Here is a 144,179-nt window from a genome sequence, read left to right as displayed (position 1 = left end):
TGTAACATAATGTGCAGAGAGTACAATCAAATTGAGGACATGGTCCCAATCTATGTATGCGATTACCCCAGTTTATGTAACATCAGACGAGTGCTTTAATCCTCTCGTTCAGTAATAACCTTCCCGATTTGAGAGGTCGCTCCGGTTGAGGTTTTTCCTTTACCGATTCGAAGGTACAGTGCCCGCTTTATAATCCGGATCGCCGTAATCCGGACAAGTTCTCGACGGTTACATTTAAAATACTTTTGAGGTTATTTATGTATGCGTGTTCAGAAATGAAAATGAACTATCCTGTGATGTTTTTGTTTAATAAATGAAGTATAATAGCATAGAATTCTCTAATTATGTCTTTTTAAGCTTCTTTAAAACTTTTATTCTAATTCTACAAAAAAAAACTTGTATTATATTTTCGAGACGTTGAACAAATTCAAAAAATCCATCCGGATTACGAAGCGGACATCTGTCATTTTGTCTCCCAATCACCCGGATTACAAAGCAGGTACTGTATATGAGAGAAAACTTACCTAAAAACCCGTTGGAAGTTCGAACGTTTAAACCGAGGAGTTACACAAAAGTGAGCAAGTTCATGAAATTGACATTTATCTTAATGATTGCGATTAAAATGTTCTGACATCCTGAAATTCCGCAAAATTACGCAAAAATTCACTTTTTGCAGCAAACGTTTGCACACTGTTGTTGACATTGTTGACGCTATTGAAGTGTCAAGATTACCGAAATTCGAAATGGTAGAACAATTAGCGCTAAAGCGGTGGGTATAGGGGGAGGTGGGGCTACATTGTTATACGATTTTTTCGCATATTTCTAATAGAATCTGAGTTTTAACATGATGTAATTTGGATAAACAAAATAATTGTGGATCTAAATGAAATAATTGTAAGAACCAGCTTAATTTAGAAATAGGTGAAAAAGTCGTATAACAATGTAGCCCCACAGCTCAAAGTAGCCCCACCTCCCCCTATGAACTAGCACTTTAGGCTTCCGGTAGATTTTTGAATAGGTTTGGCTTGGCTTTGGACTAGCTTTGTCTCTTCGAAAGGTTATTACTGAATGGAGCCAATAGAGACTTATCAAGATCAAGATGCGCTTGCCCTGTTTCATGGAATTTGTCCAAAAAACGAGCAGGTTTGAACCTTATAGCCCTTAATTGGGAACGGGCCCTAATACGGGCCTAGGTTAAGCGGTTTCACAAGAAAACATCCCCACTGAAATCTAATTTGACAATTGAAGCTGGTACAAAAGCAGGTTATGGCATTAGGAGTTATGCTTCAGTCAACACAATATTCACTAACACAATGCTAGTAGGATTTATCTAAATTCGAAACAAGTTACTGTTATAAAACTGCGTTCAGTGTCACCTTTTATGCTCTCAGAAAGCAGTAACAAGGTAGGCACAGGTAACGACCTACTGTTTCAGTTTCAGATAGAATGGAGGAATGACGAGTGAATAATGAACCCAATTGAAATCCTGGATGTAGTGGATCTGAAGGGTAAAACCAGATTTACAAAGAAACATTACGCTCTTGTTGGCATTTGATTTGACATCTGTAAGAAGAATCGGTTCTGCGGCTAAAGTCTCTGCCGCCATATGAATCACTCTTGAAGGATGTTCATCTTCAAATACTAATAGTAAACGTGCCTTCTGATGTGTATAAGACTTTATGCAGGAAGCGCTCATGCCTTTCGATGGCATAATGCTCTTGTAGACAGTCAGTTGATTCTGAAAATTGAATACGTTAACGCACTCTTAACAAGAGTAGATTACCCCCGAAATTTTCAAATCCCGTTTGATTCTTTCATATATATTTCTCACATCGGTATTGATTCCCCATAAGAGTGTTCCTAGTGTTAAAAATAATTACTTACACCTGCGGCGGAGGGGTGTTCTGCAGGAATTCATATGGAGCAAAACTTTTAATTTCTTGTAATTGATCTTAACAGCTTAGTCTTTTTTAATCAAGAACTGGATTTAAATTAAGGGTCCTATAAGAAAAGTCTAAAGTACAATTTTTTCCTAATCTTTAATAGATGAACACCGATACGATCAGATGTATGTAGTGTGTTCGATTGTTCGATATAGGCAAGCAAAGTGATTTGGTTGATTCTCATATGTTTGGCTTGGCCGTATGGTGTGATGAGGTAAATTGACAGATTCTGAGGTGGTACTTAAAAGTTGGAAGAGTAGAAAATTGAAATTACGCGATTTCATCATGCTGCGATCGAACTTACCTCACACATATGAAGAATCACTTGACGATTTTATTACACCTCCAATAGATCGATTTTGAGCCTCGGTGACTTGCATGAGTCACACCATAGAGATGATGCATAAGAGAGGGTGAAGATTGTGGAAGATCAACCTCATCAATGGCACCTTTTTCTCGATCTCATGTGATCTTTCACTCAATCAGTATTATGCTGGAGTTTTTTTTTTTGGTAAGGGCTAGCATTTAGCTTGGTGACCTGAGAGAATTCATTTACGCAATATTTCTCAATCCACTGTTTATGGAATTTATGGCCTTTGAGGTAAGATCATCCCAGAAGAGTGAGAATTTTCATTCACAAAATCACTCACAATCGATCCACGCTCTATTGCACGATCATTCGCGATCGCACTTTCAGTATGAGAGTTGTGACTTGTGAGGGAATCTTTCTCCTTCATTCAAAAATCCCATAGTGATTTTTGCTTAACACTCACACATGAGAAATAATTGCTACCTTTCATGCGCCTCCCTTGAGTGATTTACAACTTGCATGAATTATTGTTACGTTACGTTGGATGCACTATAAACACGTGACATGCTCAAAGAACTGTTATATTTTGCAAATGAAAGAAGCAAGCACCAGCAGAGAATAAGATGATCAAGACAGAGGGAGAAGTGTATGATCCTAAGAAGAAAAAAACCAATGATCTTCTCTGAGGATCTTCCAAAGTCTGAAGCACAGTGTTTTGGAATCGTGATCATAGACTTCTTTTTCGATTTATTCTCCCTACAGCTTCTTCAGAGTATTCGTGGGCATTATTCCTCCCTTTCACCCTATAGAAAGGCCTATAAATTGCCCAATCAAAAAATCCATCAACAATTTGATCACTTTACAATTGAGAATTATAAGATGCTGCTACTGGGGGGAGTCATAGACTCAAGATCGCTTAAAGAATTTAAAGAGAGATCGAGTATCACTCAACATCTATCTTGGAGAATTTCTCAATATTTTGGCACGACATCGCCATCCAAATTGAAAGTGAAAATGAAAGGGAAACGGATTGTTTGAAAAATTCCTCGAATATTCTCATTTGCTCCATTGCAAAATTCTATCTCATGTACCTATACTGTATTGTATACTGCAACGTGGTCAAGAAAGATGTGGCTTTTGTCATGAACTCTTCATGAGAATTTTCTCTCCGAAATCATCACTGGATGAAAGTTGATATAAGTGAATTACATTTTTGCAATTCTTTTACATATGGTATAAGCTCGGATTATACCTAATATTTCGATTTTGAGAGTTTTTATTCAAAAATACTTTTGCTTACCAATTTTATAAATGAAAATAAAAAAAAAAATAAGAATTCCGAATATTATTACTGCTCGAACTCCACAGAGAGTCAGTTCTCTCGATTTTGAGTTACATATATTTCGACTCCTTACCCCTCAAGGGGTAATATTTTGGTAGGATTTTGGAAATTTGAAATCTCGATTTTTTTTATGTCACGCTGTTTGTCAGTACGTTCGGCCGTTACCATGCCTATAGCCTCTAAATGGTTGGAGACTAAGACGTGGGATCTTCGGAGGACCGCCCCCATAAGTCGACCCTGGGAAAATTAACACTTTCCGCTCCACTGACGAGAAATCCAAAAAAGTCAAAATAACATGCCGGAAATGTTAATTTTACCCTGCAGTGTTGATCCGAAATCGGTGTAAATATTATGCTTTTTAGGTTATTATGGGTTAAATTTACCCTTTTTCATGCTAATTTTACCCTTAAAAAGGTGTAAAATAAACATTAAGAAATGTTGATATATTTTTACACCCGAAAAGTGTTAAAGTTGTGACGAGAAAAAGTTAATCGTAGCTTCTTTTTTTTCAGTGTCCAAACATCCACTCCAAAACCATGTTTTTTGGGATTTATCGAAAACGCGTCGTGCAATTTCTTTCATTTTTCGATTTTAGAGATTACCCAGGTGGAAATGTCATTCTTATACGAAAATACCGTTGAAACGAGTGCTTTGTGTGGTCCCCCAACCAAGATCTACAGGACTTGTGCAATTAGTCAATTTTTCGGCTCCACTCATTGTCAATAATATGGCATTGAGATTTCCTGTGCTCTCAATGGAGAATATCAGGTCCTAGATCTATGCTGCAAGCGGTGAGGATATCGAGGGAACCCTGAAGTCGACGTCTGCTTAGTGTTTTTTACCATGTCTATAAACAAGTGTTTTAATCGTTTTAATCTATATCAATCCACACTATTAAAAATTTTGCGTTCTACGTAAAAAGTCAAACAGCCTTTATGGCTAGGCTTTCTTTAAGTTTTCTCTGTGAGCATACTCATCTTCCCATGTAATGTGACCTACGTGCTTATGTATGGTCGCAAAATATACAACTACTGAAGGGACTTTCCATCCTTTCCGACGCTAAGACGGCGATGGCCGAATGAGAGGTGGGACAAAAAACAGAGATGACAATAAATAAATCAATCAATCATTCCCAATACCGGTTTTTCAAGGTGAAACGTTAAAAAAGCCTTTAGAGAGCGTATTCTAAACCGAATGGTACCGTGTTTGGGTTCGATGGAAAGGTATTGAAATTCTTAACAAGCCTGAATCGATTTCAATCGATTATGAACGAATCGGTGATGAACTGGTTCATAGCCGAAAATTATTTTTTCCGAAATTCAATTTTATTACTCTTAAGGTGTATTTTGGTAAATATTTTCAGTGATTTATAAATTGGTTCAAATCGTCTGTGAACCGGTAATGAACCTGTTATGAATCGATAAGTAATTCTTGTCCGAAAATCAAATTTTTTACTCTTAAAATTATTTCGGTTTCAATCGGTTGAGAAGCGGTAAACAGTAAGTAATGCAGTAAATAAAGCACCAAACTTTGGACAGATTGTTTTTTAACAAAGCTTTCCAATGTTGTGCAAGGTAGCTGTTCCTAAATGTCTAAGCAGAATCTGATGGTCCAGAGATCTCACGATGTGACTTTATAGATCAGGGAAAACAATAGAAAGAATAGTAACATAGAGAGCAAACCTGACAGGTGAAAAGAGGTCAGAAGTATCGGTTAGTCACTCTCCAAAGAGTAATCTTGAGGACACTCTTGTGGATGCTTCCCTTGCATTTCTAGTTCCATCTTTGGACATCGTGAAAGAAAAAAATTGCACATCTCGTTAAGACACTCTTTCACGTACATGGCGTTTTTTTAACTTTTTCTTGGTACAAAGGTATACCCGTTAAAAAAAAATCTCAGTTAAAAACATCGAGGGAACAGAAGAACTCAGAGGTGTTCGAGTGAGTGAAATAATTAAAAGAAATTAAATGTGGAAGGTAGAAAAAAATGAGAATGGAATGAGCTCATAGTGCAAGAAGACTATAAAATTGAGCAAAGGAAACTAGACAGAGAGAGAGTCAAGTTCTCACAGCGTTATCAAAAGTCAAAATCTTCCATGGTGCAAAAAACGTGATGCAAGTTAGAAATGCAAGTTAAATTCGAATGAGAATTAACATACCTCTAAAGTGAACTGTCCTCTTCCTCCTCTGGCGCCCTTTTTCACATCTTCCATCCAGTTCTTCCCAAATGATGCTGGGATGGCTTTTTGTTGTGCGCGGAGGGGTGAAAGTTCTTCTTTAGCACGCTGAATCATCTTCCAAGTGGAGATTTGTGTGTGCTTCTTCCTCATCTCTCACCTACCAAAGAGACGAAAGAAATCTCCTGAGCTTCACAACCACACAACCAATTAAGTAGCAGTTTGTTCAGCTTTCATGCCACTGATTATAGATACACCCACCAAGAGTCGGCTCCAGAGGCAGAAGCACCAACTTGCACCAAACACTGCAAAATTTATAATTAAGATGTGTGATGAAGTAAAAATAGACGCTTTGACATATCTCACGATTTCACACACTCCAAAAAATAGCAAGATTGTCTTAAAAAAAAAAAACAACAACAACAGAAACTGGAGGGAAAATTGCAAGAAGTGTAATGCAAAATTGAAGGAATGAATTTGTTCGTCTCTCATCAGCTAAAGAACAGCGCACAAGAAGTTAGCGAGAAAACAGCGCCTGGACGATAAGACAATTTAAGAGTCCATTGAAGCACTCACCAGGCAATTCCTGGTGTTGAGGAAGTCTTAAAAGAATTTCTCCTCAGGCCAAACCTTACAACTAGTCACTGCCAGTGGGAGAAAATGGATAGTCTCAATAATGATGTTAATCTAAATGAAGACATTCCTGGTTCCGATGTACAGTGTGGTTTGTCAGGGTAAAGTTCTTAAATACTTCCAACTTGCATAAAAATAATAACAAGTGTCTCAATTTCATAATTTTCAAACTCATTAATGAAATTTGAGACTAAATCTTTCCAAAGAAATATTTCATTTTTTCACTGGCGCTTATAAGACCAGACAGATTTCTTTAGATAGATTTGATAAGCCATTTTCCTTTCTCTCAAAGGGAAAAAAATATTTTTGAATTATTTTCTAAACCAGTGAAAAATCCAGATAAGCTTCTGATAGCTGGGATTCATTACAGGTGATTTCGAAATACATGCAAGTCGGGCTCCATGCAACTCGAAATATTTAAAAATTCTACTGTGAATTGAATTTTGGGGGTGAAGAATCGCATCAACCAAACTGTTCTCGGAGCCAGAAATGAATAATATTGGCTAATTAATATTTAATTCACAATTGAATTTTCAAGTATTTTGTGATGCACGCATTTCGAGCTCCCTCGTAAAGAATCTCAGCCACCATAAGACCGTCTTCAGACCAGAGGTTTAGCTCAGTTCCCGAGGATCTCAAAACCATCAACAGCATCAGATTTTATTGATTTTTCATAATATAATAAGTCATTTGCCCTTAGTATTCAAATAAGAAGTCAAAATTTTCCAAAAAAAAACTTAACCGATATGAAATTAGAGAATTTAAGCCATATGGCTAAGCCTGGGTCTGAAGCCCGTATAAGCTTATCTGGGCTTATCAGTGGTCATTTTTTATAATAAATATTTTGAGTAGAGAAGGCCAACAAAAGAAAAAAAAATTCATTAAAATCGGTTAATAAATGCACTGTGCAACAAAATGAAAACTTTTCCGTGTGAATTCAAATAACCGGTATTTTCGGGTTCCTTGGTGTCTCCCGAGTACATATCCCGAAGAAAGTTATGGTCCATAACGTCTGCTTTCTGAGCTAGATTAAGATGAAAATCTTTAAGAAATTGGTTAGAAATATTTTGTGAAATTTGCTTTATCTCAAAAATGGTACATCCTATTACATTGGTGTTAAAGAATGACTCAAGGATGTGTGGAGCAGGACTTAAGGAAAATATTCCAGGAACTAGCCATATCCCTAGCTCTTCATTTTCCTTGAAATGTTCCAGATTTTCCCCATAAATCCCTAAATATCTTCAAATCCATTAAAAGGATGCACAGGACGACTTGCATTGTTTACAAAAATCTTCTCATGAATATAATTTTATCATAAAAATACCGTTATCCAGAAATTATGCATTTGAATTACTTATAAACAATAGACTTTTCTCACAAAATTCAATATTATATCTCATACTTACCAATATAAAATTATAATAACTAATAGTCTAGCTTTCTTTGTAATGAACTATCTAAAACATTTCCGACTTAGGGGAATCTAGGTTCTTACTTTTATAGAATTTCTCGTAAGGTACAGCAAATTGATAGAACATTTGAAAAAACATTATTTTGCTGTTGCACATCAGTGATATTAGGGAAAGAGTCCGGTCAACTTCGGTATAGTAAGAGCCGGGTCGGGGTACAGTGAGTTGGAGTACGGATTGATGCGAAACACCGAAAATGTAATTCGGTCAAGATATGTTTGATTTATAGCTCAGGTCGGGGAACATCGAGGGAAGAGTTCTGCGCCCGACCGTTGGAAAGGTCTCGACCTCAGCTACAACATACTAAAATCATACATACATACCCATCGTCTAGTTTTCGTAATATTCGACATTGAATTTTTGAGAATCAATTTATCGATTAATCGGGCCTTCGATTAATTCGGATGCAGTCGGGGTGTCAAAAGATTTGTAGTATTCTACAAAAGCTTTTCAAAAAACCAAAATTTTTCAAATTTTCACAATTATTATTATTAATCGTATCGGAATACTTTGTTATAATGTAACCATGCTATATTGCTGTTGCATTCCGTGGTGGAACAATCCGCTAAGTCTATGTGTAGACCGCCCAGGAGCGCCTTCCCCGTAGTGTGGATGCTTCTTCCATGCTCCCAAAGTTTTTGTGGGTAGAGACGGTGCATTATATTACGTTTTATCACAGTGAAAATGTATTCTTCTGACATTCAGTGGTTTGCATCGGGCGGGACTCGAACTCACAGTCTTGAGAGACGAAGTCGAGTCTGAGATCTCGTCCGCCCAAGACCAGCGGTCTTGCTACTGCGCCATTGAGATCCCCATCTTGACAATTAGAACCGGAGTTATGGGAATTTGAAAATTAAATTCTTAACCTCTTATATATAGCTCGGGTCTAGGGGGCGGGGTAGCTTGACTTTTTTAATCAACAGGTCTTGGGTCGAGCTACAACATACTAAAATTTCAGATTGATCGATGCCATACGGGGCAGAGTTTCTGAAAAAACAAATTTTCATCGATCTGACTTCTCCTATTTCTAGCCACCCATCGACATTTAATCTTTGCCGAAAACCGTTTGCCGATATCTTTCTCCGTTCTCTCTCTAGAAATGGTTATACGACAGACGGGATGGACATGACGGATGAAACGGCCGTCCACGAAAATTAATTTTTAGCTCGTATGATATTCGTGATTTATATAAGTGTCAAAACATTGTAAATCTGATATCTGGGCCCGATCAGACGAGATCAGATTTCACCTTGGATCACAAAAGCTGAGATTATAATGAATCTCAGATAAATCCTGATGACCTCAACGGGATTTGAACACGGGACATTTGCATCTTTTAGCGTGTACTTTACCACTTGACCAATTGAGTGCCCTTATTTTTGTATATCAGGCTTTCGGAAACTAATAGTCTTTCTGGTATACAAACTCTTTGCAATTTCTTCGATTTAACCTTTGTGTATAGTATCAATTTATTATCCTATCCTCCTACCTTTCTTTACAACAAACAAAGTTATTGGCACTTTATTATTAAAATTGCATATTGCATTATTTCATATTTGATTTAAGTGTAATACTACAACGTTTTTCATTAATCTAATTTTCATAAAGTAAAAGTTGATATAAATTTTAGAATCAGAACCAATCTTTGCATAAAAATAGGGAATAGGGTAGAGTAAGCCCTTTTCGCCACCTTAAGGTTTTGTACCCTTGTAATTCTTACAATTTTTGTCGAAATAAAAAGAAATTTTCTGTACAAGTGCTTTGAAGCATTGTCTCTCTAATGAACCAGGAGACTTTCCGGGAATTTTTGGGCATCTAGTTGAAAAAATACATTTCCTGCAACAATGCATGTTTCAGTACTTTTCGCCACCTTGTAAACACTTTTTCGCCACTGTGTAAGCACTTTTTCGCCACTTGTTTTTAATTGATTTTTAAGAAACAGCAGCTTTCGAAAACCCGCAAAAGTACATTGCACAGTACTTTTCTTATTTAACACCTATATTAGACAATTATTAGAGTATTTCGAATGATTTTTTGCACATTTTTTGTTTGCGACAAAAATCAATTGACAATTACGTCTGTTTCAACTAAATTCCGCGAGGTGCGCCACTTGTAAAATGCTTGGAAAAATGAGTGGCGAAAAGTACTTACACAACCGAAAAAAGTAAGCCCTATTTCACCACATCCGTATTTCTTTATTTTTTTGGAAAACATTATTAAATAATGATATTAGAGTGAAGCTTAGTTAATAACAAAGTGACTTTCAGTGAAAAAAATCAAATACTGTACTGCAAAAACATAAAATAATGCAAGACAATTTGTCTGAGCGTTGACAAGTTTATTAAGAACTTCATATTTTTTTGGTGACTGTTCACCTTGTCGACAATTTCTTCAATTAACTTGCAAATAATCTAGTCGGTGGAGCACCAGTTATGGTTTTCTGATCCGTTGGACTAGAGGTTACGAAGTAATAGTCATTTCGTAGTTCCATGAGCTCATAATTCCCTGAAAAAGTGATTTTATTTGTAGGTGGCGAAAAAGTGCTTACTGGCGAAAAAGTACTGACTCTACCCTAATGCACAAAATAAATATATAAAGGGCATGGACATCCTCGAGGCCCTGGCGAGCAATCATTGAGAAAAGATGAAACGAATTTTGGAAAGAAAAATCATTCTTTCACGTAGCCCAATAATATGGCAATCTGCACACCTTTTTTTCACCTCTCTGGAAATTTCATTCTTTCAGTTTCATCTACAACTCCTATAGAGGTCTTGGCTTTTTTTTTCGCGTCGAGGGCAAACAATGCCACGACCTGCCCCACAAGCTAATTATCCGTCTCTCTCTCTACGTCATCTTTCTTCCAGAGTGTCTGATGAATTTGTATCTGGGTAAATTTTAAATAATAATTAAGGGAGAATTATGCTAAATACACACCCAAGGGTGATTCTTTTTCACTTCCCCTTCGAAATTACATGGAAAAAAGCCCCCCCCCACAGATTTTGTATACTTAAGTCTCCATGAAAATGAGTGGGTGTAAAGGGGTGTAAATTACTACCATTGGGAGGGGAGTGGGGAGTGTTTACTCGAGAAAGAAAGAACGTCGACATTGAAGGGAAAAATCAGCTGATTTTTGTTTCACGACTTTTTTCTTCTCCTCATCAAGTTTTAATGGGAAAAATTGCTTCATTCATAAATTCTTTCCAAGAGAGAAAATTGATTTTTTTTCGCCCACCACCCATCCTCAGGGATGAAAGTGAAATAAAATGAGTTGGTACAAAGGAAGAAAATATCAAGTGAAAATTCCCTCAATTTGCTACTGGGTTGACTTTAATTGACTTTCACCCCCCGAATTCTCATAATAACTCCTCTATTACTGCTCTTTCTTTTGGAGACGGAAATCACACAAACACAACTCATTTATCTCACAGATGAATCTCTTGAAAAAAGGGTTTCTCTATCTAAGAACAGTTCAATTGGGGTTGATGTAGCTGCATGAGAATTGAAGTGGGAAACCCCTGAAAATTTTACAACCCTCTGACTCTTACTTTCTTGGAAACGACTTTCTTCAAAAGTCTAATTCGACCCTTCGTTATCCTCTAATTAAATTCAACTTTCTGTTCTTAACTGAAGAGTGTCTGTGATCTTTCTTGTGAAATGGTGAAAGTGAAAAATAGTTCAAGTCCATGGCAAAATGAGGGAAAAGGTCGCTTTATTTTTGGTTAGTTAACTTTCATCTCATCTTGACTTAAAACTTTCATTCCATTCCTTAATTCAGGAGAGGAGAGTCCACAACCAAAATATATTCAAGAAACGTATTCACTTTTGCTCCATTCATCAGTTTATCTAATTTCTGGACAGGATGCTCTTGCCCCAGGACTATGAATGTTTTTTAGAAATGTTGTTTAAACTTTTGTGTTAGGACATGTGAAAGAATAAGTAGATGAAAAGAATTTGCCATGTAATCTTGTGAGACATCTTTTCCTCTTCTTTCACCTTCAATTTCATCGAGGATGTCCTCAACCATCAGCCTCTCATCCAGATAAAAGAAATACCTTCAAGAGATACACGAATAATCATAAAAATGTTTATAGGGGCTTGGATTATTTTGGAAACAAAACGAAAATGGGGTTATTTTAATGCAAAAGTTTGTCAAATTAGATTCATATGCTCAATTAAAAACATGTTTGTTAAAGTGGATCTTAGAAACAGGGATAAAGAGTAGCGTTCCTATAATGATACTTAATTACTCTATTTTTAAAGGGAATTGAGGCTTATAATAATGTAATTTGGATTGTTGGTCTGTCGAGCTAAATTGTATCGTGGTAAAATCCAGTTCCATCTAAAAATAGAAGAAAAGAGCCCTATTTCAAAGGGGTCCCAATTCCCCCTATGCTCTTTTTGAATTGCTAATACTTGAATTAGTTCTTTAAACAAGTAAACTCTTCGAAGATTATCAGGTCATCTGTATATTTGTCATATTAACTCTGCAAATCTGGCTGAAAAATTTCAGGATCAGAACAGATCAAACATAGATTTTTTTCTCGTAATGTATATTGCTTTAAATTCATTTAAACAATGTACTAAAACTACTGAAAAAATCGAAAAAATAATGATCATATTTCTAACCAACTCTATTAAGAAAAGATAATGTATTAATGGGCGCAAGGAGGCTATCAAAAACGTCCCTTAAACGTCACTAAATTTAAATCCTTTTCATTAAATCATAGATTTTTTATGTAGTGTAACTATTTACAATAATAATAATTCATCTAGAATTAAAATCAGAAAGTTGAAAGAAGAAAAATATTATCAAAATTGACACGAGTGCTTCATTCACACCTCGAGTTTAAAAAAAAATTGGAAATCGTTTTCGAGAGCCAAAGGCATGTTTACTTCTTGTTTTGTCCGCATGGTGACCAAAATAATTTCTGTTGGAATTTCGAAGTGTTTCGCTAGAATGTTAAAATGTATGATAAATATTTCAATGAACAGCAAGGGAGGTATTTACTTCAAATAAACAGTGGTTCCCTCAATAGTCCTTTTAAGGCACGCTATTACGTCACACTGTCTAATTTTATGCGTGGATCTAGCCCCTGCCAAAAGTTTTTTTTATATGGATTTGTTTGAAGCCAACTCATAAATTGCTTCCAAACTCAGCTTACACTTCGAGTTACGAAAGACTTTTTAGATGGAAATGTAGAATATTTATCTGTTTTTACAAGGCACAGAGTCCTGTGTACAAGGCACACCTCAATTGTGACATATATTGTGTAACGGTCACGAATGCAGAAAAATTGCCATACGAATCTGTATGTGAATGTGAGAAAGTGGCTTCAACTTTGAAGACCACTTGCCAGGGGGTAGGCGTGGATAATTCTGCCCAGTCTCATGCCGGCTTCAAACTGGAAGTTTAGCCCAGTTCCTGAAAGTCTCAAAAATCTTAATAACAAAGCAATTTAATTGATTTTGAATTTTTTGCCCTTAATGTTCAATCCTAAACAACAATTTCCTAAAAAATCATGCCTGATAAGGAATTAGAGGAGTTAAGCCAGATAGCTAAGCCTTAGGTCTGAAGCTCGTATAACCCTCAAGGCGATGAACTTGCTTTGTGTGAGTTCTGCTACATCACAGTACAGCTTTATATCACGAAGATCAGCCTTGAATTGTAGATTATCATGGGCTTAATTATAATTTATTTTATTTTATTTTTATTCTTTTGTTCGAAGACTGGAGAATCAAACTCCAATACGGGAATTTTGCAACGATATGACAATGCCATAATGACAAATTTTCGTGATAAATTCGGGGGCAGGATAACATTTAAGGCCAGTGAGTACCGAATGGTCATTACAAGGAGCTATATGAAGCTCTTAGTAACTGATATGAATCTGATTTTCAATGAATTTTTCCGAATTTTCCATATGAAAATTTTAAAATTTGTCATATGACTTTGTCATACTGTTACAGAATGTCTGTTATGCAATAATAGTCTTCTTGAAAAGAGAGTTAAAATCTCCAAAGATCGCAGGGTCCTAAATCCTAAAAGATATCGTTATTTAAATATTTTGAGAAAAAGGTGTTTTAATTAATTTATACTCAGGACCTTTTGTTCAATTTTTTTAGTAACAGTACCTTTACAACCTTATGAACTTCAGAAATCCTGGCTCCTTTTTTAAGGAGAACATTTTTCTAAAGACGACAAGAGGATGCAATCGAGGCAATACTTTTAACGGAATTAAAGAATATTCGAGGATATTTGAGAAAAATCTGGATACAAAAAAAATGGAGGGATAACGATACGGTTTCTTTTAGGAAAGTGTCCCTTAAGTTCAGTTCTCTTTTAGAAAACGTTCTTAGGTGTTAACAACTTGCTTCTTTAGATTATATATTCAAGAAACACCAAGGACTCCGAAAATACCTGTTATTTGCCATTAAACGAAAATAGTTTTCGGTTTGGTGCCCTGTAATGCTTGATCTATCTAAAACATGACTAGTTTGTATGGGAGCTCTACCAGATGGACCAGTCAGAGGGAAAACCTAAAAATGTTTATTTGAAGCTTAAGTGATATATCGACTTTGAGTCGAATTTCGTTAAGATCAGTCAAGCCGTTTTCGAGTACTAAATTGTCAAAGTTGTGAATTTTCAGAAGGATATCGTTAATTTTCCAAGGATGGACGGACAGTCCTTTTTGGCTTGGGTCTCGGTAGTTTTTAAGCCATATACCAATACCTACAAAATGGGCCTACCATTTCTGGCGAAGGGTTGGGCCAGCTCCCATTGTCCCATTGTGCTTTGTTCAGTAAGACCAATCACTCAAAATAATCGCGTCATCTAGTATAAGAGTTTTTCAACACGAATTGATATACTTCGGCCGAGATAAATTTTATTGTTTCTTGATTTAAACTGAGAAGTTGCGATATATCTGAATCTAAATTCAGCCTAAATTCTTATTAGAGTATGTATATAATCAGACCACTTCTGGAAGAAAAAACTATGTCTATTCAGAGATAAAAAATTTAGTGCTGTTCGTTAAAAGCTTTTCATAAAAATACTTTTCCCTTCAACGTATTGAACATGCGAAATTATTATTTTGACAAACTTTTGACATAATGAGATACCTTTTCCGAATATAAGATAGAGAGTTTGAATATTGAGTGTTACTATCTCAGTGAAAGGTATACAGAAGAGCCATAATACGAACAAATAATCAGATAGTCTTAGCAATTGAGGCAATGATTGCATAATAAAAGCTCATGAGTACCCTATTAAAATTAATAAATCATGAACAATATCTGTGACTTTTTGCCAAAAACCTTCTGATCTCAGGGAGAAAGCCGCCGAGTTTGCTGAAATGTGTTGCAAAATTTTGTCACATGAGATGTTTCCTTCTTAGGATGCCCATGTAAGGACAAGAAAAAAAAAAGAAAATCATGATCATTGGCAATCATCCCTTGGGGATGATATTTGAAGCGCAACTTACCTGTTTTCTTGTATGTTCAATGTACACTCCTCGCTTCAAATGTCCATCACAAAATGTCCATCATGAGCTATTTTCTTTCATGCAGAGTGATTCCATTGAAATTCTCCTCCACCTCCACACAATTCTCGCCAACGTGTCTTGCAGTGCTTCAGACAAAAAAATCCATATTTCATAAAAATGACAATCAATCAAATTTGTGTTATTGTTCAACATTGAATCTGCTTGTGTCATTTCTCTGCTGACCATTGAGAAATCCATCGGGTCTCTTACTCACTTGGAAATGAGAAAAATTGTGTTAAATCATCATTTGGGTGAAAAAGCCAGGGACATGAATTCACGGAGGGACAAACAGAAATATTTTGCTCTTGTTCATTAATTTTATTTCTCACCTTTTTGTATTCCTTGAAGAACGTTTTTTTTTCTGTGATGAAAATTCGTCACACGATCGATGAAAATTGTGAAGATCGCTAGAAGACTTTATTGTAGAAAAAAAATCAGAACTATTAGGATATCTCTGGTAATTGTAGTCCAAGTGTATCAAGTATTCTATTTTGATGGATTATGCTTCCTTTTTATCATCATCTTGATGCCAGTAGACAGCTCCAGAGGGGGAGAGATGTAAAAAAGAGTGTGGCGATCGTCAATTCAATCATTTGCAGTCACATTCACAAGATCAATAACAATTGAAAGTCCAAAATGGGAAGGAGAGAATGAGGAGAGTGAAAAAGAAGGAACACACCTTTGAGGCGCGTCAAATTACCCAATTCACTCTATACAAAGATTATCAAATTCCTCATGATCGTTTTTTTGCTTGATTGAGGGATCGTGTTAAAAAATCTCCAATCTCACGACAATACTAAAAATTTAGGAACAGGGACACTATATGATTATCCTGTGTCGTCCATCCGAGGGGATTTTGTTCCTTTTTCTCTATAGCGATCTTCATGATTAGTACGCTGTTTCTTGTGTATGAGTATTATGATCATTTGATCTTTTGTCTGGGCAATCGCTCAAAACTACACCTAGATCGTAAGATGATCGCTGTTTTGATCAAATTGTGAATCACTGAACGTTGTCGCCATACCTAAGACTGGTTCGTTCGTTTTTTGCACACCCTCATATGAATAATATTAATAAGATTCGGAACAATAAGTGTCCTCCATACATCATTTGCTCTTTATAAGCACAAGAACACAAGTATTTTTGGTTCCGATTTATTTCGAGGAGTGGCCAGCTTCGGTACGGTCTTCCATCGTACAACAGGGTGGAAAGACATTTGACCTCCTCCATTCAAGCTTAGTTATAAACTTTTCTTCCCGAAAGATAGAGATCACTGGAGTGATCGAGGTGATCCGGAGACACCCTGTTGTATGTTTAAATAATATTGAAATTACAATTTTAAACTGCCCATTGTGACAGTACAACATGAGTACAATGTACTGTTCTTGGTGTTTATACGGAGATGGGGAATCAGTACAAGTAATAAAAAAAAAGAGCGACGAGGTACGGACGACAAAAAGAAGTATTTAATAATAAATATGATCGAGTAAACGCCCATAAAAATTTGAATTTCATTTAAACTGGGAGAGGGAGATAGAGGATTCGATTTGTCGCATCAAAACAGTGATCACATATTGATATTCATATTTATTTGAAAATCTTTTTAGTACATTGTGCTCATGAGAGTGACTCTGGCATCTTTAAGAAAGAAAAAAAATCCATCCTTTTCTATATTGTATAATTCTTCATCATCTCGCATATACGATGGGTACACAGCAATTTATCGTGAAATATCCAGTGATTTCTTGGGTTAGAATGGGACGGATGAGGCTATTGTTACGAACAATTTGAGCTCAATAGAGGTGGTGCAATATGCAAAAGACGAAGAAGGCACAAGAAGATGATCACAATCTGATCGAAAGAGCCACAACACAAATATTACAGTTGCTTATGGATTAATAGCTAAAACCACATATTATGCACAACTTTTCCCTATCTCCCATTCCTCTCAATATATAGCAAAACCGCTACAATCAATCTGTGGAACATTTTGAGTGATAATTCTGCTCCATGGCTTGAGAAATTGCCATCAGGATTCAGTGAAGATGCGGATAAGCCCTTGCGGTGGTGGTGTTATCATCAATAAATTACTAACTTTATTTGACATTCCACCATCATCATGAGCCTTCTGTATACATCTCCCCCTCGCAAATAATCACCTCAGCACAAATCGCACCCAACAAAGAAATTATCTTCAAATGCACTTGCCTTCTCTTTCCGCTCCTTTCCACTCCCAAACCATTCATCTGGGTAATTTAGGCACAGAAACCGCTGTGGGGGTACAAAAAGCTCATGAAAATATTCTTTGAAGATATTAACAAATTTACTTGATTGTGAAAAGATAGATGCACCTATCAAATGTGGTATCATATGTATTGAATTTGATTTTAAATCAAATATCAAAATTAACTAGCAAATTCTTTAAAATAGACAAAATTTTTTCAGACTATTTTCCAAGATAAAATTTGCACAGCAATAATTTTATTTAAATTTAAAAAAAAACTTCAGTGTAGAGTATTGAATGTTTTGGTCAATTGAAAGATTTATCTTTGTAGGGGAAACTGATGCAGTAATAAACATAGAGTAGTTGTATACACTTAGGTTTATTTGATCAAACATTAAACTTCAGAGGACGAAACTTGTAAAAATTCAGATATATTTTGGGAGCCTTGTTCACTGAAGATATGATCGAGAAATTCTGCATAGGGGAAAGTACTCTCCCTTCGAACGTTCATGCCTTCGAATAATGTGAGTTACACATTTCTATTAAATATTAGTTAGCTTATAATCAATTATTGATAATTACAAGATAATTATGTGCAAGAGAGTACTTTCCCCTACTTAAATGGGAAGCTACAACGTCTAAGCTTTGGGGAATGCTTGAATTTCTGACTTTGAACTTGATGTAATGCTTTTATTAATTTATTAAATTAATTACGCATTAACCAATTCAAACAATGCACAAAAATATTGAAGAGAAAATAAATTGAAATTACAGTCGAGTTCCTCAAATTTGAACAACAGTTGCATTCAAAATGTGAAATACAAGGTTATATAAAAGAAATTTTGCATGGAGTCTGAATTAGAACTATTTTTCTCTGGTGTTTCCTCAATATTGTCGTATTATATTAATTTCCTCAAAAAATTCCACCTATTTAACAACAAATTCAATTGATAAAATTCGCTAGTTATTTTCCTACGAAAAGTGAATTTTAGATGAATTCCGTTACGTTTTTGAAAATATTGTTCAAATTTGAGGAGTGAGAAATGTCATCTATACCCCCTAAATGTTCAAATTTGAGGAACTCTACTGTAGTTCCTTACAAATTAAAAAGAGAGAACATATCTACTATAAGAGTGCATGGGAAGAAGCTATAAAACACTCATCTCAGCGGTCAGTAAATTTAAATTATTTACATTAATTTCTTTCAAATATCATTTATTTATGTAGTGTAACTATGTAAGAAAAGAATTTTCCATCCAGAATTTAAATCAAGAAAGAAAATCAAGGAAAATATTATAAAAATCGATGCAATATCCGGGATTTTCGGGTAAAACTTCGTGCTGAACTTTTGAATAGCTTTCCGCATAACGAAAAAAGATCTACTATATGTATTTTTACCTTTGTTAAGCTATTTTTCCCACATAATTGACGAATCAATGTAGTGGAATCAAAGTGTAGAATCAAAGTGGGGTACCTTTGAAATTGCGATTTTTCTCCTATATTTAAATGGAATTGAGCCATATAATAATGTAAATGTAAATGTTGCAAATTTGGGGTTTTCGGTTGCTTTTCTGTCATCAAATTGGCTTTTATTTTGTATTAGTATTATTTGCTAATTCATTCTACAATGACAGAAAACAGCTAATAAACTCAAAAGTTTTTTCGGCACGCTAGAAACATATGGGAAACATAGGAAATGTCATGCCCCTGGTAGAGGCCATAAAATGTATCGGTAAATAAAATTTCCGACAAATCGTTACTTTGAAGGAGTTAAAGGAAAGGATAGTGCGTGGATAATGGAGAACATATTAATAATTTTAATTTTAAGTGTCCCAAAGACCCTTGAGCACCCAATTGGTCGTATGGTAGAGCATTCACTCTATGATAATGAGCGTCCCGGGTTCGAATTCCCTTTAGGTCAGGGTCATGTTGAGTGAGCTTCACTGCACTTGATTCCACGGGGCATGGGACTGATAATCTCATCCCTGTATAAGGGAAGGACCTTGCGATAAGGCCTAAGTTCCTCTATGGAACATTGTGCCACGATTATTAAAGACCTCAGTATCTATCCCCAATTGTTGGTTTCTAGCTCTACTCGCGGTCGTTAGATTGATGAACTTTTCTCGAAATACGATCATATTTAACTTAAGATCGAGAATTTCATAAAAAGAATCAATACACTGAAGGGTGGAGCGGTACTAAATTCATTAGAAATTTTGAATTTTTCATGGCCAAAGGGAGGGCTCGGACCTCAGAGGGCTCTATTCTTAACCTATTTGGTCAAGGTCTAATTAAATTGAATGGTGCTAGGTCACTTACTTCTCTGATTGCTATTATTTGAGATTCCTTGTCATTCTAAAAGAGTTAATTTTTTTTCATAAAACTGTAAATTTAATTATTCCAGAACGCACCTAAAGATGTATAGAATCCCCGTTTAGGACAAAGAAAATAATTTATTCGGTATGTGTCATATACCGATTTTTAAAATCAAAGATGTTCAATCAAGATTGATGAACACACATCAGACCAAATCATAGAGATTTAATAGAAAGTCTGCAAAATTCGTGCAATTTATTGGAGAACATTTAAATATAAAGGTAGACAATTGTGCGTAGGTGTAGTTCAATTGAGTGAGAAGACCAGAAAGCACATAAAAAAAGCTTATTCTTCACTTAAGAAGACAATAAAAAAGCAGTGCGAAAGAGAAAGAAGTTTGAAAATAAAAGAGTAAGTTTATAAAACGATTTAGTCAATGTCCATTGTATGTAAAATAATGATTTCATTCACAAAATACTCTTAAGAACCTTTTGCCCTTTCATTGAAGCGAAGAATCACTGCGATTCTCTTGGTTTGACTACAAAACTCGATCATCACTGATCACCTTTTTTCATTTCTTACCTTTTCTCTCTCTCTTACTCTTTCATTCTCCATATAGCACAATTTTTTTGAGTTGTTTTTCTCTAAAGTGAATTGATCATGTCAGAGGAATCCACCTTCACTCTTCATTGGAAGTCTCTTTCTACGGGCTTGTTCTTTTGGATTGCTGACTTGGTGTCTGCGTGTGTCTCCAGGTTGATGTGCGAGAGAGAGAGGGAAAGGTGGAGAGCCACAAAGGTGGGGCCTCAAATGGGGGACACACAGAGAGACTTCTCGAAGGAGATACACAAACATCTCACGAGTGATTGTTGGTGCCACAGATGACCCGTGGACCAAAAAACAACAATTTAACACAATAACAATGCGTGTCAGGGTTGGTCTTTGAGGTGGCGTCTTTCCATTCTTACACTACTTGTCCCAAACCCACAACCCTCATTATTCACGCGTCGACGTTGATGTCGTCTATCCTTGAATTTTGAAAAAGAATAAGAATTATACTTTTCTAAACGATAAGTCCTAATCAGGGGCCTCTCGACATTCCATTTTTCCATACGTTTTTGCATTGAGGCACTGAAGACTATTGGCAAGTTTTTTCCTAAAGAGAATTGACTTATCAGTCTGATATATTTCGAAATCGTGCATTAAAAGCTATCTGAAAATGCATACTTCATAATGTTCGCCGAAATAATAGAAGAACTACGAAGAAATTTGTTTAAGTCGCGGTGCAACATCTGCGAAATTTTTACAAGGAAAAGTGAAAAATATCTTCACTTTTTATTAGGCTTGATGGGCCCCTGGTCCTAATAGTTTAGAAAATTGCAACAATTTTGATTCAGGTAAACATCAAAAGAAAAGGCTCCAAAATCATACAACATATTTTATTGATGATAATATATTTTAATTTATAAATAATTTTATGCGCTTCTGGAGTAAGTTTAATAACAAAATGTCGTCTACAGGAAGTTTAAAACTCAAACTTTTCAGGCACTGAATTGTGACAGTAAAACTATTATATAAATAAAATAGGGTGGTTGCATGAGTTACGGCCAGTATGTAGGGGAAAGTGCTCATGCTTTGTACGATCCCAAGCTTCGTAATGACTAAATCCCTCCTGTGTTTCTTAATAAATGCGATTCATCGCACCGATATTTTAAAAACTAGGAGAAAGTGCCCTAGAATCTTAGGATCGTGTACGAAGCATAGGAACTTTCCCCTATTGGCTATTACAATATTTCAATACTGAAAGGATCTTGGGACAAAACGTAATAAACTGAAAAAATTTGAAGTCGATATCTTCTAGGATGAAAAGAGTCCAGTCAATAGTTTTTTTAACCGAAACTTCTTAAACGACCCAAGGGATTCAACCAATGAATATGAAAAAAAATATATTGTAAATTTTCCGTTTATTTTTTAAAATAATAAGGAAATATCAAGTTTCCAAAATTTCAAAATTATTTCCGAAGAATACTTCCGAAATAATGGTGATGCAATGAGATATATATTTCTGCCTACAAGGATACAGGACATTTTCTTTAAAAAGGCATTTTTTAAAGAAATTTATCCTACTGTGTACACAGAAAAAAATATTTTGTAAAATTGTTCGTGAATGTTTGTGAAATCCTATGGCAGACTTACGAAATGCTCGTGAATCGTATAACCCACAAACATGTTCGTAAAATTTCGTACTTTTTTCACAAATATTGTTCGTAAAATGATCAATTGACGAACATTTTTTGTAGTATTAGAAACATTTGTTCGTAAATGTTCATAAACACACAAAAAAATGTTCGTAAAATTTTGTCATATGTTCGTATTTGTTCGTAAATTTTTGCCAGACAAACAAAAATTTACGAACAAATTTTTGTAAAAGTACAAAAAATGTTCGTCAAATTATCATTTTACGAACAATGTTTGTGAAAAAAGTACAAAATTTTACGAACTTGTTTGTGGGTTATATGATGCACGAGTATTTCGTAAGTCCTCAATAGGATTTCACAAACATTTACGAACAATTTTACAAAATATTTTTTTTTCTGTGTAGGAGGCCTTAGACAATCGACAAGAGTTTCTAAATATGACTCTTCCAGTTTACCTTTTCTGTCTTTTCTAAGCTAGGGAAGACACTTCTTGTTAAAATCAACCTCTTAAAAAATGACTTTAAAACACTTTCTCTTTAACCCTTTAAGGACGATTGGAAAACCGGTTTCCCATAAAGAAAATTGTTTTTTCCTGACTACCTAAAGTTACTTTTTCCTTATGTTTTTACGTAATTGCAAAGTAGAAGGTTGAAGGAATCTAGGATATTTTTTGGAAGTCTACAGCTATTTGCTCTATATTCAATTTTTAAGCTCAAAAATGACGAATTTTTAAATTCTCATTATGAAAAATAATTTTAAATATATTTTATACTTCCAATTTTTTTTAAGCAAAACCCTTTTGGGAAAAGAAACTACAATACTCAAACATAATATTTTTCATTTGATTGAAAATGATCACTCATTAGTATTGTCAGAAAAAATACTTAAATTTTTAAGCTATTTTTGTCCCTATCGTTCATAGAGTCAAAAAATACACCGAATCAGACTCTGTTGGCTTTTCGAAGGCCAGATATAAGACCTTTTATTGGTTTTTTTCAATGGTTTCATTTTTATTGCTGATTTTCGGTCCGCGAAAACTGTCTCGTCGTTAAAGGGTTAAAATAGAAAGAATAATCTGAAGCAAAAGTGTAGGAGATAAAATTTCCTCCAAGTCAACTGGATATATTAGGTGAGATTCTTAACAATCTCACCTACTATAATCCTAACAAAATTTCATGTCGTCCGATCGACCTCAAATTTGGCCAAAATGTGTTTCAGCACTTCCTGATCACGAATATATATGTGGCTATTTTACGTTCCCGGCCGGCCGGCCGGCCGGCCGCTCTTTGGAGCTTAATAGCTCCTAAACTAAAAAAGATATCAACTTGCGGTTTTCGGCAAAGGTTATATATCGGGTGAAAATTGCAACTTGGTGCATTGACCCCCCACCCCCCACCCCTCCTTCCGCCATTTTGAAGACCCCCCTTTTTTTGTTTTCTCAATAGCTCAGCCCCTATGGCGTCGAGCGGGCTCAAATTTTAGTATGTTATAGCTGGGCCTTAGGGCTTTCCATCAATACCAAACTTAAGGTCCCCCGACCTCCCTGACCCGAGCTATAAGGGTCCAAAAAAAATTTCTTAAAATGGCCATAACTCCTGTTCTAATTGTCAGAATTTAAAAAGTGAGGGCTTTTTGGAAAGCTCTCGTGAAATGCCACTTCCCCTTCTAACATCACAAGTTCATAAAACCACCGCTAGGGGCGCTATTATTAAAAAGAAATTTTTTAAATCTTATAAGTTAAATAACTCAAAAATTCCATTGTGCATCGAGCTGAAATTTTAGTATGTTGTAGCCGTTGATTATACCTATCAAACAAAAAAAACCTTAAGTCGATCCATAACCCCTGACCCGAGCTATAAGGGGTCAAAGTTCGAACATTGACCGGCCTCTATCTCCGGTTCTAACTAACATAGCGACCTAAATTTTACCTTTTTGGTTTCGTCTCGATGAGCACTTTCAGATGGAAGTTCAAAAAGTCACCACAGGTGGCGCTGTGATAGCGCCAAAATTCATCGAAATTCAAAGTCACTTTTCTCAAAAACGGCATTGTGCAAGTTAATGAAATTTTAGTATGTTGTAGTCCAGTCTAGGACGTTTCCAAAATGGTGCGTATGCGCGCTGTGGTTAAAACAGAACCGGAGATATGAGGGGTCAAAGTTCACGAAATTCAAAAAATCATATCTCCGGTTCTATGTGACCGATTTTGATGAATGAGGGCTTAAACGAAAGATCTCACCAAATACTACAACTTTCTAAAATATTTGAACTTCGTGGGACCAACACCAGGGGCGCCACAGTCGAAAAACCAATTTCAATATCACATAACCTCAATTATCTCGACTGTCGCTGAACCGATTTTGATGATTACTTCAACATAATTGTAGAGGACATTTGTCTCTACATTTCGTCCATACATCATTTTCCGCTCAGACTACGCTATCACTCCGATTTTGCCGTTTAAGTGTGAAAAAATTGATTTTTCCCATAATAACGCTTTGAAATCACTCAGATGCCAATTTGACTGCCTCTACTCCACCAAGACACTTAAAATAGGGTTTTAAATGAAGAGTCTCACAAAATACAACAATTCTTTGATATAGTTGAAGTTCAACAAATGACTACTTGGGGCACTCTGGATGAAAAAACAAGTTAAGAAACAAAAAACCTCGCTTATCTTGGCTTCTGAGTAATCGATGAGATCATGTTCTATAGGAAAATTATAGAGTACATTCTGGTCTACATTTCACCCATATATCACTTTTGTGCCAGTTCATCCCAATCCTTGATATTTTGGTTTAAATACAAAATTTGTATAATTTCACGAATTTGATTCAAGATAACTGAATGGCGACTCACAATTTCAGTTCTAAATCGAATTTGCATGCACTCCGAGTTAGCTCACGTTAAGAATCTCACCTACATAAGCCGGTTAGGATTATCTGTCCCTTTTTCATTTATACAAAACCTCGTAATAAAATGAATCAAAATGACACAAATTACCCCAACTTTGGAAATTTACCTAGAATAGTGAATTTTTCTCCGAAGAAGAAGAAATGGTCTTATGAAAGTTGTAGAACAGTAAATTCCCTATATCCTATAAGAATGTACTAATTAAACAACTTTAAGTTCTTTTGAGAGCTCTAAATATTTGTAAATTATTGAATTTACTTCCCTCAGAAATTTCTTTATTAAAAAAATAGAGAATTCTTCAACATCATCGAAGATTGCAAATTATCTTGCTTCAGGGTTTTTTTTCTTCACCTTGTCTTTCTTCTGCCCATCTGGAGAATAATGATCAAATCTCCTTTCTTCCGTACCAGTATAATTTTCCAGATTTCACAAATGTTTTTAGGGAGTTCTTTAACTATTTTTTTCGAAAAAGAAATATCAAAAAAAATCTGCTCAGGGCGTGAGATTGACCCTACTTTTTAGATATAATTTCTTTTCTAATTTTATTTTTTTGTAGTCCCTCATCTCATCACACCATTCAGTCCAAGAAAATGTGTGCAATAATCTTTTTTGTCCACAGGCTTTTTTTGAGGAATGAAAAAAATGCCTGTGAGAAGCCTAAGCCACAGAGGGAAACTACGACAATTTTTTTTTAACTAACTGTGCCTCATCTCGAAATGATTTTCATGCTGTTTTTTTCTCTTGTGATCGTTGTCTTTTACTGCGGTCTCAAGGGACATAACGATGGTGTTGGGAGAGTCTTAAGAATTTATTAATTGAGGATGCAAAGCAGATCTTCACCCATCATACGCCATATCCTCACATCCCGAGCATTTTCCTCTCCAGTCAAAGTGAGATGGAAAATGAAGTGCGTGTAGCATCAGCATCCATTTGGTTATGTCTTGTTGTTCCTTCACACTGACTTGGTTTTTTTTCCTTAAATTAACACACAACATAAATCCCAAAAATAGAAGCATCGACCCTAAAGTCTCCTTCTCATCTCATGGTGAGATTTGTCTGTTTGGTACTCTCAAAATCCCCCTTGGTCTTGACTGTCTCTGGCCTCCTCTAGCACTGGCTCATTAGAAAAAGTCACCGCTCACAGGCGATGTCTGGGATCATCTTGGGAGCTTCTTGCCTTCCTCCGACGCGTAGTTTTTCTTCAACTGTCCACATTTGGTCTCCGTCATAAAGTCATCGTCACGGTGTGTGTTATTTTCCTTTCTCGCATCTCACACATCTCCTCATATCCACGAAAAGTCTCTGTCTTCAGCATCACACTCGTGGTTCCTTCTCGCCCAAGATGCTCTATAAATGCCGTTTTTATGCCCTGACTGGAGTCAATCCCACGTTGGGATGTGAAAACGGAGGGTGGACGCGAGGAGGACAGGGAAAAAAAAGAAGACAAGACGACAAGGAGGAGACACAGAGAGGGAAATGTATGTTTATTTATAAAATTTCCCTTCGTGCTCCCCTCACATCCTCCACTAAATCACAAACACCATGGTCCAAAAATCTCATATATGCACTTACTTATGTGTTTTATCATGTTGCTCTCAATTATAATACACCCATACAGGATGAGGAGAAAGACAGCCCATGCCAGGGAAGAATATTTAATACATAAGGAAAATTCACTCAAGAGATGCTCATAGAGAAAATTTCAAAATTAATTTATACTTGACAAATGGTAAATATCAGAGGAAATGGCTACAATGTGGTCATTTTTCTCTCACTTACAAATTTATTTTTAATCGATTTATGGGGAAAATGCGGCGAAATCCACTCAACTTTTCATTCCGTGATGCTATGATGGTGAAAATTCATAAGCCAGAGGCTGACGAGTAATTTTTCAATTAATCTAAATCACACCAAAGTTATTTGAATTATTTCAATGCAGACAAATTATTGCTTAAGACATCCAAGCAAACAAATTTTCATATTTTCGATATATTTTATGTCACTTAAGAATTCACTATATAGTTATAATCGTCTTGCATAGTTTCGCTGTTGTTTGCTGAAATAATTTTTCGTGGGAGGACTCTTGATCAATAATGGTTTTGTAAATTTTTAGGTAAGGAATTTTAGATGAAGATAATGATAAGAAATAAAATTTATTATTTAAAGTCTTACTAAATTATCTTACAAACTATTTTTTTAAACTTTTAGTCTAGTTTTGCAGTTTCCCAAATAGCTTTAGGGAAATGTAGGCATTGTTCGTACACAGTGAACCTTCAAACGATGCGAATTTTCTCTTTGATTACAAAGAGTTGGTTTACCATTTCTCACCTCGTCTTATGAGGAATTATTTTTCTTATGGCTAAGAAATGACGAACTAGTTCTTTACAAACAAAGAAAAAACTCGCATCGTTTGAAGGTTCATTGTGTTCGAACCATGCGTATATTGCCCTACATAGTTTTCCTTCCAAATGATTGAAATATAAAATTATTTTCTTACTATTTTTTTGTTTTTAGTTTTTAATTTTTATTTATTTATTTATTGTGGATATGTTATGCCCAACGCACAATAACTTTTGCTTAGTAAACATGTTTTTGATATTTCAATGAGAGTGAGTGAAATCTAGATCTAGTCATCTCACTCTCTCTCTTATAGGAAATTTTGAAAACATGTTTACAAACAAAAGCTATATTGAGCTGGGAATTATGACCAGCATACAAGAACTTTTGTTTGAGCGAGATGACTAGATCTAGATTTCACTCACTCTCATAGAAATATCAAAAACATGTTTACAAAACATAAGTTATTGTGCGTTGGGCATTATGAAGAAAATTAGTTTGTTGTGATTATGATCAATACGTTAATTTTCTCTATAATGCTATCCTCATTTCTGACCCTTACCTATTTCATCATCAAAAGCATGCTCCTGATTGTTTTGATAGCAGACTTACTTCCTCAAGTCCAAAACCTTCCCAATTTGTCGGCACTTTTTAGTCTTTAGTAGTAATTTAGTAGTAGACTCAGCGATAGCCAGAGTAATGGAAACTGGGGAAAAAAGTCACAAAACGGATATTTTATCTTTGGAATCTTTGGAAAATACTAAAACAGATAGCGATATCGTTATCAAAGTATCTAAATAATTTAGAAAATATTCACCAGTGCATCAATTTTGGAGCATAAATATACGTAAATATTAATATCTATTGTAAGTAAAATATTTCAAAAACAGGTCTAAATATTTCAATATTTTTTTTTTTATTTTCTGAATTCTAAAAACTTACGACATTGAAGAAAGTCTATGGAGATTCTTTGGAAAAACACTTTAAAGCCGCTATTTTTTGGAAAATATTGAATTTTGAAATTTTCAATTTGTGACTTTTTGTCCTACACAGAAAAAAATATTTTGTAAAAATGTTCGTAAATGTTTGTGAGTTCCTATGGGGGAATTACAAAATGCTCGTGAATCGAATAACCCACAAACAAGTTCGTAAAAGTATGTACTTTTTTTTAACAAACATTGTTCGTAACATGATCATTTGACGAACATTTTTTGTACTTTTACAAACATTTGTTCGTAAATGTTCGTAAACACACAAAAAATGTTCGTAAAATTTTGTCATTTGTTCGTAAATGTTCGTAAAATGTTCGACAGGAAAACTATTTGGAACAAAATTAACTAAGTAATGAAACTGTGATATCGTCAGTTGGATCAGCATTTGTCGTAACTTTCTCATCACCTCATCAGCAGTTCTTGTATAGTGTGTGTATTTCCATGGTGTTAGGAGAAGTGCTAATAAGGCGATGAGGAAGTTACGACAAATGCTGATCCAACTGACGATATAGAAAATATATAAATATAATAATTTAGTACTGTATTTATCATGAAAACAATGACGTTTCCATTTGGAGTAGCGAAAAATTTCCATTTAGAGCAGGTTTTGAATTAGCTTAATTTCCTCTAATAGCTAAAATTCTTCACAATCTCAGTTTTTTGAAAATCATACTTGCGTGAACCTACCCCATCCTTCATTATCAGTAAGTCGTATATTACAGAGATCTAATAAGACGTCATCAAATCTTAAGCTATCTTCTTTAGATATTTATTTGATATAACGTGTGCAGATTTCGAATCGATTGATTGATTTACAAAATTTTTTATTTCATATTTTCGGTTTTTGGAACATTTTAGTACTTAATTTTGATTAGTATTTTTAGTGTGGAAAATGTTTTATCAAACATAAAATTAATTGTAACAACTCTGTTTTGGCTGATAAAACAAAACGAATTTCTGCGTCTTTCTTAGGATTTCTTTTGCTCTTTCAAAATAAATAACTTAAAAATATCTATATAGGGATAAGATGAGAAGGGAGTGAATATGATTTAAGTAAGAATATACGTTTTGTGTCTCTGTGGACTTCGATGGGAACCACGCTGTTGTCATCCACCGCAAATTGTCAATTTTTCATTTAAGTGAGATTGAGAGTGGAGTGTGAAGGAAGAAAAAGGGAATGAGTGAGATGAGTCTGGTCACATGTGCTTCACACATGTTACAATCGTTCTCTTCTTCCCCAACACGAAGATCGCGTCCAGACTCTTGAGCATTTTTGGTCCAGAAATACTCATCGGTAGCGAGAAAAGAACCCATAAGAACGGGCATGGGTGATGAGGAGAGTCTGGCTAGGCGGACAAAAAAAAATGAATGTCATATTTTGCCTCTTTCAATGTGTCTCTTTGTAATTTAATCCCAAAATATGCGAATTTTCTCAATTGAGACAATATTGTGGAAGAACAATGAAATGAATCTTGCACTTTTCGCGCAATCTCGCACGACAAATAAACGGTACGGAATATGTTTAAGGTGTGCCGGTCAGTCGCGCGCGCATTTTCATCTGCAAGATCGACAAGAGAAGACGAAAATGGTTTTGTTTGTGTGTTGGAGATCCCCAGAGAGGCGAAGAAAGACTTTGAAAAATTGATGCATAATGGACCACACTGTAATTATCATCCTCCGGTGTGGCATTGCAATTTAAATATGTTATATGGGATGTTTTTTTTTTTCTTCATCAAGAAATAGACTCACCAAATGCATGCAAATCAATGCACACAGAAATCCGAGGGCGAGAAATTTGCACGGCAGAAGAAAGAGAATGATGTGGAAATTGTTTTTAATTGTGAAAGCCACTCGTGCAGGCGCATTGTGAGTCATCCAAATTGATTTCCTCAATGACTTTCCACAAGAGATTCTTCTCTTGTCAAATAATTAATCTCTCTCCCACTTCGTCATCTTTTTACCCAAATAACACCCCAATATGTGAGACAAAATCAGCAAAAGAAACGATCATCCCAAAGTTCATCAGTCGGATAAAATTTCCTTTCACTGACTTTGTGCTATTTTTGATCGTATACCAAACATTAACATCTTCTTGAGAAATCATCTTGAGACTCTCCCGCGGACACTGAGTTGTCTTTCTTTCAGTCCCCTCCTCAGGCTTTTCTCAGCCCAGAGATCATTACAAATGTGAGTGATAGAGAAAGATGATCAACTCGATCACTTTTGGATTTTTCTCACCTCTTTTTCTTTCATGACATCCACATGAACTTTCTTCGCCCAAGCGTCACTTTTTCCATCAGCATCTTCGTGGAAAACCGCGTTAATTGGGAAGAGTGCTCAGGAAATGGGACTTATGTTCTCTATACCCAGACATTCTCCCCAAGTCCAGAGATTCCATTTATAAAAATATCCCTCTGAAATAAGAAATAAAAAAAAATCAGAGTTCAGGAAAAAGAGATATAAATTAAAGAGAACGGTTCTTGTTTCGATGGAAAATACATAGCTGGAGTTCAGGAATAAAATATCTGCTGAAAAACTTTTTCACTGGGTTTAATTTATTGAAAATTCTTTTGAGAAAAAAGGGAATTCTGATTCAGTTCTGTTTTTGTTATGGATCTCCGTTTGTTGAATAAACTTAAAAACATATTTTCAGTGGACGAGCCCTAACAAAACCTAAATGAAATATCAACATGAAAAACTGTGTTTCTTATGTTAAAAAAAGCTAACATTCTATATAGGGAAAGATTTATAGACATTCCAAATTTAACTTTTCGTTCATCCATGATTGAAAACTGTCCACATGGAAAATATTTGTTTTTTGTTTTTAATTCATCGTAACGATCCTAACTCAGTAGTAAATTTCTCAGGTTGAAAAATTAGTTCTTCATTTTATCGATTCAGAAGCAATTTGAAATGATTTTTAAATCACTTCTAACCTTATCAAAATTCAACCAGATTGAATTCTGATCGTAATCTATTTTAATTCGGAACGATTTTAACTTTTTTCGGAAATCAAAAAACTTTCAAATATTTCTAAAGTTGCCACCTGTGACGGTTAAGAACTACTCCATTAAGAGCTTTTTGACTTTATACTCTTAAAACAAGACGAAACGATTCATAGTCATTGGTATGTAGGGTAGAGTGAAGTAAATCGGAATCAGATTAAATTGGAATTTTGAGATTTCAGATATGCAAAGAGAAAAGGAGGATCAAGAAGAAGTACAACTATACTACTAATTTAAACTCATATTTTCTAATATTAGTTTTATCTTTCGAAATGTTTTTTTTTTTCTTTTCAATAAATGTTTAAAATTTTGAAACGTCCTTCAAAATAAAATAACGCTCAGAAAGTTTTCTATAATTATATTATATTAAATATATTCTTTTCACATAATTTTATTTTTCAGATTTTGGGCAGTACTTAATCGAAGTTTAGGTAAGTTTTCTTTAATTTCTAATCCTTATTGAATACATGCATAGCATATAAAGTAGAAAGAATATTACCAGAATTTTCAATTTGAATTTCAATTTATTCAATACTCACTCCTAAATTTTGAAAAGTTTTGAAAAGGTAAAATAGAAAAAAAACATATTTTTTGATCTTATCATAAATTTATGGTATAGAAAAGAAAATCGACAAGGTGCAATCGGTAATTACATAAATTTTCGGTCAGCTTGTAATTTCAGCCACTTTTTTATTCCTGAACATTCTATCAATTTTTAATTTTTTCGTTCTCTAGAAATTTTATAATGAAAAAAAAACATAAAATATCGCTTTTAGGGCCGAGATTATCTGAAAAACAGTTTTGAAGAATTCCAGACTAAGACGGTAAAGTATCTACAAGGTTTTACACAACACTCCTTCAAAAGAAATAACAAAAAAATAATTCGTCTTCCTTTAAAAAAATTTAATTCTTCAAAAACCGTGCTGAATATTAAAGGCGATAGGGTAAGTGTGCCAAATTTCGGCATAGTTGCACGCAAGCGCCAAAGTCTCAAGTTTGAAATGTAATATTTTTAATACAAATTGAATTTATTTGTTTCTTTTTTGTAAGGAGTGTTCCTTGGAAACTTGTGGACAGTCTATCGTCTTTATTTTCTCTAAATTCATTCTTAATACATTCTAATATGAATAAAAATGTTAACATAACATTGGTGGCCTATTTCGGCCACTTTCATTTTCATAGTTCCTAGCCCATCCGGAATTCTTCGAATGCCTTTTTCAAATCATCTTGTTCGTCTAATCGACATTTTTTGTTATTTTTCGCATTATATTATTTCTAGAGTACGCAAATACTAAAAATTCATTGAAATTCGAGGAACAAAAAATGTGGCCGAAATTACAAGCTGGCCGGAATTTGGCACACTTACCCTAAATGTTATTTAAATTTCTCTATAACCAACTTTAGTGCTACAGTAGACTCTCTCTAATTCGGGTATTTGGGACCAAAATGTCACCCGAATTGCATTAAAACTTCTTAGTAATGCAAAATCACATCATAAGTAACATAAGTAAAACCTTGGCAAATTTGGGCATATTGCTTCATTCGATAAATCAAAGTCAAATTTGAAAAATGTTAACAAACTTTTTTCAAATTTAACTGCCGTCCGAATTAAAAAGTAGCCCGATCTTATAAGAGCCGAATTAGCGAGAGTGTACTGTAATTCCATAAATTTGGCTATTTGAAAGACTTCAATATCTTTTGAATTCACTGATCTAATTAAATTTTTATCTGGTCAATAATATTTTGTCTTGTTTTTCTGATAGTATCTATAATATCTATTGCATATTTATTTTTTTCTTTGGGATATGTACATTCCGATTACCCTAACTGCCTTACACTCCGTATAAATAATATTTCTACTATTTCAAAATATTTAAAGACTAATCTTTCATTACACATCTAATGATCCAACCACAACTTTCTTCGGGACTATCAGAAGCATTGCTTAAGAACTTCTTAGTAAACCGCTATTGCAGTAAAATGGCAAGTTTTATCTTGAATCCCCAACTGCAGAAGATGATTGTCGATTACTTCATGCTCTTGAAGTGGGAAAGATCGAAGATTTTCTCTCGTGCTAGAAACAACACAGTACTGATGAGTGGGTTTTCTTGATGAGAACACTCATCTTGGGTGTTGCAAAATAGCCCTTGGTCAATTGAAGGTGATCAATTTGAGACCATTTATCGTTGGTGTACATGAATGTCTGTGTGTATATGTGAGTCTTAAACATTTGCCATAAGCCACCCAATTTCCTAAATCGATCTCAACGAGTTCCGCGGTGGAACAATGCGAAAGAGAAGTAAAAAAAAATAATTAAATGGCTAATTCGAGTCGACAAGCTCAACGATCCGTGAAATAAAACGGCAGCTAATGATCATAATAAACATCAAATCATTGCGCGCGGGGTGAGGACGCAAATTGGTGTGTGCGCTAGAGAGAGGAAAGCGCCTACGGAAGAAGAAGCGAGATCAGCAACTGTGATCTCTGGTAAGAGAGTTGGTGTCTTGAGCCAAATGATGAAGGGATGATGATCCGATATCTTGCGGGCGATTGATCCAGAAGCCGATGGAAGGCAAAAGAGTGATCAAGTTGGTAACTTTCTTGTGGTTTCGCGAGAGCTGCACAAACTTCATTTTCCGCGATCAACATCGAAGATTTCCCGAGATTCCTCCCCTCCTCAGGAATGATGACTCCTCCGGATGAGTACCACAAGAAACTTTAAAGAAGCCACATGAACTCAATTGTGTGAGCGGCAGCATCGTTTCACTGTCCACTGGCTTATGAAGCGATGATTGTTTTATGGCACCTTGACTCTTGCCGATTGTTCAGGAAGATTGTGGCACGAGAAAGACAGTGTCATGGGGAAATTCATGGGCAGGGCGAGAGAGACAAATCGAGTGCCTCTCTACAACTTGTCATCCATCCGGTGGGCAACAAAAGACGTTGATCTTAGAGATTGTCACGGTGATTTTGATAGAAAATTTTGATTAAAATCTCTTTCTAGATAAATTTCATTTCAACAGGGCGCCTCTACTTTCATTTCTCCGACTGCTAAGGGATTCTTTAGGCTTAAGTGGTTACCACTTGAAAAGGGGTGGTTTATCAATTTACCAATGAATTCCAGATGCCACAAAAAAAGGCGCACACTCTTATTTTTATTGATTGCGGACAGTTCTAACATGATCTCAAAGATGAAACATTAGAAAGATAAAGTGTACTAGTAAATTTTGTTGGAAACTTCTTAAAAATTTGCGTAAAATTCTTTTTCTTACGAAGAGAAAATTTGCGACATTTTAAATGCAGCAACCTAATAATAAATAAATTATAATTATATTGCTCAAATAAAACCGATTGCTCTCGTTCAGTAAAAACTTTTCCGATTTGAGAGATCTCTCCGATTGAGGCTTTTTCTATACAGATTCGAAGGTACAGTGTCGGTCAAAAGTTTGTTGACAAATCTATGTTCGAGGAACCAAGTGAAAAATACGACAGTAAAATTACTTTTCAATTTTTTTCATTTCGTAAATAAGTTTCTTGTAATCCATAGATGTTGTTTAGAATAAAATATTTATTTTTTTAATCATTTAATTAATTAATTTTATGAATTTCAAAAAAGAATATTTCGTATCAAAAATAAATGTTTTCCAAAAGTTTGTTCAGTTTTCATCGGCCAAAAGTATCTTGATATATTTGTAAAACTTACTAGAAAGCTTTACTCACTGTTTTTGTTGACGATTAAAGTGTCAAGAATACCGAAAATTCGAAGTGGAAGAATAGCTAGCCCTAGAGCAGCAAATACGAGAACTTGAACTTTAGGCTTCTGGTAGACTTTCGAATACGTTTGGCTCATTGTTTGTCTCTGAAGTGGCATTGTCTTTACTTAAAATTATTACTGAACGGAGCCAATAGAAAGAATATTTATGATTTCTCTATTTTGAAATTACTAACACAAATTTTTCAAATTGAAATTTAAAAGAAGAACTTTCATAGTTACAGTAGAGCCCCGCTATAGGCCATCGCTCTATATAGTACACAATTTATCGACCGTTGATTTCAAAACACTGATTTTAAGTTAGTTTTTTTTTTTAGTACGCCACATCCAATGTTGTCGTAATTATTTTAATTTTTTTGGCAAACTTAATTGTGTAGTTGTTATAATTGTGAGCCATAATGAAGAGAGCGAGGACAAGTACCATAATCGCAAAGAAAGTGGAAGCCGTCGAGCAATTTCAATACTAAAAGTCGTTGATAATTTTAAAAAATGACATGGACTATAGTGCGACCCAAGTGTCAAATCTGGAACCAAATATGGCCTATGGCGGGGCTCTACTGTATCTGATTATAAATAGCGAATGGTTATAAATCTTCATCAATTTTGAATTTTGAGAAGATTCTTCTCATAATTGAATCATCACTTCTCTCTTCATGTGTTTTTTGTTCTTATTATTTAAACAGCGATTTATATAATATTTTTTAAACAAACTTTAAAAAAATGTTGAAATCGATTAATAAACTGCCATTGTGAGGAACCGTCGACCTCATGGCAGACCTAGGGACAAGGTGGATGAATCAAATTCAGGATATTGCCTAGGAGCGTATTAGGATTAACGGGATTAACCGTGAAGTGAAGACCTTCCTCAAGTTGCGGAGGATTGGCAGGCGCAGGCTGCTAACCTTGATGTAATAAGCCGTAGACTGACCCCAATAGGGATAAGCAGTTGAAAATAACGATGATGATGATTAATGAACTTTGAATTTGTAGGTTAAGAAAAATCAAAAGAGTGCAATCTATCGATAAACGAATCTATAGATGCCAGTTATAAAATTAGAATTTCTTTTAAATTAAAAGTGGAAATTTCGACAAATTACGCATTCTATATCCAAAGTTCGGAAACCAATTTTTGATTTAAGCGCTCCTTATACGGACTTCAGACCTAAGGCTTAGCTATCTGGCTTAACTCCTCTAATTCATCAAGTATTATTTTTTAGGAAATTGTTGTTTAGGATTAAATATTAAGGGCAAATGAGTCATTCAATTTTTAAAAAATCAATAAAATTGCTTGTTATTAAGATTTTTGAGATCTTCGGAAACTGGGCTAAACCTCCAGTCTGAAGTCGGCCTTACAATGGAGCACATAGTTGTCTTTTTTTATTATACTCCCTCTGTCCCGTAACAAGTCGTACGCTTGCTAGTACATTTTATATGAAAGAATGTACGACTTATTTCGGGACAGAGGGAGTTACTATTTAAGTGTACACTACATCAACAGACCATTACTGCCTTGAAATATCTTGAGGATCGTCTTAATAAATTTCCTTTTCAATCTTCCTTCGGAATGGACCACGAAAAAAATAGTCTCAAGTGGATTCAGAAATGACTCTCTGACCACAAAAATGCATTAGTTTGAGGGTGGAAGTTTGTCTGCAGCTAAATATGCATAATCCCAAAGTGAATTCCGCTTTTCAATGTGGGACATTTGGATATTTATCTGCCATCGTGGCTCTTGAGCTCAAAAAAAAAATGTGGGTGGCAGATGATAAATATGTGACTAGCACATGCTCCTGCTCTCTTGTTGTCCATTTGAGTCACGGTGATCATCCACCTTATCAGCAGTTGCACAGTGTGTTCTCCGAATAGGAGTCATGACAAAAAAAAAGTCTTCTTCCTCATTCTCTCTGCTCGCGAAGGTGTGCGGGGAACTCTTGTGCAAATAGACCAACAATAAATTTAAATTATAGAGAGAAAACTCACGTAAGTGTCGTATTTAGCTCCAATTTTTCTTTCCTGCCCTCACCAATGGCTACGAAGAGTGAGCGAGTGGAACAGACAAAAGAAGATACTTTGGTGTGTTTATGGGGCAGCAAAAGCGACTGATTTCAGTTGAGTTTCACATTTTCTTATCAGTCTGTGACGCTCAAATATTAGCGGACAGCTGGGATTGTTTACTTATCACAATTCCGGTCGCGAGGGAGTGTGGAAGTAACAGAGAAAGAGGCCTAAAAATACGGGCAGGAGACGTCCCCCTTTTTTCCGGAATATCACTCATACCTTTCTATTCGAAGAAAAGTGTGTCTAATAAACTTTAAATGTATTGCTTACGTTTTTTATATACATTTTTTTTTATTTTTGACTTAAAAGACTTATTTCATATGGGGTGGTTTTGGGTGAAGAGTATTCACACATATGCTGCTCGAATGCCATCTGCATATGAATAGGGAAGCACAGCCACCACCCAATTTCCACCCCCTCAACATTCACCATTGCTCGATTCCTTCACACATTTTACATGTAGAAATGTTGGAATCCTTGACATAGAAAAAAAGGCAGACATAGAGAGTGAACAAATCATTTCACGCAGAGAGCAAATAAAATAATTTAAGTTACGGGAAGAAAGAGGGACAGCAGATAAAAAAAAAGATGGAAAATTATTGTCCGAGTTATTGGCGACAAAGCCGCCGCAAAAAGGTCTTGTATTATTAAATGAAATACAAATAAAAGTAACAACTCAAACAACCTAATAAAAATGAATCAGCAACACAATTTGCGTGCACTGTTTGTTGAGGACAGGTCACAAACCACTTAGCGTAAGGTGGAAATTCAATAAATTGAATTGTTGTTTGGCAAAACTTGAATATGTACTCAAGAATGTACTTCCGAAATTTTTATTAATATATAATTTTAATAATTTATTTTTATTAGGATGTTGACTTAGAAAGATTATGAAGATGATTGGCAATGGTAACTAATCAAAAATGTGTCTGTTTTTATCCCTTTAAGAACGAGAAGGTAAAAAATGAGTTCAGAAAAAATTACTTTTTCTGACTTCTTTGTGCAAAACATAAGGCTGTGCTAGGAATTTTGTTTTTGGACACCGGTCTGCCTATCATCCTTAAGGATTATCTTAAAAATTTCTTATAATGGGACATTTCCATTGAAAAAAAATCAGATTTTTGTAATTCTGAATTCATAAAAACTCACAAAAAGCTCCTCTTTGAATTGGAATATCTCGTTGATATTTTGGTTGTTTCGATCAAGTAAGTTGATGGAAATGAATATAATCAACCAATACCTTCATGAAATCACTGCTAAGGATACCTTTAATATGGGAATTGAAGCAATGAAAGGGATACTGAGGGGAAATTGTAACCATTACTACTTTAAAACAGTAACGATACTTTATAAGGTAAAGTACCCTGTAGTTGGCCAGTTCCTCAACTCGGCCAGTGGGGTTATTTGTTCAATTTACTTAGGTTTGCTGTAATATGGTTTTACAGATCTAACATATTAAGGTCTATTATATTGTATATAACGTAAATCAGTGAAAATTTTATAGAAATTGACTATAAAACGTTATAAAATTGGTTAAACAATTCAACTGGCCGAGTTGAGAAACTGGCCGACTTGAGGATACTTTACCTTACGACAGACAAACTTGTGACAAGCATGCACGCATTTTCCGTAAAACAGAGTTCTAGACCTATCCTACATACAGGGACTTTCTCTCACTGCACGAATTATTTTTTACGTTCGAGGAATCACAATTAATTCAATTTCATCTACACAGAATAAAAATATTTCGTAAAATTGTTTGTAATTGTTTCTAAATTCCTGCTGGGTACTTACGAAATGTTCGAAAATCGTATAACCCACAAAAAAGTTGGCAAAAGTTTGTAATTTTTCACAAACATTGTTCGTTACATGATCACTTGACGTGCATTCCTTGTTCGTACATTTTTGTTTGTCTGACAAAACTTTATGAAAAATTGACAAAATTTTACGAACATTTTTTACGAATATTTACGAACAATGTTTGTAAGAACAGTATAAACATTTACGAAGTTCCTAGTGGGTGATACGATTTACGAGCATTTCCTAGGTTCTCACGGATTCACAAATATTTACGAACAATTTTATGAAATGTATTATTTATTTTTCTAATTATTTTTAAGTTCTTTGCTTTTCTTTTTTCTTTAATTTTGAATTTAATAAATAAAATGAATTTTAAATAATTGATGCTTTTAAAAACAAAACTGTGTTGATTTCGAATACTTTTACGGTGACAAGGATCACAATATTTTTCGTATTAAACATTTTTCAAAATGTATCCAGTAAACTTCACTGCATTTATTTTCATTGAACGTAAGACCGCAATCCCCAAACCGGTGTAAGAGAAAAAATATGAATATGTATCTTTATAAAAATCTCGCTTTCGATTAGGCTCAATTCTGTTATGGGATGTTGCATACGCATTATTAGTGTTATTATTAAGTGAAGTTCATATGACTCTAAAAAATGGTACTTGTGCATAACATCAAACATTATTTATAAGCAGTATGCTTTTTTTAAATTATTACATTAAACTTACTATAGTCTTTAAAAGAAATATAATAAATAATCCGTTTATGCATTCCGCTATCATAACAAAATCAATTTTAAGGAATTTTAGACACATTTGAGAAGAGCAATTGATACATTAAAATTAGGTTTATTTATATTTTTTATTAATTTATTTAATAAGAAAAACACTCAGAGGGAAGTTTACGAGTAAAAGTTCTTGTTCGGAAATAAGCGTCCACTGCTGTAAGTGTTAATGATCAACATACAGAAGACGCCCGAGAAGTTCATTTAGAAGAAAAGAATAATTTTGCAGATTTCGAAAGCAGTAAAGTCCAAAAACATCTTGGTTAATATTACACATTTCGACGGGTCCATTCTATACTATTCTAAGCCGACTTAGACTTATATGTCTTATATGTCGACTTAGACTCTTTTCTCTGTTTTCTTAATTGAATTAAATAAATTGAATTAAAGCAGATACTTTTTACAATCTAAGCAAGCATGATTTATTTGATCAAATTTATTTTTGTTCTTTTTTATTTTGTATTAATTTAATCTTAGTTTAAGTCAGGTTAACTAATTCCAGTCTACCTTTAAATATAAATAGTTTCTCGAGGACTTATGTCCTCTTTAGAGGTCGCTAACAGCCATTGGGCTAAGCGCTCCCTCTCTAAATCGCACTCTACACCCCCGTGCCTTTGCGAAAGACTTTCTCTGCCGCGACATATTGTATGCAAAGAAAAGATCGTTATAACGACAAAAGACTATACAGCCTAAGAAGAAGCATTTCCGCCGTTTGGCTTCGGAGGCTGGTTATCAACGCTGAGACGGCGGCGGACGCATGGTAAGGGTGGGAAATGTAGAGTTGAATAAATGAATTATTATTATTATTATTATATTACGCCAAGGACCGAGATCTACAACTGGTGAAAATTTGGTGGTCATCCAATATTCGGGTAACGAGATATTCAATTTTTTCGAAAAAAAAATATTACATGAGTAGCATAGGAAATCGCTAACTTCAAAGGGATCTCCTGAAAAGTTTCCATTCTGAAATAGAATAGTATAGAATGGAATCGTCGAAGTCTATTTTGAAAATGGCATAGATTACCACAAAGTGATACAATTCCTTTTACAAATTTGTCACACTTTAGCGTTTTTGAGGTGTGGTATAAAGGTAAAGAATAGGACTCATCCCTCATTTGAAATTCATGAACAATTAACCCTCTCGTCAATTGTCTTCTGAAGCATCGACTCGTGTCATGAGGAACAAGTAAAAATGATTCAACTGAGACTGAAGGTGAATTTAATGTATGCGACATTAAACCAGTGTTTTTTTTTTATTTGCAACTCTTACCATCTCAATTGCCACCCTCTGGCGCGAGAGGGATGCAAAACGCTTCAACGTGCAGAAGACGATGAGGAAAAAGTTACGATATTTCTCACGAAAATTTTATGAATGAAAAATGTTCAAGAGTGTCTGTCGTCATTGACTTTGGGAGTAAATTTTGCAAAGAGGAAAATGTGCGAGAGAGAAACACTTTAAATTGCTGTTTTGAAGGGATGAAAAATAAGGTGGGAATGGTGTGGAAAATAATTAAAAAGAACCTTCTCTCTTGGAACTAGGGTGAGAAAAAAAAGTTGTCGTCTTGAAGGTGTTGTGGGTGGTGAGAAATATTTAGAGGGAGTTCTAAAATGGGGATGGAAGAGGGAAAGGATGATTTTCCTGTGAGGGGGTTGTTCTGTGGTTTTGTGTCTCCTTGGTGCTTTGCCGAAACAGAAAATGTGTCTCCCCATCATTTTTATACACCTACACATTCAAAGGAATTGTCCGAGGAGAGGGATGACTAGCAAGTGGGAGAAGTTGAGGGTGGTTGTTTTTTTGGGGTGTATGGACAATTCTACGAGAGAGAGGATGGATTTTCCATGGAGGGGATGGAATTTACGTGGAAATATCTGCGCAAGCGTCTCTCACACCTGATTTTCCTCCTTCCCAAAACATGCATCTCCAACTCCCAGCATCGTCTTACATAGAGTCCTTCTCACTTTGATCCCCTTTGTCGGTCCTTCTTGCTCGAATGTATGATATTGCGTTCACATATGTGAGTTTCTGTGTACGAAGGATTTCCCTGTGGTCCAGAGAGGACAGACAAAATCTCATCTATTTGTGTGCGCATTGGATTTGAGTGTGTATAGGTCACACAGCATCCCGAAGGACTTTTCTCTACCAGGATAAACAGGGAGAGTATGAGGGATTTTGTAGAGGGGATACGATGGACGCACGCTGGTCTCAGCATCATCAACATTGGTGGACTGTGTCAGTTTTGGACCAAATGCTGTGAGAGTGGCCTCACATATCTTTTGCTTCTTGAGCATTCCCGGAATTCGCGAGATCCAGATAAAAATTGGATAACGTTTCTTGGACAAATTCTGTGAAAACTTTGTAAGAAAAACTAAGACTTTTCGAAGGACCGAGAGTGATCATTATAGGACAATGTATGGACATTTCGGATGTGAGGATCTGAAGAGGTGATTGGGAAATCCGTGGAAAATCCTTACACATGGTGAATGTTAGTGTATGTGTGTCTCGAGGAACTTCCACGAGACTTTTCCCACGGCATGTATGTGTGACTTGTCTCTCGCGCCCCAAGAAGTGCTTTACATAAGGCTCACCCACCCTCTGGATCGTGAACCTCTCCGCGCTGAAGAAATATTTTACCGTGAGTATCCGACGACGGGATCCAGCAGAGGCAGCAGCCACTCGAGAGAGGAAGACACTGGCGTGGAGAGTGTGTTAGAGCGCCGTGTTCGCCGTGTGGTTCAGTCGTCGTCGCAGAGTCGTCGCTGTCTCGCACATACACACTGGGCTGGCAAAGCGGGGACCGGTGGCCGGCGCTGGCTGGTGATATAACGTATTTGCTGGTCCGTCCACATTAGATGCAAACGGACTGTCGCGAAGTGCGGACGCAAATCCGAGGTTCCGTTACTGCCTCACAAAAATTTTTGATCTTCAAACAATAAACAACTTGGAGAGACATTTTTCAAATTATTAACATCCATCACCAGAGAGAGGGTGAAAAGATTTTCTGACAAATTTTTACACACTTTTCCATCCTCTTTTGGCTATTTAATTATCTCCACTGAACATCATTCGGGTGTGACGAGTGTTTTCGGTTTTTTTCTTGTTTTATTTTTTCTTCGATTTTAATCATCAAACAAATTCATCGAAGGAATAGACATCGCAGAATTTTTCCACCAAGACAATCCCAAAGATTGGAATTTTCACAACAAATTTGTTTTCTCTACAAAACATCATCAAATCATACCAAGTGATACAGTCATGGAATCAAATTAACGGAAAAAAAAATAATTGCAGAAACATTTGCAGACAAAGTGACGAAAATTCCAAGTGTAATTCCAATTTGGTGAAAATTGTCTTCATGGGGACTTGAGAAGTATTTTCTGATGTTCTGGATTTTGTGATGAAACAGAGAGCAAAAGAATGAGAATGTGGTCAAGAATAGAAACTTCACAAATTGTCGCCAGTGAATAAAAAGCCAGTGAAATGTGTGCAAAAGTTTAAAAAAAAAGATTATACCCTTAACTCACATAAAAATGAAGTCAATTTAAATGAGGAGAAAATTTTCCAAGTGATTTTTGCAAAAGAAAAACTGACAATGTGCAGCTTTTGAAATTCATCTTCTTCCACAAAAAGAGAAGATTGAAAATAAAAAAAACACTTGATTAAGAAAAAGAATTAGAAAGACATAAAAAAAAGTGCATAAATAAATCACTAGAAAATTTGAGAGTTTGTGATATTCATTTAAAAAAAAAGAACGAACATCTATTTAAAATGAAGTTTGGCAAGTGAATGAAATTGCGGAAAGAAAACTTTATAAACATGCAAATATCTTCCATAAAATACTTTTTTTGTGTTTAATTGAAGTTTTTCGTTCTAAATTGGTTATAAAATTCTTGTTTTTTTTCTTGCTGTTTTTTACTAAATTTTCATATTGAAAAGAAAAACGCATCCACCGGAGTGGAAATCACTCGGTTGTTGAAGGAGAGTTTTCTCAGGAGGAGACACCAGTAAAATTATATAAAAAAAAATATTTCCAATCCACGTAAAATAGTTGAAATAACCAGCAGCAAAATGAGAATTAAAATGCCAGCTGTTCGAATTGCACAAGGTGAGTGTACATTTTCCTTCAAGAAAAAAAAAAGTGAATGATTCTTGTCAGACAAATTGACTAGCAAATGAGGACAAAATGTTCTATTGATGATTTAGCACGGAAAATCCCTTTGACACTCAACTGTCATGTGTTGGTTTTTTATTTCAAATTCAAATCCATGGTCAAGCACTGTCAAAATGTTTTGGACAAAATTGACGGATAAAAGTGCGATATATATCGTTTCGTAAATTGGATGTTGTACTTGAGAGGGACGCAATAATTTTCATTTACACCCTAAGAACACCACTCAGCGACTGACTGCGAGTAATTTTTCGTGCTTAGCGTTTTAAAATTTTCCTTCGTTGGTGTCGTTTTTCCCTTTTTTGCCACTTACGTCGTCTTTCGCGCTAAAGTCGGGGAAGATGATGATGAAAAATTTGCCTCTTGCATCTCGCGATTTTCTCTTCGCGCGATCTACCCGAAAAATCAGCTGAGAACTTTTCTCTCACACTTGCACATCATTTTCACAGTGAAAAGTTTTCCACAGTTCTTTACACCATCTCCCTAACCCCACCCTCCTATACCAATGCGATTTTTTCGCCTCATTTTCCGCGACTTTCAACCTCCCACGAACCTTGGGGATGTAAAATATGCCATCCTGCTGAGAGCCAAGAGAGAAGACATTTTTTGGAGAGAAAGTAATTTTAGGAAAATTCTTATAAAGAGAAACAGAATGAGGAAATTTGTTAAAAGCTCGCTCTTGTCTCTTGAAGAGGTGAAAATATTAATTAGAGCAACATCTCTTAAACATTGCTTGAGACATTCACCTCGATTTAACACCAAGAGAACTTTTACCATACCCAACAATGTTATAAATGAAAAAGTTTACTCTTTAAGATTTTCACGTTAAAACCATCAATCGATTTCTCAACACAATTTTGCATGTTTATAGAGTGCAGCATTTTCTTTCGCAGGTTGAAAATGTATGCCCAGTTTACCCGCAGAACTTGTCGATAATATTCTGTGATAAGAGAAAAATCAATTATTGTATCAATTTCACCTGTATCCACACTTTTCGTCATTTAAATGCACACACTTACACACCGAAAGGTAGCAAATTATCATTCTTTCTGGTATTTTCACATTGAGAAAATAAATAAATTTATAGTTTTTCCATGGGCTTTTTTGTTGCTGTATGGTGGAAAAGCCTTGAGAAAATATGGTTATGGAAATGTCCATAAATTCTGTAACAGAGAATGGGTGGATTAGGTGAAAAGTTTGGGGGTGGTTAGAGGGTGGAGGTATAGCGAAGACCTAAAAGAATGGGAAGAAAGGCAAAGAATTTTAGAGAAAATCGAAAAAACAAAAGCGGCAGGACGTGGAAATTGATCAAACATGTGTTGTTCAATGAAAAGTTGTCCCAGTTGCTAACCGTTGGTCATTAAAAATTTCATCCCTATAGTAACCGCGCTATTGAGTGTGGTGATAAATAAACTTTTCTGTATGGCGAGAAGAACAACAGTCACAGGGGTGTTGAGGGCCTCAAGAAAGGATCATAGTGAGGTAGACAGGCAACAAAAACACCAAAAAAAAAAATTTGAGTGTTTGGCGAGATGGTCAAAAATCACTGAACCCTTCTTCCTTGTTCTTTTCATCCTTTTTTCTCCATTTGCAAAGACCTTTAACCGCTTCAACATCTCGCGTGGAGATTTTCTTCCCTTCCGGGTCCATTCTTCAGTCCACTCAAGGTTCTTTCAACAGAAATATGCTAAGAAGCCCTAAAAGACCATGGGGAATGAATTAAATTTATTCTGCGTCATCGCATTGTCGATCTACCGGAAAATATCCGCCGTTGTCTCTCCATGCAGACAACCTTTGCAGCAGGACTCAATTAAATCATTAACCAAATAGGAACTAACTGAAATTTTCAGCAATTTCACTTCTACAACTTATGTGAAACATATTGAGAAAATCTCCAATAAACCTTTGCTATTGAAGAAATTCACGCAAAGTCACACTACTTTGCATTCATTTAGAGGAAAAACGACAAAATAAAAATAACACAAAAAACCAGATATCAGCGAAAATTCAAATTACTATTCACTCCCTTATCACCACAACTATGTATATATTTAGAAGAAATGCAAAAAGAGTGGAGTTTATTACCTTGCGTGTCGATCCGATTGATTTGAAGGGTGAATCGTTAACCCTTCACTCATGTTTGGTAAGGCATTCACAGAAATTCATTTTGATTTCAATATGTGAGAGAAGGTTTGCACTAAACATTTAATAGTTCTTTTCACTGGAATTTAAACATTTTACTAAATTTGATAAAATTCAAAATTCAATTTGAAAAATTGGTAAAAAAAAGAATTTTTGTGTAATTGTTCTCTGTAAATCACAATGGTTACTTTATATTTATAATGAAATTTTATTTATAAATTTGCTACGACAATTCAATGAAAAATTTCTGAAATCATAAAGATTTGCTGTTAATAAGGATAATCTTTGTGAGGCGGATTCAACTATTTTCTCTATTCTTAGTACTAAAAATAAAATTTGAAGATGATATCTTTTATTTTTTGAATTCCCCAAAACAGATCGACGGTATCACGAAAAAAATCCGTGCGATTTTAATAACGTAGTCTTCAAATATATAAATTGTATTGAAAACAATAATAAATAAATAAAACCACAAAAAAACCAAAAAATACGTATCATCTGCAAAAACATAAGGGCTAAACGCGTTTAAACCATTAGGATCGCACTGTATAACTTCAAATTAATGAATTATATTCGACAGCTCGATTTTGTACTATTCTAAATTGACTTAAGGTAGTCTTACTTCGAGAGATACTTATGTTACTTTTATTACTGATATCTGTAATCGGTACAAATATGGTAGTCATCGGACAATCGAGTAATAAAAAAATATGTTTATTCAAAAAATAAAGAATTATAAATTTTAAATAAAATATATAATAAAATCATATAATATTTTAGGCTTAACACTAAACCTACCAAAACCCGGTCAAATTGTCCGGTTTAAAATTAACACATATTTTAAACGGTACAATGACCCTAACAAACTTTATGAATTTCTTAAAATATGCATGTAACATATTTTTCATTGTTCAAATTTTAATTTTTTTACTCTTTTCCAAGACAAATTTGTTGAGTATCCTACCTTATCGCAGTTTGTAATTTGACTGAAAAACGACCAAAATCAGTCGGTAGGTTTAGTGTTAAGCTTTTTTGGTAAGTTAAGTTAGTATACTTTAGGTTGTAGAAAACATTTCATGATTTAAAATTTTGAAATAGTAAAATGCAGTAATACTCCAATAATGTTACGGCGTTTGATTCTTATACTTCTGAAATTTTCTAAGTTAGTAGTCATTATAGTTCAGTTATTAACATTTGTATCAGATTCATACTTAACAAAATTAGTTATATTTTTGATATGCATCCTGAAATTTTGCGTATTTTTTTCAACGGTGACCAAAACATTCGATGGTTATTAACACTATTGGAGTCATACTGCATTCTATTATATTTTGGTCAGCAAATAATTTTAAATTTAATTTGAAATTACTTAAAACCATGAAATGACAAAACGGTTCGTATCTTCCTAATGACTATAAAAGTATTAATAGTAAAATATTACATTATTTCTATGCAATGAGCGATTTCCTTTAACTGAGTCCTAACTGACAACTTTAATAAGTTCATTTTTTTCAATTTATTTACTTTAGTACTAAAACTTTAAATACAATCTTTAGAATTACAAATAATGAAAGCATGTAAGACGAGGTAATTCGATACCATTTTTATTTCGGAATTCTGAGACTTCGTCAAAGTTTCAGATCGACAATAAAAAAGGAAGACTACGAAGAAATACAAGCCCTACACAATAGTACTTCTTTAATTTTTTTTGCACATCTGATGCGGCGAGGAAACTTCAAAATTCCGATTAGAAATGATTCCGAATTATCACATTTTACCTTAAATTAGTCTTCTAGCTAGTGCAAAAAATACTCTAAAAGGGAATGTTTATATAAAAATTGGAAGATTGTCTTCAAGAATTCACTATATGCAATTAGCACAATTGCTAGTACAAACGACAGAATTTCTCAACTTCAAATAACCCTTTTTAAAATGTTATTTTATAATAGAAGTATTGACTAGAATAATCAATATATGTAATACTGCCCTCTCTTTGAGTTTGAGTAGTAAAATAATCTGTTAAACTCTTACATTATCGTCAAGAATATTAGGGGAAACTGGGGCACCACCAAACACGGGGTAGCACCAAACACTGTGATTTTTAATCAGATATTCTACTTCAGAGAACAAAACTTATAGAAATTTATAGACATTATAGATATGCTTGTCCACTGAAGAAATAATCGAGATAGTTAAAGAAGTTTAGAAACAAAAAATAGTGTTTGGCGCTACCCCGTGTTTGGTGGTGCCCCAGTTTTCCCTAATAGGTTTTATTACAATATTAATTGATAATATTTTAAGAACGAATTTTCAATTATTAATATTTAAGTCAAGTGATTAAAATAGGGAAAAGTTAGGTCAGATTCATTAAAGAAACATGGAAAAAAATATAAAACGTTCGAAGCCAGAATATATGTGCAGTATGAAAGCCTTCCCATACTCATAAAAAGGAAAAAAACTATTCTAATGAGACCCTAAAAAGTATAAATTAATTAATCACTATTTTACATTAGTGGAAGTTGGTGTAAAAGTAAATTATTGCCGGGAAGTAGTAAATAAATTGTAATACAGGATTTTTTTTAAATTGTTAACCGTTTACCAAATGTTACAAAGGACATTTTTGTGCTTTTTTCATTACATTTAAATATTCTCAAAACGTATTGAGTAATTTATGAAGAATTTGTCGGAAAGCTCGGCAAAAGTTGATGGAAAAATTATTGAGCTCGAACATTTACTTGCCTTAAGTGGCATTTAATCATTCAATATGATGCATTTTGCACGGACTCATTTTTCAACACACGCACAATTCTCCACTCTTCTAACCATTTGAAGGCTACCCAGCTTTTGTGCTAAAACCGCTGTAGTCTCGCCAAGGCAAAAAAAAGAGTATTTATGTGCTGCTGGTAGATTGTGATTGGTTAGAAGGCAAAGAAGTCAGTCAATGGGTGGTCAAAGTACTCAAAAGTTGAATCGCATAAAGGACTAGAGTGTATGTATAACACGATTGCAATGGAGGAACATTTTACCAATTAAAATCCTTGCAATTTTTTTTTGTAGAACTTCTCTGCAACACATACGCATAAACAGAAAGTGTAATAGACGTAAAAATGTCCTGAAGGATCATTAAAAAGTTTTTGGTCTATTTTTAGGGCCCAACAGTTACGAGATTAATTAAAATGTTGCAATTTTCCACAGAATGGACCTAGAAAATGCACTCCTCCGAGTTTCAATTAGCAAAAATACAATTAGTTAGATCCATGAGGATTCCACTGGAAAAAACGTTTATATTTACATATCTGTTGGCGGACTTTCGAGTAAAAAAAAAACAACCTACTGGCTGTAGGAAAATGAGAAAATTTTCAATGCTTTTATATTTTCCCCATATTATGTTTCTCCACAGCCGAATGTCCCACACAGATTTGAATTCTCATTTTCCCTGGAAGAGTCACTTCGTTATCATTTTTAACATTCTCCCGTGGGTTTTCTAATTGTGTTTTCCTGGCTCACTTTTATTGTAATAAACTCCAACTCACAGTAATGAATTTTAATTGCAAACCCCATGGTGGTTTTCCATATAGATAATATTTTTCCAAAAAAAAGAATCCCCGGAACAGAACATTTACACGTTTTGCTTATGAGTTTTTCGATTTTTTTTCTTGTGGTTTATAGGAACAAAGGACATGATATTTTAATCTCAAAAGAAATATTTAGATAACAAAAAAACAATGATGAGAATTAGAGAATTTTGCAGAATATTTCAGCTTATGATTTTTGGAATTTTACTGTCTTAAATGGGAATAAAAGAGTTCGAGAATAAACCGCGAGGCACTGCAAGAACAAACCACAAAAAAGTCGATAAATACCATTTGTGAATCAAGGCAGAGATCTTCTACAAAATGCTCATGAATAATTAAAAATAAGCGTATAAATTTAGTACATATTATAAATTTTAACTCAAAAAAAATATTTTCTGAAATTACTACAGGACATACTTACGACTTAAGCCGAGAAATACATTTCCTTCGGTTTCACACTAAGTTGTCTCTCGGTTTAAGCCGTAAGATTGTCTAGGACATTAGAATCAGTAAGAGGAACAAATTTCACTTCTAATAAGATTAAATCAGAAAATAATTTGGAAGGATAACTTTAAATAAATAAAGTATCATTCATTAAAGAAGAAAATAATACTACTATCAACACCGCGAACACCGCCTAACAATGCCATGACCAGTTCTAAATTATAACGTAAAAACCGGGAACAAGGAAGACCAAGACTAAATTAGCCAGCAATTTGTGTGAAAAGTTTAGAATGGATGGATATATTTCAGAAGTTTATGTCTAATTTCATTAAATAGGAGTTTTCTTAATATTTTTTTATTAAGACGAATTAGAATATTCCACTAGGAGAAAGTGGGACACCTTTGAATTAGAGTACCTTTGAAAATTAATTTTTTCTTCGATTGAAAAAGAAAGATTAAGGTTTAATTTGTACAGCTAAATGATATCACAGTAAAGTCCAGTTCCGCTTAAAAATAAGAGAAAAAGCTCATTTTCAAAGCTGCCCCAATTCGAAGGTACCCCACTTCCCTTCAACATAAGATTGACCATATCGACAATGTCTATAGCACTCAATTCTATTTTCGGTTGATGAACACTAAGGTTTGGTCTTTGTTAAATCTAAAGCTTATGATTACGAAAATACTAATGATTGTTTTAGAGTAGAGGATTACGTGCATAATAGCCACATTGACAGATAAATAATGATATCACTGTGAAAGGTATTCGCGGTTTTTTTCAAATTTTTACGCATTTTTATCGCAATTATTGGGCAATTTAGCTCATTATTGTACTCGTGCATAGTCCATCATATATTCTGAGATATCAGTTGGAAATAATATAATAAATTTAAAAATAAAGAATTATGAAATTGTAACAAACAGTGAATGAACTTTGTGTTTCGGATAAAATATGAGTGCTGAGGATTTAACACGATTTCGTTTTATTTTTTTTTTCTGTAATTTGCTTATCCTATCTCAGAGTAAGTTTAATAATTTTAAACGTTTATAAGAATTGCAATATTCGTAAATTAAGAAAATTAGTAAATTAGACTTTGAGGGTAAAACAAATTTTAGATAGATTCATTCTTACTCCTGAAGACCCAAAATTTTTGGTTAGAATATAGGACCAACGAAATTCAAGAATATTAATGATCTTATTGTACACGGTAAAAACTTTCGGCCACTGACCGAAATATTGTTACAAATTCACTTTAGAACAATTTTTTTGGAACAAAATTGCATCTGAAGAAGACATTTTAATCCAAAATACATACAAATTTGATGTTTGTCCGTAGATGAGCTAATTTTTGGAACAAATATCTGCCAAAATTTTTTACAGTATACTATTCTATTTATACTACAATCTTGTTAAGAAATTATTGAAGTTAAACGACATAGCTCAACCTCATATCTTAAAAGGTCTTAATGATCTGATGACTAAACGGTGTTCAGACTTCAGACCTAAAGCGATCTTCAGATTGTTCAGACCGTTCAGACTAGTAGCTTAACTCAGCTATCATAGATCTAGAATATCTAATCAATAAACGATTTCAATATATTTTTTAAATCTCATTAATTGTTCATTACTTAAGATCTTAAATGTTTTTCTTTTATAAAAATTAAATTAAGGTAAAGTACCCTTACTCGACCGGGTTCCTCTATTCGACCGGTGGGTCAATTTTTGAATATTTGATGGTGAATTTCATCAATTTCTATGAATTTGTCACTGATTCGTATTATTTAAAGAATAATTGACCTATTAATGTTAGATCATACACAAAATATTATAGCAAATATAATTAAATTGAATAAATAAATCTACCGGTCGAATAAAGGGTACTTTACCTTAGTTTAAATCATATAGATAAACATTAGATCTCAAGACCGTTTAAAGTTCATTTCTTGCTATATTCTATCCAACCAAAAATACTTTTTAAAAATCTTTCTATGGCTTAATTTCTCTAATTTCTTAAATGAAAATTTTGTAAAAAAAAAATTGACTTAAGATGTGTAATTAAAGACACTTATTGGGTCAATTGACAGAGTATTCTCTCTATGATGCAAGTGTCTAGAGTTCAAATCACTGCACTTAATTCCACGGGACACGGATCTGACAACCCCATCCCTGGATGTCCTAAACTCCCCTTGCGGAAAGACCTAAGTTCCTCTATGGAACGTTGCACCACCATTATTATTTATTATTATATAACAAAGCACAATTGCTGTAACAGATTTTAAAAAGATACTGGAACTGCTTGTGATTATGAAATTCCAAAGTTTCGGGAACTGAAACTTTATTGATTCCAATATTCCACCACCCACATAAAATCCAAGCGAGTTTGGATTAGAGAAGAAGATACTCATTGACGACTTATGTTAGGAAGGAGCACTAAAAAAGGGGGGAAGAACTGTGAATGAAGTGGCGCACGGTCAAAGAATGATCGTGTGGAGTTGGTGAACAAAGAGAGAGATAGAGAGGGAATCTCTCGAATTTCTCTGCCCAGATTGATAATAATCTCTATGGATAGAGAGGAAGAGAATTGATCAGCACTGACCATAGATCAAATTCCCTTCTGTTTTCCATCGATCGATCGATGATGATTCTACCGCAAAGGAATATTGGCGGAAAAGAGTAGCAAGTTTCGTTGCGACAAAGAGACTTTTCAATGCAACGGCAATGGCAAAGGAGAATAATTAAAAGATTTTATATATGTATTTGTTGGATATTCATGATCAAGAATTGTCGTCCGTGGTTTTTCCACCATTTGTGACGAGGGAGGAAGAAAGAAAGGAATGAGAGGAGACTAAATCAAGATTTTACTGTCTGATGGGTTTGTTTCGTTTTCAAACTACCTATGCACACCGCATCTCAGGGCATATTGCAAAGTAATGTGACAATCTGCGGTCAATTAGAAAAACTAAAATCTATGAATAATGTGACAGTTGGATAATTTATGCGATGCCCGCATTTGTTTTTGTATAATTGAAAGGCTAAATGCATCAGTGGAAAAGTCTTTACCATCGAATGTCTCTCTCTCACTAGAAGTTTCACTCGAAAAAACATTGTACTGGATAGCAGTATGTGGAGGTAGACATATAAGAAATGAGGAGTGAGAAAAAGATCAAAAAGCTCGCGAAATTCCGCCAGGGAGAGAAATACAAATTTATTATTGAGTTGACAATTGGCGCCAAAATATTGATTATCTTCACGGTATAATTCCTGGATATACTTCTAAAAACACCTGATATTGATATACGCCAAATGAAATTGATCACCTGAAATCTCATCTCTTTACAATATCTTCACAATCTTTCTAAGCGCCGGAAGAATTAATGGAGATGCTTTCTATATATACTTTAAGCCGAAAATGATCATAAATGCAATTCATGTCTTTTTTTTTCTTTGGAAGTTAAATGCAAGTATCTATTCTTGCAAGTTTTCAATGCAAGATCTTCGCGAAATATTTCACAAATGAGACATTGAATACCGTGAGAAATGTTACGATTTCAAGAGAGTCAATTTCTTCTTCAACACCTTTGTTGTCCACCTTCATTCACACAAATACTCATCAAGTGATCTCTTAGTGAGTGAGAGACCTTAATTGTGGGGTACACAGAATGAGAAATATTCCACAAAATGACAAATTCAGAATGGTAAGAAAAAAAATCAAAGAAAATGAGGGAGAAATGTGACAACACGAATTTGTCATATTTTTGGTCATTTTTCAACTTTTAACCCATTCATGTCCGTCCTTTCACGCACCTTTAGCTCACATCAATCTCCAAAGGCTCGCTATTTATTCAATTCAGCAGACAAGTTCTCTGGACAATGTGAAATTTATATTTTCCCAGATTGTCTGGTACCCACAAGGAGTGGAAGGTTTCGGTGTGGTACAAAGTCTTGACACTCAACAATTTCACCCTCTTGGCACATAACAAACTATAGAAGAAATTCATTTTTATGTTTGCAAAATCTCTCAAATAAAATTCCTAATTAATGTGTAATTTTTTAACGGAATCAATTCTTACACTCAGAAAAACATTAAGTTAAGTAAACCCTAAAAACTAGGTTAATTTTCTATGTTATACAAATTACACAAGGTTTATATGAGATGTTAAAATTCCTATGTTTTTGTGGAAAGATGGCATTATTTCATTTTATTCAGATAGTCCACCTATTATGACATCCACAAGCTAAACGGAAAAAGATAACGGTTTGAATTTTAAAAGACCCCCATAAAACGATTTTTAAAAACTCAGTACAGTAGGAGGAGGTGGGGCTACTTTGAGCTGTGAGGCTACATTGTTACACGATTTTTTCGCATATTTCTAACATGAAGTAATTTGGATAGACAAAATAATTGTGGATCTAAACAAAATAATTGTAAGAACCAGCTTCAATTAGAAATATGCGAAAAATTCGTATAAGAATATAGCCCCACCTCCCCCTATGAGTTTTTCACCTTCATCAAAAGAATATCTTCTATTTTATTTTTAGTAATCTGCAAAACGATTGAGGATTTAATTAGGGATTTTAGTAATTAAAAGTTAATAGTTTACTAATGAACGTTTTAAAAGGTGAATCGTATTTGATTTCTTTTTTAAGTTGGATTATTTAAAAAATATAACAGTAGTCTCTCGTGTTTCGCGAAACATTGCTCGAGTACTTAATCTATTGTTCCCCATATCGTCACTTGTATTAGCAATTATTGTAACTTCCTTATAACTTATATTAGTAACTCTTGTAACATTACGGAAATGACGGAAATACATAGACTCAACAAGAATTTCTGATATAGATGACGAGTAAGATACGGCAATTGCTTATCCAAGCGAGTTATAAGTCACCCCTTGTTAAAAACCTTCAATAATCTAAGTGCATCTGCATTTTATAAACCTCTTTCAGGAATAATATACCGCAAGTGCGCGTGACTTTGTCCCCTGCGACTGATTTGACATCTTCCTGTTCGTTTATTTCTAATGTTAAGAATGGTTCTCGCCGATCAGACATGGTAGATCGGATCGGTAAAGACCATCCTTAAGTTCTAGAAGTAAAGAAAAACTTAAAGGCTTAATTTTAAATCTTTCGCTATCTTTTCTGATCTTTTGTATCCTTTGGATTAGTGCGTTAAACTGAGCTCAAAATTATGGATAAGCAAACCATTAAATTATCTTGAACTTAATTGAATTCTACTCTAATTTCTGCAATTGTAATAGACAACCACCATCTTACTGTTAATTCCAACCCCCAGGACGAAATCTATAGAAAGTCCTTTTATTAGTTTTATGTTATAGGGTAATTGTACCAAATTTCGGCCAGCTTGCAATTTCGGTCACTTCTTTTGTTCCTGAAATTTTCATAATTTTTTGTTTTCGCATACTCTAGAGATTATACAATGCAAAAAAGCAAAAAATGCCGCTTCTACGAATGAAATGATGTGAAAAAAGCTTTGAAAGAATTCCGGAAGAACAAGAAACTATGAGAGTCAATTTGTCCGAAGTACTACCCAAAGCTACGTCTATATTTTTATTCATTACTTTATTCATTATAATGATTTAACAATGATTTTAGAGAAAGCAAATACGATAAACAACGTTCTTAGCAACAATCCTTAAACGAACTTACTTTTGTTTTTAAAATTTTAATTCATTTTCATTTTAAACTTAAGACTTTGGCAATTGCCTGCAAATAGGCCGGAATTTGACACACTTAACCTATTTGGTTGCACATACAACCGTAAGCCACCTACAAATTCTTAGGTACCATTTCATACATTTGGAGAAAATTATCCCAAACTAAATTCCAAGGAAGACACTGTGAGCCATGGGTGAAAAGTGTGAATATTCTCACGCGTGTGCATTGAAAATCCGTTAGATAATCGCCACATTTGCCCGTGCAAATCCACATTCACACAATATACACATTGTGCACTAATTGCCTTGATATTTAATCAGCATAATTTGAAAAGAGAATAAAAATAAGGCAAGATGCTCCTAAGAAGAAGAAAAAAAAATCACAAACAAGTGCAAGAAGAAATTCAAATTGCCATCTCTCGGTTGCATTGAGGTGGAGAAGAATCACTTCCGTGTTGGGCGAGAAAGACACAAAATAGGAGAAGGAAAATGGCAAAAGTTGGAGGTTGGAAAAAAAAGTGGGTGCAAGAGAGTGAAAGAAAGACGGCAAAAAATTATTTAATTTCCACAAACTACCATGATTGCCTGATCTAAATGCACTCGTGGTGCACCTGGACCGGGGCGCGAAGGGGAGAGGCATCAAGTTGTGGCCACGTGAGAAGATTCCCATCTATTGTGAGACTGATGCCGAGCAGCTTCGGACGATTTTTATATTATTGAAATGCACTCGACGATTTTCCCGCGCATTTTTACACTCCTCCGCGTGTTTGGACGATGGATACACAATGATTAATTAAGTTGAAAAGAGTTTCGCGAGACACCGATAGAAAACACTATGCACTTTTTTTTATGCAATTAAATCACATTCACAGATACATCTCCTGGTGGAAAAATGTAGCTTGATATTAATTTTTACCATCCATCTGACACTAATTGATTGTGTTGCATTTTCTTTTCTCAATTCTTCAACCTCTTCACTTCTTGGTTTGTCTTTTGTATGCAGAATATGAGATGCATATTTGATAACTTTTTCTCTCCTACATTCTACTGTTAATTTCCTTCTCTCAGCCAACATCTTTTTTTTTCACCACCTCCATGAGAGTCCACTGAGATTGAGAACTCAATAGACTAAAGAATTTTCCTCTAACCATCAAATGGTGTCTTTTGCATTGAATGCACTATTTCCAAGATTAGTACAATTAAGCAGCAAATAATACTCTGGATATGCCTTTAGAACTGAGATAGAAAGATAAGGAGATAATTCATTTTACTGTCCACAATTTATACACAATTCAAGTCAATTGATTTTGTTGTTGTCTTATCTGACGATTGAAGATAACAGACTTTTTTTTATGATCAAGCATTAGGCTGGGTGCAATTGAAAATCAGTGGGCAAGTTTAAAAGAAAGCGACAAACAATTCGGTTACTATAAATTTCTTATCACACTTGATTATGTTTAGATTCTTCCGGAGAAGTTGTATTTGAATTAGCACATCCCGACAATTTTTTTTATATATGTCTAACTAAGTGCATATTTAAACAAATAATAAGTTTATTAAAAAATATGAAATTCGATATATAATTTTATGCGTTGATCGTTTTTGAATTTAAATATTTTTCGGTTTATTTATTGGTCTTGAACTTATTATTTATGGCCAATCTGAATTTATAAAAAAAAAACTTTTTTTTTTCAAATCAAGATAAATATGTGATGTTTAATAAAATGAAAAACAAATAAAATCCAAAATCGAAAAATTGGAAAATATCAGATACTACAATAATTGATGCAAACGACCACATTACGTTAATGTTTTATCTAAAAAGAAATGTCTACAAATGTTAATAATTATTCGAAATAGTCACTAATTTAAAGCAAAAATATATGTTTACGTAAAAAGGTAATAATATATTAATGCTCTCAAGAATTCAAGAAATCTGGCAATAAAATGCAGAATTCAACAAACAAATTAGATTATTTATATTAGCTTCAAGATCAAGAGAATACTTATGATTTTTTAAGAACCTAACCAATTTTTATTTGAAATATAAAATTACCTAACCATTTTTCTTCATTGGATTGTGTTACTTAAATTGTTTAATACTTTTTCAGTCCCAAAAAAAAATTGTACGTTTTAGAAAAATGTTTTTCTAGTAAAAAGTCTTTTTTTTTTGTGGAAATCATTGAGGCTATTTACACCGCCGCATTAGATTGGGATTGAACTGTTCCAAAATCGGATTTCGGATGATTAAGTCTCAATTTAAGGCCGCAATTTAAACGGTTTCATTGAGGTCATTTAAACTGCTGCATTAGATTCAAACTGAAATATACCAAAATCTGATTTTGGGACAATTTAATCCCAATCCAATGCGGTGGTGTAAATGACCTCATTGAGAATAAGAGGAATAAGACATCTTTTAAGGCAAATGCTAAATGTTCTGCAAATGCTACATGTATGAATATATTTAAGATTTTAACCAATAGCAAAACAATTCATAGAAATCCCATTTTTTTCGAAAAGTACGACATTTTGGGACAGAAGGACAGAAGGAGTATACATATATAATTTTCATTCCTTATTTTGGAAGTGGGGCACCTTTGAATTTGACATTTTTTCTCCTATTTTTAAATGGAATTGAGCCGTATCATAATGTAATTTAGCTTCACAACTGGTTTGTAGAGCTAAATTATATCATGATAAGGTCTAGTTTCATTTAAAAATTGGAGAAAAAAGCTTAATTTCAGAGCTGCACCAATTCGAAGGTACCCCACATCCCTCTACGTCTTTAGTTTTATTGAAGGATGTCTTATCATCATCTAGAGGTCAAATTAATGAGCCTAACCAGACAAAATTGTAGCTCACTATTTAAATTATTAAAATTTGGAGCTTTCCCTTTTATTATAAAATAGGAAAGTGTCCCGGGTAAAAGGAAATGGTGTATTGTACGAGATAATTGATACTATCTGTAAATAAATTCCCAGCTAACCGAAAAAAATGATAGGATAAAATGGGCCGTAAATATTAAATATTGATCTCGGAAAATATTTTGATTTAGAATTGAATATTACTCCTTTGAAGACTGGTAGGTCTCTGGTAACCCAAAAAAAAATTTTTTTTAATATTTAGAAACAAAAATAACTCACGATGATACACTGATGCTTTAAAGGGTTAAGACAGTTGATCTATTAGAATTTGAAAAATTACTACAATTGCTTATTGTTTACAAATTTGTAACCCCGGATACGTAAGATGTAAAAAGAGTTGGAAAAACATTTTCTGCCACAAGTGCAAAAATATTATAGAGTTCACTAAAGTGTATTATGATAATAACACAATAAGACCGTCTTCAGACTATAGGTTTAGCCCAGTTCCCGAGGGTCTCAAAACCTTAAACAGCAACCGATTTTGTTGATTTTGCAAAATGTAATAGGTAATTTGCCCTTAATAATCTAATTCTAAGTCAAAATTTTCCAAAAAATCATGACTGATAAGATATTAGAGAAGTTAAGCCATATGGATAAGCCTTAGGTCTGAAGTCCGTATAAGTCCAGTCGGTTTATTCTTTAGTTATCTTAATTTCGTAATAAGACACAGTTTTGAAAAATATTTTGGAAGACATAAAATTTTGTTGTGTAATTATTATGTCGTTCAATATTATTTAATTAAATCAGTACCATGTGGTTTAGTGTTCCGTGAAACATCCTTGGGATTTGGGATAAGAGGACAGCTAAGGAATTGTGTGATGTTTCATATTTCTTTTAAATCTTCGGAATGGTCATTAAATTCTTCATGGATTTAGGGGTTGGAAAAGATGTGGTCCCCTCTGGAAATGGTATACATAAATCCACCAATTTGTAGATCACTCCTCAGTCTTTTCTCTCTCTATCTAATCTCTGAGAACAAGTGTTAAGTTTCTCCATCGAAGCAGAAGCTGCCAAATGTTTGGGATATCTCGGGATAACAAAAAAAAAGTGTATTAGAGGAGGTAGAAAATGATCCTCTTTGTCCAGCTAGATGAACAGGTCATTTTTGGTCCCTTTGCCAGTTGTCCTCGTTTTTCACTCTATTTCATCCATTTGGGCTGAATTGTAAAGTGGAAGACACAGTGGGAGAGTGACCCTTTGAAAAATCCCATTTTCTCGAGAGTCTGGAGAATTTATGCTAGTGATTTTTGTGGTCAAAACAGTATCTTTGTCCAATGTGTTACTGTTTCTTCTGCTCCGAAAATCACACTCAAGGATTATCGATCATGGACTGTGGGAAAATTTGCAGGTGCAAATATTTTGGTGAGAAGGGTTTTGAGGAAGAGAGAGAGTGAGAAATATGGGAATTCCTTCCTGGTTGCCATACTAAAAGAGTTGAACCTCATCGTTTGGAAGTTTTGTGTGTTTTGTCTCAAGAATCATCTCAAGAGATGATTCTCAAACGAGATTCCCAGATCCTCGCATTTGACCCGCACTTGCTCCAGGAATCTCCACTCTCTTGTGTGTGTTCCTCCGTGTCATTGGGAATTTTTTCACGTGGCTGGGAAACTGTTGAGGGAGTGAAGGAGATAGAAATGGCAAATCAAAGGTCGTCGGCGACTCCAAAATGCCAAATGGTGCTGCTGAACCTTCCATCCCAGAAGACAACAGTGGAGGAAACAGAAGAGAGCGCCAAAGAGAGTGACGACAGTGCGATGGACGTGAATTTGCAGTCCGAACCATGCGATTGTTGTGCCCACGAGACTCGGCAGGGCCTCCCAATGCACCCAGTGCAAAGAATAAATATTGCTGTGCTGGATGCTTCGAGCACATCTCTCGATAATCATCAGGTTCTCACGAACTATATGTTGGTGGCAAAGAAGTCAGGGAGTTTTGGTGTTGTTGAGATGCCAGCAAGAAGGGGACACACTGTGTTCTCCCAGGAGTTTCGATCGTGGACTCGTGGATTGTTCCCCTAATACTTGGCCAAGAGAAATAATAAAAAAAAGGGTATTTACAAAATGCTATTTCCTCATTAATAGAATTTTCCAACGAATTTCTGTAAAGCTTTACTGGACTTCTTCTTGCTAGCAGAATTACACTTTTAGTTCATAGTCGACAGTGGTCATCCACATTAAGCGGTCTTCAGACTAGAGGTTTAGGCCAGTTCCCAAAGTATCAAAATCCTAAATATCAATCAATTTTTTTTTGGTTTTTCAAAATCTATAGATTATTTGCCCTAAATAATCTAATCCTTAATTAAATTTCTTCAAAAAATCTTGACTGATAAGAAATTATAGCAGTTAAACCATATCGCTAAGCCTTAGATCTGAAGCCCATATTATCCATATGGCTCAACAGCTCTAATTTCTTACCAATCAAAATTTCTTTGAAAAATTTAACTTATTGGATTATTAAGTACAAAAATGATCTAGGGTAAGTGTGCCAAATTTCGACATAGTTGCATGCAAGCGCCAAAATCTCAAGTTTGAAATGTAATCTTTAATAGAAATTGATTTTTTCATTCCTTCTACTTGAGGAGTGTTGCTTAGAATCTTGTAGACAGTTTATCGTCTTTATTTATTTTAAAATCGTTCTTAATACATTTTAAAATGAATAAAAATGTAGACATAGCTTTGGTGCCCTATTTCGGCTACCTTCATTCTCATAGTTCCTTGCCCTTCGGGAATTTTTCCAATGTCTTTTTCACGTCATCTCGTTTGTCGAAGCTACATTTTTTGTTATTCTTCTGCATTGTATAATCTCTAAAGTATGTAAAAACTAAAAAATCATGGAAATTCGAGGAAGAAAAAAGGTGGCCGGAATTGCAATCTGGCCGGAATTTGGCACACTCAGCCTATTAGATTCTTAAAACCAATAAAATAGCTTGCCATTTAGCATTTTGAGACCTTCGGCAACTCAGCTAAACCTACAGTCTAAAGACCGCTTCATTTACGGAAAAATTATTCTCAAAGATTCAAAAATTGAACAAAAGTAGCATCGTCAAAGGCAGTCGAATGAACGATGAAGGAGGATCTTTCTAATTTAGTTTACAATTTATTTTATATTAATAAATTAATTATAATTAAATATTTATCCAAACTGATAGATCCGAAACTATAGATACGAATTTGTAAAGGTTTTTTTGTCAATTTCTCATTTTTATTTTTACTAATTTGCAAATTATTCAAACTTATTCACCTAGAAACATGAATTTACCCTTTAAGGAGGAGTGAAATACAAATGTCCAACAATTTTTTTGACTACAGAATTGCCATTTGAATAGTAAGAAAAATTATTTTTGTTTTTTCAAAAACCGGTTTAAACTAATCCTTAAAGGGTTAAACTATCAAAATAGCAATCTACAATATAGGTTTATAATTTTAACTGTTTCAGATTTGTTTAGGATTCAAACACCTTTCAAATCAAGGAAAGTTTGTCCCAATTGGTTAAGGTATAATGATCTCCAAATGCTTTTTGATCATTGACCTTGAAAACCGATATGGAAAATTATTCAAGGACATTAGCTCTAGATATTCACCTTGAAATTACCAATTAAAGGTTATGGATTTGAGTTTTCAACTTTGAAGGGTTAATTCAATTCAGCTATAGTTGCTTTTTCAATCTAAATTCGCAATGTTTATTTTTGCTAAATTCTGACCTTTCTTCGCAGCAACATTGTGTTCAATAAGTAAACAAATTCGAATCTTAGCTAAAATGCAGATATATCGACAGTTGCAATTCTAATCCTTCTTCCTAAACTTTCTATCTCCAAATTGGGATTCTGCATCGGCATGCACTCACCAGCATGTTGTCCATTGTCTTCCACCAAATGAATCTTCTCCTGAAGAACTCCCGCTCAGTGACTTCACACGGAAGTCAGTCAACAAAGTGGAAGGTACTCTTGGGAGAACAGATTTACGGCTTTAATCGCTCAACACTGAGAAGATTTGTCTCTTCCCATCCCTTCCCACCCATCATCCACTTGTAGTGCGCTGAAGATCCCACGATAAAAGACAAGAGCAAATTTCTGCGATAGCACGAAAGAATCTACCGAGAAATTCTCCTAATCCCTGCACGCTAATTCAAGGTGTTAATGCGATGAGGTGAAAGAGAAGACCTCAATAGATGAAGCATAAAAAGGTGGCAGAGTATCTGCCAATAAAATAATTTTCATGAATTAATTCACATCTCATTCTCAAAATGATTTGGTTAATTTATTAATGGGGCGCCCGGTGGAGTGTTTCCAGAATGATGGTGGAAAGAGCATGGTAAGAAGAAAAGAGATTATGAAGAATGCTAAAAATGAGGGAGGAAGAAGACAAGTTGGAGGAATAATAATTCATTGCGTAACTCTGACTGTTTGTTGCTTGTTAAATTTTATAGTCTTTAGGGTACGTGACAGTGTAACTTCTTGTGTTGTTTGTATCTCTTGAAAGCATGTTTTCATTCTTTCTCTCTTCACCACGATATTTCTTCTTTACTCTTGTACCATCAAATATGTCTCAACAAATCTCTTCTCCGCTCCTCTTGAGCTTTTTATTCAATTTATTTATCAACGATGGCATCTTTTCTTCTCTGTAGCTGCCGTTTCTCAAAAAGCGCGCACTCCACTAACCAACAGAGACACATCAGAGGCATCAAAGGGACACCAAGATTTATTTATTGGGCTGACCCCCGAACGAGGACAATTTGGTCCTAAAGCACACAATATTACCAATATCTTTCCAATTTTGCAATAATTTGCTACAAGCGGTCACTTTTTTTGGACTTGAACTAAAATATTAAAAAAAAACTAGGAGAGTATCCATAAAGAAGCTCGTACTCATGCTGTTCTCTATGTTATTCATACATTAAAGAAGACACCGACGAGGTAGTTTTTCCTTCACTGTTGTCAACACGTTGTCCACCCAAACAAACCATTTACACCATGATGGCTTTATTGCATGTTTCTCCTGCCACCCCGCGGATTCCTCCAGTACTCTTGGTCAGTGTGGTCAGGCTGAGAATAGTATCCCGCTGGGTTGTCTAAATGCATCCATTTCAGCACTAATAAATCTCTAGCTGTATAAACATAAAAAGATGTCCGAAGACATTGCAGAAGAAATTTTGCCTTTAGGTACAAATTATTTCAAGGCTTTTCATGGGTCAAAATTTATGGTACCCAAAAAGAAGTGCCCAATAAATATTTGCACAATTTTTTTGGCAAACCTATTTATATATTTTTTATTATATTTTTGGACATTTTTTTACTGTAAAAGCTGAAAGAAAATAAGCAGTGAGCAAAGGTGGTCAGCTTCGAATGTCTTCAGTCTTTGAACATTGCAATTGTTTTCTAAAGCAAAAATTCAATTTCTAAAATAAAATAGGATTTTAATAATAAGGAAAAGAACTATTAAAATATATTTTGTGCTAGAGGAAAAAAAGAAGAAAAAATGTCAATATTCAAAGGCTGACGATAAAATCAAAGACTGGCCTTCTCCTAACAGGCATTATTCTTAGAAAATAAAATTAACAAAACCTCTCATTTAATATGGATTTAAACTAAAATTCTCAAAACCCCGCAGAGAAATTTGAAAATCAAAAAAAAAAGTTTATATTTTGCAAGATATTTAATCTGGGTTTAAACAATCACAAGCACATGCTTAATTTTTAAATACTTAATCAAATCCTTGTAATTTTTTCTCAATTATAATTTTTTAAAAATACTAAACTCTCATTGATTTGAAAATATTTTGTTACTTGCTATACCGTATGCAAGGGAAGGTTTCCAGGCTTCGCACACACTCTGAGATCGAACACTTTATATTTTTGCCCATATTCCTATAAAGAATCTGATGTAGACTTTGAATTGTGGGGCTACATTAATATATGATTTTTTCGACTACAGTCGAGTTCCTCAAATTTGAACAACGGTTGAGTTCGAAGTGTAAAATTTGAGGTTAGGGTAACGTGTGGTATTTCGGGACACTTTTTAAGACTTTCAAGTTTCAAACAGCTTAATTACTTCTCAAATTATATTTTTCTTTGTTAATACAAATATTTATGTTCCTTATGCTATCCAGAATAAGATTCTAATCGAAGAATGTTGAAAAATGTATAATATTTTATACAAAATAGTAAAATATGTAAAGAAGTAAAAGTCGTATATTTCGTGACAGTTGTGTATTCCGGGACAGACAAAAGTCGCTATTATGCAAATAAATTTCACCGAGCCTGATTATTTACTTTTAAGTAGAAGATCTAAATTTCACTCTTTCATAAAAACTTTGTTTAAATTTCACTTGTAAAGTGACTTAAATCGAAATAAAACTATGCACTGTTTGTGTTGACATCTGCAAAATTGACCACACTGAAGGTTTTGTATAAAGTGGAATGTGATACTCACAATTCAAGCGTATTTCACGCTTTAAATTAAATAAAATTTCAGAAGTTTTATGTTTATCTGATACATAAAGAGCTTAATATGAGACGCTCAGAGCAGAAGTGGACTGTTTTAATAGGGAAATGCATACCAGGGAGACCACTTCTGCTCTGAGCGTCTCATATGTCATATAGAACTTAAAAATAATTGGAAAACGAATATTTATAGCATTTTTGATGTGTCCTAAAACACCAATATTATATCCCGAAAAGCACCTTGTCCAGAAATACCACACGTTACCCTATATGAAGAGAGTTTTGCGTGGAGTCTGATTTAGAACTATTTTTCTCTGGTGTTTCTTCATTATTATCGTACTATATTAACTTCCGCAACAAATTTCATATATTTCACAACAAATTACATTGATATATTCTCTAAAGTTATTTAAATTAATTTAGGTAAAGTGCATTTCACATGAATTCCGTTATGTTTTTGAAAATATTGTTCAAATTTGAGAGTGAGAAATGTCATCTTCACCCGCCAAATGTTCAAATTTGAAGAACTCTAGGGGAATGTTGGCATGGTACGCACAGAGTGAACCTTCAATCAACGCAAATTTTCTCTTTATTTGCAAAGAGCTAGTTCGACATTTCTTATCCATAAGATAGATAATTATTAAGCTCATGAGACGATATGAGAAATGGTAAGTCAGCTCTTTGCAAACAAAGGGAAAATTCGTATCGTTTGAAGGTTCACTCTGTGTGAACCATGCCTACATTCCCCTACTATATTTCTAAATGAAGTTGGTCCTTACAATTATTTTATTTAAATGCACAATTGTTTCATCAATCCAAATTACATCATGTTAAAATCCAGTTTTCTTAAGAAATATGCAAAAAAAATTGTATAACAATATAGCCCCACAGCTCAAAGTAGCCCCACCTCCCCCTATCTATGAAAATATATTTTAATATCTAATCTAAAGTCACACATTTCCTGAAAATATAGGGAAGATTAATTAAATAAATATAGGAAAAATATGAAGTGATCGAAGCCAGAGTGTGTGCAAAGCCTGAAAGCCTTCCCCTACGTAAAATTTTCATATCCAAAAGTACTATAAGTACAAAAACGTAACAGAAAAATAATGTTATTTCAATTGGAATCCTAGATCCCGTAACGGAACTTTGCCTTCAGCTAGGATTACTTTTAAGCTATGTGGAATTAATTTTAAGTTTTTGTTTTCTACCCTGGGTGATCAGTGAGAAAAAAAAATCTTGAAAATTCTCTAAAGATGAAACATTTGCATAAAACTCACCGTTAGAAAATTACCTTCAATTTCCGAGTGTGAAGATCCAGGTGGAAAAAAATGATTGAAATTTTTCCTCCATGGGAAAAAAATTGTCCATGATTAATTCAGAAGATCCTAGACAAGGGTTGAGAACTGCCAAAAAAAATCACTATCTCGGTCTTGGGTAAAAAAAAATCTCACGTCCCCTGGGAAGAGAAAAACGCATCATCTAATTCAATTTCTAATGAGATGTATATACAAGGGATGCAAGACAAAAAGCATCCTCGTGAGTCTTTCACATGGTACACAGGAATATAGTTGAATAAATCACGAGGATCACAAGATCACAATGAGAAAAAAATTACAATATTTTTGACCTGTTTTTTTTTCTTTATACTTCTTTCTCTTCTATCCTGTCTTCCTGTGTCCCTCGAGGTTTTTTTTTGTATGCCAATGAGACAGAAACTACCCCTGAATTTTATTACCCACCGAAGGGACATGAATTCTCCTCACCCCACAGACGTGTCACTAAAAAAAAGAAGATCGGGCCCAGAGAAAGAATTTGTCGACCGATGGCAGGATATTTCAGTTTGTCCCTGTTGTCTGAAGTGTGAAGATCTTTTGCGAGACCACAGAGTCCGTGTTGTGATCAGTGGTTCATTAACAAGGAACAGGAAGAATAAGCTTTTCTCAAAGGAAAATGTTCTCAACCAGTGATGATGCAGGCTTTCGCTCTTTAGAACGTAAGTGTTCTAAGAATATAATTCAGATTCAATGATTTCATGCGGGAGTGAGTGAGTTTTCCAAAATGTGACACATTTGTCCAAAAGATGATTTCACCTCAGTTGAATGTGCTAAAGAATTTTCATACAAAGTTGTTTTTCACCATTCTCTAGTTGCGAAAATAATAAATTTTCATGCTCTACTAGTGCACCAGTGATGCTCAAACTGTAAGCTCCAACTTTCGCAATACCCCTCTTGACCTTATCTTTTGCGGTTGTCGTCGCAATTCCGTCCTAAATATTTACTCAAGTGGTGATAGATTTTGTGTATATAATTTTTTTTTTGATCTTCATGGCGAGTTTGACAAAAGATCTCATCTTTTAGAAAAGAGATCATCGTCATGGAAACATTAAAATCCATGAAAGTATTTAATAATGATTGGCAATTGAACAAATAAGATCTTACTACTTTATACTAATTGTTCTTTTTCGCGGAAAGTAAATTTTCTATGAAAAAAACATCACATGATCGTGAAATTTTATATTTTTTCTAGTGGCTATCGTCAAAAATTTCTGTTGGACCGGTTTGACTTAAAACATTACGTAACTTGATGATCCTCGGAACGTTAAAAACTACTGATGATGTTGCAATTTAAACAATCATTCTCAGTGTGACTGCACTCAAGACACTTTGAGCATTTTACAGATTAGGTGTAAGATTACTTTGTATAGTATCCAAAAAATTTGAGAAACTAACCTCAACTGCCGTTCTTGAATTAGATCATGCGGAAATTTATACGGATGGGGTGTTAGAAATCCAAAAAATATATGGCTCGCGGTCAAATGGATCCCAAGGTGCTAGAAAATGGGAGAATGGCATTTGTGCCTGCCACCCGCATATGCCACTTTCCCAGATAAAACGTCCAACATTCTCGCATTTATAATTATTATATTTTATTATATGCACAAGCCACGGGGCGGCTGGTGGGCTAGAGGGTTCGGTGAGAGTTTTATGATAATTTTGGTTTCGTTGTCACCTCGTTCCACTTCTTATTTACATTAGTGTGTTGCGTTACAATGAAAAAGTAATACAAACGCTGTTTTTTTTTTGGGTGGTGATTTCCATTTGTGGTCTCACTTTGCGCCCACAGCTCACGGGGCCGCAGTCGGTGATAAGAGGTCTCCATGTGATGGGTAAATTGTTGACATACTACCTGGTGGTGGCCTCCAGATATCCCGATTTTCTCTCAACTGGTACCAAAATTTTCGACACTCCAAAGGTGTTTCTCTGCATTTTCTACATTAACAGCGGTGGGAGTGTGTGTAGAAAATGGGGGGAAAATCCAACTGTGGGAGTCGCCTTAATATCAACGTGAGTCCATGGGCAAATATCTAAACAGCTTTGTTTGTACCGTGAATATTGTGACAGTTTTGTGTCCGCCTACGCAATAAACTTTAGTTAAATATTTGCACCATCAATTAAGGTGGCCTGATAACGACCTCTCCACCGGGCAATGAGAGACTATTGGTTAGAAATTTATTCATTTTCATATACATATACTTCAGTGAATAAACACAAAATTCACGTCGTCAACAGCAATTGTCCAAATATACTTGCCATCTCATATAATGACGGTGGTATCCACACAAAAAGGCCTCTTTTTTTTCAACCTTACCTTCTCTCTTATCACCAAGAACAAAAATCTTCCGGGAATATGAATTAAATCCTCCACTAAATTGCCACGTAATTTCTCTGTGTAATTAATTAGTCACACTGCTGGCCTGGAAAAAAAATGGACCATAAAACCTCTCCCATATAAAGGTCTAATAGAGTCACTTCGTGGACTTAGGTGATATGAACCGCGTACCAAAAAAAAATGTATTTCACAATGTAAATTTCGCAGGAAAAGTTCTCGATTTCAGATGCTATGTAAAGAATCAATTGATAGCCGAAATTCCCCCTCAAGAATCCCTGTTTGGGAGTTTTTCCACTTACACGCAGTGACTGATTGACTGCGTGATGTGATAAATTTCCCACCCCCTGCTATTTATCTCGTCTAACCCTCCATAAAGGGGGCACTATCAGGAAACACGATGGGTATCAATTTGTTCATCGTTTAATCCAACATAGAGTAGATTGTATGGCAATATACAAAGTGTATACTAAACAATACATTAAAAAATGTTTATTTTAGTGGGTATTTTTTACGCTGTCAATTGTATTATTTTTTTAAATACAAAAAATGGGACTAAATCTTAAACATTGATGAATGAAGATAATAACCTCACATAGGGAATCAATACTAGGATCAGGATTTTGGAAATACTAATATTTTGATATTCGACAATCTATACACTGAGAAAATATAAAAAAAACGGGGGTGCGATTAACTTTTTTTCCTCATAACTTTAACACTTTTTAGGTGTAAAAAATATCAACATTTTTTAATGTTAAGTTTACACCTTTTAAGGGTAAAATTAACATGAAAAAGGGTAACTTTAACCCCTAATACACCTAAAAAGGGTAATATTTACACCGATTTCGGATCAATACTGCAGGGTAAAATTCACATTTCCGGAATGTTATTTTGACTTTTTCGGATTTCTCTTACAGTAGGTATTTAAATAATTAAAAAGGGGGAGGTGGAGCTACATTGAAGTTGGGGCTATATTGAAAATGCTATTTTTCGTCTATTTCCAAAAGGAAGCCGGGCTTTTACGTAACATAATTTAAATTAAAATCTAGTTGAGACCAGCTTCCTTTGTAAATAGCGTTTTCAATGTAGCCCCAGTTTCAATATAGCCCCACCACCCCCTACCATTTGAAAGTTGTAGTTAAGAAAAGCGGATTATTATTAGTAGACGTTTTTTTTAGTTCCAATATTAAAAACTAAATTGAGGCTCACCTTTTCTAACACTGAGAGAAATCCGAAAAAGTTAAAATAACATTTCGGAAATGTTTATTTTACCCTGCAATATTGATCCAAAATCGGTGTAAATATTATGCTTTTTAGGTGTATTAGGGGTTAAAGTTACCCTTTTTCATGTTAATTTTACCCTTAAAAAGGTGTAAAATTAACAATAAAAAATGTTGATATATTTTTACACCTAAAAAGTGTTAAAGTTATGAGGAAAAAAAGTTAATCGCACCCCCGTTTTTTATTTTCTGTGAACCTTGATTTTAAACGTAGAATTTTCCGTATAATTTCCTACTTTTAAAACCAATCTCAAGTTATAGGAATGATTTAAAACACTGCAATACTCAATCAATTCTCTCATGGATATCAACTTGATATAAATTGTCCTAAATTGGTGTTCTCTCTTCAGATATATTAAGGAGTAAATGCTGTCCCCTCGAATGTGAAAAAAAATCACTCACTTTTCCATATGCCGTATATTTTTCGACCAATATTTTTTCTCATCTCATTTCATCAACCCTGTGATTTGTTGATTAGGATCATTTCTGGCGTTGTGTATCGAATTGATGAAACAATTTATCTGGGGCCTCTGTGGTTCATCCTATTGAGAGAAAATTGTTCTGTGGTAGCAATTTTCCATCAATTTTCCGTACCCAATTTTTGGGTGAGGCAACAACAACTTGTCACATTTTTCCACCATCCGTGCAATATTCATGAATTTTCTCATGTGATTTCGATGGATTGGAGAGCTTTCAATTGATACTTTGTCATTTATGGCCTAAGGGAATTTTGGTTGAACGAGAAAAAATACTAAGTGGTGGGAGAACAGAACCAAAAATAGCATACATGTACTGAAGAAGAAAAAATATTTTTCTACAAATGTTCAAGGATAAAAGGTTTATTTTGAAAGAAACGTCTCTTGCTCTCTAAAACCTATTTAACAGATCTCCTATCAACAATCAATCTTCTCACATTTCGTCTTTTAATTAAATTTTTCTTACCTCTTTTCCTTTCGTCGTGCTATTTCTTTGATTTTACCTATATTACTTGGATTTTCTCACGACAAAAAAAAACGTTCAATAGGGCAAGAAAATAATAATATAAAATCAACTCTAGAAATGGTTTTTTTATTCAATCCATCTGCAGTACTTCACATCTGCAGGAATGAATTGTGTGAATTCATTGCTGGCCATAAGAAGAAAAATGTTTGATTGTCACTGTCCAAGGGGTGATGACTGTGAAAACCACCCTCTCAATCATTTTTGGACTGGATGATGAAGAAAACTGGGTTTGAGGGTTGATACCAAAGAGAGGGACAATTTTGCAAAAATGTCGCTTGAGAGAAATTAGCTGTGTGACCACAATGATCAAATTGATGCATTAGAAGAGGAGGGTTTCCAAGGGGACTCCCTTACCCTAAACAAAATTCTTTCAATAAACACTATTCCGGGGATTTTTATGAAAATCCACCCAAAAAGTTTCAATTAATTTTCACGGAATAATATTTGATGCAACATTGTTCAAATGTTACTGATGCATAAGCAACATTCTATAGGAATTTTTTTTATTTAAGCAAAAGAGCGTTTTGCGTAGGGTCAGGTTATCCCTTACAATCAACACTATAGGGGGAAGTGGGGCACCTTTGAAATTGGGATTTTTCACATATTTTTGAATAAAATTGAGCCTTATTTTTGATATAATTTGATATGTGATATAATTTAGGTGCACAAACAGATTGAGAAACCAATTTACATTATGATATGGCTCAGTTCCACTTAAACAGAAGAAAAGTCCCAACTCCAAAAGTGCCCCACTTCACCCTATTAATTTTGGGTGGATACATCATACACTTTGGTCAAACCAATTTGCAATTGGTTTATGTTCCATTTAAAAATATGAGAAAAAACCCAATTTTAAAGCTTCCCCAAATCAGAAGTGCCTCAGTTACCCCTAAACAGGATATCTAAAGAAAATCATTATAATATTTCCTAGTATAGTAAAGGGATTGTCAGCACCATGTCCTACGGAATCAAGTTCAGTAAAGCTTATTGGATGCAATTTGATCACCTTTAACTCTAGAGAAAATCTTGGTGATCATCTAAAAGTGATTTGAAATCGGTAAACTTACATCATAGAGTGAGTGCTCTACCATGTGACCAACAAAGTGCCAAGAAAAAAGATTGCAGTTTTATATTTTTATCGAAATATCACACTAAAATAATTTTTTTGCATACAAACAGGTCATTTGGTGGTCCAAAATTATGTGTGGTTCCTCGACTCGACCGGTGGTCAATGTTTGAATGTTTTAATGGTGAATTTCTATAAAATTGTCACTGATTCGTATTTATTTATGGATTAATTGACCTATTGATGTTAGATCATACGCCAAATATTAGTGCAAATATAAATAAATTGAATAAATAACTCTACTGGTCGAGACGAGAAATCGGTCGACTTGAGAGCACTTTACCTTATTGTATTATAATTTTATTAGCCCCTCAAAGCGTGCGTATGCCGCCGTCTTCAGAGTTAGTGACAGAATTCTAACAGAGACAAATTATAAAAATGGAAAAATCCCAGAAAGTTAGTTGGTCGTAGCGCCTAATCTTTTTTCACTAAAAGTGACGATTATCATCATCATGTTGGTTGACATACTCCCTAACACTAGACCTACCAAGACCCGGTCAAATTGACCGTTTTAAAATTAACACATATTTAAACGGAACAATGTCACTATCGAATTTTATGAATTCCTTAAAATATGCATGTATAATATATTTTTCAGTGTTTAAATTTTAATTTTTTGCTCTTTTCCAAGACAAAATTGTTGAGTACCCTACGGTCCTAAATAGACTCAGGCTGATCCTCGAGAATATTTAGCCTGTAAAATTTGACAGTAAAGAATAAGGTAAAGGAAATTTATGCAAAGGACTTCTAATCGATGATCCTTGGCCCTCAGTGTATGACAGTTTGAGATAAATCTTTACTGTTACATTTCACAGGCTAAATATTCTCGAGGATCAGCCTGAGGCTATTTGGGCCCTACCGCAGTTTGTTATTTGACCGAAAAACGACCAAAAACGGTCAGTAGGTTTAGTGCTAATATGGCCAATTTTTGCCTACCACTGGCATTTTCCGACGTTTTTTGTTTCACGTTGACTTAAAGGAGACAAAAACGAAAATCGCACTCCAATTGTCAAGAAGATGATTGACTCCAAATTGACGCCTTTACCTTAACCAACTTTTGTCTCCCTTTCACAAATTTCTACAGTGCTCGCTTCGTTATCCGGATAATTGGGAGACAATACGACAGATGTTCCGGATGGATTTTTTGAATTTGTTCAACATCTCGAAAATATAATACAAGTTTTTTTTTGTAGAATTAGAATAAAAGTTTTAAAGAAGCTTAAAAAGACATAATTAGAGAATTCTATGCTATTATACTTCATTTATTAAACAAAAACATCAGAGGATAATTCATTTTCATTGCTGAACACACATAACATATCGATACCTGAGAATAAGAAAAGAACAACTCGCGAATGGCCAACTTTACAGGAGAGCGATTTAAAGCTGAGATTTGCATTTGCTAATAAATCAATTAATTTAACTTCACTTTTCTAATATTGTACATCAAACGAAAGGATTCTATAATAGCTATCTTAATTCCATAAAATTTTCACAAAATAATGTGTATTTTAATAACTATTACAATATTTTCCGAGTTGTAACATATTTTTCCTCAGCTGTCATATCAAAAACTCAGGATAAGACCCAAACAACTCGAGTTTTCCCACGCTGCCAAAAGACCCGGCTGGTCACGAATCTTTTGTCAAAATTGTTTCGATATCATTCCCCATACGCATCACTATCTATGTATACTAATCCATCGCGGCCATTGCTCTGAACCACCACGTGTTTTTAATCACTGTGACAGATTCATTGACAATTTCCCATTAGGCATAAACTATACCTATAAACACATTATCCTCATAGAAAATTCGATTAAATCGATATTTCGATTATCGCACTTTAAAGGGTTTTCTCGATGTACTGCCGACAGGAAAGCGAAGTACGCATGAAAAGCGTGAGAGGCGCTCGTCGTCCATTTTGTTCTTGGCGTAAAGCGCTCGCTTTGTATGACGCCAACGAAATCAGTTGCCATTTTTTAAGAGATATCCACGCAATAGTGCAACTTTAAAACCCGAGACGAAAAATCACGTAGATTACCAAGTTGGCATACTATGCTATTTCAGATATTCTTAACAAAGAATCAAATTTTTAATAGTTTTTCAATTCACAAGACTTCCACAGCAGTTATAGGACTTATAAATTAATTTTTTAATATATATTTTCCTATTTTCTTGTGGTTTTTGTATAAATTTTCTGAAAATTGGCAGAAAATGCCAAAGTGATTTATCACAGATTATCGTAACAAAAAGCCAATTTCCATTGAATTTTCTTTTTCTAGCAATTTGGTAAGGATTATACAACTAATATTCGTCTGTACAATTTTTAAATTCTCATTTGTAATTTGTGAATTTTAGATTTTTTTTTGTGAAATTCCAACAGGAATTCGGGAAAGAAGAACAACTCATAAAATGCATTTTCATCTTATTTTTCTTTACTATACCATTACAAGTCTAGTCCAGTTACACATTTGAGGTTACTGGCAATTTAAATGACAATTATTTTTATTAAACAAATCAAGGAAAAATCATTGAATTGAAGAGAGATTTCATTAAAAAATCAATTAATTGCATTTTCGAACACATGTGATTTTGAGAACAAAAGTTCGATTGGTACGGGAAACCATTCAATGGATGACGTCCCGTTAAATAAAGAGAAGAAGAAAGTTCGATTAGCATTGATGGGTTTCTAACTCACGCGTGACAATTCCACACAGAATTCCCCCTGTGGGAACTGTAGTGAGGGGAGATGTCGATCAGTTGGTGTGTGTCTAGGATGGGGAACTGGAAGAGGAGGAAGAAGAAGAAGTGAAGTGTGGAATGGCGGCTAATTATCCGAAAGAACATGTAGAAGACTTTCATGTGAAAATTGATTAATAAAAAGATATAATTATCGAACTAAGAGGAAGTGTTTCAGCGAAGTAGGATTCCCAGGGCGGGTAACCATACCAACAATAGGTCTTATATTATTTTTTTTTATTTTCATTTTTTACATATTTCTTGTTATTATTTCAAACCAATTTTACAGTTAACAGTTTAAACTTAACAGGTTATGAGCTCTCGCGCCAAGGAGAAGTTTGCTGCATAATAAATTAGCATTTTATCGCTTTTATCCAGTTTTTGCAACACTTTACAATATTCGAGAACTTAAAAAAATATCAAGATATTAGTAATATTTGATAAGTAATAGCATAATAATAGATAATAATAGCATTTTACATCTATTTCGTATTCAATTTCCACTTTTTAGTTTTTGATCCATTTTTTTAATTTTTTAGAAGATTTATTAACTATTATTAACTATATTAGTTATTAACTAGTTATTACCAATTTGAAGACTATACAAATTTGCAGCCAAATAATAGCTTATCCATTGTCGTGAAATCAGCCGGGATACTTTTGACAAGCAAAATGATGACGTCACACGGTCGAGTTATGCGGCTCTTATCCTGACTGAATTGAAAAATGAGTGAGATTTTGCTTTTTTAGAAAAAGCAATATAACTTTGGGAATAATTTATTTTCCAGTATAATATTCACAGGGGAAGTAGAGGGTGTCAAGGAGTACCCGAAAAGCGAAAAAAACGAATTTCGCAAAAAATCGAGTTGTTCTTTTCTTATTCTCAGGTATCGATATGGTAAAGTTCCCTCAAGTCGACCGGTTCCTTAATTCGACCGGTAGAGTTATTTATTCAATTTATTTATATTTGCATTAATATTTAACGTATGATCTAACATTAATAAGTTAATTATTCCATATAAATACGAATCAGTGACAATTTTATAGAAATTCACCATAAAGCATTCAAATATTGACCACCGGTCGAGTCGAGGAACCGGTCGACTCGAGGGCACTTTACCTTACATGACCTCAAAATTATTTTAAATGTAACCGTCGATAACCGTCGATTAGAGAGCGGGCACTGTACCTCTTTTTATTCTCTGCATGGGACTAAGGGTATTTAAAATTCGAAACTAATATACCAATTGGAAAAGAAAAATTTTAATTAACCAAAAAAAATCCAATATAACGTTATGCCAGAGATTATAAAAGCTGTGAATTTATATTTAAACACATCCTTCTAATTAACACAGAGTGCAATTCGAGCGGAAAAAACAGGATGATGGGATAAAATGTTGCTAAATGATTATTGCCATTTATTTAGAGACAGTTTCACATAAATTTGTGTGATTTCATTTGTCTACTTTTTCAACTGGGTAAATTGTATCCTTTTTCCTGACAATCTCCCACTACATTGGAATTATATTTTAAATTTATCCCAGTGATATTAATTGACATTTTGAACAGTTGACCTCAATAACAGGGGATTGCTTTTAAAATTTCGAAATATATATACCTATATAAATTGAAAAATTCAACTTTATTGCTGCATAGTTGCTTGAGGGGAGGGGTATGCTGTATTGCTAAAATGGAGAGAGCTCATGGGACGAATTTTAAGGGATGGGATGAGGTTACATGAGTCTATTTGTGCAGGACAAAGTCAGACTGACCAATGGTCAGCACATGCGCGCTGAAGGATGGTAAAAGTGTTGGTAAAAGGAAACGCCCCGAGAGTCCTTTTCACAAGATTTTCTCCTTACTTTAAGAGGTGGCCTCCTCATGAGTGAGATGGGACTATTGGAAGTTTCTAAACAATGGTCCAGAAGGGATTTTGATTCTCATTCTCTCTCTCTCTTTTGCTCTCCTGCCCAGTTTCGATCTTTTGCCATTTTATCCCTGCTGCCATATGCTTGAGCTGTGTGCTCGATGGATTTTCTCAACCCCTCAAAATTGATTAATTTTTGCCCCATTCGTGGACACACTAATGCATGGGCAAAAAAAAGGAATCGTTTGATGCTGAGGGTGGTGCATTTGTCCATTGAAAATATTTCACGTTGTTTCTGTGACAAAATAGGCACAAAGCATATGGATTTTTGGACAGCAGACACAGAGGAAGGTACCTCTTTTGAAGGGGTATAAATGTGCAATGCAATATCGTAAAATATTTTCCCAAAATAGGAGCATCGAAATTTCCACGCAAAAACCATATATGCATATAGTGTGGCAAATAATATTTAATGCTTGGTGGGTTTGTGGCTGCCTAGGGAGAGAGGGTGTTGATCAAAATTCTATGGGATTAACAAAATCACCCCCGAAGAGCTTAGCACATATTGCCATATTGGTTTGATGAAGAATTTTCTGTAATTTAATAAAAGCCCACTCTCTCGGGGGTTGAGAGTTCACTTGGTGTGATTGGGGCAATGGATGATGGTCACAATTGGGAATTGAGACAGTTGAATAAACCCCCTTATTCCCCAAGTTGTGCACCCTTACATGGAATCTTGCTTCAGGATCATGCAGAGAAAGAGAGAAGGAAAGGAATTTCCTCTCAAGAAGATAGTATGATTCCTATTGGAAAAGTTCGCGAATTCAATTCGATGACAAATTCCCGAACTCATACTCCTCTTATATCATATTGTTTATCTTGTTGTTTGGCTCCCACAACCCCTAAAGGATGGGTATAAGGGGATGGTGTGTGGTAAAGCCAAAAATCCCTGAGGCAATGGACAAAATTCTTGGGTCAATTTGCAGATAACGAAAGTTTTGTGGATTGAGGGAAGAAAGTGGGGAATAGGATGGGTAAATCCTTGGGTTCCCAAGTGGTCGAACTCACACCTTAAACTCTCTCCCATTCTCAGGCAGGTGCTTCGGTGTAAATGCGATGTTAGTGGGAATATCCGCGCTCTCAAACTTTCTTCTACCATAGTCCCTTGGCCTATTTAACTCAAACCATGTCCCACCCACTCTTTCTCCACCAATCTTTGAGAAGATCCCTGAAAAGGAGACCAAGTTGAAGTGAATATTGTTTAGTGGGTTTCATCCCTTGAAGCGTATCCGAAAATTGTGCGAGTGTGCGAAGTTGTGAGACTATAGAATACTTTTGGAGATGGAGAACCAATTTGTTCTTCGTTTTCTTCAACCCCATTGAATGTTGTATATATGTGTGAGAAGACTAAAACTTTGGTCTTTTGGTGGATGGAAGAAGAAGTACAAGAAGCTGGAAGAAAACTTTCGAGGGAGTTCATAAACAAAAGGCGAAACTAATCCCTTTTCCAACGTATTACAAGCAATCCACACATCTCTTAGACCGATCTGTCTCTTCTTTTACTCTCCTATATATCTTTTCCCTGGGCCTCGCTATGCTCTTGAAAATGGAAATCACAATCCTTATTATTTATTTTCCTCATTTTATCTCCTCTCCCACTTTTGCCCTTTTCTGATTACACCAACTTTTACCCAGAAAAATCATTTCCTCTCCACTCAATTTCCATATTAATATCATTCGGTCAGAAGGCACTATATTAACCCTCAGAAAACAATTTTTGGGAAGGAGATATCGACAAAAATTTCTGCAGTTAATTTCTTTTTGCAAGAAATTTGTGATCGACAGAGAAGAGTATTTATTGCTGGATATCATTACAATCACTCTCAGAAAAGCCCTTGGGGGAAAAGTATTATTTCCATTTCTATTCGAAAAATCCATCGTTATAAGCAAGTGAATCTAATTGTGACAAATGGTAAAATATCGAAGAAAATTTCACCCATTTTCATTTCCTTATCTCTCCTTCACTTTCATAAAATATATACTCTGATTAACTTTCTCAGGCAAAAATATCTACATTTATTTCTTCTTATACTTGAAGAAGCAATCAACATACAGCCAAAAATTACATTCGCCACACAAATTGGCGACACAGAATTTCCAGGGAGGAAATAAACAAACAACTCTTGGAATGTCTGAGGAGTACAGGCGTGACACAATTTACGCGAGACAAATGAATATCCTAAAACCTGTATTTAAGAGAAAACTTAAATTAAGAAATACTAATTTAAACTAATGAATTTTACACTACACATAAAAAAATATTTTGTAAAAATGTTCGTAAATGTTTGTGAATCCCTATGGGGGAGTTACAAAATGCTCGTGAATCGTATAACCCACAAACAAGTTCGTAAATAGTTGTACTTTTTTCACAAACATTGTTCGTAACATAATCACTTGACGAACATTTTTTGTACTTTTACAAACATTTGTTCGTAAATGTTCGTAAACACACAAAAAATGTTCGTAAAATTTTTTCATTTGTTTGTAAATGTTTGTTTTCCTGTCGAACGTTTTACGAACAAATGACAAAATTTTACGAACATTTTTTGTGTGTTTACGAACAAATGTTTGTAAAAGTACAAAAAATGTTTGTCAAATGATCATGTTACGAACAATGTTTGTGAAAAAATACAAACTTTTACGAACTTGTTTGCGGGTTATACGGTTCACGAGCATTTTGTAACTTCTCCATAGGAATTCACAAACATTTACGAACATTTTTACAAATTTTTTTTTCTGTGTAATTAATAAATCTTTTTGTAAATCTGTGAAAAATTAAAAAGACATTTAGTTGTATTTTTCTCGCTTTGCAGAATATTCTGCAAGGTTTGTGTGCAAAGTTACGCATGGAAAGTTAGACATTGCGTTAATTTTGATAATATTTTCCTTCTTTCTGTTTCCTAATCTAAATTTTGGTTGTCAAATTCTTTTCTTAGACAGTTACACTATATAAATAAATATTTTTTGAAATGATTGAATGTGAAGAATTTAAATTCAGTGACCGTTACGACGCGTGTTTGATAGTGTTTTACTGTGAACCCCTAATAGTTTTTCTTTTCACAATAATCATTTATTAATCTGTAAAGGCAACAAAATGAAAGCAATTTTCGTCAAAAATTACTTTTTTGAAAGAAATCCCATCTACTGCTGTAGGTGGAAACGTCAAAATTTTGTCAAAAATGCTATTTTTAACTAAAAATGCTTCCAATATATAGAGATCTTATAGAACAAATTCTAAAATATGAACATTCTAAAGCCAGTATATCGAGTATATTGCCTTATATAAGTTAATATAAATTCTCTACAAATTCTATCGCGGATAAATCATTAATTAGCTATATTTAATTCCTTTAGTTCTATGAATTATATTGACATAGAGGAGATAATGATACCATTTTTTCTTTGCCTGGCCTCTACACACTAGGAGAAATTTCTTTAAAAAATGCCTTTTTAAAGAAAATTTTCCCTATCCTTGTAGGCAGAAACATCAGAATTTTTTTTAAAAAAGGCAATTTTTGACGAAAATTGCTTCTAGTGTGTAGGCACCATAAAGCATTTTTGAAATATATGAATATTTTATGAAAAAATGTTCCCATCGTGTTTTCTAAATATAAAAATACGTCTCAATAATGTTTCAGTGTATAAGAATTGATAGATGAATTAGAATAGTGTAATGAATTTTTTTCTTGAAGTGCAATAATTTACTTTGAATCTAATAATTTGGTAAAGTCGGACAGCACTGAAAGTCGGACACATTGAAAGTCTGATATACTAAAAGAGTCGAACGATGAAAGGCGGTTTTAGCAACCAAATCAATATGAAGTTGAGCTGTTTCCTACGTGTCCGCCTTTCCAAACTTTACCCTAATGTTAATTGCTTATCGAAACTTTAATCGCGTTAAGTGAGACCTCTCTGTTAGTTTGGCGAATAAGGCAAAAGCAAGACTGAGAGTGGGATCAATTGGGGGTTTGAGGTGGTTGACAAATAAATCCAAGTGCGAGATTTTATTACCTCCTTCTACCTCTTCATCGTGGCGAAGACGACAGAGACCAGAAGGAGTGAGAATTGCCAGGAAAGTGTGAGTGCGAAAGACATTCGAGAGTTCTTGACACTAACGGCCAAAGAAGATATTTAATGTATTTCGGTGCAAATGGTTTTTCTCTTAAGGGTGGTTTTCTGGATGGTTCACTGAACGCTCTTCTCGTTTTCATGAAAATTCAGGTAGTATGGGAAAATACCTCCTGATGACCTCGAGGTCATTCCCAAATGGCCGTCAAATCTATTTAAGTGAGGAAGGTGGCAAGAATCCAATATAGAATTAATATCAATGTTGTACCTTTCACCTCACTCTGTGTTATAATTCAGTAATTTAATTATCTTATTTGTCTTATTCTCTTGCTTTCTTTCTCGGTGACTTTATTGAATTGCTGACCCACCCTTCAGACTCCGATACATCAGCAGACACACCTGAGGGTAGTCTCCAGGACATCCTGACGTGTGGATCGTGTCAAAAGACTTTCGCTCTATCGGATATTGTTCGTTTCATCCAGCATAAAGTCAATCAATGCAATAAAGAAAACTATGGACAGTGTTTTAGTCAAGGTGAGTCAATAAAAATCGATCTTGGTGGGTTTTCCTTATTTTGCCTTCTTTTGCATTGAGGAAAAATTGCTTTTTGGCAGGTGGTACACCAAGCGACAGAGATGCAGACGATGGACGACCTCTGAGCTTAGTGAATACTCGACGACCATCAATATCGGCGCCGATTTCGGCGAGAAAACCCTCAGGATCGCGCGTTCATTCACCGCCACTTTCAAGTCCTGCCGAACTCCTTCTTCTCGGTGATGGAGGATCATCGAGTACACCAAAGAGACTCTCAGATGGTAAGTGCCTGATCTTCAAATGCTTAAGAATTAATTTTAACCGTATATACGATTTGTGTTTTATAAATTTGAAGTTGCCTTTTTGTGTTTTCCGGTTTTATTGTTCCCTGAAGAAGTTTTAAGTTGTTTTTGGTTTTTTTTTGCAATTCTTTTGCATCGTAACAAAACGGCAAATTCTTGAGAAAATGATTGAATCACATATTCGAAGTTCTTTTGTTATTTAATGTTTGAAATTTTCCTTAAACATTTTGAAACAATTTTATGATAGGTCTATGGGGAAGTAGTGTTATTCAAAACTTATTAAAATACTTTCTCTTCTGCAACCATATAATTTTGATTAAAGTTTAAGCATTTGTTTGAAGCCTGCAATCAGCAGCTGTGTATTGCTTTGCATATTTTTGTGTGGTAGACCACAGAAGAAAATAGGATATCAAGGCAAATTTGCATATGATCTTTCAGACAATGATCCATCGACACCAGTCCGGAGGGCTACAATTAGCAGTCCTCTGGGTTCCAGTAGCATGGATGATGTCAATAAAGGGGATGAGGTGGAAATTAAGCAGGAACGAATGGACACAAGTTCCAGTCACGGCGAGGATAGTCCTCTCGTGGACAACAAACATCCCGCCAAGAAGCTGAGAACTCAAGTTGCAGATGCAGAATCCAACACAATGAATACCGGTGAGTTGTATGGCATATCTCCCTCCCAAAAGTCTGTCAATCAAAAATGCAAGAGGAAAATCCCTCTTCGACTGAATAACTGGGATGCTGGAGGGATTTTTTCTATCGACTTTTGCGCCATGTTTCGCAACGGACATGGAATTTTCCTCTCACCCTCTGGACATATCAATTACATTTAATTAAATATTCATACTATACCCTTTGACACCGATGGGCAAAATGGGATGAATGAAAACATTCGTGGTGGACATTGATTTTTATAATTGTAATTAATTTCTGAATTTAATTCACTCAAAATTATATGAAATGGGATATGGGAAGAGTATCTGGATAGAATTCATGGTATGACCTAGTTGAGGAAAATCTGTCTAGGAATAAAGTTGAAAAGATGAAAATCTGTCTGTCCACAGACTCATTTCTATTTTCTCTTGAAGTTCTTTCATCGTTTCTACGATTAGAGTGAAGATTCTGTGTGATTTGGGAGAGTCTTTGAAATTAAGAGATGCTGTGGTGCACTCAAAGAGATGCACATCAGGGACGTCTGTTATTTAAATTACAGAGACACAGAGTGTGGAAAAAGGAAAGACTGGGGAGGAAGAGATGTAAAAAACAATTCAACCGCAGATGTCCGGCGCTATCGAAGCCAGGAATCTCTTCATTCTTATTATGTAGCCCAGCAAACACAGAAAAACGATTAAACAAGCGACTGAGACACTCCTGGGCGCGTTTTGCAAAACAATAGCTTCATCCACGGGGGTTTCCACATGAGGGTGAACTCTTGGGGAAGAGGGTGGATGGCCTGACAGAGCCACGGGAATAAAAAAAAAGAGAAAAAATTCACAGAGAGAACTTGAACCCCTATCGTGTGCTATTTTCACTTATGCATCCGTGGTTGATGGAAGGAAAAAAGAATGGAATTTAAATTTCGTCAAATTCATGCAATTGTTGATCTCTTTCTCTTTTGCGCACTCACCAATTGCGAATAATGAGTCCTCTTTTTCCAATTCCTCCAACCATCCAACTTTTTGCCCATATTTGTTCCAAAAGGTTAAATGTTCAAAAGAGCGAATGGAGATCTCGACATCCTGACAAAATCTTTTGTTTTCTGCACTCGTCAACCGTTAAGGGGGTGCAAAACTGCATAATCCTCCCACTCGACGTCGATTCTAAGTCTTTGTTCAGTTGAGCAAGGACTGGACACTGTGAGTTCTTTTATAATGACATGTATAAGTCATACTCAAAGCCCTTAAAGCTGTTACAACAAAGACTGACGCAATCCTAATCGTTCTTGAATATGTTTTTTTTTATTTCGAAAAAAAAAACAATATTTGTGTTTTTTAAATATTATCTTCTTTGATTTTACTTTATAATTTATATTTCAATTTTTACTTTTTTATAAAAATTAATTTTTGAAAAACAAAATTTTTTCAACTTTTAATTTTGAATTTTCCATAATACTTTTTTATGTTATTTTTTATTTTCTCTTAAGTTCTTATATACTCAAAATTATAGAAATAGAGGTAGAAACTTTAGAGGAATGTGATCATGGTTTGCACGGGAACATGCACATAGTTTTGAAGGCTTAGAACCCAAACAGATTCAGTTTAATCCTCGAGAATATCCAGTCTGTAGAATTTGGCACTAAAAATTTATCCAAAACTGTCCTACATTGAGGGCTTAGGGCCATCGATTGGAGGTTCATTGCAAAAATTTCCGTCACCTAATCCCTTATTACTCTAAAAAAAAAACTTTCTCTCACATTTTATATAAAAAAGCATCTTTTTGACAAACTTTCAATAAAAACAAATTGACCGCCGATCTGACAAAACATTTCTATATTCTGTATCAAAGAACGTCCTTTTGACAAAACGTTTTCTTAGAGTACCGTATTCGACAGGCTAAATAGTCTTACCGTGGTGTCACATATAGGATTAACTCTTTCGCGTCTTTAGGGTAATGTCATGACTCTGGGAAAAAAGTTTTTTTTTGGGTATTTACATTAATTGAAATCTATCTGTTCGTGCACGACATCATAATAGAAGGATGTAAGATTCTTGGCTCATTTTCTCAAGACTCCAGTTAGATTTCAATTAATGTAAATAGCCAAAAAGAAACTTTTTTCCCCGGGTCATATATGACCCTAAAGACGCGAAAGAGTTAATAAGAAAAGCCGGAGGGAGAAGTATATAGTATGCAAAATTTCAAATGGAATATCACGTGTGTTAGAAAGAGAACACTCTAGTGGAGTAATAAGATGAGTAAGATATTACTGTAAGTATTAATTGCTTTTTGAATCATATTACTCGAGCAATTTTCCATGCGTTTCAACTGTGATTCGGTCAGTTTTCGAGCGAAACACAAGAGAGAGGAAAAATAAAACAATTGCTATCCTTTTTTGGCATTCTCGCAGTTCAGAGAGTATTAATCTTAATTTTAATCTTTTGTGACATAGTCATCAAGAATCAACTCGAGTCTATTTGGGTCTTTACTCGTTGTGAACCATGCCTATAAAATGCCCCTAAACTAAAGCCGATCTATATTTCTGTAATTTAATTTCTTTCTTGCTCTATGATGCAAGTGTCCCGGGTTCGAATCCCCTTTAGGTCACCAGAAATTTTTCTGACGTTAAAGATTTTCGGATTACATCCAGGGAGCTTCACTGGACTTGATTCCACGGGCATGGGACTGACAACCTCATCCAGTATAAGTAATAATAATCTGTAATGCAAAAATATTGCAGATCGGCTGATATATCAATAACTTATCGATATCTCGACGATAAGTTACTATAATCGGCTGATAGATGTCGATCAGTTATCGTAAACGGCTGACAAATGTCAATCAGTCATCGTGATCGGCTGATGGCACCAATTTTTAATTGGTTAATAAACATCGATTAGTTAACGTGATCAGCTAATTGTGCCGATCACTATTCTTAATTGCCCGATCGGTATTCAAAGTAAATAATAGAGGTAGATGAGGCTACACTGAGCTGAGGTTACATTGAATGCGATCTCTACACACTAGAGAAATTTATGTCCATATGAAGAGTTTTCCCTACACAAGTGTAAGGAATTTGCTTCAATATGGACATAAATTTGTCTAGTGTGAAGAGGCCATAAAGGAAGCGGGACTTCAGCTTCCTTTATGGCTTCCTAATGTAATTTAGATACACAAGACAATTGTGGATATATTCTTAACTTATGTCTACTCTGAAAAAATGTTTTGTCAAAATAACAAGAAAAGTTTGTGAGAAGGATGTTCTTTCATACAGAATATGGAAAAACTTTGTCAAATCGTCAACCAACTGGATTTTGTCAAAAGTTTGTGAAAAGTATATTTTTCCATATAAAATGTAGGAAAATGTTTTGTCAAATTAATAAATAACATTTGACAAAATTTTAACAAAATCCATTTATCCGCTTAACAAGATATTTTTTTCTGAGTAGGTCAAGATTCTTTAAGAAATATGCGAAAAATAGCATTTTCAATGTAGCCCCAGCACAATGTAATCCCACCTGTCTCTACAAACTTAATAAACTGCCAAATTAAAAGGGATACAGACTTGGTTCTTAATGGGTATATCTTCCTTTCAATTAATAAGTTTTGAAAAACATATACTAAAATCAATATATTTCCTATGCATATTTTACTATTTGCAGTGTTCCGCTTCCAAAGATAAATTTTTTGTGCCATTTTATACCGCCTTAGTCAAAGAACTAATTAAAACTATAATTCGAAGTCTTAAGCATTTAATGCAACGTTCTATATTGAATTAAAAAAAAACTTGAATAGAGATTTAGAGCAGAGAACACATTGCAAAAAAAGTTGAACTGATGACAATGTGAGAAGCATTTTTGCTCTGTAGTAGCTTTAAAACCCTTCCTTACCCTTTATAGAATTCTTTACAATAGAGGATAAAGAGCAAAAGTAGATGATTAGCAACATCGCGAGTTTCATAATTTTTTTTCCACTACTATTCTCCCTCATCCCACACTCCTCGTCCACATGGTGAGTCTTTCAATCAAACCGGGGGTGACATAGGCGACAGAAGGGATGAATTCATTGAAAAATTTACATTGAAAAATGTAGGTTAAAGGGTTTTTCACATAGAAGCACAATTGATGAACAACGAACAATCCCCAATGGATGAAATATCAATGTCCAGTTTTGTGGGAATGAGTGGGCTTTCGAGGTATAAAAAAAAGAGTCCTTCTAAATTATTTATAGCGACCTTTCACCCTCTATTTTGAAAATATTTTGCTTTTTGAATGGGCCTGATTGAAGAGAGATGTTATGCTAGGAAAGTTACTGCAAAAGGGGTTTGTTATGGATGCAGACGGGCATGGTAGAAAAATTCTTGTCGCGCTTCCTCAACTTCCTGTCTCGTCTAGTGCAATAATTCGAGACAGTGTCCTCTTCTTGTCTTTTTAGTCCTTCTTCCCGCATATTTATTTTATCAGTTTTTTTTTCCACGGTGGTGAGAGGAGTGAAGTGGTAGAGGATAATAAATTTATTCTCATCTTTCGTCCGTTTTTATGTATGTTCTAGCTCAAAATCCACATCTTACTCTGGGGAAGAAGGAGATTTTTATGAACTCGCTTCTGACCTCATCATTTGCATAAGTCCTCATACCCTCCCATTTAGAGCACAAAAATATGGATGTATTCCGTTTCTTTGTAAAACAGGGTGACAATTTCCATCATCCTCCGGAGTATTCTAAAAAAATGTATAGGGGAAAGGCTTATAATTTTGTCCAGTTTTTTATTTTGGATACTTTGAGGATAAAATTGGACACACGTACTTGGTGTACCGAAGTCAACTCACTTTAATGAATTGTATGGAAAGTTTCCGGGCTTCTTGTGACATTCTACGTTTCCCTTACATGAACAGGAAGAGGACTTGCTAAGATTGGCTCATGAAACGAAGAACAATGGGCATCCTGTTGAGGCAGATTAGCTGTCCAAATTTACAGACAAGTTGTCCAAATTAATAACCAAGTTGTCCAAAATTTGAGTCAAATTCACCTCTACATATCAATTCATTTTTAAACGTATTAAAACTAATTTTAGTAAAAATGAGATGATAAATAGCTTGCCAAGTTTCTAAACAACCCTTCTGAAAAGAGAGTAACAAAAAAGTCAATTAGTATTGACAATATCGCACTTCAAACTTGGAACATCGATGCTTATAAGCAGACTGGACCAAATTATGAGCCTTTACCCTATATAGGAAAATTGCATGTAAAACCACCGATAATTCCTCCGGGCAACAATAAATATCACCCCCTATGAAAAGCCAAAATATGGAATTTCTTATGTGGTGTGGGAAAATGTTTGTGGGAGGGGGCTTTAGTTTACTTTCGACCTGAATCACAGAGTTGACTCTAGAGGAGGTGATTTTCACTCTTTTCCCCATTCCCCCAGTGAAAATTCCTCATCAATCACCCTGTTGCCAGCCACCCCAAAATCTCGATGCTATATGAGGGGATGAGACAGAGGCAGAGAGGGTGGTGTGGAACATATGAATGCCCATAGAGCTATTATCCCAATAAAGCACATTGTCCATGCTACTTATGCTTCGACCCTTCCGGGGATCAGAGTGCCAGTTGTCAGTAGTATCACATAAAAGCCACCCCAAACATATCCACTCCAAAATCAAGCCACAGTGTCATACAGACATTTATTCCCGGATATCCTCTATCTGTGACCAATTCACGAAATTATGGTTGAATTTCCGTCAAAATTGTTTTCTTGCCTCCAATCGGGTTTTATTGCTTTTTCCGGGTTGGGAGGGGTTCATATGGGGCTTCCTTCCAAAGGGGTTTTTGATATAATAGCAACTCCTTCTTTATTGGGAGGATTTGGGGCAGTTACTCATACTTGATGACATTGTAAGGGCTCTTTCTTTTCGCTATAAAAGATATTAATTTGAATATTTCAGACAATTACATTTGCATTCTCTATATTTTGTCCATCCATTTGTTCTTTCGCATACTAATATTAAGTTTACATACTCGTATTTATGGTAAATTTCATGAAACCCACTTTATAATGCAAAATCACATCATAAATAAGACGAAACATTGCAAATTTCAGAATATTATCTACATTAGAAAACTTAAAAAAATGTCGATAAACTTTTTTAAAATTTAACTGTTGCCCGAATTAAAAAGTAGCCCGATCTTAAAAGAGCCGAATTAGCGAGAGTCTACTGTATTTAAGAAGTTTTTCTTGTCCATGAAGCTTGGAATTTAAGTCCAGAATTTCACTTAATCTATATGAAGAACCCAGATTAATTGAGTTATTGACAAATTGCGGGCGAGTAATTTCAATGTGGGAAAATTAACCCTATCATGATTGGTGTCTTGTGCCAAGTATAGAAGGGGTTAAAAACCGGGTAAAACATCGTGAAAAAAAATCGAGTACAATTTTAGTTGAAAATTTATTGAAACATGGTCATCCCCTTCTCTAACTCATGCTCAAATGGTGATTACCCACGTGGCCAGTTGTATAACGCATAACAAAGAAGACAGGAATTAAGAGAGGATTCTCAACCCTTGAGCTTCTATCAAAGGGGTATCTTGTTAAGGGTTGAAGAGGCCACTGTGAGGCCCAAAATTGTTTCGAGAGGAGAATGCCCACAAAAAAAAAGACACGAGAAGAGTGTAACATGTCCAAAAATCTTCACATATTGTGTTACCTTAGCGCGCGTGTTGGGAAACGTTGTCAGCAAAAAAAAAGGGACAAGAATTAAAATGAGGATGATGCCCGGTGCATAATTCACTTTCTCAAAACTGGCTTCTTGGGTGTAAAAAGGAGTTAAGATCGTCTAAAGAGAAGAAAAAAAACGGTGGTGATTGTTTAACGGAGGGAACTTAACTCTTCCTTTTGGGGTTGTTAAATGGTTTGATGATGAAAACGGAAACGCGACAGTCACGCGTCTGGCATAATAATTAACCTTTTCCCATCGCTCTTCCTTCTCCTCCGCCCTTTTGGATTCTCCAATGCGTTGAAAGGAGACACAGTTACTTCAATATAACAAATTCCTCAGGATACCGATTGAAGAGAAATTATGTTATTTGAATATTGTCAAAAACCCTTCAATAACCTCTTCTTCATCTGGTTATAATCACACAATTTATTTATTTATTTCCTCCCCCTCGGTTAAATTCAATATGTCATCGTGTCATGACCAACCTGTTTTATACCCAATCCTCCCTGGAAAATCTTCCATCTCGTACGCTTGGTTCAATTTGAAGCCACTCTGTGATTGACATAGAGAAACTGATATTTCTCAAATATTTAATATTATGACGAAGGAATGAATTGTTCTTCATGTCTTCTTCCCTGGCCACATCTCATAAACCCCGTGTCTCTCCCTGCCATACCATCAACGAGGACTTTCTGTTTGGAGAAAATATTCATGTGACGACTTTTCACGTTTTTTTTCTCTAACTTCCCTTCAAGACATCCCTCACAGCCCACCACCCTTCATATCTCATTTTGCATATTTCTACTTCCTCCCATAACGTGCAAAGAAGTCCACGAAATGGACATGAAATTCAATCTCTCTGGGTGGTTTTCATGCTAAAATTTTCCCTCCCCCCCAATCAATTTCACTAACCTTCCAAAACGAAGGCACATTTTGTCCCCCGAGATGCCTTTTTTTTACCTCATAAGTGATTTTCGCAGTATGTGTAGCGATTATCGCGACTTGCAGAGAGCATTAAAGAATATTTTTCCACTTAGATTCATGGTGAGATGCGGGGTTGAGAAGTAAAAAAAAAAAAACAGCAACAGTAATTGAATCCACTTCTTAGTGAAGTTTTTTCCGTATTTCCTAAATGAATGAAAATTGTCGGGAAAGTTTTGCCAGAATGGGAAGTAAATTTTCCGCGAAAGAATGTCTTAGTGAATTTCTCCTTTGCGCGAGAAAGATGAAGAAAAATCAATGGAGTTGAGAGGGAAAGTTTCAAAATAAACTTTCAAGTTTAAGGATTGAAAACATTATTTAAATTAATTCGTGGGAAATTGTCGTTAGAGAGACACACTTTGGTGATATATTAGAATTGCTTTTCTTGTATTTTAATTTAAAAGGGAAAAATGTATTTTGGGAGGAAAGTTGTAAGTATTTTTGGGAAAATATGCAAATAAATCTCATGAATGGCGCATTCAACTTATAAGTATCCAATATTGTTCAAAATTGGGAAATGAAGCTGTATATTGTTGCTTGAATCAGCAATAGTCGTAACTTCCTCATGATCTTTATTAAAAGTTTTTGTTAAAAACATATATTTCCTGATCCAAGCGACGATATTGTGAGGGTACCCTTGTGTCCACAGTATAGGCAAAACATACAACAAGCAAACAACTCTACTAAAAAATTCGCGAGGTGGTTCAGTTACAGTAGAGCCCCGATATAGGCCATATTTGGTTCCAGATTTGACACTTGGGTCGCACTATAGTCCATGTCATTTTTTAAAATTATCAACGACTTTTAGTATTGAAATTGCTCGACGGCTTCCACTTTCTTTGCGATTGTGGTACTTGTCCTCGCTCTCTTCATTATGGATCACAATTATCACAACTACTCAATTAAGTTTGCCAAAAATATTAAAATAATTATGACAACATTGCATGTCGCGTACTAAAAAACACAACCTAACTTAAAATCTGTGTTTTGAAATCAACGGTCGATAAATTGTAGACTATAGAGCGATGGCCTATAGCGGGGCTCTACTGTAATTTTAGAATTTAGTATTTGCGATATCTAATTTGACTGCAAAGGTATATATTTGTTCATACAGTTAGTACAAAATTATTCTTTTAATCTTCTGTTAAATTTCATTATATTCATTAATTCGCAGGTTAGTTTAACTGTGAAAAAAACTAAACAAAAATATTTTTATAGGGGAAAGTGAAGTACCTTTGAATTGGGGCATCTTTGTAATAGGGTTTTTTCTTCTATTTTGATATAGAATGTGACCTTGCGTGTCACAATTCAAAGGTGCCACAATTAGCCCTACTTCATTTTTTTGATTACGAATAGGGGGGAATGGGGCACTTTTAAGAATGGGGCACCTTTGAAATTGGGATCTTTCTCCTATATTTAAGTGGAACTGTGCAATATCATAATGTAATTTAGCTTCTCAATTTGTTTATGTAGCTAAATTATATCACGATAAGGCTCAATTTTATCTAAAAATTGGTGAAAAATCCCAATTTCAAAGGTGCCCCACTTTCCCCTAATAACAAATAAAATTGTAGAAAAAACAGAATCTTTTCAAACTCAAAGCCAATTTGTATATAAGCATCATTTTCTTCTCCATATCGTATTTTAGAATTTTCTAAGTTAAATTAAAATGGTCTTCATTATAAAGGTTTAGCTCAGTTTTCGAAGGTATCACATTTCCAAAGAACAAGCAATTTAATTACTCTTAACTAAAAATACTGAGTTTCAGAATTAACTCTCTATATGGAAAATTAGGAGATAATTGTGGAAAGAAAAATATAACCTATTACCCTTTTAAGGACAATTGGGTCACCAGAGATTAAAAAATAAAATTTTTCTAACGGACATTTTAAATTGTGTTTTTTTCTAAGTCAGGAAAAAATGATTGTTTCTTATCCCCAATTTTTGACACTCTCGTCCTTATAGGATTAAGGTCATTAAATCTAAATTCTTTTTATTAAACCATTACAAATACCATTTATTTATGTTGTGCAATTGTCTGAGAAAATAATTTGTCAATAAGATTTCAAATGAAGTAAGGGAACCAAGAAAATATTATCAAAATCTGCACGATGTGAAACAAGTCGCGCGTAACCACGACACAAGCTTTGGAGAACTGAAAGTAGTTAAAGAACTGAATTAGTCAAAATTCCTTTCACGACAGCAATTCAGATATAAATTGCGCGAAAATTAATTAATTATCCTAATTATTTCTCGAAAATTTCGACAAAATAGAAATTAGAACAGTTATACCTTAAGCCCTTGGTTTGAAGCCTCTATAGCGCGTAAGACTTTAATAAATATGAAGAAGAATGACTTTCATAAGGGGCCCAAAGTCTTATGCAAGCTTTTAAAACCAAAATTCTTGCTGTAAACTTTTTTGAGGTTGGCGGTAACCTTTAAAATTTTGTTTTAAGAGGCATTTTGCTGCCCAGACAGATAGGAGGGGAATGTAGGCATGGTTCGCACAGAGTGAACCTTCAAACGATGTGAATTTTGTCTTTGTTTGCAAAGAGCTGTCTTACCATTTCTCATCTCGTCTCATGAGCTTAACAATTATCTATCTTATGGTTAAGAAATGACGAACTACTAGTTCTTTGAAAACAAAGAGAAAATTTGCGTTATTTGAAGGTTCACTCTGTGCGAACCATGCCAACATTCCCCTAACGAGTTTTTAATTCTTTATGAAAAATATTATTTATAATTAAATTCCTTTAATTTTAAAATTATTGAAGTAAAACATTTTACGATATTAATTTTGTATTCAAAAATACCTAGTTCCCTTAATTGATTTTGTATTTTTTTTTGGGAATTATTGTCTAAAATGAGAGTAGAGGAAAGTGGGGCAGTTTGGACAGCTGCAAATTTCTTTATAAAATACTAATTTGCGAAATGTTAAAAAATATATTCTAGCTAAGTCAAACTAATTTATTTTTTGTACTGACAAATATACAGCCCATTTGCCATGCAATTAATATATTATCCCAAAATTTTGTATTTTTGAAAGTCATGCATGTCTGAAACGGCCCGACACTCTCCAGAAGATTTTTTTCTTGTACCCGCCAGAAAAAAAATGATTCATTTTGGTAAAATGTGGTTGATTTTGTGTTAGTCCACTTAGCCTTTATTACTATCAGGATAGATCTAAAATCATGCAAAATACTTCTTTCCTTCCAATTTCAATCACCCTTTCCTCATTTTATACCACACCTTTTAGTACAAGATGATCGTCCTGTAGATACATTTGGGGATGTATGTGGCTCCGCCAATTTCGAGATGGTGCAATATTTTTAAGGGTGGCTTGTCATATATCCCAAACAGCACCATCCCCCCCCAATTTACGCCTTTGGTGTGGACGGAGAATTTTCCTGGATTGAGTTGGGGCGTTTAAGGAAAGATTTTCATGGTAACTGGAAAATGGGGGAAGGGTGCGTGTGACCGCGTGGTGAAGATTTTTGCGTTGAATACAAATGACATGGGCCCAAAGATGAAAACCCATGGTTGGGAAGGAGTGAAAAGCATCCTAATGTGGTTTCCACCACTCATACTTTTTTCTAGTGTTTTTCTTCCTCACCATTGGTAGCAGATGGTTTCCTTCCATCATCGTCTCCAAATACTTCTTTTTTTTCCTGGAGGAGAGACTCCTTTCTGTGAGACACTATGGAAGACAGAAAAAAAAGTGAATTGTGCTAGACGAATTCGGACTTTCAATTTTATCCTATAGTGACTCCAATATTTTTTTTACACCCACTCTCCCACACGTCCGAGGGTGGTAGAAGAAACAAGACAAATTTCTTTTTGGTCTGGGCCTCCATATCAAGCTCAATATTCTCGCTTTACCATCTCGGGGATGCGTATGTGGCCAGCTGTGCACATCGTCATGGGCAAATTTAAAGTCGAAAACTACCATCGCAGCCACAAGGAGAGTGTATATTACCAACCCCCTCGGATACATTTGATGACAGAGAATCTCCCAGGGAAATTTTCTCTCCTCTGGCCATAGCCGGAGAACCAATAAAAATGTACAACAAGGGAGATATTGGAAAATTTTACACCGCTAAAATGACAAATATACGAGGGTGTTAATGGGTGTCCAATATGTGACTGAAATCCCAAACATATCATACTTTAAAATAATACATAGTGAAGGGTGGGGCAGTTTAACGAAAGGGCAGTTTCAATTTTTCCATATTTCTCTTATTTAAAGGAAAAAGATAAAACCTTTGTATTACTAACGGTGTTATCACACTTGCACATTAAAATTTTAATATGATTCACATTAATTGTTGCTGGTGAGAGTCCAAATGTGTAATTTGTGTGTTTGAATCATTTTATATTCAAAATTTGATCTATTTGTTGATAAAAAGGTAGACTTGACCCACAAAATTTGATATAAATTGATTTATAGCATTAATGCGAAAAATTAATGCGATTTCCTCTTTAATTTTTTAATGTGAAAAATATTTATGCTTTAGGTAAATTTAAACTTATTTTTGCAGGCCAAGTCCACTTCTTTATCAATAAATAGAAAATCCCCAAATATTACGTGACTCAAAGACACAAATAACATATTTGGACGCTCACAAGCGACAATTAATGTGAATCACATTAAAATTTTAATGTGCAAGTGTGATAACGCCGTAAAGATAAGTTCCATGTTCAAAATTTTGAATTTTGATTTTATGAAATTATACCGAGCTAAAAGATGTGCCGAGAAGGCATAAAAATGTTTTTGGAGACCGAAAAGGATCAAATTGGCTCAACACGATTCATAAAATTTCATAAAATCAAAATTCACTTCTCTTTCCTTCTCACACATTTTACATATGTCTGTATCAGTCTTTCGCACTTCAAATTCGATTGACCTAAATTGAATTTGGAGTAACGTTTAAAAGAAGAAGAAGAGTACGAAGGAATGAGATAGACATATGCAAAGATTGTGAGAAAGGGATTCGAATTTCGATTTCATGAAATTTTCCTGATCTAAATGGTGCGCCGGAGTCATTAGGGGAGACTGGGGCAAAAAGTGACAAAACGGATATTTTATTTTTTTACAAGCTACTCGAGCGCTTCAAAAATTTCTAATTAGCGCAGTTTTATAGGAAATTTACTGCTCTACAACTTTGTGAAAGTAATTTTCCTCTATTTTGTAAGGAAATACGTTTATCGAGCCAATTTCCAAAAGGTAATTTTGTGACTCTCAAAAATGCTGGGGCAAATAGTACCAGACATTGGGTATTATCATATTTTAATTCGCTTCATTATAGCAGAGGTGTGCAAGAAACCGTTGAAACCGAATTAACGTCAAATGAAACATGTACGTCAATGGTCAAAACGCTACTATAACAAACTTATTTTGACGTTAATTCGGTTTCAACGGTTTCTTGCACACCTCTGCATTATAGACTTCCGTAAATTTGAAAAACTACCTAGAGAACATATTTTCATAGAAAATTTATTCATCTACAGCTTTGTAAAACACCGTTTCTCTGCGAGAAAAGTAAGAAAACGAGAAAAGCGCTTTTCAAGCTATTTTAGAAAAAAACACAAAAGACTGCAAATCGTTTGACCAATGCAAACAACAAGCGGCCAGACATGATAATGACATTTCTTTTCGCCGTGAGACATCAGAAATTGCTTCGCTTTTTGTTACTTTTTACCCCAAGTGGCAATTTTTAATAAAAGGATTTCTGGAGAAAAAAACCTTTGTGAAATTCTAAAATAGATAGTGGATTCGTATTCAAAAAAATTCAAATTATTTAGAAAATATTCAGCAGTACATCAATTTTTGAAAATAAGTAGGTAATAATTGTTATCTTCTGCAAGAAAAATATTTTTAAAAAAAATAGGGCTAAAAATTTCGATATTTTTTATTTTCTAAATTCCTTGTTCGAATTCTAAGAAACTTACGACATTGAAGAAGGTCTATGGTGGCTATCTATAGAAAAAAATTGAGCCGCTATCTTTTTTACCTTGGAAGATATTGAATTTTTCGATTTGTGACTTTTTGCTCCAGTCTCCCCTACCGCTAAAATTCAACTCAAAATCAGATTTTCACGCATTCCGAGTTGCAAGCACTTCGAAGTTTCCTGTAAAGAATATCAGCTACCAAGCTGATCTGGGCTTATGACTGGTTTTTATTTCTGTTCATCATCTTTTGAAAAAACAATCTCAAAATCTAGTTTACAATTCAGAGACGAACTGCTCCACCTTCCCCTAAGCACTCCAAATCAATGGACAGGGAATATGGTGCACATTTTGCCATCTTCTCTATCATATATTTTCACACATTTTAACCTAATTGAGCAGACAGTCTTGGGCTTTCTCTTGCCCCATCCAAAAGTAGGAATTGTTAATTTCAATTCCGTGAGATTTTTCATCTGTTGGACGGACTGTGGTTTTAACACCATTCATAAATCACCATGAGACTTTTTTTGGGGTTTTGGTGGGAAAAAAACGGTCTCCCATGAATTTCTCTCTCTGTGGCCAGAAATAGTCAAATCAACCTCTTTCACGGGCTTTGCGTGCAGAGACAAAAGATCGTATTGGACAGAGCTGAGTGGCTCCAAAGAGGAGGGACAATATGGAAGATGGAATGGGAGTACCAAGAAGATAATACACGAAAGTTATATTGTTAAGACCCGGCTTAAAGCTTTTTGTTTGTTTGAGAAAGCTTTTATTTAAATCTAAAAGTAATCAAAAAGAGATACATTTTTGGAGTAAAATTTTTGTGAATCTTTCACTTTAACTTTGATTTTTAATTTTGATTTTGTTTCATAATTTAATAATTAAAGCGTGTCCCGAATTTAAAAGAGAAGAAGATTAATGACTCTCATTAAAAAACTATAATACATATAAAAATACTATTAATATTTCTTGAAAGGGTAAGTATTCATCATCATCATTGTGATTCAAATCGACTTTATGGTTTTTTATTCAAGCGGTTTCTCCGCGAAATCTCGAACCATCTTCTTTACTCCCCTCATAAGGCTCTGAACAAGGTCGTCCCCACGATCTCTGACGACTTTCTTCCACCTTCGTGCGAAGTCCTGCAAATCTTTGGCTGGATTAGCCTTCTTCTTCAAGTCTCCTTTCAAAATTCCCCAGTATTTCTCAATGGGGCGGACTTCTAGAGTGCAGGACGGGTTGACTTTCTTATCTACATATTTGACATTGTTGTTGGCAAACCATTCCAGGGTGGCTTTCGCGTAATGACATGATGCCAAATCAGGCCGAAATAGAGGAGGGATGTCGTGGCTTTGATACAGTGGCAAAAGTCGTTTTTGGAGGCACTCTTTAATGTAGATATCCGCGTTCATCGTCCCTGTCACAAAAATTCTTCGTTGTGACGTCCACAAAAGCAGATTGACAGATTTCTTCGGGAACTTGTCGCTCTTTGAACCTGTACTTGCTGGCTACACCCGTACGAGTCTTCGAGTGTAAAAGTTGGCCGGGCAACTGAGTAAATTCACCTTTTACCACAGTTTCGTCGTCCATCAAAATGCATCCTTGAAAGCCTTTCAAAACTCGATCACTCAGATTTCTCGACCTCGTTTTGGCACTTTGCCTCTGCTTTTCCGTGCGATGGGGAGCAGCTTGAGCTTTGTACGTAATCAATCCGTTATTCTCTTTGAGCACAAAGCTCTTGGAGATACCCAGCTTTTTGCCCACATCTCTGACTGAAAGACAAGGTTGTTTCTGGAAAAGCGCCAACACTCTCTTCTCCATCCTCTTGTCTACAGCTCCAGGTTTTCTGCCACATCCTGGCTTTCGAACAACAGTCTTGAGTTCCTTAAAGCGTAATATAACCCTTCGCACCGTGGATGGACACTTTCCGGTGATCCTTCCGATTTTAGAATAGCTCGCTTTTGGATTCTTTAGGTACGTGTCCACGATCAATTTGCACAGGTTCTCCATTTTTATCACTTTTCTCAGCCAAAGCACAACCTTTTCAATATTTTTTTCAGAAATGAAAAGCTGACGAAATTCTCTTGAAGCGTGAAAAAAAATCAAAACAAAACTCAATTCCTATTGTGACTAACTTCATGTCGAAAACTTGTCATTTAAATCCAGGACACGGTTTATAAAACATAATCCGGTGTTTTTAATTTAAATAATATTATTTGAGCCGGATAGCTTGACTTTTGCATTCGATTGCCTCCTTATTCTATACTCTATACTGTTAACCTAGCTTAAATACTCAAGAGGGAAAAGTGGGAAATTGTGGAAAGAGTGGGGATGGTAAAGAGGGAAGAGGAAATATAGAATGATGAGTGGACAAATAGGAATGGGAAAATGAAGTAAGGCAAATAGGAAAGAGAAAGGGTGGAAAAATATGAAATGGAATGAAGATGTGTTGTGAAAGATTCACAACAAAATGACAATTTTGATGGGTTTTCTTGTGTCTTTTCCAGAGCCCAGCAATTATGTGTGTTCAACTTGCAAAACGCGACTGCATTCAGCCTGGCGACTCGTGCAACACGTCCAACATTCACATGGCGTGAAGATTTACGTCGAATCCTCCCCGTCATCTCTGCTCATGTCTGCATCTTCACCAGCATCATCATCCTCTTCGTCGTCCCTCAATCCGCTGAATTTGCTGGGTGTGGGCACGACGAAAGGTGTTAAGGATCTCAGTGGTAGCTCTACGTGCTCCTCGGCCAGTTCATCGGGCAGCAGCACACAGCCAAGTCAATCGGCTACAGTTCCACCACCCACCGTCAGCACCCAAGTTGGTTCGAGTCTCCCGCCGCCGGGTATGCGACATCATCCACTCCTGCCGCCGCCCGATATGCACGGTAACCCTTTTGGGCTGCTGAGAATGCCACTGCCGCCCCTGTCTCAGGGACCCGTGGTGCCACCTGTGGCACCACTCTTCTCACGGCCCCACCACGATCATCACTTTCGCATGGAACAGCTGGTGTCTGAGCAATTTCGCCATCATGGCATCAACCTCGCCGCGGCGGCTGTAGCCGCTGCCAATTCCCTCGCAACGCCACACAGTGCCGCCACTTTTCCATCACCATCGGCAGCACCGGCAGCCGATACACGACCACCTAGCTCTGGGGCACGCAGTGTCGTACCATCGAGCTCAGTGGCGACCCCAGGAAGTGCTGGTATGAGCGCCCATGAGCCCCAAATGGATTTTTACTCGCAGCGATTGCGACAGCTTGCCGGAACTACGAGTCCGGGAGCTGGTGGAGGTGCGGCTAACTCGAGCTCGCCGAGTCCGCGCAAGCAATCGCCACCCTTCGCGAGTCCTTCCCCATCGCAATTGCCACCCACGCCGCTCACAAACACCAATTCCCGGCCACACAGTCTCACGCCGCCAGAGACTAAAGTTTCAGGTGGCGACAATGGACATGCCGGCGTATCGACGCCACGTTCAGCATCAACACCACCGACGCATTCCTCAGCTCCCGACATTGGGGTACATGCGTGTGACTTTTGTGGTAAAAAGTTCCGTTTCCAGAGCAATCTCATTGTGCATCGACGCACCCATACCGGAGATAAAGAACTCAAGTGCACGAATTGTGACTTTACCTGTCTGCAGGCCGGGAAGTTGAAGCGTCACATGAGAGTTCACCGTACGCCGGATGACCAAAAAAGCAATGCCGGGAGTGTAGAGACATTAGATGGGGAGGAAGAAAGCAATGATGAACTCGATGAGGAAGATGAGCTGCTCAAAGATGAGGAAGATGAAGAGGATCTTGATGATGGGGAGGAGTTTGAGGATGAAGCGGAAGATCTAAGTGTGCCCAATTCCAAGCTTGTGCTCGAAACACAAAAGCTCATGAGCCAAGGGAGTGCAGCATCGAGTCTTGTGGGGGAACTTATGGATAAATTTGGTCTGTCAAATATTGCACAGTACTCGGAGGCGTACAAGCAAGCCCTGCAGGAATCGGGAAATGCCCTCAAGCTACACCTCACCAGTAAAGATCGTGACAACAATAACAGTGCGGGAGCCATTCCAGGACTGCAGGACAAACTCAATGGACTGCCAGTTGCGGCACTGAGACTGCGTGAAGAGTTCACCAAGAATATGCTTCAGCAGCAGTCACAGCAGCAATCTCAGGTACCTCTTTTCAATCCCTTTGAGAATCCCTTTGAGGCCAGTAAGAGAATCAAGTTGGAAGGTGCTGCTGGGCCAGATGGTGCCTGGTGGGGACTACCGGGTCTTGCGCACAGGGGAAATTCTCTGTTTGAGGATCTAAAGTCAAAGGGTGTGGCAGGAGTACCGGGTTCAGCTGCTGGTCTCCTTCAGAATCCGTTGATGAAGAAGGAACAGAAGCGCAATGACACCTGTGAATACTGCGGGAAGGTATTTAAGAATTGTAGCAATCTTACGGTCCACAGGCGCAGTCACACGGGTGAAAAGCCCTATAAGTGCGAATTGTGTTCATATGCGTGTGCCCAGAGTTCAAAATTGACGCGCCACATGAAGACACACGGACGCATGGGCAAGGATGTGTACCGCTGTCGATTCTGTGATATGCCGTTTAGTGTGCCGTCGACACTGGAGAAGCACATGCGTAAGTGCGTGGTGAACCAGGGTAAGCAGCAGGCGGCAAGTCTTGCGGCACCACCGGGTGGTCATTTGGGGGGACCCATGCCTGCCGCCATGCCCATGATTGCTGCCGATGATGAGGGTAGTATGTCGATGCCCAAAACCGAGGCGGCATGACTCTTTCCGCCGTCCTGGGCTGCCGCCGCTGCCGCATACCAACTGCCACCGGCTCGGCTCATGTCGCGCATCTTCTAGTCACGCTCCACCTCACCGCCGGGCCCACACTACCGCCGGATGCCGCCACTGTGGCTCCCAAATACAACCCAACAATCACACCAAAGCTGATGCGATCCCTATTATTTTGTTTGTTTCTTAAGTTTAAAAAAAAATGTTCAAAGGAGAAAAAATGCAGACAGAGTGAAAAAGAAAGAGAGAGAGAGAGAAATTGGAGAAAGAGAAAATCCAGTGAAAGGATCTTATGCCCTAGACACACTTACGACTTAAGCCGAGAGACGACTTAGTGGAAAATGATGGAAATATAGTTTAACCCTTTAACGACGAGACACTTCTTACGAACTGAAAATCAACAATAAAAATTATACTGAGAAACATAATTAATGAGGCCATTTACACCGCCGTCTTAGATTGACGATTATCCCAAATCTTAGCGAGATACATCGCAAAATCCAATACGACCTCTCGTATCGAATTGACTTGAATTGACATTGTCCCAAATTGTCACAAAACCCAGAAAAGCATTTGAAGGGATTTTTATTTGCAATTGATTGGCTTTTTGTGCTGTCAAAGTACTATCTAACCTCCCTATTTTCTCAGCGCCAAAGGTGTTCTTGTGCTCCCCTCTGAAAAAATAAAGCGAAAATCGAAGAAAATTCGTGATTCTGTGAAAACAGTAAGGGGAAAAAGTGAAAATGAGTGAAAAGAAGAACTGATCTAGTGAAGAGACCAAAGTTTTTCTTCCAAAAAAAGTGTTTCACAGTTATTCTTATTTTTATAGACAAAATCAAAAAAAAAAAACAAAACTTACATCATCCTTTTTCTGAACTTTCTCTGCCTTCTTCTTGCTCTCAGCATCCTTTTAGCCAGAAAATATTTGATTATGGTCATTTTGTGAAACTCCTTGCACCACACAATTTCACATAACCTTACAATTCTTGTGATATAAACCACACCGAGTCTGACTTGGTATATTTTGTGCTTCTACGAACGATAGGGACAAAAATAACCCAAAAATTTACGTAATTTTTCTCACAATACCAATGAATAATATTTTTCGCTTTAATGAAAAATATTACGTATGAGTATTGTGGTTTTTATTGCCAAAAGGGTTTTGCCTAAATAAAATTGGAAGTATAAAAATAAATAAAATCAATTATGAACTTGAGAATTTAAAAATTCGCCATTTTTCTGTTTAAATATTTACTACATAGCAAATAGCTAGAGACTTGCAAAAAATACTGTAGATTCCTTCAACCTTCTACTTTACAATTATGTACAGACATAAGGAAAAAATAACTTTAGGTAGTCAGGAAGAATTATTTTCCTTATGGGACACCGGTGTTCCAATCGTCCTTAAAGGGTTAACCATTATTTCTAATATAATTACGTTAAGCCGTCTCTCGGCTAATCTGTCAAGTCTGTCAAGGCCCTTAGGATATTTTTCTTCTAAGTTTTTTTTGTCTGTTTTATTATTTTTATCACCTTATTTAATTATGAGTTTCTTTAAGGTCAACGCACACTCAACTGCCAGGAGACAAGAAGAAAAAACTGAGACGATCGATCGGATTGAAAAAAAACATAACCCCGTAAAGTATACTAAAAATTAGAGTACACCAAATATTACACCACGTGTTCCAATTCTTCTGCAAGTGAGTGTGCAACATGGGAAGATTATTTCCTAAAAATAACAAAAAAATTGAGAGAGAAAAATAACCTCCCTATTTTTTTGGACGTTCCACTAGAATCCCAATAGTTTTGTAAATATTCTCTAGTTTCATTTTACAAAAAAAAATAAAATTAAATGCTTTTCCCCCGAATTCAAGACTGATGAATTAGAATTCCTTGTTAAACTTTTCCCTCCTACTGAGAAAAAAACATTTAAAAAATAAAAATAATATTGTTTGGAGGTGAACATTGCCAGATTTTTTTTCTTTACAAAAAAACAATTAGGGTAAATTGATACAATTTGGAATGTGGTACAAATTTGGAACATTTCGCAATTACAAATTGGGACATGGATTTTTTTCCTTGAGAAACACAGAGCTCTCTGATATTCAGGTGACAGCTGTCAAACACTCGAGCTAAGGAAAAAAAGATCCGGACAAAAAGTGAGGTTAAGTGATACCGGACAGATGCAAAAATTATATTTTTTGGGTATTTTGAGGTGGTTTTGTGTCAAACTGAAGATTGATACACGTCCTCCTGAACCGCCGGAAACTGATATTGAGGCAATGGATATCGATAGCCAGACATCACAGATTATGCCATTCCACTGCCCTATTTCCAGCGTTCAATTTACTTGGTTCAAAATTGCAAAATTCTCCATGTTCCAAATTATTCCAATTCGTTCCAAATCGTAATGTTCTGCATTTTCAGAACTTTTAAGCTGTATTTAAACAATTTGCACTGAACACTAATATTCTAGAAGAGTAAAGGAGTAAATTTATGTATGTTCTCGAAAAAAACATCAAATTTATTATGTTCTTAATCTTATGTTCAAATTTAAGCTTCAGAAAATAGTTCCAAATTATATCAATTTACCCTACACACAAAAAAAATATTCCGTAAAATTATTTGTAAATGTTTGTGAATTCCTAGTGGGGACTTACAAAATGCTCGTAAATCGTATAACTTACTAAAAAGTTCGTAAAAGTTCGTATGCTTTCACAAATATTTTTTGTTAATGATCACTTGACGAGCAGTTTTTGTTCCTTTACATTACAAATGTTCGTAAACAACTGGGGAAAGTATGGATACTTTCCCCAGTTGTTGTGCAAATGTTCTTCGATACAGAATATGGAAAACTTTGTCAGATCGGAAACCAACTTGCTTTCGTCAAAAGTTTGTCAAAAGGATGTTTTTCCATATAAAATATAAGCTAAAATTTTGTCAAACTAGTAAACAATATTCTTTTGACAAAATTTGAGCAAGATTCATTTTTCCGTTTAACAAGACATTTTGTTCAGAATAAAGGATTGTTCGTAAAATTTTGTCAATTGTTCGTAAAGTTTTGCCAGACAAAAATGTACGAATAAATACTTATCAAGTGATCATATTGCTAGCAGTCTTTTGTGAAAGAGTATTAACTTTTACAAACCTTTTAGTGGGTTATACGATTTACAAGTATTTTGTAAGTCCCCACTAGATATTCACAAACATTTGCAAACAATTCCACGAAATTATTTTTTCTGTGTAATTTAAAAGAATATTTCTGTGACAAAATTTGTTATTTGTATTTTTAAAATGGAGAAATACCTTGAGAATTTTCATCGGAACTTTTGCAAGTGATAATTTTCCGCATTAAAAAAAGGAAATATAAATAGAAAAGCTCCGACGAAAAATAAGAATTTCTCCGAGAATCGTTAAATTAATCTTTGGGTATTTAAAACCATTATAAATTGACGAGGAAGAAAATGAACATTCCTTGTCTTTCTCATTCTTATAGAAATTCTAAATGTAGCCTAAAATATCGTGTCTTATGTTTGTGAAATTATTTTGTTTTTTTTTAAGTGTTTTATTAACTAAAAAGGGCATCTTTTACATTTTCTCATTTATTTCTTCATTTATTTTAAATTGAATTTTCTTTCGAAATTTATTTTATTTTTGCAATAAAAGTTTTTTGAGGTTAATTAAAAAAAAAACTACAAAGTGAATTTTTAATACGACAATGGACCATATCCAAGAAGAAACAACAAAAAACAAAAAATCTTCGAGCATTAGTAGATGAAAATTAACAACCAAAAAAAAAACAACTACAAATCCACCATGTGGTAATGGAAATATTGGTGAAAATCATAAATTAGAAATTTTAGTCGCATTTAAATTTAAAATACCTTTAAAAGAAAAAAAAACACAAAGAAAATTGAAACTAAATTGAAAACTCGCATTTTTTGATGATAAAACTTGAATAAATTATGAAGAATCTACAAGTAATTAATGAAAATAATGTTATAAATAAATGAATTATTATCACTAAATTTTACTGTAAGAAAGAAGAAGAAAAATGGAGGTAGAATAATAAAGTAAATAAATAATATGAATGTACAAAAAAAACTTCAATATTTGAAAAAAATCACTTAATTGTATTTCACTGAGAAAAAAAGAGAAAAGAGAAAGTATTAAATTAAAGGGTGATTTTTTTGAATGAGAACACCCCAAAAAAATGAAAAACAAATATTCCTATTAATTGTAACAATGAAAGTATAATACAAAAATTAAAAAAAAATAAAGAAAAAACCTAATAAAAACATTTGTAAATGTTCACAATGCAATTATAGACGACAATTTCCAAAGAAAATTCATAATGAAATAATGAACAAAAAAATTATCGAAAATGTTTCAATGTCCTTTTACAAAAAAAATAAAATAAAATAAACTGTAAACATCATCAATATAGAAATAATTTCACGAATTTAACACACGATAGAAAAATGCAAAAAAAAGAAACCTTTCTCAAATTCAAATTTTATTTTTTAATTGTGAGAAAGTCATTTAAAGACTTCAATTTATTTATTTATTTTAAATAAAAAAAATTGTTCTACATTCACAAAAGAAGAAAGACAAAAAATAAGCACATTTCTTTAAAGAAAATAACTTAATAAAAAAAAGAAACAGAAAATCAAGTATATGTGAAAGAAAAAAAAGTCATTTATATAGTCCGACGAATTGAAACTCAGAATAAATAATAGTAGAAAATAAATCAGAGAAATAGATAAAAAAAAGAGATTAAGAAAAAAAGAGATAAAAAACACTACATTTGAACACAGGGTATTTGACATTAATAAAAATAGAGAAGTAATTTAAAAAAAAGAAAATGGAAATGAATTACAAATCACTTAAAAATAAAATAGATTATAAAGAAAAATCCTTGATTTTTGTTTCGAAAAATAAAGAGAAAATATTTTTTGCTGTCCAAATTATCGAAAAAAAATCCCAATTTTCTTTTTATTCGTCAATTAAAAATGTTTTCTCTTTAACCCCAGGATCCCCCAATTGACACTCAATGATGTTGTATCAGTAAATCCCACGAATAAGAACCGTATCTACATAGGAAACAATGTTGAAATAAGCATCAGATTTTTTTGTTTAAATGTGAAAACTAAGAAAAAAAATACACTGAAAGAGATGGAGAAGAAGAAAACCAACATAAACAAGAAAACTTAGACCTTAATAGAAAAGTATATTTAAGATCCACTTTTAAATTATTTATATATAAAATATATATTATAAATAGATCCAAATTGAATTACTATCTTTAATAAGGACGTATTTAAGGTGAATAATGTGAAGATGAAGAGAAGAAAAAAAAAACACAGTGAAAAAAAATAGAGCAAGATGAAATCTATTAAATGTAACTTATTGAATGTTTTCAGATACGAAGATTCATGATGAAGCAAAAGAAAAAAAATAAATCAACGCAAAAAATGTATAAATGTAAACGGTGAAACGTATAAGAAAAAAAATCATTTGAAATGCAAAACATGAAAAAAAAGGAGATTGTTTCATTTTAAAAAATATACAGAGAAAAAATTGAAAAATACTTAGTTCTTTTCATTTTTATTGTCCCAACGATTTCGGTTTTGAATCCATTCTCTTTTTCAAATACTGTAATTCGCCAAAAAGTAGGCAAATGGATAGAACGAATCATTTACATTCACTGCGCGAGGACGAATTTGAAGAAAATTCCCCAGGAAAAGGCACCGGAAGAAAAGTTAAGTATTAAATTCTACATTAAATAAACTATTAAATGGGATAAATATTTCCGATAAGGCCAGTGGGAGCCACAGAATGAAAAGTTTGTCGTTCAAAGTTGGTTGTGAGCAAAGTGGAAGGAACTTTCAAACATCGTCTGTATCTCCAAACGATAACTCGCTTTGGGAAGGATCCAATTGGATGCAAAGCGATTAAGGTAATTCTACAGTTAAGAAAAATTAAGTAAATTTTAAAGAGATTGAAAACTTCAGATAAATAAAATTAAAATTCTACTTATGTTCTGGAGAAATATTTTAATCCAATTACGGCATTGAATTCATATATTCATATAACAAGAATAAAGAGAATTGCAAAAGCCTATAGAATGAGTACGGAATTTTATGAAATATTCTTCAAGAATTAAAAACATAAACAAATTATATCTATTACAAAAAAGGGACAAATCTTATAAGATTTCTTATTGAACTTGTTTCAATGTGAAATTATGAGAAATTATTTCACATGAAACAACAATGAAACATGAAACATGAAACACAAATTCCAATTGGAAAGGTCAATTGGATTTGAATAGGTAATTTCTCTGGAATTTTGGCACCGTCTGTTGTGAGACATATGGTTTCGCATTAATTTTTTAGAAGATAATGGGCCTCATTCTCTAATTCTGCAAGAAAAGTGAGGTTTTGTTTACACCAGTTGCAAGTTAACTCACGGCGTTTTGTGGAAGTTTTTGTGTGGTGAAAAGTGACAATTTTATGATCCGGAAGTAGTTTAAATTACAAATCAAAGTATTTGAGGGTGTAATAAGGTGAAATTGGTAAGTTTTAATGTCAAATAACAAGTTTTGTGTGGCCTCAAAAATTACTGTAAAGATAACCTCTTTGAGGCTACCAGTAAAAATTAATTTTTAAGATACAATAAATTCAGCAATTTGGGGCGCCACAAATCTTAAAGACTTTAATTTTATGCATCTGTAGGTGTTTTTGTTAGTGTTTTGTGGCAATTTACCAAGATTTTTCAACAAAAAACTCACAAATTTCCATTGGTCGTTTCATCTAAATTCCTGGGTTTTTCTTGTCCGGGACACTAGTAGACACTAAATGGGGCCACCACAATGACTTTTGGCTCTTAAAAATGCTTTCCGGAAAGCTTTCTTGCACATAAATTAGAAAATTAGAATTTGTAAATATAACCTCAAAATTCTCCAAAAACACTGAGAAAAATCTGCATGAAAAATTATTCCGACGACGTCCGTGGACTAATGCGGAGAAAATTTGGACAATTGCAGAGTCTGTCGCTATGATATATATAAACACTAAAAAACACTTTACTTAATTTTTAAATCGTGCAACATTGAATTAACACTTTAAATTTATTTTCTTTTTATTTAACAAATATATGAAAATAAGTGACTATTTTAAATGTATTTTTATTTCATTTACATTTTAATATTGGTTATTCAACAGCCGAAGAATTGACAGCAACTACATTAATTTCTAACGAACAAAAGGCGAACATTTTAAAATAATCGATGGATGATTTACACAGAGGATTTAGAAGACCCAGGAGATATCTCAGATTGCAGGCAAAAGCTTTCAGACTACATGATGCCAAGTATGTTTTTTTTATTGAGTACTATTAAAACCAGCACACAATAATTTTATTTTAAAACATGTTTACGTAACAGCCTGTGACAGTACTAGGTTTTAAAATTAGAGGATCCAGAAAATCAAAAAAATGTTCCCTTAATTGAGTTTAATTAATTTGTCTTTTTTTTATTTTCACCTGTGTTACTGTGTAGATCTAATTATCAAATAATAAAAATTGCGATTTACATTAACTTGATTATGATATCAAATTCTTAGGCTCATTATCAAAATAAAATTACGAGAGATCGTAAACATTTTATATTTTACATATTGTTAATTTGAAAATTGTAGTTTTAGGAAGTTCTTTGGGCTCAGTAAGTCGCTGACAAAACTACTGATTGAAGATTTGGCTCCCTATGAAACACCAGCAGATCGGAATACAAAAATTCCACTTGCATTGAAAGTTTTAGTGGCTCTGAATTTTTATTGCTCTGGTAGTTACCAAAAACGTCTTGGACAGGATTTTCTGACATGCCTAAGCCAAGCTTCGGTGAGCAGGATTATTACGCAAATCAGCCGGCTAATTGCTGAGAAGCTGCTAAACAAATATGTAACATTTCCTACAACAATGGCTGAGGTAGAACGAGTGAAGACACGGTAAATTATTGAAAATATGCTTGCTAAAAGTTCAAGTAAATCTGGTGTTCTGAAGCTATTTAAGAGTTTAATATTGATACAAAGAATCTGAATCTAAAATTTAATCTACTCTTTAAATTTACTCTATTTCACGTTCAAACATTAGATACATTAGATAACGGCAGATTATCATTAAACTTCGTTTCAACATTAAGCTGTAAAATTGCGGGAAAATATTCATAGACATTTTTTTAGATTTGACACGAGTTTTAATAAGCTCATTCTGATTTCAAAATGAATATATAAATACAAATTTATATTTTTGAAAATTTAGATTTCAGGAAAAATACGGAATTCGGGGAGTAATTGGCGTTGTGGATGGAACCCATATACGACTGTCTGGGTTAAACCATCTTACTGCACATTCCTGAGTGAATTCTCAAAATTACTTTTATCTGAACAGTTAAATTCATTTTTTTAATTCATTGGAAGTAAATCACTGGAATATATATCTGTAACATCTTTAACTATTTCTTTTAAAACTTTGTACATTTAGTTCTGATTAAAAGTAAAGTGAAAATGTACATCTCCTCGCTGTTTAAATTTTAAATTTTCAATGCGATTCCTCAATTCTTGATTTTCTTTTTCCAAGATCTCACAACGCTCTTTGTATCCCTATGAATATTAATGAAAAATTTACAGTTTCTCATATACCGTATCTGAAGGGAAAATAGACTGGTAGAAGTATCGGATCACTTTTCCTCCTTTGTACACAACTTTGATTGCAAGAAACGAAGTCTATCTTGCCCTCAGTTACTATAAAGCGTGTCCCGGATTTAAATGACAAGTTTTCGACATGAAGTTAGTCACAATAGAAATTGAGTTTTGTTCTGATTTTTTGACGTTACAATAGAATTTCATCAGCTTTTCATTTCTGAAAAAATATTGAAAAAGGCTGTGTTTTGGCTGAGAAAAGTGATAAAAATAGAGAACCTGCGCAAATTGATCGTGGACACGTACATAAAGAATCCAAAAGCGAGCTATTCTGAAATCGGAAGTGTCCATCCACAGTGTGAAGGGTTATATTACGCTTCAAGAAACTCAAGACTGTTGTTCGAAAGCCAGGATGTGGCAGAAAACCTGGAGCTATAGACAAGAGGATGGAGAAGATAGTGTTGGCGCTTTTCCAGAAGCAACCTTGCCTTTCAGTCAGAGCTGTGGGCAAAATCTGGGTATCTCCAAGAGCTTAGTGCAGAGAATCAAAGAGAATAATGGATTGATAACGCACAAAGCTCAAGCTGCTCCCCATCGCACGGACAAGCAGAGGCAAAGTACCAAAACGAGGTCGAGAAATCTGAGTGATCGAGTTTTGAAAGGCTTTCAAGGATGCATTTTGATGGACGACGAAACTGTCGTAAAAGGTGAATTTACTCAATTGCCCGGCCAACAGTTTTACACGGCGAAAACTTGTACGGGAGTAGCCAGCAAGTATAGGTTCAAAGAGTACGACAAGTGCCCGAAGGAATCTGTGGTTTGGATGGCAATCTTCCCTTGTCAATGTCAAATATGTCAAATGTATTTATAATGTACTATAGTTTTTTAATGAGTCATTTGTCTTCTTGTCTTTTAAATTCAGGACATGCTTTAGTATATGTTGCATTGCTTAAATTAATCGAAATAATCTTGCAAATTAAGAATAATTGAAATACTGACAAACCTCTTTGGTTGGAGAAATACTTTGAGGTGTCTGTGTTGCCTTTGTATTTGAAGGCATGGGAACATAGCTCGATTTAAATTTCGTATTACTGCATTGAGTTTTGTTAAATGCACGCTTTTGCACATTACGTGAACTACTGTGCTTTTTCGTATGTGACGGACCAGGTACACCGGCAGCTTGAGGAAGACCAGGTACGCCGGTGACGTGGGAAGGACCAGGTACATCGATGGCATGAGAAGGACCAGGTACACATTTGACGTGAGAAGGACCTGGAGTTGGATTTGCATAAAGATTTGAAGTGAAATTTCCATGAGAAGGTCCTGGTATGGGATTGTCAAAAGGATCTCTCATTAGATCCACATTCAAAGAATCCAATAGTCTCTGGGGCTGTGGAACTTTACTTTTTGGCGGTTGAATATCCGGGGGCACTCTATTCAAGGCAGGATTGGTTGCAATGAAATCATCTTCATCGGAGGAGTTAACTGAAACAGTCTGCCTATCGCTTTCTTCAAGATTTCCTTGAAGGCGATCATGAATTATCTGTAAGAGTATTAACATAAATTTTAATAGATATTTCAATTTGTATAGAAAAATTTCAGTTCTACCTTGCTTAAATTTGAATATTGATGATCACGTGCTGTCGACAAGACTTCCGAACAATTTGCAGCGCGTTGTAGGATGCCTGTAGCACGTGGACCGATTAGACTTATTATACGTTCTTGTCTAGTCGTCAATCTACTTCCAATCCCAGGACCGCCTCCAGTTTCATCAATATCGTTTTTAACCGCACTGACTGCCTTTTTTGCATGAGTTTGCATAGCCTTCCATGTTCGCAGCCATTGTTGTCTTGTCTTGGGAGCCTTATCTTTTTCCATAGAATTTAACTCAATTGCCAACTTTTCCCAGGCTTTGTTTCTTGCGATTTGTTGCTCTTCAGCCATACTATGATACTCTCCATTAAATAATTGAAAATTTTTTTCCATCTCATCTAGGAGTTTTTCTCTTTGAGCTGCAGTAGCATGGTTTTGCTGCAAATCATGAATTTATATAAAAACATTAAACATAAGTTATTTTAAAGTAAGATACCTTGATATCTTTATCTCCTGCGTCAGAATCCGTACTACAATCCGTATCGGTTTCCGGGCGCCTTCTCTTTCCTTGTGATGTCTTGGAAATAGCTGCGGAACCTTTACGCGGCCGGCCCATATTTCCTCTCTAGGTTCTCTAACCTTTAACTCTATCGTAAAAAGAACATAAAATAGTCATTTTGTATCTACAGACGACTCTTACTAATGCGAATGATTTGTGATATAATAAAAATTTGATTTTTGAATTACAGGCCAATATAGATTGTACTGCTGTCGATTTGTTATTTAGAACAAAAATTAGATTATGAGAATGTTTAATAGTTGTACTTATTGTGTAATAAAACAAACATTTTTCATATAATTTGCAGTTTACTTCAACATTTCTTCAAATATATTTCAGCAATTAATGTAAAAAAATAAATAAATTTACCAACCATGGAAACTTTGCATCTGCCATTAAAATTACGCTAATTGGATTTCGAAAAATCTTGTGTATTTTAATTTTTCTGGCTGTTGAATTACCGCAATACATTTGAAATAGTCACTTATTTTCATATATTCGTTAAATTAAAAGAAAATAAATTTAAATTTAAAGAAAATAAATTTTAATTCAATGTTGCACGATTTAAAAATTAAGTAAAGTGTTTTTTAGTGTTTATATATATCATAGCGACAGACTCTGCAATTGTCCAAATTTTCTCCGCATTAGTCCACGGACGTCGTCGGAATAATTTTTCATGCAGATTTTTCTCAGTGTTTTTGGAGAATTTTGAGGTTATATTTACAAATTCTAATTTTCTAATTTATGTGCAAGAAAGCTTTCCGGAAAGCATTTTTAAGAGCCAAAAGTCATTGTGGTGGCCCCATTTAGTGTCTACTAGTGTCCCGGACAAGAAAAACCCAGGAATTTAGATGAAACGACCAATGGAAATTTGTGAGTTTTTTGTTGAAAAATCTTGGTAAATTGCCACAAAACACTAACAAAAACACCTACAGATGCATAAAATTAAAGTCTTTAAGATTTGTGGCGCCCCAAATTGCTGAATTTATTGTATCTTAAAAATTAATTTTTACTGGTAGCCTCAAAGAGGTTATCTTTACAGTAATTTTTGAGGCCACACAAAACTTGTTATTTGACATTAAAACTTACCAATTTCACCTTATTACACCCTCAAATACTTTGATTTGTAATTTAAACTACTTCCGGATCATAAAATTGTCACTTTTCACCACACAAAAACTTCCACAAAACGCCGTGAGTTAACTTGCAACTGGTGTAAACAAAACCTCACTTTTCTTGCAGAATTAGAGAATGAGGCCCAATAATAATTATTTATTTAACCCTTGCAAACTTGTGCTTTAGGTTTTCTTAGAAGAATATATATTTTTTAGCAAAACCAGACTTAGGGCAGAATCACATTGAGCAAAAAACCTGCTCGAAAAACTGTAGCAAAAAAATCCTACAGTTTTTTTTTTTGACTCTCCGTTTATCGTACTTTCGTTTTAGTTCTTAAATTTTCTTATAGTATTTTCACCTAGTGCCACCGAGTATAAGATAAGGTACAGTAGACTCTCTCTCAATCGGGAATATGGGGCAAAATGTCATCCGGTTTAGGAATTGAGCGTCAAAGCCTTTGTAAATTCCACAAAAAGCGCTCAATTATAAAGAATCACAATAAAATAGGAAGAACTATAGCGAATTTGAGCGAATTAGCTTCATAATTAAACGTGAAAATTGTCAACAAAATTTGTCGCCCGATTGAAAAAGAGCCGATTGAGTGAGAGTCTACTATAATACGGTAATTGAGAATTTGCGTAAGAATTACAATGAATATGCGTAAATTACCGAAATACGATGAACATTTTACTGTCAATCTGATCCTGCCTTTATTCTTAAAAAAAAGTATCGAATTTAATAAAATACTATTAATAATAATGATAGGGGATCCCGGGGTACAATTAGCCAGGGGTAGAAGTAGACAGTGGATTTTTCTCGTTTCCCTTAAAATGTACATTGAGCAAAGTATTTTTAATGAATGTAGGAACACATCTCCATATTCCCAGAAATATTTATAAGTCTGATCCTGTTATCCTATAGTTTAGCGGTGACAGCCAAAATCCCGAAAGCCAAAATCCCGAATATTCAAAATTCAGAAAGGGATGAAATTATATGGAGGAAAATGTTTAGAATAATTTCCCAAGACACAGAAGATTTCCCTTTGCCTCCAGCAAGAACGGGTGCAATCGTGGGAGTAGCTATGACACTTTTAAGAATTCGGGATTTTGGCTTTCGGGATGTTGACCGGGACACATAATTTAGAAGCATTTTTATAAAATGGGTATAAAATTGTAATTTTGATGTTACAGTTTTTGGACTTAGCACTTGGTTTTGTGAGTTTCTAGTCAAGATCTCATAGTTTTACCTCGTTTCTGGTTTAATAAAGATAATTAAAAGATATTTTTCACTTAGATAATAATTATCTCATTTTTTATATACATATATAAGAGGATAAACACTGAAAAAGCCCTCTAGGCAAATGTAGTCACTCTTCCGTGGCGGGATAAAACTATTGATGATTTTTCTCTAATACATGGATAATTGCTAGATGAAAAAGTACTATTGATATTCCAAGCAATATTGCCATTCATTCGGATGAAAAATTTGTGAAATAGATTTTTTCAGGATATTTTCATCAATTTTGTCGCAATTACAAAAATGTCATAAAAAAGTCGGCTAAAGCCTTTTTCTTTAGGTTTAATGACATACTTAGCATCAGTGGGCTTCAGTGTATCAAGTAAAACGATATTTGGTATCTCCAATTTGAAATTTCGTCTGGAAAACTGGTGGCAATTATTACCCCAAAAGTGGCTATATTTACCTAGACCAGGGCATGTGTAGCCAACGTGTCGTACTTTTTTCATTATCCTATCTAGAAAAAGTCAAGGATTTTAGAGCTCTTCTGAACTACACTGTTTCATACAGACAATATCCTAATGTTACTTATGAAACATAAAAACATTAGACAAACCTTTTCATTTGTTTTTCACAACTCATGCATGAAAAAAAAGCTTAATTAGTTGACTAAAAGTACTCCGTCTGTCCTAATTCCTAAATATATTTATTAACAAAAATAGAGTCATCCCTTTTACAATTGTGAAAATACAAAAAAAAAATATATATGAAAATCAAGAAGAAAAAGTTTATAAATTCAAAGAGTATAAAATTTAAAAGAATAATGAAAATAAAAGAAAAAACTCCTAAGCTGCTCAGGCTTCAATTTGAAAAAAAAAATCCGAATGGCAGCTGCAGGAGAGTGAACAATCTACCATTTAAAAATATTTTTTTGGAAAAAAATTGGCCAAAATACATCATGACCCCCCACCACCTTGCGATTTTTTCTCAATGAAAATGGTCACAATTTTTCCAAAAACAAATTTACAACATTATTATTTTTTTGATAATATTGATTGGTAGAACTATTTTGAGTATTCAATAATGTGAATTTCATTGATAAATATTAAGAATTACGGTTATTAGAACAGATTTTAGATTTTTTTTTCGTAAATTTTTTAATTGAAAAAATCGCATGGTAGGGAGGGGGTCATGATATTTTATGATCAAAATTTTTCATTGATTGGTAGATTGCACTCTTCTGCATCTGCCATTCGGATTTTTTTTTAAATAGAAGCTTGAGAAGCTTAGGATTTTTTCTGTTATTTCATTATTCTTTTGAATTTCGTATTCTTTGAATTTATTAACTTTTTCTTTTTGATTTTCATATCGGTTTTTGTATTTTCACAATTGTAAAAGGAATGACCCTATTTTTGTGATTATTTTTATTTATTAATAAACTAATCACTTTGTAAAATTAGATACTTTTTTTTTTAAGAAAAAGTTCGATTTTGGTAATAAAAAAAATGTATATTCTTCTAAGAAATTAATGCGAAACCGTATATCTCACAACAGACGGCGCCAAAATTCCAGAGAAATTACCGATTCAAATCCAATTGACCTTTCCAATTGGAATTTGTCTTTCATGTTTCATGTTTCATTGTTGTTTCATATGAAATAATTTCTTATAATTTATTGAAACAAGTTCAACAAGAAATCTTATAAGATTTGTTCCCTTTTTGTAACACCAAAAGTGACTAAAGTCCTAAAGTGACCATGAAATCTTATCAATTTTACAGCATCACATTCGTGGGATATAGATCAACTTTTGAAACAGTCTTGGTAGTTTTTTCAGGACTTCTTGCTATATGTTGTTACATTAAATTCATTTATTATCATCTGTTACCAATTGATCCAAAAAGGGCTCTTTATCGTAACGTACGAGGAGAGAAATATGGTCAAAAAGATCTGGAACCCATGAATTGATCTTAGAAACGCATCCAATCTTTTCTAAATGGTATGGCAAAATTCTTTTCAATTGTAAGGTAAGGGGCTGTATGTCGGCCACTTAAGGATGGGTTTTATGAAAAACTTATGTAAAAGGACATTTAATTTGCCTGTTTTGATCAAATTTTCACCCTAAGTTGTAGTATAGATCTTTGTCCATCTGATTGTACATTTTATTTGGAGATAAAATAATTTTAGATTATTAAAAAATTAAAATGTTTTAAAAATGTAGAGTGTTCCTCAATTCGGCCACTTCAATATAAGCGTTTCTCTACTCGGCCACCTGGGGTTCCTCTAGTCGGCCACCCATTTTTCAGATTTTAAAAGCCCGTAACATTTTTACGGACTAAAAAAGGATATTGAGAAAGAAAGAAAGAAAACCTTTAAAGAATAGTAATTTAAAGAAAACAAAAAATTGTAAGGGAAAAATTCTTTTTATTCTTTTATTTAGCCGGCCGAATTGAGGAACATGGCTTTAAAATTTCACACCTTCACATTTAAGACAGAAAATTAATATTTTTATCAATAATGAAAATAAATTTATTGCACAGTGAGTTAGTTAAAGTTCTCAACTTGCGGTTTGACTCAAAATTTGACTGCTAAAGTAATCTGTACAGGTAATAAATCGAATAACTCTTTGTGAAAAAATGTCGTGAATATTATAAAGAACATCAAAATATGCTGAAAAATGACCAATATTGCTTAAGGTAAACTTGAATCCTCTGACTTTTAATAATTTTTTTAATGTTTTGTGTCTAATTTCATTTGTATTCTCGGTCATTTGTGTTATTTATACAATTATTGACCTTATGATGTTATAAAACTCCTGGAATATTATTGCAAAATTATATAATATGAATAAATAATTCCACCGGCCGACTTGAAGAACACATAGTGGCCGACTTGTTAAACGGCCGACTAGAGAGTACCTTACCTTAATTCATAAATTTTCCACTAGGATACTCATAAAATCGTCATCATTTCCAGAGACTGTGCAAAATGGAATTGATCTTTCGAAAGACAGATAACTATTTCGAAATTTTTCAAGCAACATTTTAATCATAAATAAAAACTCAAAATGCATTCTTGTTAAAGTTTATCCTTTCCAAAATTCGTCTGACATTAAATGCTGCCAATGCACTTTTCTGGTTCTTCATTTTGGAATTATCCTTTAAACTTTGGAATTATCCTTTCCAGTGTATACGAAACAGTTATCGAAAAATTGCAATATATAAAATGCAATACGTATTTAAATTATAAAAATTACATTATGAGTAGAATATAATATTATCGAGCCACATTCATTTGGAAAACACGTTCAAAAATAAAACAGTGCAGTGGGGTGCATTTCGAAATCCCCCCGTATAGAAGACGCCTTAAAGTCTCAAAATATTTCCTATAAAGTTTCTTTCAAAAATTCACCAAAAAAAATATTACACTGATTCTGATTATTTTGGGAAAATGTGGAAACCTTGAGAAATTCCCTGAGAGTTCTTCTAAGAAACATTATCACAGTTTTCCTTGAGTAAAGTTGATCAAAAGCTTCCCTAAAATTCTTCCAAAAATTCATTTTGAAGTTTAAAGATAAATAGAAATGTTGTTTTTTAATTAATCATAAATTCATTTTAAATCTAAATTGTATGTTTACTGACTGCAAAGCTTTTAAGATTTAACAAAAAAAAAAACATTTCAACTCAGTAAAAGTGCTTTTTTTTGGGTGAAAATTACCTTGCGGTTCAATAACTCTAGTCTTTTTAAATTATTTTTAGTGTTATGCTTAAGAAATGTATTTTACGCATTTTACGAACTTATAGCAACACAATCTTCAGATTAAAGCTTCAGTTCAGCTCCCAGACTAAAGAAAATAAAAAAGAATCTAAGTATAAAGCCCATTTAATTTTGAGACAAATATCACTTCACAAACTTCCCTTTAATCCTTTTGTAAAGCAATATAATGCAAGTGTTAGATTTATATGAGTGAGTATTCTACGTCAATTAATTACCCCTTTCAATCTCATACCTCTGGCCTCTTCAGGGACACGCTACTGACTCTCCTCTCCAGTGGCTTTGATGTAGAAGAGCGTCAAAGGCGACCAGAAGGTCCGATAAAATCTCCCCTTGGCAGTTCACAAAAGGGATGCCTGGTGGTCGAGAATGGAGACAAGAGGCAATTTTCCGGGAGCTTTTGTCCAATCCAGCCACCCTCGAGCACTCCCTCGTCCATTTTGATTGGTCAGCGCATTGGACGAAGGGACGATTGTGTGATTGTGTGGGAAGACGAGGGAACACGAGAGGGATGCATCGGGCAGAATGTGATTCTCAATTTTGCCCAGTGTCTCCTTTCAGTGTCAACCTTACTGAAATTGCTTCTCGAGGACTTCACAAGGGGTTGAAATTGCACTTTTTCACCCCTTTTTTCTCACTCTTCCAGTAGCAATTTCATCTGGTGCTTATGTCCACAACCCAGAAAAAATCACTGAAGATTTATGTGAACTTATTACAACGTACTTACACTACTTAATGTAAATGTCTTTCTTATAATTATTTTGATACAAAGTTGAACTTATTTTCACTTTGTCTAAAGGAGAGAGATATTTTTTTTCAATCATTTATGAATAGTTTTTTTTTATTAAAACTATTTTCAAGGAAAGTTATTTCCCCTTTAAAACTACCCTTAACGCTCATAGACTCACGGAAAATAAATACAATGGTTCACATAGGGTTACTAATAAAAATTGTTAGGAAATATCTCACATTCTTACCTGCGAATAAGGACTAATATCATTTTCCTTACCTGAGACTTTATTCCTTTTTCGTGAGACAAAACTACACAGGAAAATAGACAGAATACCACAAAAAGATCCCTTCTTTATATCAACCTTCTTCGCATCCGTTTGTCTTCAGAGAGGACAAAAAAGAAAAAAAATGGGCAAAAGTTGCTATGTCATTTTATTAAAAATATCGCTGGAAAGAATTTTTAGCTGAAATTCTCTGAAGTTTGATAAAATTCATTTCGCTAAGAGCTTCTTTATTCAACGTGGAACTTGATGATTTCAGAGATCGCAATAGAATGCAATATTTCCTACATAAATGCTCAGTCTTTTACCACAAGGATGCATACTTTTTTTTTATTAAAGCATCTACTGTCTGTGGTAAGTAACTACCATGGTGATTTGAGATGTAATCAGATTATATAAATTTCGTCTTACATTACTCTCTTGGTTCTTGTTAAATCAATCTTTTATGCTTGTATCTTGCAGTTTCCTAATCTTTCACCAAATTCATGAAAAGCTAGAGACTTGTATTTTTTATTTACTTTAAAAATTATTCAATATGACTAAAAGAGAAAGACAGTAGGGTAAAATGGGGTAATTTCGAACCGTTTACAATTTGGGACACTTGATATTTTCTCACTGTTTCAGATGAGCAAAGGGAAAACTAAAACTGCAAAATAGAAGAAAAATATGATTAAGAAAAAAATAAAGAGATTTCTTCCTTTTGAATCTCTAAAACAGTAAGAAATTCTCAAATGTCCCAAATTGTAAATGGTTCCAAATTACCTCATTTTACCCTAATGGAAAAGGGCGTAATCATTTAAAGTTTTATCTATAATTAGTTATAGTGAAATTATACAGTAGAATTAAAAAAGATCTATTCAATCTAATAAAAATAGGTACGTATGCTTACAACTATGTGAGGATATATTTTACGAAATTTGCAATATTATTAATTTTTTATCTCTTCGTGCTATCGATTTCTCGTTTCAGATGTATCTAAAATACTTCTTCTGATAGATTTGAGGAAAATAATTCGCCCGCAAACAGTTGAAGACAGCGAGAAAAATATATGTATGGGCAACTTAGCAGAATGGGCAGCAACGTTTTGCCAATTAAGCAAAAGTTTTTTTTTCTTTTAGGTTTTCTAAAAAAGGGTGACCAAGCGTCCCAGGCATTGCAAAATACTTGAACTCGTGACTTAGATGTTATACCTCAAAAGTACTTTCGCATCATTTACCGTTTACCGGTTGTCAGTCGATTCGAACCGATTCGTAAATCACTCAAAAGATCGCTCAAAATAGCTCAGGATTAATACAATTGATTTTCTAATAAAAAGTATTTATCGGTTATGAATCGGTTCAGTCTTGTCAGAAATTCCAAACATGATACCATTCAGTTGAGAAATACGCTCAGTAGAGCCCTCTAAACTTTTGACCTTGTAAAACTGTTATTAGGAACGTTTTAAGAGAATTTCGATATAAGGACAAAATGTTCGTTTGGATAATCTCTAAAACATATCCAAAAATGAAAAAAAAATTTCACAACCCGTTTTCGAGCAATTCCAAAAAACGGTTCTGAAAGGATGAGGAGAATTGGGGGGGGGTGGGAAATGATAAGCATGTTAATCGTCCTTGATAGAAGTGTTCGCAGACGGATAAATTAAAGAATTCGGTTCTTATTTTAATTAGAACTGAAGACATAGGGGAAAGTGCCCATGCTTGATACCATTGAAAGCCTCGTAATGACTGATTTTTTCCTACAATAAACGCGACTCCGCAATATATTTTAAAAACTGGCCACTTCCCATAGTTTTTAAAATATGATTGCGATGAGTCACATATATATTGTGAGACATAGAAAATTTAATCATTACGAAGCTTCCAATGGTATCAAGCATGAGCACTTCCTCTTCCGTAAAATCTTACAACTTAGTGCCATCATAATTTTAGACATGAAAAGCTCTCTAGCGGAAATGGTAGTTGTGGGGAAGCTTTCCAAAAATTCTGTAAAGTAAGCTCTACTTAAATTATTTTCGTAATTTCAAAATCGAATATTTCGAAATCAGCGCTTCCAATTTCAACGAAATTTCAGTATGTTATTGCCAAGAATGAGACCTTTCTAATGATGTATCGCACTAGACTCTTGATCTTAGTTTAATCGACTTATAACAAATAATTTATAAACAATAATAAATTGAATTATAGTAGGGTAAAGAGGTACAAGTTGGACAATGGTTAGTACAAGTCGAACAGGGTTTTTTTCTTGATAAAATTAGTACATCATTTTTATTTGTATATTTTTAAAATGCTTTAGTTTTATAATTTGGTTCCTTGTGCTTAAAACTAATTTTGTACTGTATTTATCAAGAAAAAAGCCATGTCCAACTTGTACCGACAAATTGTCCAACTTATATCACTTACCCTACTTTTTTATGTACTGTTTATTTCTGAATACATATAGAGTGATGATTTGAAGCTAAAACTGTGGGATTGAAGAAGTTCAACACTAATTTTCCTGAGAAAAAGGGATGGCACAAAGTTGCACAACTTTCATTTACAACTTTGTGCCACATACAAGAATTTTTCCTCCTCGTCCAATGATACCTGGATTTTTCCAGCATGGGGCTGTGTTCCAGAGATGTGTAATTTTGTTGGATAAAAATCTCATTTAAAAATCTCAACTAATTTGGAAAATATTTAAGAAAAACCTGAAAAAGTGGCACAAAGTTGTATGATTTTGCGGTAAGCCAGTAAATTTTTAAACTTTTACACTGTCTAATAACTTGGCTCAGACAAGTTAACAGACAAGTTAAGTTAAGTTTCACAAAATACGGTTTTAGTAATCGATTTTATAATTAGATTTAACACCTGAAAAAATATGTTAGCACAGAAATAAACAAATACAAGCTAACCCCTGTCTGCTTCTTCAAATAAACGAAAATCTGTCTTTAATTTCTAAAACCAAATACGATTATGAATGAAAGAAAGTGACAAATACAATTACAATTTGCGAAATCACGGGGGGCGCTTTAGATCTCACGTCGATACTTCGTAATATTTTACGATTGACTTTATGACGAAAAACGTTAACTTTTTCAGATGTCCAAAAGAAGGCTAAATATTTTATATCTCCGATACATTTTCTTCCCTATTATTTTCACTAAACTATGCATGCATTTGGACGATACAAAAAAATACTTAAAGATTATTTAAATTAGGAAAAAATGAAAAATAAGAACTTCAGTAAATAAATAATACATTAATAAATGGTTTATGTTCTGTGTTAGAGGTTTTCTCAGTTCGTATTTACAAAGCATGAAATGGTTCCCAATTTTGCCTAGCCCAAAAGAGGGATACTCATCATTATTCTGACGAATGGAAAGCAAAAGTGAAGGACCAACGGGGGTTGGAGAAGGAACTTTTTGGTTTTCCCGGGGAGAACTTTACAACGTGCTTTTGGGTGAGCTTTGTGTGTATTTTGTGCGCCCAAGCAAGAGACCCGAAATTCGGCAACATCCTGGAATGAATAGTTTAGTGGGTGGCGCACGTAATGTGTCGAGTCGAGTCAAATTATTCTTTGCCATGTTCTAGTAATTAGTGTTGAAAAGGACGACTTGATTTATGACAGTTAAGTGACGCCATATGTTATCCACCTCCAACTTTCCCATCCACAAGCTACACTTTTGCTGATGTGTTCAACCGGTTCAACCCATCGAAAAGACGATCTCATGGGTGGGTGGACTTTTTGGTCTTTTCGGGGGGGCATGGCAATCGTCTCATGATGGATTTGGTAATTACACGCATACGAAGCCACACACATAATCAAAATACGAAAGTGAGGAAATTTTCCAAGAAGCTAAGAGCCATAGCGTTGATGGATATTTTTGTTTCAGTGAAAAAGGGGTTTGTATATTTGAACATAAGACGTTGAATTTCTTTCCAACCCCATCACTTTTTCACACTCAATAAATCAATGGAGAAAACGACTCAACTAATTTGTGCTCTTTTAACCTTCAATCCCGCGAAAGAGACCGTTCCCATGGCAAATATTTTCACCCAAGATGTCCAGAATCGTGTGTCCAGTTTGACCAGGGCAACTCAGCCCAATGATAAATGGTTTTCCCATCGCTAAATCCAGTTTGTCCTCACGCCGGCTAAATATTTTGTGTGCTCTGGAAAGCACGTGAAGAGAGGTGGCAGTATAACCTCTTGCAACTGTGTGGCTTATTCAATTACTCCAATGAGCTATTTGTATGCATTAGACTTGAGAGACTTCGAGGAACTCGTTCGATAGAGGAATTCTCTGGTTCTGGGCTTCGCGTCTATCTAGGGAGAAATTTACAAGACGAATGCCCTCAAAAGAAGCATAAATATGGTTCAATTTTGAACCCGTCTTTCAACAGAAATGTTGCCCTTTGTGTGTCAAATTCGTCATCGAATTTTTTCAAACCAGTTCTTCGTATTAATTTGCATGAAATATGAATTCCATTAGATCCTTTTTGTCATCCAGTGTTTTAATGGTTTCTAATAAAGTGCTTTAAACATTGCGAAATCTTTCAACTCGTGACTTAAAGAATCTAAAACTAAAATCATTAAGATTGGAACCGGTTTAGTTTTATTGGAAATTCCAAGACCTTTTCAATAAACCCAAACATGATACCATTCGAATGGAAAAGACACTGTCTAGAGCCTTTTTAACCTTTGACATTGAAAAATCCTTATTAGGAATGATTCAATCGTTATTTCGAATGATTCGAAAAGAATCGCACGACGCGTTTTGAGCAATCCAAAAAATACGGTTTTGGAAAGGATGGGGGGGATAGGAGGAAAACGATAGACATGCTAACGATCCTTGGGTCGACTTATAGGGGTTTCCCGATGGTCCCAAGTCTATCTCTTACCGTTTGGCCTCTAGAACTGGCGACAGCCAGGCGAACAGACGAGCAGACGGACAAACAGCGAGACGCCATTTCTCAACAAATCATCTGAAATGCGAAGAATTGTTGAGAAAAGTGGTCTCCAGGTGATGTAAAGTGAACATTTTGAGGCAAAAAAATCGGGAGGTTATATACTGCTCTCTCTGTGGAGTTAGAGTAGTATCATAGAAGAAAAAAGAGTGACAAAGCGTCCCAGCCTTTGCAAATTACTCGAACTCGGGACTTAGATGCTATATCTCAAAAGTACTTTAGCATCTTTTACCTTTTACCGGTTCTCAAACGATTTGTACCGATTCATCAATCACTCAAAACATCCTACAAAATACTTATAATGGCCACTATACACTAGAGCAATTTATGTCCATATTAAAGCAAATTCCCTATGCTTGTGTAAGAAAAACTCTTCAATATGGACATAAATTTCTCTAGTGTATAGAGACCATAAAGTAATACAATTCAATTTTGAAAAAAATGATTTATAGGTTATGAACTGAATCAATTCCTGATTTATAAGCGATTAGAACTGTTTGAGATTTATTGTAAACTTCAAGTCCTTTCCAAAGAGCTCAAACATGATCATATTCGCTTGAGAAATCCGCTCTTTATAGCCTTTTTAATGTTTGACCTTGAAAACCCGTTATTATAAATGATTCAACAAGATTTCCGGTTATGAACGAAATATCCGACTGTGTAATCTCTAAAACATATTCAAAAAATTAAATGAAAATGAGGAGCATACACTGAGAGAAATCCGAAAAAGTTAAAATAACATTCCAAAAATGTTTATTTTATCTTGCAGTATTGATCCGAAATCGGTGTAAATATTACCCCTTTTAGGTGTATTAGGGGTTAAAGGTACCCTTTTTCATGTTAATTTTACCCTTAAAAAGGTGTAAAATTAACATTAAAAATGTTGATATATTTTTACACCTAAAAAGTGTTAAAGTTATGAGGAAAAAAAGTTAATAGCACACCCGTTTTTTTTCTCAGTGTATAGTAACGATACTTGGATCAGCTCATGTGTGGGGGGGGGAGGTCCTTCAAAGGTCCCAAGTCGCTATCTCTTTCCGTTTTATTTTTGAAATTTCCCGAAAGTGATAGGTTTAAAAAAGAAGTCATGTTACTGACTTATAGACTTCAAGTAATTCTCTTGAAGACTTCAAGTTGCTCTTTTGAGGACCTCAAGCAGCTGTCTCTAACTGTTTAACTTTTGATCCTGATAACAAGCACGTAAGACGTCAAATATTCAAAATTTTCGAAATTCTACGAAAAGTGATTCCCTAGTAATTACATTTTTATTTTTATTTAAAGGCAATTAATAGATTCTTAAATATAATTTAATAAATATTCAGACAAATTAAGCATCTAAATTCCCGTGAATCAGAAATATTTATCACAATTTTACTCTTATTAGCTGACTTGTGGAAATAGTTTGATGTCTGTTTCACAATTAGCTTAAGACACAGAGCAGCAACTCAAGCTAATTGTTCCCCTGTCACTCTTATTCAAGAATATTTTACCCATTATTTGAAATAATAGAAGCACTATTCCTCTCTTTTGGAGAAAAAAATGAAATGTAAAACCGAAAAAGTTTTCATGATTAGAAAAGTAAAAAAAAAACTTTTGTTCAGATGTTATTGCAAGATAATAATTTATAACAAATTGAATCTATTGTTCAGTCTCTAGAAAAATTTCTTAGATTGAGTTGGTCCTCTGTAATTTCGAATAAGGGATATACATACAGTAGAGTCTCGCTATAGTCCATATTTGGTTTCAAATTTGACACTTGGGTCGCACTATAGTCCATGTAATTTTTTAAAATTATCAATGATTTTTAGTATTGAAATTGCTCGACGGCTTCCACTTTCTTTGCGATTGTGGTACTTGTCCTTGCTCTCTTCATTATTGATCACAATTATCACAACTACTTAATAAAGTTTGCCAAAAATATTAAAATAATTATGCATGTCGCATACTAAAAAAGATAACCTAACTTAAAATCAGTGTTTTGAAATCAACGGTCGATAAATTGTGGACTATAGAGCGATGGCTTATAGCGAGACTCTACTGTATAACTCAAAATCGAAGGATTGTGTAATATTACTCTGTCTCCTGTAGAGTTCGATTAATAAAAGGATCAGACAAAAACTGTCATTCCTGAAACAAAAAGTTAACGAAGTCCATTAATGTTATAATCATCTTGCAAAAACTTGACCATATTTTGGGCGTCATATTGTTCAAATTTTCCTGTGATTTCTCAAGTCTCTGCGAAACCTTTTCTTCCCACACACACAGTCACCCTTCCTGAAGAATGAAGAACGTGATTCCTAAGATTTTCCTAAAGCCCAAAGTTCACAATTTTGCGAGAAGACGGTCGACGCGGTTGAATTCAGGCTTCTCATTTTCCAAACCCTCAACACATCCGAAGGTCCTTCTTCACATCCAGTAATTTGTGTGACTTACCCCCTGTACCCCCGAATTCCTCCAGTGTCTACAATTCATCGAGGGAAGTGAGATGATCCCAGGGAAAGTATGGAGAAAATGGATTGAGGATGATGATGGGGTTATGTTGAAAATGTTTTCCAAAGTCATTAGTTATCGCCTTGAAATTCAGGAAAATGTGTACACATACATGGTGGGCGAAAGAGGTATGGGCTATAGGATGGAAAATATAAGGACTTTGGTCCTCGTTAATGAAATCTCAACAACAGCCAAACGCGATCTTTCACTCTTCAACCCCAAAAAGAGAAGGGACTTCTCTCCTCACATTTTGTGTGGTGAAAACCTCAACATACATATATATGGGAGCTTGGCTTTTTCTCCCTCTCTCCATCTCATTCATATATGATGGAAGAAATCCAGGGAGGGCATATGGGGTGGATGGTTTTAGGAACGGACCCACCACAGCCACATTTATCATTAAATCTTGAAGGGCTGCTGTTTTAGCACCCTTTAGGCACACCAAAACTATTGTGTGGATGTGACATACACAAATTTCCAAATAAAGGTTTCACTTCTTTGTCTCACCCACCCATTTTCTCGCTTTTTCTCTGCCATGTCACTTCCGGAAGCCACTCTTGATAAGTGGTTGTCCATTGTCCGTACTTTCATTCACACATCCCCGTCCTCCCATTGGCTCTCAATTGTCTACGAACGTGCACCAAACAATTGGTTTTCTATCCAAGAGATGCTCCTCCATCGAAACGAAAGACTTTGTTCAAAAACGAAGATATTGAAAATTTACACACAGGAAAAAACCGAAAGGGCATTTAAAATGAATTTCAGTTGAAGTTCTAACATATTAAAAATTGATTTAAAAATTTTAAGAAAATAGTATTTTATGAATTGTAGATACCAAAAACCAATTTGCGACCTAATGATGAGAATCAGGCAATTAGATTTTTGGGAGCAATAAAAAAATTAAATTTGATTAGTAAAAACTATCAGAAGTATATAATGTAATATAAGGTAAGGGGCTGTATGTCGGCCACTTAAGGATGGGTTTTATGAAAAACTTATATAAAAGGACATTTAATTTGCCTGTTTTGATCAAATTTTCACCCTAAGTTGTAGTATAGATCTTTGTCCATCTGATTGTACACTTTATTTGGAGATAAAATAATTTTAGATTATTAAAAAATTAAAATGTTTTAAAAATGTAGAGTGTTCCTCAATTCGGCCACTTCAATATAAGCGTTTCTCTACTCGGCCACCTGGGGTTCCTCTAGTCGGCCACCCATTTTTCAAATTTTAAAAGCACGTAACGTTTTTACGGACTAGAAAAGGATATTGAGAAATAAAGAAAGAAAACCTTTAAAGAATAGTAATTTTAAGAAAACAAAAAATTGTAAGGGAAAAATTCTTTTTATTCTTTTATTTAGCCGGCCGAATTGAGGAACATGGCTTTAAAATTTCACACCTTCACATTTAAGACAGAAAATTAATATTTTTATCAATAATGAAAATAAATTTATTGCACAGTGAGTTAGTTAAAGTTCTCAACTTGCGGTTTGACTCAAAATTTGACTGCTAAAGTAATCTGTACAGGTAATAAATCGAATAACTCTTTGTGAAAAAATGTCGTGAATATTATAAAGAACATCAAAATATGCTGAAAAATGACCAATATTGCTTAAGGTAAATTTGAATCCTCTGACTTATAATAATTTTTTTAATGTTTTGTGTCTAATTTCATTTGTATTCTCGGTCATTTGTGTTATTTATACAATTATTGACCTTATGATGTTATAAAACTCCTGGAATATTATTGCAAAATTATATAATATGAATAAATAATTCCACCGGCCGACTTGAAGAACACATAGTGGCCGACTTGTTAAACGGCCGACTAGAGAGTACCTTACCTTAATCATTTTATAATGCTAAAAGCTGTGAAATTATCGTGCTAATTTTTGCAAAGGAAAATTGAAGAGTTTTTCATTTTACCTGAAAGCGTTTGATTTTTTAATCCTGTATATCCCGCATTTTAAAATGTGTAAAACGGTATTAAGATAATATTTTCTAACAGAATTATGATCCAAATATCTCGATCTGTTATTCTGACCTTCTTCAACAATGAGGGAGCTTGGCAGAAGCGATGTGAGGAAGGCTAAGCTAAGTCGTTCGACTAAATTATCAATTTTCAAAGCTATGTTCATTCCTATTCTCATGCACCTATGGTCATGAAATTTGGGTAACGTTTCAAAAGTATAAAACCGCGAGTACAAGGTACCCAGACGAGCTACATCCAAGCTATTAAGGGAATAACTCGTGGAAATCGAGTATAAGGACATAGCCTTTCGTGAGGAGCTAAGAGTCGATGAGTTGCTTCTTCTGGTTGAGAGATCATAATGTCGATGATATGAACATGTTCAGCGAATGAATGAAGAAAAATTCCCCAAAAAAAGCTATGCAGCCATTATGAGAATGCTTCGACCTAGGAGCAGATCTAGGACAAGTCAGCGGAATCAAATTCAGAATCTTGCCTTGGAGCGCCTTACGATCGACCGCGAAAGTCTTCCTGAAATAGCGGAAGATCGACAGGCCTGGGCTGCTGACCTAGATGTTACAGACTTGCGACATCGACTGGGATAAGCGGTTGAAAATGAATGAACGAATCATTGTCCAATAAAATTAAAAAAAAAAAAAACAAAACAAAAACATCTGCTCTTCCTTCTCTATTTTCATTTGGGCGCCAGATGAAAAAAAGTAAATAATGGTAAAGAAGTCCTCAAGGTCTAAAAAAGTTTCGGGAAAAAAATATTGAAAGATTTTTATTGAAAAATAGTGAACAAATAGTAAAATAAATTAATTCCAAAAGTTTTTTTTATGGAAGACTGTTCCAAGATTATTATAAAAGGGGTAGTAAATCGCTTTCCTTGGCTTTGCGAATTGCTCGAATTCGTGACTTAGATGCTATATCTCAAAAATACTTTTTCATCATTTACCGCTACCAATTCTCAACTGATTTGAACCGATTCATAAACAAAATTCAAAAAATACCCCAAAAGAGTTTTAAAAATAATAATATTGATTTTCGGGATTTTCGAATAAAAATTAGTTATCGGTTATGAACCGGTACATGACCGATTCAAAACTGATTGGAGCCCATTGTATTTTATCAGAAATTCCAAGACCTTTCCATCTAGCCCAAACATGACCCATTCAAATAATAAATACGCTCTGTAGAGCCTTTTTAACTTTTGATCTTAAGAAACCGTTATTAGGAATAATTTAACGAGATTTTCGTATATATAACTTTTAAATAGTTTTTCGCATTTGAAAATAATAAATCTTACAGAAAATTTGTTTTATAATTTCCGGATTGATTCAAATATCTAGAAGAAACACCATTGACTAATAACTGAAGCGATAAAACAATTTTAAAAAAAAATTAGAAAAATGTTATAAGCATATAACAATAAATTTGATTTTTGTGTTGCTACTCAGGAGGAGTATTTGACTATTAGGTCAAATTTCAAAAAGGTCTTAATAAAGTGCACTATGTCCTGTAATTTTAAAATAAGTCTGTAGTAAATATGTTTAGAAGACTTAGAGAATATGAATTACGTATCTTCAAAGTTCGATATACAGTAGACTCTCCCTAATTCGGCTCTTTTGAGATCGGGATACTTTTTAATTCGCGCAGCAGTTATATTTGAAAAAAAGTTTGTTAAAATTTTTCAAATTTGATCTTGGTAATTGAATGAAGCAAATGTGCTTAAATTTGCATTCGTCTGCCTGAGTTATGGTGTGATTTTGCATGATTAAGAGATTTTTATGACATTTACAATAAAATATGAGTAAGTAAACTTATTAGTGTGAAGATGAATAAAAAAATCGTTGCATTTCAAAAACTTTGTTGCCCGAATTTCTCTCTAATTAGGGTGACATTCCGGTCTCAAATGCCCCAATTTGAGAGAATCTACTGTAATTAAAATCGAATAATTAGAACTAAGAGAGATAAAATAAAAAATAGTGAAAAATACTAAAAGAAAATTGAAAATGAAAAATGAAATACATTTAAGATACCTAAATCGAGCTTTAAAGGCTATTTCAGAAACACAGAATTTTACTATTGGAAAATAATACATTTAAAAGTAGATTTATTAAGTTAAATGAAAAAAAATTCATAGCAGATGACTCCGAAAAAGATCGCTAAGTTAGTTCTCTTGTTAATTGAATTATGAATAGGAGCAATTGGGGCACTATGCTATAGGGCAAAGGCGTGCAAGAACCGTTGAAACCGAATAAACGTCAAATGAAACATGTACGTCAATGGTCAAAACGCTACTATAACAAACTTATTTTGACGTTAATTCGGTTTCAACGGTTTCTTGCACACCTCTGCTATAGGGGAATGTTGGCATGGTTCAAACAGTGAACCTTCAAACAACGCAAATTTTCTCTTTGTTTGCAAAGAGCTAGTTCGTCATTTCTTAGCCATAAGATAGATTATTATTAAGCTCATGAAACGAGATGAGAAATCGTAGGTCAGCTCTTTACAAACAAAGAGAAAATTCGCATCGTTTGAAGGTTCACTCTGTGCGAACCATGCCTACATTCCCCTAATTCAGCTCAACAAACCAAATCTAAAGCTTAATTACATTAAAATAAGCCTGAATTTGTTTTAAAAAATAGGAGAAAAAATCCAATTTCAAAGATACTTCATTTCAAAGGTGCAACGCTCCCCCCGCCCCCCTAGGTAAGCCGTATTTTTCCTCAGGAAAATTTCTTTCTACCTAATAGTTCTTTTTTTTCTTTTCAGAAATTGTAGATACAGAGAGAAATAAGATATGGTTTTAATTCTTTCGGAAATGTCTCACATAATGTTGATCCCTTTTCATCCGAAATGCATGAGATTCCAGAGACCGAGAATGTTGTTGTTATTCTTTGGACCCTAATGGCGAGTGTGTGTCAAATAATTACACTCTGGCAAGGGTTGAAAATGTACGAGGGGTCTTTGGGACGGGTGGAAAAATGTTTTCAACTCTGTGTATGTGTATAATTTGAGAAAAAGGGGATTGTGTCCATTGAAAACTCACCCCGTCCCTCAGCCAAAATGAGGAAGAGAACAGCGACAGAGAATGAGATGTGAATGCAAAGAATGTCGTTTGCTTGGCTTCCAACCCCTAAACTCACCAATTTTCGTCCTATTTCACTAGGATGGGCAGAGGGGCTGCGAGGGACTAGAATTTTCATAGTTGGGACACCCCAGATGAGGAGGGAAAGAAAGAGAAGCCTGGACGAAGTGAGGAGTGTTGGAGAAATTGGGAACAAAAAGGGTTGAAATATTTTAACATCACTTCGAGGATAAACTTATGACTGTCGTCATTATTTTAAACTCTCTCTCTCTGTGGCTCCTTTCCATTACCCTTCCAATGGTCGACTCTGTGCTATTCCAAAAAGCCACTACCGTCGTCGTCGCCACATTGAAATGGTCGAAGAGTTCTGGGCAGGAAGGAGAAAGGGTCGACAGTGGCATCAGAGGAATGGGTATAGAATATATCTCGGAAAGCCAACAAATGGTGTCCTAACTCACTCCATGTGCCGAAAACCCTGTGCAACTTTCATCCCATATTGGACCAACTGACTCATGTTTTCCACATTGTTCCATCTTCTTGTGTTTGTGCGACGCGCACATGGACCACCCTCATCGGTTCCAGAATTATAGAATTCTTGCCAAGGCACAAGGCCAGAGGAGGAATCAAGCCGCCACCATCGTTGGGAGCTATAGAAAACGGCAATATTATATGAATATTTGAGAGAGTCCTCCTTTCTTGGAAAATGTTGAAGACACCACAAATGCCACAATGGAGTCATTCCCACACCCTCTCTACATTCAACATTTCATTTTAGGTAAGCCTCCTCTATAGAGACATTTTTGTCCTTTTCAACTTCCATTCTTGGCACCACCAACCAGAAAGGCCTCCCCAAATCCCATTAAACTGCGAAAAACACACGTTGCTTTTCGTGGTGGGAGCCAGAGAAAAGAAACCCTTCATCCACATGACACAACTCATGGCCAGGGAGGATGACTTTCTTGTCTTTACCCCAACCCTACCATTTGGTCATGTGGAGAAAAATATTTTTTAATTTACCAAAATGAGAATGCAAATTCTGCACTGTAACACTGAAGGAAGAATAAGGGAAATACGGAGAAGAAAGAAAGGCAAGATAGAGAAAATTCCTACAATGATAAATTCTTCTCCAACCCTCAAAACACACCACATTTGAAATTTATTGTTTTAGAGACTCTCTAGCTAGAAAGTTTCCAGGAAAATGGGGGACGAGTTGAACGTGAAAATGTTTTACCTCATTCCGTCGTCCCACTCACCACATCTGAGGGAGTCATTTGGGATTGAATTTCCGCATCCTTGCTTTTCGGTGACCATTTTCCAGAGACGCACTTGGACCTGGAAAATTCATTATTTTCTCATGAGTATGTTTGGTTTTCCTTATTATTATTACTTGATAAAGGATTGAGCAGAAAAAAGTTACTTTTCTTTCTTTATAAAATTTTTAGTTTAATACGGTATTATTCTCAAAACTTTCAAGAATTTTCAAAATAAAAAAATAAAGCTAGGGTAGAGTCTACACTTATGGATGTTCTACACACTTATGGACAACGCAAAAATCTTAAGTTATTACATTAAGCAGATTTCAAAAAATAAAAAAAAATGGTTTAATTACATCATAAACTAATAGTTTTACAACTTTCCGGAATCTGTTTTACGTAAGATCTTAAGATTTTTGCATGCTGTCCATAAGTGTATAACATCCATAAGTGTAGACTCCACCCTATTATAATAGAAAAACTATTGCAAAATTCAAAAATAAGTCAAACTTCATAGAAATATATTTCTTCAAATTTGGCAAGTACATCCACTGGATACTTTTAACCCTTTGAGGGCTTTGAGCACGATAGGGACACTGCTGTCCCAAAAAAAAGGTTCCTATGACCTACTAAATTTATATTTTGCTCTAATAATTCAGAAATAGTGACTTTTTCTGATCCCTAATTTTTGACCCTGTCGTCCTTAAAGGGTTAAATTCGTATAAGATAATTGTTGGGGAATGTTCTCTCATCAAAAAATCCGGAAGGAAAATACTTAAGACTTCCGGTTTTTCAGATATTCATCTCCATATAGAAAACGCCGTAACATCTTATAAGAGTAAAACATTTTGCACTTTTCTATTATTTTTCCCAATTTTGTGAAGAATTTTATGAGAAACGAAATAAAAAAATAAAATAAAACAAAAATAACAATTCGTACATTTACGTGCATACAAGCCAATCACCTTAAATTATTTCATTTCACGATTGCTCAGAATGGATCATGACCTCTTTTCAAACCATAACGTATTCAGTGAGCCAATTTCATTATGTTTTGATCAGAAATATTTTAGGATATGAATTAATCAAGCCTGTGCAAAAAAATATACTAAATATAAACAGACATCCTTATAGTTTGAAATAATCAACTCGAAAAATCGGATTTTTATAGATTCCCAATGGTTCAAAAAAGTTTTTCTTATCCATATTTTTCTTTGGGTACTCAGAGTTTTATAAGATCCAAAAAATTTAACCCTGTAAGGACCAGAGATCTCAAAAAATCATTTTTTTTTTAAACTGTTTTTAGTGGAGTTTCTATAGTAAAAGAAATAAATGGCTTTTCTTTTGAATCACAGGTGATCTACTGCTCCTTAACATCTAAGTGTTGAAACAAAGTATTAGCATAATCCGTAAATGATCTGCCGTTTTCTAAAGTCTGATCGTGAAGTAGAATAAATTTAAACAGTTGATTAACGATTAACATCCACAATATTGGTTCCCATTTTATTTCAGAGAATTAATAACAAGTCTTGTAGTTCACGATTAGAATTGGTAAATTTCAAGAAATTTCATGAATTTCCGCCTAAAGTAGGTGGCGACAGCTGAGAAATATCTAAAATTTTACCATCTCTATTCACGATATTCAAAACCGAGAAAAAGTACGTAAAACTTTACTAAATTGAAGGAAAAAAGCATAAATTGATTGGCATGCCTAGAAAAATCAAAATACATTGTTGCAATATGAGAAAAAGAACTTGTGCTTAAGCATTACAAGAAAATAGCATACGAAAAAAAATTTAAACCTGAGGTCAAATTCTCGAACGTAATCAATCAGTCACAATTGGATACTAGTTATTGTCTATTTCCTTCGTCGATTACCTGTTTTTTTCGAAAATGTAGCCATATCCAAAACTAATTATCTCCATTTTGTATTAATCCGACACACTTTCCCTTCTTCTTAAGCAGTGCGGAAAAATTATCTTTTTAAAATATATTAAACAATAACCAGTCAAAAATTTATTGGGTTACCGCTCGTGAACTTAGACTCTGGCCTTTAACTCTGAATAACGCTAATGAACAATATGAATAATATTCTCAAAATTAGTCGTTATTGGAAAAAAAAATTTTTGGACAATAAATTAGCAAAATTGGCAAGAAAAAAAAATTTAAATTGGTAAATATTGGCTATTGTACACTTTTTAGATCAGGAAAATTTCACGAAATCAAAATTCATATCCCTTCTTTCTCAAAAGTTTTGTATATGTTTATCCTATTCTTTCGGACTTCGAATTTTGAATGTGAAAAACTGAGATAGATATAAGCAAAATTTTCGAGAAAAGGATGTTAATTTTGATTTTATGAAACCTTCTCGATCTAAAAGGTGTGCTAGACGTTTATATAATCAAAAATATCCAGCAAAAAAAATCAATTTTGATCAGAAAAATATGAAAACGACTCATAAATAACCTCTTAATCTTCACATTACTGCTTATTAATATTCATTTTCACCTTTTAAATAAGTTTTGGGAAGAAGCTTTCAAACAAAAGAAAATTTTAGGAAGCAGATTTAAAGACGAAATTTAAAGGATGCTGAAATGAATAGAACTTTGATAACATTCTCCTACTTCCAAGATCAATACATTAACACATTTTCGAGGAATTATACATCTATTTTCGGAATTAAATGGCCCTGATACATCTTTTAGATACAGTCGAGTTCCTCAAATTTGAACTCCTCAAATTCGAACGACGGTTGAGTTCAAAATGTAAAATTTGAAGTTATGTGAAGAAAGTTTTGCGTGGAGTCTAAATTAGAACAATTTTTCTCTGGTGTGTCCTCAATATTATCGTATTATAGTAACTTCCGCAACAAATTCTATTTCTTTAACAACAAATTCAATTGATAAACTTCTCCAAAGTTACTTATCTTAATTTAGGCAAAGTGAATTTCACATGAATTCCGTTACGTTTTTGAAAATATCGTTCAAATTTGAGGAGTGAGAAATGTCATCTGCACCCTCCAAATGTTCAAATTTGAGGAACTCTACTGTAATGAAAATTTTATGAAATCAAAATTCACATCCCATTCTTCATCACACATTTTGCATATGTCTGTCTCATTTTGTTTGAGCTAAATCGAATTTCTTGTAATTTTTAAGAGAAAAAGAAGAGTGCGAAAGAATGAGGTAGACATATGCAAAGCATATGAGAAAGAAAGTGATTCGAATTTCGACTTTATGAAATTTTCCTGGTCTAAAAGTTATGACAAAGCCATAAGAATTTTAAAAAGTCACGCACCATGACATCATTTTAAGATTAGAATGCAAATGAATTTTATAAAAGTTAAGTAAATATAATAATCTATTATCTTGAAGATTTTTTTAATGTTAATATAATTAATAAAATAGATGAAGAAATTAAATCATAAAAACTCCTTCATACAACTTCATATTGTTTAAAAACTTTAAAATATTGCTAATGAAAACCTATTTTCTCAAGTTGACTCAACAAGACTTTCGAAAAGTTCTCTCAAATTTAACTCAGATATTCCAAATCAGAAATAACAAGAATTCCATGGTATTGTTCATCATTTCCATAGTGGAATCAATGATGATCTCTATATATAAGGAAGTTCTGGAAGAAACGCAAGCTGAAAACACAAGTGACTCTGTTCTGTAATTTGCATCTTGAGTTGTGCGGCAAGAAGAAGCCCTGGGTGCCCTTTGAGGGGAGAGGCTGGTATGCATTTAGACTAATTCTGGACGAAGGAAATTGAACGAGGGTGGAAAACTTGATTGCAATTAATTTGCTGTCTGTCTCTTTGGCGTTGATGATGCCACTTTCGGATGGACACACCAGCGTTCTATCTCCCTCAATCAATAATTCAATTTACCTTCAACTTCTCTCCAAACTTTCACAAAGATCGAAGGGGGGTTCATGGGGACGGAAAAAGAAGTAAATTTTCCAAGGGGAGACTATACGAGAGATTTTCTGTGTGTGGAATCTTGAAGACAAACGAAGTGGTTTTCATCCCTCCATCCATTTGTAATTTCACAAATTAATCCACATACACAGAGGAGATGGAATCCACATGAAGAAACAGGAAGAGGAACACTGCGTTTGCGGAGTTGGGCGTCCGGTTTTAAGGATGAAGGGTGGCGGTTGAAATCACTCCGAAAGGCGGATGGAGATTCAAGGAGTGTCTTGTGTATGCGAGAGAAATGTGTTTGTTCCATGGAGAGACAAAAGGGTGACCATGATTAACGACTTTTGGTGTCGGCTTCTACTTTGCACACATTTTGCCTCTAAATATTCACTCTTTCCCTCTCTCAATATCTCTTTTCATCCACTAGAAATTTTCATTTGAATATACCAACTTCCAATTGGATAAATTTGTTCCCCAGCATTTGGGCTCTTGGAGATCTGGGGAGGTGAGATTTCATATGACCTCATCGCTTCGCATTCACTTTAATGTATTAAAAACCCAAAATATTATTCTTAACTTATTGAAAAAAAAATTTCGTTAGGAAAATTCTCATTAAAAAAAAAATAAGGATATTAATAGAATATTCAATAGAATATTTTGAAAATATTTTATTTTGGTCAGAATATAACGTAAAATTTGTAATTAGATTTCTTACTGACCATTTTTGTTAAAATACCGCCCAATCCGATGCATAAATCTTAAATTCGCTGGAATTAAAAAAAAATAAAAAAGAGATCACAGTTCATCACCTAATAAACTTTTTCAACTAGGGTCAATTTATGTTTAGCCTCAGTGTCAATTGAGCACGAGATCACAGAGATCAGAGATCACCAGCATCATCCCATCTCTAAAGCCTATTGTCCAAATTATGGGGTTGCAGGTTTCTGGTCCAGTTTGACAAGATTTTTCCCTCTATTTTGAGCATCCTAAACTGTTGCTTTAAATTTGTACAGCATCAACAGAGAATAGGAATACTTAACACTCATATTTGTCACCTATAAAAAAATAAATTGAGGTACAAACAAGTCCTTAAAAGACCGTAGTAGATCGAACAACATTAAAAAAATGGTCAGCAAAAATAATTTTTTCACAAAAAAAAATAAAATGAAAATCAGAAATTGTAAATTTGAAAAAATTGTGAAATATTGGAGAGTGGACGGAAATATAGACCTCTCTTGATTTTTACTCTTTAATCCTTCACGACGTTTCGAGGATGAATGGCCTCTTTATCAGGTTCTGAATTGGAGGAAAAATCACGTACAAGTGGGAAATTTTACTGTTGCACTTCACTTGGACTTATCCACAATTTCGTCGTGAAGAATTAAAGAGTAAAAATAAAGAGAAGTCTTATTTTTTCATCCACTATCTTCTACATTCCATCAGACCGAAAATTCATTCAGAATAGTGAAATATTCTTTGTAAAGAGAAATTTAAAAAAATTTAAACCGTTCTCGCATTTGACAAAAATGAAATTTTTAATTACTTTGTAGATTTTGCTTTCCAATTTTACATTTCTATTGATCGAACTGGTAGTAAATAAACTCCATAATGTATATATCTTTATTTTATAGCACTATACAACAATTTTGATTTTTGTGTCCTTGGCTTCTTCACTTGAGAGAAATCCGAAAAAGTTAAAATAACATTCCTGAAATGTTTATTTTACCCTGCATTATTGGTCCTAAATTGGTGTAAATATTATGCTTTTTAGGTGTATTAGGGGCTTAAGTTACCCTTTTTCATCTTAATTTTACCCTTAAAAAGGTGTAAAATTAACATTAAAAATGGTGATATATCTTTACACCTAAAAAGTGTTAGAGTTATGAGGAAAAAAGTTAATCGCAACCCCGTTTTTTTCTCAGTGTTATGCTACTTTTTCTATTGCTTGGATCATATTATTTACGAAAATTATTATTTTGATTTCATTTTGTTTTGGCCCTTGGAATTTCGGCAAAACTATGTTTTCCATTTTTTGATACTTCACCGCTTATAACTCCGATTCTGCTGAACCGACTACGATTTTTTCTGAGAGAAAATTGAAGACCCTAAAATGGCCGAAAATTCTCAAACTTTGACACCAGAGGTATTGGTGTCATACACATAGAAAATTTTTCACAGCTTTTACCAAAAATTTCTCGAAAAGCATCGTTTAGTTTTCGAAATATTCGACATCGCATATTCGAAAATCGATTTGTTAATTAATCGGACCTTTGAAAAGAATCGTGTCGAGCCAATTTTATCCGTTTCGGCCACCGAGAACAGTTTACTCGACGCGATTCTTTACCCTCAAAATTCAACTCAAAATCGAATTTTCACTCATTCCGAGTTCCAAGCACCTAGGGTTGTACGAATTTCGAAATCGTCTGTAAAGAATCTCAGCTACCATAAGCTTATCAGGGCTTATCACCGGGGTTTCTCTATTTCCAAAAAGCATCTGCTATATAATATTATTATATAGCAGATATTAGATATTAGAGATCAGAGATATTAGACTTCAGAGGACGAGACCTGTATGAATTCATAGTTACTATAGGGATGCTTGTCCACTGAAGAAATGGTCGTCATAGTCTAAAAACGAGAACTACAAAACAATGAAATTGTGATGTGCTATCACACTAGGATTTTTCACAATTTAATTTTAAATTGAATTCAGCAAATTGAGCATTAAAATTGCGAGAATCACTTGAAATTTTTCATAGCTAGGACACATTTTTTCGAGAAATTTGCTAAATTTAAAAAAGCCGCGCAGATTGCCAGTTGTTTTATTTTGTCATTTGTGATTTTGTTACATTAATAGAAAAATGAGTGAGTCCAGTGATGAGGAAGAAACTTTCCTACTTTATGTAGGATACACGTTTAATAAAAATGTGAATCTAGGTAAAAGGAAGAGATTATGGGCCAGAAAATGGATCCAAGAGAGACCTGCCCACGGATTCATTAAAAAAATGTATATGATGATATCGCAACTAGTGATTTTTTTGGACACAACAATTTTCTTCGTATGGCTACTGAAGAATTTGAGGAACTACATCACATAGTTGGACCTCATTTGTAGAAAGAAGCAACGAAAATAAGGATGCCGATATCGCCTAAAATTGAAATTGTTGAGCAATTTTAACATTTTAATTTGCTGAGTTGAAATTAATTTGAGCAACCACATTAATGCTATTTTAGCATATTTAAACATGTTTTGGTGGGTCAAGTATTAGTTTATATCAATAAATAAGCGAAAATCTATTAATTCAAATGATTTTTAATGCAAAATAACGCATAGGAACAATTCATCTGAAAATTAAATTGAATTTACAAATTGAAAAAAATCCTAGTGTGATAGCACGGTAATAAAATTCGTATATAAATTTCTTTCAATCTCGTCAAATACATTAAAAAGTAACTTCTTTGAAATGAAGGAAAAATATCTAAGCTCACTTAATAATTCAAGGAATCAATTTTCAGTATAATCTCTCAACTGATGCCTTTTAAATCCCAATAGCTTCAATTTTGTATGCCTCACAACTGGCGCAGAAAATTTCCCTCTGGATTTGAGATTGAATGTATGTCCAAAATGGCTGGACAGGCGTCCCTTAGTAATCTTCGCAGAAGGGATCAAATGTTGCTGAATTAGCCAATCTATCGTGAATGCATTGGAAAAGCTGGGGTTGGAAAAAAAATCCACCCTCCCAACAAAACTGTGCGGACTTGTGGTGGGAGAAAAGTGATAAAACACAGTGTTCAAGAGGAATAAATCATCTCATTGAGGGCAGAAAAAGCAGCCACCCCTCTGAAAGGGTTCAGTTCGGATTTATACCATCTTGGAAATTTCAGTGATAAAAATCTCATATACTTGAGATAATTAGTGAGTGCTGAGAAGCTTAAGATGACTCCTCAACTACTTGTTATATGTATTAAGTGTTGTTTTTGTCAAATAAGATTGAAATCACGAAATGTGAAAATTTTCACACCCAACACACATTCCGGAAATGAATTTAGAATTTGGTAAAACCCATCCCCGAATTGCTCTAATTAAGAGATACACACATCGTGATTTTGGTTAAATTTCAAATCTCCGTATGGTATCTTCCCACTTTAATCTAATCTCATCCGAATTTGAAGACACACTCTCCACTCACCTCGTACCGGAAATGGATCACAGCATCGTTGTGGGCGATTCCGATTTTATTGACTGAAATTAATATACGCCCTCCGGGTGAATGATTTTGATGTGCATAAGGATGTCTCCTACAATAAAGTTCATTTTCAATTGAATGGTGATTTGCGTCTTTCTCAAGAGGAAATCATCAACGTTGAATTTCTTCCTCCCTTTTGGGCCTCCACCTCCTCCCCCGAAAATCTTCATTTTGCCTCTGCAGTTGATGCCACCACGTTGTCTGGTCACGTTTCTCTTCTTGTGGCGCAATTGTATGAGATATACCATGCACATAACATCGAATAGCCTTCAAGGATATTCCCGCATCTACCCTGACCATGGGATATGGATGCTGAACAACTGAGAGCCATCAACCTCATATTTCACTCCATCGTTCCTCTTTACCCCCACTTTGTAGTTCTGAAAATAATTTTCAATAAGATAAACACTGTGAGAAACAGTTTAATAAAATAATAGTTCAGCAATATAATTTATAAGGCAAATATCAAATAGGGCACTCAATGGGTCAAGTGGTAGAGCACTCGCTCTATGATGCAAGTGTCCCGGGTTCGAATCCCCTTTAGGTCACCAGGAATTTCTGGCGTTAAAGGTGTTCGGATTGCATCCAGTGAGGTTTACTGCACTTGTTTCCACGGGCATGAGACTGACAACCTCATCCCGTACAAGACAAAATGATAATGCATGTGGGATAAATTAAATAAAAACATAGTAGGTGTGTAAGGAGGGAGTGATGAAGAGGGGAAGGACGAAGGAGAACGACGAAGGACGACGAGTGAGTTGAAGTTGAACGCGCGATTGCATAAGACACGTTTCGGTAAGCGATAAAATTATTTAAGATCACTTTTATCTTCCCATATGGGGGCTCAACCGGGATATTGAAGTGTTCGCGATTAATTTATCGAAGAAATAACGTGTGAATTTGTGAAAAACGACGGAAAAAGACGCTAAAAAGCGAAAGAAATTTTGCGTAGCCCCAGGGCCCCACTTGGAGTGTTTCGCGTGTTCACCGCGAGTATTTCATTTGGCGCTAGTGTAGTGCGGTGGGTTTTGGGCGAAGCAAAAACGACACTAGAGGCGTGAGTGTCGCGAAAGAGTTACAAAAGTTCCACGAAAAGACGGTAGTGGCGCGAGTGCTTTTGTTTTGATGGACAAAATGTCAACATACGACGAATTGGTGGCAAATTTCACCAAATTGGGCCTTCAACGTGAGTGTGTACGGCTTAATTTGGCAACAACTGGGAAGAAAGAGGCTCTGGCAAGGAGGATTGCTGATGCTAAGTGTCTCAAGCCCAAAATTACGACGAAAAATGATGATGTTTACGACGATGACAAAGAGAATGACGATCTCAGATGTCAACAAGACGAATATGACGGTGATTCTACCAAGAATCAAGATGATGACGACGATGGCAACACCACAATGCACGACGCTTTATCCAGGGTCGAAATTGATCAGACGGATCACAGCCAGGATGAAAATTGTGGTGAGAATGCCAATTGTGATGATGATGTGAAATTAAAGATCCCGAGGGGTGTCAAACACACTCCACCAACGACTATAAAATCTAAGACGATGGAGAAATTTCCATGTACGATGACTGAGGAATCTTCAGATGATGACGATGACACTGAAGCTGGGAATTTCACGAAGGTTCCCCGGCAGAAGAAAAATACTTCAACTCCAAAGAAGGTGAGCTATGATGTGCCTCATAATTCTAGAGTATGTTCTTTTCGGGATGTAGAAGACAGTCTTGAGAAATTTGGTGCCGAAAAGGGACAAGATATTAGAGTGTGGCTTCATGAGTTCGAGGAATTGGCAACGATGGCAGGATGGTCATCTGTGATGAAGATAATCATCTGCAGAAAGACGCTGGTTGGGACTGCAAGAAATTTTATACACGCTCAAAGTGGAATTTCCTCATGGTCCCAAATGAAGAAGCTTTTGTTAAGAGAATTTCAGCTGAGATTCATAGACGTTTGATGACACGTATCAAGAAACCTGACGAAAAATTTCTAGATTATGTGTATGAAATGCAGAGAATTGCTAAAATGGCAGACTTGGAAGAAGAAGTGATTTGTGAATACATTTGTGATGGTGTTCAGGATGAGGTGACAAACAAGGCAAGTTTGTACGAAGCTCAAACGATTTATGATCTGAAGAAGAGACTGGAGCGCTATGAGAAATTGAAGGAAAAGCAAATGGTTTCTCAGAAAAAGCCTGTTAGTGAAAAGAAACCTGCAACTGAGAAGTTGGCAGGCAAGAGCAACCCAAAGACGACTGTTAAATGTTTCAACTGTGGCGAGCCGGGCCACAAGAGTAATGAGTGCCCTCATAAAAGTCAAGGCATGAAATGCTTTACGTGTAATGCCTTTGGGCATTCGTCTAAGGATTGTACGAAGAAGGCAGATGATGCCAAGAAGCCTGCCAAGAATAAAGCAACAGTGAGTGTTGTGAACTCCGTGAAAGAAGATGACTATCACGTGATTGTGACTTTGAATGGGCATGAAGTTCTGGCAATGATAGACACTGGAAGCGACGTTTGCTTCATACGCGATGATGTGCGTAAGAGATTGTGTGATAAGAGTGTCTTAATTCAGCCGACATCATTGAGTATCACTTCCTTTGGCGGACAGATGCAAAATTTCTTTGGGAAGGTGATGTTGAAATTCTATATAGAAAATCATGAGTACGAATGTCCATTTCACCTCACCCCACCCGAAGCAATGAAGGCTTCCATGCTGATTGGGAAGAATTTTCTGAGGAACGTGGACTATCGCATAATATCCGGCAAAGTGAGTATAATGCCTATAATAAGACTTGATACTAGTCCCACTTTAGAAGAACCTAAGAATCTGAAAGATGAAGGAATTGTTGATGATGAAGTCAGCGAGAGTGATGATTGGATACTCGCTATAGAGCCCTGTGTCGATGAAGAAGTTGATGTAATACCAGAGTATAAAGATGAGGTGAAGAAATTTATCTCTGAATATTCCCCAAAGAAGCCAGAGAATGTTGGTGTTCAGACCATCATTAATTTGATTGATAAGGAACCAGTCACACGACGCCCACGACGATTTGCTCCATTGGAAAGACGAGTCATAGATGAGCAAATACAGCAATGGCTGAAGGAAGATATTATTCAACCATCGGTGAGTGAATATTCTAGTCCTGTAACATTGGCGAAAAAGAAAGATGGATCCTACCGATTGTGTGTTGACTATCGGGAGCTAAACTCTAAGATTGAGAGAGATAGGTTTCCAATGCCCTTGATTGATGATCAGCTCGATAGATTGGCCAAAGCTAAGGTTTTTTCAACGCTGGATTTAAAAAATTCCTACTTTCATGTACCAGTGCATGAAGACAGT

The 144,179-nt window shown here is 34.6% G+C and overlaps 2 protein-coding genes across 2 annotated transcripts; one reads left to right on the top strand and one right to left on the bottom strand.

Moving 5' to 3' along the window:
• Nucleotides 1-42,414: 42,414 nt before the first annotated feature.
• LOC129810345 (B-cell lymphoma/leukemia 11A) lies at nt 42,415-106,512 on the top strand. Its single transcript, XM_055860757.1, has 5 exons — nt 42,415-43,924; nt 81,375-81,533; nt 81,614-81,814; nt 82,274-82,495; nt 98,644-106,512. Exons 1-5 carry the CDS (start codon nt 43,888-43,890, stop codon nt 100,911-100,913), a joined length of 2,889 nt encoding a protein of 962 aa, XP_055716732.1. The 5' UTR covers nt 42,415-43,887; the 3' UTR covers nt 100,914-106,512.
• A 2,641-nt stretch (nt 106,513-109,153) lies between these two features.
• LOC129810344 (uncharacterized) lies at nt 109,154-112,997 on the bottom strand. The gene is made up of 4 exons (XM_055860756.1): nt 112,863-112,997; nt 111,711-111,861; nt 111,230-111,652; nt 109,154-111,164 (listed from the first exon to the last, which is right to left on the bottom strand). Exons 2-4 carry the CDS (start codon nt 111,828-111,830, stop codon nt 110,598-110,600), a joined length of 1,110 nt encoding a protein of 369 aa, XP_055716731.1. The 5' UTR covers nt 111,831-111,861; nt 112,863-112,997; the 3' UTR covers nt 109,154-110,597.
• Nucleotides 112,998-144,179: the final 31,182 nt, after the last annotated feature.

The sequence above is a fragment of the Phlebotomus papatasi genome, chromosome 1 (assembly GCF_024763615.1).
Source record: "Phlebotomus papatasi isolate M1 chromosome 1, Ppap_2.1, whole genome shotgun sequence".
Classification (NCBI taxonomy): Eukaryota; Metazoa; Arthropoda; class Insecta; order Diptera; family Psychodidae; genus Phlebotomus; species Phlebotomus papatasi.
The sequence above is the reverse complement of the archived record's forward strand: the minus strand, read 5'-3'. Positions and strand labels throughout refer to the sequence as shown.

Excerpts from the sequence above, each read along its gene's own strand:
- LOC129810345 (XM_055860757.1), top strand. The coding sequence starts at position 43,888 with ATGAGAATTAAAATGCCAGCTGTTCGAATTGCACAAG. Across the intron at positions 81,534-81,613 it reads TGGACAGTGTTTTAGTCAAG|GTGGTACACCAAGCGACAGA; the intron begins GTGAGTCAATAA and ends GCTTTTTGGCAG. Across the intron at positions 81,815-82,273 it reads ACCAAAGAGACTCTCAGATG|ACAATGATCCATCGACACCA; the intron begins GTAAGTGCCTGA and ends ATGATCTTTCAG.
- LOC129810344 (XM_055860756.1), bottom strand. The coding sequence starts at position 111,830 with ATGGGCCGGCCGCGTAAAGGTTCCGCAGCTATTTCCAAGACATCACAA. Across the intron at positions 111,653-111,710 it reads CAGGAGATAAAGATATCAAG|CAAAACCATGCTACTGCAGC; the intron begins GTATCTTACTTT and ends CATGATTTGCAG. Across the intron at positions 111,165-111,229 it reads AATATTCAAATTTAAGCAAG|ATAATTCATGATCGCCTTCA; the intron begins GTAGAACTGAAA and ends ATACTCTTACAG.